This window comes from Phoenix dactylifera, chromosome 4, assembly GCF_051530095.1.
Source record: "Phoenix dactylifera cultivar Ajwa chromosome 4, Ajwa_hap1_PhDact_Kaust_v1.1, whole genome shotgun sequence".
Classification (NCBI taxonomy): Eukaryota; Viridiplantae; Streptophyta; class Magnoliopsida; order Arecales; family Arecaceae; genus Phoenix; species Phoenix dactylifera.
This window is the reverse complement of record NC_143193.1, coordinates 45,618,732-45,762,910: the sequence shown is the minus strand read 5'-3', so window position 1 is coordinate 45,762,910 and position 144,179 is coordinate 45,618,732. Positions and strand designations below refer to the sequence as shown.

The window sequence follows — 144,179 nt, the reverse complement described above, 5'->3', positions numbered from 1 at the left end:
TAATGATTTATTATCAAAATACTAAAATTAAATTATATATATATATGATTAATCTTTTACATATAACAATCTGAAAACTTGTTAATAATCAGAACCAAATTGAGTTTTTCAGAAATGCACTTAATGAAGAAAAATTGATAACTACTAAAAGACTAAATCAAGAAAAGATGAAATAAATCTTGATGAAATTCTTGCATGATTAGAAGTAAAGATCACCATTATCATTTGATTGCTTTACGAGCTTTATATTCTGTCAAATGAATGTGTAGAATGCACTTCTATGTGATTATTTCAGATCTATGTAAAATAACCACCTTATTTGAAAACATTCATTACAAATATGATAAAGCAATTTGTGATTTGGAACAAGCATCAAAAGCATGATAGAATAATTATTTTATCATATACCTAATAGACCAGATTGTGTGATCATTATGTGCCCTTGTGCAAGACTTCAATCTAACTTTAATGAATCATATTTTATTGATAACAAATAAATCACAATCTGAGTTTTGATAGAAACAACCATTTAAGATAAGTTGATTAAAACTTAGCTAACATGTCTTATTGATAATTATCTTAAGCAAATAGAATCTAAGCTAAATTAATTCTGAAAATAAAAAATTGATTTGACCTTGATAAATCTTTCTATTGCCTCACATGCTTGTCCTTGAACCATCTTGGTTAATGAAACTATCTCTTTAGTTCAAGTGATATGTGCTTGCTTATATTTAGGCAATCTCTTGAGTAAAGTGACTCAACATGCAACTATTGTCATATCTTATATTGAGTCATCTAGTCAAAAAAAAATATGTTGGATGAATGTTTTGTATCTTGAAGAAACTAATGACTTTCTTTCAAGAAAGAAAAGGAGTTTGTTAATAATGCAGGATCCTTGAGCAAGAAAATGAGAGATCTCAACTTGAAGGATATCTCCATGTAAGATACAATAAACATTCACATGCAAACAAGAGAGAGGACCTTCTTCAGCCAAAAGTTCATACATAAGAAATCTAGTAGGTATTTGACTGAAGAATGCAGAATGAATTGGTAATTCTAGATGCTTCTCTCATAAATTAATTGAGCAAAGTCAATAACTTAAATCTTATTATGGCATGATTAAAGTCTTTAATTAAAAATTTTTGATATCATGTCTATATATATATATATTGATTGACTTATACTTTTAGAAATTGTTTCATGGTTTGCCCAAACTAAAATATATCTTTGCCTATGTTATAACAATGAAATACACAAGCTTATGCTTAAAATTTTGATTTAAAATAACTTGTGAGAAATTATGAATCCTTGAGCACAATGAAAATGTTGTTTGCATGATAAACATCTATATGATACATAAGATTATTTCTTTATTCTACTCTTTCATGTAAATTACTTGAGAATAACAAAAAGAGAGAGAGATAAAGAAAAGAAAATGGATATTATTCAAGAGATGTAAAATCTAAGCAAAGGCAAATACTTCAATCTTAAGGAAAAGAAAAACAAGCATAATATATTCGGCACATTTGGAAGGGATAAAATTCATAATTAATTACACTTAAACAGGGAGAGTTTGAAGTGAACTTTATAAATTTTCTATATTGCTCATCATAGGGATGGTGCCAATGGGGAGGCTAGTGGTAGTACCCGGCACTATTTGACCCAACTATTCGGTGTAGGATATATTAGGGACGGCACAAGAGGGAGGCTAGTGGTAGTACCTCGTGCCCCTTCCAACTCCACCGGATAGGGAGCAAATAGAGTATAGAGCATAAGAAAGTAAAAAAAAAAAATGAAAGACAAAATAAATGATAGTATATAAGAAGAATCAAGTCATTTTTTTTTATCACTTGAAAACACACTTTAAGGATGAAATCAATGCAAGATTATATTTAAATAGGGGGAGTTTATTTAAAAAGAATTGATTTTGATCCTTAACATGCTTGTTCTTAGTATTTTTATGCATGACTTAACACATAATATATTTTGCATGTGGCATGATGTTTTCAATTATGAGTTCTCAATATTTTGTAATGCCCCATGCTTGGATAAGTTGATTGAAATAGGTCTTAACTTGGAATATGTCTTAACTTTGCTCACAAGTCTTTGCTTCACCCTTGCCTCAAACTAACTTGTGTTCCAATGCTTGAATGTTTAAAATACTACATAAAGTTTTTTTTTTAAGTAATATTAAAAAGAAATTTCAGTTTTATCATTCACGATTAACTTTGAAAGTTAAATAGATTTACAAAAAGAAGAAGAGAAGGATATTTCTATTTAGGCAAAATGAATTGATCTTGATCTATCTTTCTACTTGCCTAACTTGGATACATAATATCCTAATACTTGTTAAAATATCCTCCATTTTGTATCGAAACTCAACATTAAATACAAAGATTCTGAAAGTGTTCTAATGTTATTGAAATATGTGTCTTCAATCATAATGATTTAAGATGAGCTACAATGTGGAAGATACATATCTCAAATTATGACTTTGAAAGTCTCTATTGAAAATCTTTTGAATCTGATTTTATATAAAAGCTTAAACTCAATATGATTGCTAAATAAAATCTTAATGTAAGAAAAACAGAATTAATTTACTTAAAATCTTGATGCCTTGGTTGATTGCTCCGATACGCATCCGAAACATATCATTACTTATCTTTAGAGTGTACCAATATTGGTCTAAATGATGTGTCTTTCAATGATCTTAATTGCAAACAAATATTTTTAAATATATGATTTTATTTTGATATTAAAAAGATTTATTGTGCTTCATGTATACATTGCTGAAAAACTATAATTAAGAAATTGAGTTATATAAATATATATACTTCAATGATCATCTATATGTTTTTCTCTCCTACATTATTAAAGACTTCCATCAATATATATATATATATATATATATATTATTAAGAGAGTGAATGATCTTAAGTCTAGAAATATTTCAGCTCACTCAAATGATTCTTAAAAGAAAGAAAATGTAAATGCTTTTAAAAGAATTTGAGCTTCAAATGAATCATTTTCTGATTAATATTTCAGTACATTTTCTCAAAGATTAAGAGGAAGCATAACTTGTTCTTGAAAGATTAAAAAGAGTGATTGCTATAAATTTTGAATAATTCTAGATCACTCTACATTCTTGATATCATAAAGTTTCAGTTTTATTCACGTTTATCATTAAAATCTGAAATTCAACAAAAGAAAAGAATGATTAAAGAAGAATGCATCTTTTGAGGGGGAGCTTTAGATATTCAGTATCTTATCCTATAGTTACTTTAATGCATACCTTGAATTTTATGGATTGATTTTGATGAACCTCCTTATATTGCAAGACTTGCTTTAACTATATAATAAGTTTATACCTTGAGATGAGTTCTATAAAAGTTGTCTTATCTCAAACATTGAGTCTTATGAAAATAAGCTGAAACTTATAGAAAATATATTTTTGAGATTGACCATTTTATTGAACATTATCTTCAAATTTTAAACTCTTAAATGGAATGATCAATTAAAAGGAAAAAAGAAAATTTTTAGGAGGAGAGATCATATGGAGCTCAATCGTACAAATCCATAACTAAAGGAGAAAGAAAGAATATTAAATAGTTGATCTTAAGAGCCTCTAATTTAATGAAAAAGGGGGAGAATAATGTGTTAAATTTTTTTGAGTATCTCTCAGAAAATCTATTTTGGAATTCACTAATGAGATCTAATTGGCTTGCTCTTTAGAACTTCAATTTTGTGCCAATTCATATTTTTTATGTATCAAATTGTGCTTATTTTTTTTGAGAATAAAAGAAAATCTTTAAAAGAACTCTAAATGATCTTTCAAAGCTTTGCATTTTATGTATGCTCTAAGATATATCATAAATTTCATGAATTCATGTTTTGGTATTTATGCCATAATATTTTTACATCATAAAAGAACTTTGCAATCATACTTAATATATTGCTCTTATACTCTGAAAATTAGTTAAATTGCTCTCATGTTGCTAAAATACTTAATATATTGGGCAAAAGATCTTAAATGAACAAGCTTTCATACTTATTATTGAAGAGAGGTTAGATTTCCATTCGTGTTTTCCTTGAATATCATTTGTGGGACTTCTTGAATTAACTTAAGAAAGATTCCACCTACACTTGATTAGAAAACTATCTGTGGTATCAAATTAGAAAACTTCTTGAAATCACATTCGATGTGTTTTGCTCTGAAATTATCTTAATTGGCTCTGATCTATGCTTCTTAATCTGATTCTAACATTCAAATCAGAGTACAATAAGGGAAAGAAATATTTGAGTATTCTTATCTTTGTGCTTAATGTTTCACTATCTTTTTGATGTTGTCAAAAAGGGGGAGAAATATCTAAGTATATGCTCATAATGCTTTATGTTTTGCATTGAACACCAACTCAGCTTAAATTGAAATATGTTGAACACCAACTCAGCTTAAATTGAAATATGTTGATTGTGTTAAGCTGATTAAATCTAAAGCATTATCATGAAGTATGTTTTTAAATATATATGTTTTCTACTTCATGCAACTTAGCTATGTATTACTTCTAGAACACAATATATTTTATATTGCATATACTCCAAGTTTTGTCATCATCAAAAAGGGAGAGACTGATGACCCAAAGATTGATTTAAAGATTGATTTTGATGATCACAAAACCTTGAAGTATAAATACTAATGTTTGTGTTGCAAGGAGAAAGATATTTATTTTGCAAGGAACATAGCAAGTTGGAAAAATACAAGAAGGCCTCCAAAGCTCTCAAGAAAAGTTGGAAGAAAGCTACAATTTATTGGCCCAAGTCTCAAGTTCAAAGGATTCAAATTGGAGGAGCAAATTCAAAGAAAAATTCAAAAGAATAGTCTTCGAGTCGACTCCTGAGGAATTCGAGTCGACTCCGATGCTTGTCGAGTTCACTCCAGAGTAGAACGAGTCGACTCCAGGGAGTAACAGACAGAAAGACAGAAAAGATATTTTGGGCCCTGAGAGGCGAGTCGACTCCTAAAAAAACTCGAGTCGACTCCAATAGCTGGCAAGTCAACTCCTAAGGAAAACAAGGCAAAAGTCAGAGAGCGATTTTCGACCCTGAGATTCGAATCGACTCCTGTGGAACGCGAGTCGACTCCAATGGTTGGCAGGTCGACTCCAAAGAAAGCATGAGTCGACTCTCAGCGGAACACAAAGAAAAAGTCAGAGAGCATTTTTGGGACTCTGAGATTCGAGTCGACTCCCGCAGTACGCGAGTCGACTCCGAGACTCCGCGATCATCAACAGACAGAAGATCAAGTTACTGCCTCTGAGATTCGAGTCGACTCCCAGACATCTCGAGTCGACTCCAAGACAGCTTCACATCAAAAGGCAGAAGACCAAGTTTCGGAAACTGAGAGCCGAGTCGACTCCGAGGAAATTCGAGTCGACTCCAAGACTGGACGAGCCAAAAGACAGAGGATCGGGAGTTCGGGCTCTGAGATTCGAGTCGACTCCCAGGACAGTCGAGTCGACTCGAGTGGACAAAATTCAAAATTGGATCCACGGACTTCAGTGGATGAGCCGACTCCAAAATTGCCAAGTCAGCTCCAGAAGTTGGCGAGTCGACTCCAGGTCAAGACGAGTCGACTCCCAGTCATGAAGGCAACTTTAATTCAAATTTGGAACAGTTGCCGAGTCGACTCCGGAAAGCTTGAGTCGACTCCCGCTACAGCCGAGTCGACTCCTGATCGCGCGAGTCGACTCCAACCCACCAACGGTCATATTGTCAGGAAGTGCAGACTGTGTCCAACGGCTCTATTTTTGTCTCTAACGGCTAGATTCTTGTTTTCACGCCATCTAAAGCTATAAAAACAAGAGGAGAGCTAGGGGAGAAGGTATGGAAGTGGGAAAGAACATTTAGAGAAGAGATCTCAAAGAGATTACAAGGGAAATCTCCCATAAGCACAAAAGGGCCATCCAAAGTGAAATAGAGAGAAGAAGAGCATCCAAGTGAATCCCAAAGCTTCCTCTCCATCCGTGTGCTGCCTCAATCATCCTCTACCTCGTGCCAAATCAGAAGAGGGTCAAGTAAAGAAGAAGCCGAGTTCCTTCATCTTCAAAATTCGTTTGAGAGCTTCTCTTTACTCCATTTGTTTATATTGGATATATTTGCTTAGTTAAGAAGCTTGTACTTGCTTTAAATTCTTAGTCTAATATCTTGTAACTTGATTCAATCAAGGGATTGAATCAAGAGGTTAAGGTTTGTTGGTGAGCCAAAGGAAAACCAACGGTGTTGAGGTTGGTTGGTGAGCCGAGTGTAAAACCAACGTGTAAGGGTTCGATTGTGATCCCGGGAAAACAATCGGGTTGGTTCTAGTCGGTGAGCCTGGGAAAACCGACCGAGTTCGTTGTGAGCTCGTAAAACAACAAGTTTGGTTGTGAGCTTGGAAAACAACCGGCTGTAATCTGGAGGATTATAGTGAAATTCCCAAGAGGTCTTGGGGAGTGGATGTAGATGCTGGGGTGCACCGAACCACTATATGTTTGTTGTGTTTGTGATGCTTTTTGTCATTGTCTAACTTGCTCACTTACTTACTTAGATAAATTGCTTGCTTAACTCTTATCTGCGCATCCTTTAGTTGCAAGCATATTTAATTTACTTAATCAAGTCTCATTCAATAAATCAAACTGTTGCTAAGTTTAAATTCCACTGTGCATCTATACAACTTAGCATAATTAATTGAAAAGTTTTAGAAGTAGTATAAAAGTTTTAAAAGACCCAATTCACCCCCCCTCTTGGGTTGTATCTACTGGGCAACAACTTCGCTATTGAATTGGAGAGATCTAACCATTGAACATTAGTTTAAATAGTACGATCTTTGCCACTTTAGGTAGGGGGCACAGTTTGATTCCAAAAGGCTTTTGGCTTCGTTTCGAGTCCCAATGATACTAATCGATTAAATTAAAGAGTTCTAGCCATCAACTTTTGGTTTCAATAGTAGAATCCTTGACATTTTAGGGATGGGGGGTTTGATCAAAGAGCATCTGCTTTCTTTGAGTTTTAATCATACTAAGGCTCATTTGGAAGAGTTTTTAGAGGCCAAAAAATACTTTCTGACTCTCAAAAAGTACTTTTGGATGAAAAAAGTATTTGGTAAAAATTTTGAAAAATTATTTTAGCTTTTTCAAAAAACTAAAAACAATATTTTGGGAAAAGTTCCATTTTGGAGCTTTCCGATCCCAATCCGATGGTAGGACCGGCATTCCTAAGGACAGCGCTTCGAGCGGTGTGTAGATCCCCTCGCGTCCGGTCCCCTCCAAGGCGCGTGCCCTCAGATTCTCCACTAAAAATATTACACTTACCCGGATTCCATACCCCTAGAAATTAGTACCCGTATCCCTTCCCGTTCGTGTAGGGGTAAAATGGAAAATTTACGCAATAATGAGCTAATCGTGATAAAGCCAGATGTGGTTAAGGCTGCAAATGGGTCGGGTCGACCTGTGACCCGACCCGACCCGACCCGAATTTTAAGACCCGCGGGTCCGGATCAGGTCCTGAAATTGGATCCGAATTATTTTCTGAGTCGGGTCTGGGTTTACCAAATGGATCCGACCCGAATGGACCCGAAGAAGAGACAGAGATGAAAAGCAAAAGGGAGTCTTTTCTTTTCTTTTCTTTTCTTTTTTTTTTTCTTTTTTTTTTTGGGTGGGTTGTGGTACTGTTGGTCAGGATAGCAAGTTAGCAACAAGCATAGGTTCACAAAATCCAAAGGAACGTCGGCCCATCAGGATTCTCTCTCGATCTATTACACTGTTGATACCTCTGGTGTCTCGGTAGCTGCCTTTTTTTTTTTTCCTTCTGTTTTTTGGTTTTTGTTTCTTTTAACTTTTGAAGGGAGAAAGTGAGGGAACACTGCAACTGAATATGGGTCATGTGCCAGTTTTCCGTAATGGAATTGGATTTTGGAAGAAGGTCTGGGATTTTTTTTGTCCTCGTGAGAGGGGAGCTGGGAGACACCGAGTTCCGTCCAATCAGTCGTATAGATAAAAAATAGTGTGACATGAAATTTGGCTTGTAGACCGACTTAGTTAGTAAGCCATGGGTCATCTGTTCTGTGTGGAGCTCAATTGCAAGTCTTTCAAGTCATCGGTCACCCAGCACCTCATAATTATGATATGACCAAATTAGATTTGCCCAAATTTTTTTCCTAAAAACACAAAAATATTAGATCCGATCGGACCCGGATCCGACTCAGACCCGGATCCGACCCGATCTTCAATCGGATCGGATCCGGATCCAAAATTGGGACCCGAACAAAAATTGGATCGGATCAGTGTTACCTAGGATCCAATCCGACTCGATACCCTAGATGTGGTCGAGGGCATTTTGCGGATCGACGCGGGAAGCGTACGAGCGGCCTTTCGTGGAAGGTCACCATCACGTGCGGCGGCTCCTGAAGGGCGCCAAGGTTTGCCAAAAACCCCAACGAGAGGGGGCATAAAACCTAAGGCTTCTGACATCCGTCAGATTGGCCACGTGTCAAGAGCTGACCGAATAGGGATAGAGCGGCCAACACTTTTTTTCAAATCTTTGACCGTTGATTAGGCAGTGGACGGTGAAAAGGCGATGCAAGTGGAAGGAGAGTCGGCCGAACCGCGAACGCGCGTCGCCTTACCCCCTGGTTCTCGCCATTTTCAGCTGGGCGGGCGAGCGAGAGCGAGAGCGAGAGCGAGAGGCGGGGGAAGATCGAAGCTTTTTGGGTTCGTCGAAGCCCTAGATCTGGTTTGCTTTTGATCCGTCAGACGTGGTCGGAGGTGGTGGTGCATTGGAGGAGATCTTTGAATGGCTCAGCTGCAGGCGATTGGGGCCTATTCTTCTCCAAAGATTTCGGTCCATGGATCGAGGACTTGTGGTGACTCGCATTCTTTGCTCCTTTCTTCGATTTCTCTTTGTTTCCTTGGTTCTTTGTAGCTTTATCGGCTTTCAGGGGTAGACAAATGGTATCTTAATCGAGTTTTCGTGTTGATTTTGGCGACCGATTTCTTCTTTCCTTTTTTCTCAACCTGTCATTCGATATTGATTTCCTGATTCGCTGCCTTTGTTTTAGGTTTTTCTGTAAATAATATTTCTCCATTGGATCTGAGTCTTCTCATGTGTCTCCTAATCGCCCCACGAGAGCTTTAGTCGGCTACTGAAACTGAAGTTTAAAATTTTAATTTGAAGATTTTTTGGAGGAAATCTGTTTGTTTTCCATCAGTAGCTGGTTTTCCAAAATATTTGAACATATGAAAACAAATTATGTGGAGAAATGATGGGAATTTAAATTTATGGGGAAAGAATTTGCGGTTTAACCTCACATGATGGATTTTGTCATTGTTTTCGCGTTTCTCTCTTCATATTCATTTAGGAGGGGAATGATGAATTATGCTCATTTTATACAACAAATGCATGCCTGGCTTTGTTTTGCTTATGATCCCTTGTTAACCAAAGTTTTCTGTTCTCGAAGGAACACCCACTTACCGGGATAACTTATGCTGCTTTAAGAAGTCCAACTTCCACCGGGAGGTACCGAAGCCGTTGAATTTTTCTAATTTGACTTGCTTCCTTTTGACATTTTATATTCTCTGTGTCATAGGCTGACTGTGTTGATATTTTATTAGGTGGGTGCAAGGTCAAGTGGGTTCTGTGGTAATGTGATCATTCACCAGAATTCACAACAAACATGTGTTTATCGGAACCAAGGTATGCGAAGAGGAATTGCTTGTAATTTGTTTCAGTTTTAGTGAAAAATTATGTAATTTTGGAATTCATTTTCTGTCCATTGCATATGCACCTAAGTTTCAGATGCATGCACAAACAAGCACTTGATTGTCGGAACAAAATGAACGTTGGTTATTGATTGCTTCTGGTTGAAACTGAAAGTTTTCAAAACTTTGGAGTTTGAGCCATGTGCTTAGAAACTTTTTCAGCATAGTTTTCATGCAAAATACCTTTGAAATGGTAAGATGGGTCAGAGATTATTAAATCTGACATCTTGTTCATTATTAGGGGAACATACAGGGAATATGAAAACTGTGCTTTTGAAATGCTCTCTCTCTCTCTCATCTTATGTTGGATAAGTCTATTGACCAGTGGTTACTCAAAAGAAGAGGAAACAGATTTGGAAACTAATTTCTGCATCAGAAAAAAAGAAGCTTTTTACATGCCTGCTCTCAACTTAATCGAAATACATTTAAATTCATCTAAACTCTTTGCTTCAGGTTGTATTTGAGAAATGTTGTTAGGTTGGTTGCTTTAGTGATCTGTTCTGCTGTTGGTATTATATGTTCTAATTTCCTTTTCCATCTTTAATATTCAGCTATTCAGTGTGTACTGGCTGGCGAAAAAGGGACAGATGCCATATTTTCAGGAAAAACTGATATCTATGGCAGTCATAATGGTAGCGGGTTGCGTGGGAAGATGAATAAAGTGGTTTTGGCTTACAGCGGTGGCTTGGATACATCAGTAATTGTCCCATGGCTAAGGTATAGCTCATGCCTTGCATAGAATGTGATTTTCTTCTATTTGTCATTTTAATAATCTTAATTCCTTATGTGCTGTAAATATTCTTAGGTAGAAGTACTTGGAGTGTATGGTGTACCAATAATTTAGCATTTCATACAAATGCATTTGCCAGTGTTGTACTTTTGAGTTGGAGAACAATGAATGCTTGCCTTATCTGTTTACTTTGATTTGCATTTCCCATCATCTCATTCTTTGTCATCTATGAATTGTAGGGAGAACTACGGATGTGAAGTTGTGTGCTTCACTGCGGATGTTGGTCAAGTAAGTGACTGATTGAATTGTCAGTTTGCTGTAAATAAACTAGAGAGTATTGATTTCTTAACAAATCCTGTACTTTGATGCCATTTCATTATTTAGTTCTTTTTATTTGACATGTTTTACCCTCAAGCATGCTGATCCTATATAATTCTTGTAAAATAGTACCATAAATCAGGTGACTTTTTGCTCATGAACATTTATTTAACTATTTTGTATAGGGCACAAACACACCTAAATACTCGAATTTCATTTAGTATTGGTTATAAAGATTCCATTTACAGTCATTATTTAACAATCTTAGAGCTTCCATAGTTCTTCATCAAACCATCCTACTTGTTGGACCGAAACTTTTACTGTTTAGTTGATCACAAATTCCCTACAGGTATTCATTTCAGCTCATTTATCGAACATTCCCTTCTTTTTTTAATAGGGTGTCATGGAAATCGATGGCTTGGAAAGAAAAGCCAAAGCCAGTGGTGCAAGTCAACTTGTTGTAAAAGATCTAAAAGAGGAATTTGTTAGAGATTACATATTCCCCTGTTTGAGAGCTGGGGCTACCTACGAAAGGAAGTATTTGCTTGGGACCTCAATGGCTCGCCCTGTTATTGCTAAGGTGATGTTCATATGTATATATAGTATTTATGCTTCATTTTCAGTTGAATTAGTTATTGATTATAGAGAATTTGTATGTGACTATCTGGAGATTTTGGGTAATAATTAATAACTTATTGTTTTAATGTTTGTATATGATCTTAGGGACAAGATTCTCATTATATTTCATTATATTTGATGGATTTAATTCTGCAACAAATATGATTTTTAATTCAAGAACCTGTAAGGAATGCATCATTAAACCTGTTTCTGAAGCTGAGATAAATTGCATCTCTTTTTTTTTTCATTTTTTTTCCAAACAGGTCTTTCCCTAACTGATTACATGTCATTGCATTGATAGTCTTTGTTATTTGCACCATAGCTATCTTACGGGTGAACTTAGCTAAAAATTCTGAACAATATTATGTATTTTTACGTGCAAGTTCATTGTAAAATTTAGAGTTATATATATATATATATATATATATATATATATAGAATCTTAATAGAAGCAGTAGTTTGATAACTTTGTTATTTACATCATTTTTCTTTGGTAGAAGTAAGATGTTATTACTTTTCATTTCTTGTTATGTAAAAAAAAAGACAGCTCAGAATACTTTTCTTAAACATGTCCTGCCAGAGTCAAATTCTGTGTTTTGGGATGTCCATTTTAAAAGTCAGATAAGAGAGCCACGAGATCATATATTATAGCTTTCTTTAGAACTGACATGGTCTACTAAGTGGTTTTCTGCTGTTAGGCCTGTATGATACGAGGTCAGCCAACCTGCTATCTTGACCATGGTCAAATCCGTTCAACCTGGGTTGTAGGTTGATAGAATTTGATCGCCACGATAAGGGGCTACGACAGGATGATATCATGAATGTTTTTTCCTTTTTTTGGTTGGGGGGGAGAGAGAGCGGAGATGAACGCATACCTGGTAGCCGACGGCTGCCAGGAAAACTACAGTGAGCCATTTTTATATAACCAACCCATTTTTATAACTACAGTGAGCCATTTTTATAATCAAACATGCTGGTTTTATAAGGTTTTATAACCTCACTAAAGCGAACCTTGAACCATTTTGACTTGGCATCTGTTCGGTCTGATATGGGCTACAGCTTTGGGTCAATTCAGCAATCACTAGCTACAGCTTTGTCTAGGTATTTCATAAGGCAATCCCGACATCCTCATCCAAACAGCACAGGTTTTGATAGCATAAACAGATGGGACAAAGTTTGGCAGCAGGACCTCTAGTGTGAGACCCAGCCAATGTCCGTCAAGTAGCCCATTTCCCAAAATTTGAGCAAGTCTTGCTCTGGACATTTTGTAAGTGAAACTTTTGCACTTAGAAAATTTGGAAAACATCAATAACATCGTAGGTTATCACAATCCTACCTCGTACCTTTACTGCATAAAATGCCTCAACCCATCCACCCAATGCTAATCACTATAACCCACTGTCACCACCACTCACTACCTCCATGTTCACTACCCCTTGAGGCCATCACCAGCACCTCTCCACTATTATTTCCACCATTTGTAGCTATCACAAACATCACCACATTCCTCCAGTGCTGCCACTACCAACCTCACAGCACCCCCACTATCATCCACCACCACTTGCCCCTATCATTTTCACTAGTATCATTGTGATCAAACAATGCAGCCACCATTAATAATGCCTTATTGTTTTATCTGATTTTAAAAATGAAAAAAATTGTACTTACTTAATACTTTTTATTTTCCAAGGTCTCGACCGGCTGAATTGGTAAAGTCTCTTGTGTTGATTTGAGAGATTTGGGGTCCTTCCTGCCCTCACTTTGATATTTGCCCTGGCTTCCACCTATCCTAGTTCTCAAATACATTTATTTTGTTTTTAGAATATTGAAGACAAGATAGAAATAATTAGAAACAAAAATAAGAAATAAAAAAAAGTGGAAGTGGTGCCAAATGAAGCCTAAGCAAGCCTTCAGATCCTTAAAAAGGCAGAAAAGGGTGGATGAGAGTAGACAAGCTTCGAACGTTCCAAGGCACAAGTACAGAAATGGAAGGATATTGCTGCTGCTTATTAACTGCTTATCTGTGTTGTACACACTGAAGCAGGTCTATATATAGTGATACCAGTCAACATGGATTATACAAAGTAAAGGCAAGAGTGCTCCCTTGTACTCTTCTTAAAAGTTACCAGCATGGTATTCGTTGTAAGATAGGGTTTGATACGGGCTCATAGTTTAATCCTTAAGTAGGAGATACAATGTTATGGAAGGATGCATCTATAAATGCCAGTACAAGCAGGTGCAACATTACAAGAAGTATGCCTCTAGGTTCTGAAAGAGTAAAGACCACTCAAAAGTCAAATATAACTAAATGAGTAGTAGAAAGGTACTTATTAGTCAATGAAGGCTAAGTTAGTGATGCATATGAAAAATTAAAAGGAAAACACAAGCAGGTTAGGTTAAGTATGATAACTATGCAGAAGTTGGTAGATGAGCCATCCTACAGCTACAAATGAAAAAGCCAATAGAGTCTCAGGTGCGCCCGCACACATATACACACACAGAGAGAGAGAGAGAGAGAGAGAGAGAGCAAAATCATCCAAACCTGTATCTAGTCAACCTTTTTCACAGCTTGTAATCGCAGAAAAGATATGGAAACCATCACTGAGCACTGAAAATTTTCATAATTCAAGATTCCAAACAATATCGAGGCATCTTCTCAAGCTTTTGATGGGCCCAGGAATACAAGAAATGGAGATTGCCATAAAACTTGAGGAGCAACCATGGATGACTTTCGACAGTTCAGTAAATTCAGTAGTGGGGACAATAAAATTCATACAGTAGCCTTCGTGCCTCTGTCCCTCTCATAGTCTCATGTAATATATGAAGGTCATAGATGATAATAATGCAGCTGTATGCATACTACAGTAATTTGGGAAGCAAGTAATAAAGCGAAGCTGACAGTTGATTAAGAGATTTCATTGCAAAAGACATTAAATAGTAGGGATGTTAGAACCATGTATTATAATGATGAATATGTTGCATACCTAAGACGAGATGATAGCACAGAGCTTGCTGACTGCAATGATGTGGCCAAAACTTGAGTCAATACACTTGCCTAAAGGTAAACAAGAAAAGAAGTTAATCATTGTTCTTTTTGTTCCATTTCTGAACTAAAAGGTGAAACCATTGTAGAGCAGCTTCTCCAATGATAAAATGAGTGTGTGATGGAAAGATAATATGTTGTATGGCAGAAAGAAAGGGATTAGGTGATTTCATGTTTGCAGGTCTTGTTGCATAGTCTTCTATTCACATTCAATGGACATGTACATGTTTCAGCTCGCCCTTAGACATTCTTAATGAGTTCTGAAAGGTAGTCCTATAGTTCTGTATTCCAACACATATCGGCTAAAGTTGTTTTGTTCATGTTGATGTTCGAGTATTATGTAGTGTGTGTGTGTGTGTGTGTGTGTGTGTGTGTTTATGGTCTTGGTTATTTGTAAATACTGCAGACAAATTTAAAGTGTTGTCCTTTTTTAACTGCCTCTGGCTGATAATTCACTTAGCAAGACTTTTATGTCTCCATTTGTTGACAGTACCCACTTATGCAGGTTCATCATGGGATGGACTTCTCTGGCTAGAAAAAGGTTAGAGATCCCATTTTTTAAGGTGGTTTTGTGTAGGCACCAAAAAATTTTGTAGGAGAAAATTAAAGAACTTGAATATTCAGGCATCTACTGTAATTTTGGTGAAATTGGTTTTGATAGTAGTAGAAAAGGAACATGAGCCTATCTTGAGCATGAAGATTAGTAAAATTTTGGTTGTTAAGCATGCTGCATTTCTTGATGGGAACTAAATCGTGGTGACTTGAATGCATTAGGCTGACATGGTTCTAGCAATGTTGAAAATCTGTGCCAATTCATGGCTTAAACTTGTTATCTGCAGAAATAGGATGCTAGTTGATAGGAATAAGGGGCACTATTTGTTTAGGTCTCTGAAATGAAGTACATGAATAAATATGTAGTGCAGCATCTGTGCATCCTTACAGACATTGGCTAAAGCCTTTTAATATTTATTGATTATGGATTTCCTTTTGCCCAAATATTCAGGAACATGCTTGCTGAAAGGTTATGTAGTTTTTGCTCGCCACATTAACTTCTGCATGATTCTTTAATAATCTTAAAGCTAACTAAGAAAATATAATATTGAAAGGAAGAGAAGTCTGTTTCATGGATCTGATTTTGGATGGCAGGCAATGGTTGATGTTGCTAAAGAAGTTGGTGCAGATGCAGTCTCGCATGGATGCACAGGAAAAGGAAATGATCAGGTGTGTGCTTTTTTACTTTGAGGAATGCTTTCTACATCTTTGCTCTTTTAATCATCATTTGTGCCATATCTTTGGCTGCAGGTTCGGTTTGAACTTACCTTCTTTGCTCTGAATCCTGAACTCAAAGTTGTGGCACCATGGAGGGAATGGGAGATCACAGGTCGAGAAGATGCTATCGAGTATGCCAAGAAACACAATGTTCCTGTTCCTGTTTCAAGGAAATCAATTTACAGCAGAGATCGTAATCTATGGCACCTTAGCCATGAGGTATCTTGACTTTTTCACTGAGTCACTGGAGGACCAGTCTATGATTATCTTGATGCTGCTATTCCGTGTCTAAGCATTTCTGTTGCTTATGCACCTATTCAGAGAAAATTTTCTTTTTGTCAGGCATCTATTTTCATTTTTTATCTTTCAGTTTTTATAAGCTATAAAATACTTGGAAAATGGAAGTAACAAATAACTTAAATTTAGAACGAACACTACATTTTTCTGTAGAGAATTTTTTTTTCATGTATATGGTACCTTCCCCTCCAAAATGCTGTCATTCATGGGAACAACACAGACCATACACCAGAACCAGATGCTGTTTTGCAGATGTGCTGCGGTTTATCTTGTGAAAGCAATTTCCTCCCTAACCACTGTCTCCTCCCTGCAGATGTAAATAACTTGGTGTCAGCTGGGCAATTTGTTACACTTTTATCCTTCATGAGTTTCATTGAATAAATTGTTCTTATGCGAACTTGGAAGTTCTCTAGACAAAAGGAATGGTGAATAGGAGGCATAAAACTGTTTTTTTCTAGGACTACCTAATTGTATGCTGATAGTGTATATGATTTTTTTCCTCTACCCTAATTTTTTGATTATTGCAAAATGCAGCTATTGATGAAAACATGAAAGTCTGACAATCTGTTATTTAATTTTGAAGGGAGACATTCTGGAGGACCCTGCAAATGAGCCAAAGAAGGATATGTACATGATGACTGTTGACCCAGAAGATGCACCTAATCAACCTGAGTAAGTGACCTCATCTTGCTTAGATGAATCTCTCAGTTGACTGCTAATCTCGTACCTCAGTTATCGTAAAGGCCTGAAATTATTTTGTTATACATCTAGTAGCATTTAGTTTCTGGAATTTGGTAATCTCCAGGTCGACTTTTTAATGTAAAAACTGCAGGTGAAATTGGCGGTATGTGCAAATGATCCAATTTTTCTGAAAATATTTCTATTACCATTCAATTATGGCCTCTTGCATGGTCTTCCTAAGTTTCTAGGCAGACCTGTGTAGACCCACTATCCACTTAGATGAAGCACCTAGTCATCATAGGAGGTTGATTGTAGTTTGAGTCGTCGGTGATTAATCAACTCTATCTTAAATAAGAAAAGGAGCATTTCATGGTCATATTTCATATATCCATTCATCTTGCTTATGTTGTTTAATGGGGAGGAAGAAAAATGAAACAATTGCCCTCATATCCAGTTTGCTACTTGGCTACTGCTCAAGTTGGACTGCTTCGACTATTCACAAAATAGTAAAAGCTCTCTCTCTCTCTCTCTCTCTCTCTCTCTCTCTCTCTATATATATATATATATATATATATATGTATGTATGTACATGTACATGTGTGTGTGTATGTATGTACATGTACATGTACATGTGTATGTATGTATGTGTGTGTGTGTATATTTAAAATTGGGGTGTATAACTTCTTTTTTAAGGTTTTATTATAAGTATACACTAGCCGTGACATGTAGTGTTGTAAGCCAATTGAGCTTTTTAGTGTCTTGTCACCACTTAGTTAAATGCAGTTGCTTTCGTATCAAATCTCTTTCCAAAGTCGTCCTTTAGGTTTCATTAAATGTTCATCTCTTGCATCGAGTTGTCTTGGATAGGATTTGAGGCGAACCTGGAGTTGGTTGTAAAGCTTTCTAAAATTTGGTGGCACATACTCTCCCGTGGGAGAAGGCTGCTTTGCTACTCCTTCACATCTTGCTTACTTGGGCAGCTTGTAGAAGCGATACAGCTCATGAGCTCATAGAACCTACTGTTATAGTAAATGTTATTCATGTCAGGCATATTAAATATCGATATAGATGCCTATACTCTAGGCAGTGCTTCAGTTTGTGAGGTTACCACCTGGGCAGCCACGTAAAATCCACTTAAATCACCTAGAGATGTACATCTAGGTGTATGGACCCACCAGAGTGCCTAGACGGAGATGCGTATCTAGATGTGTGTTCGGATCACAGAAGTTTGGCACGTGTCTCAGAACATGTGGCACACGTGTCGAGGTGCATAAGACGGCATCCCAGCCCGTGGAGCCGGCTGGCATCCATTTGTCGCATCACAAGTCTTTGTGATTGTGTTATTGACCTTTGTGGCATCAGATGATGAGGGACTTCTCTGGATTAGTCTTGATTTCTTACCTTAAAACCTGCCATTCTTTGCTTCTTTTCCTCCTTTTTCTTCTTAAACCGATGATGGTTGATTTCTCATCCTTCTGTTACAAAAGAGTTATATGGTCCTGTGCTGATGTACAAATCAAATGGATATAGGGCTGAGCAGTGCAAGGACCTTCTGGTTTGATAATTACCCTGCTTTCTAAGCAGATGCACGGTCTACCTCCTTGTCATGCAGCAGAGATGGAGGAAAAGGAAGTACATCTATGAGTTTATTCATCATTGCTTTCCTTTGGGAAAAACCCACAAGTTTCATGGCTGCTGGGTCAATGAGTATGCTAATTATATCCTTCTATATTCTACATATGATGTGCTTGCGAAAACGTTTCATATAAGCATTTCTTTCAGTCCTGACAATAGAAAGCAGACTGCTGTGTGTATTTATATCAGAAAATGCTCAAAGATGCTATTACTCCTCTGTAGTCCATCAGTGTGTAAATATATAACTTGAATAGAATCAAACTGTATGATTTGCAGATACGTGGAGATTGGGATCAATTCAGGCATACCTGTCTCCCTCAATGGAGAAGAACTCACCCCTGCATCCCTCCTCGCGGAGCTCAACGAGGTTGGCGGTAAGCATGGGATTGGACGCGTGGACATGGTCGAGAACCGGCTGGTTGGCATGAAGTCTCGCGGCGTCTATGAGACGCCCGGCGGCACGATCCTTTGGACCGCAGCCCGCGAGCTCGAATCCTTGACGCTGGACCGGGAGACCATGCAGGTGAAGGACGTGCTCGCCCTCAAGTACGCCGAGCTGGTGTACGCCGGCCGCTGGTTTGATCCGCTCCGCCGGTCGATGGACGCCTTCATGGAAAAGATCTCGGAGACCACGACCGGGTCGGTGACTCTCAAGCTCTACAAGGGGTCGGTCAGCGTTGCGTCCAGGAGGAGCTCATGCAGCTTGTACAGAGAAGACATCTCATCCTTCGAGAACGGCCTGATCTACAACCAGGCTGATGCTGCTGGATTCATCCGGCTATATGGGCTTCCTACCAGAGTCCGGGCCATGCTTGAGAGGGGCATCTGAGAGTTTCCTCTTCTCTTGGCTGTTGTGAGAATTTGGTGGTGCAAGCATAGCATATTTTTTGTAGGCTTTTCTCATTAAGGTTCTCCTACATGTGCTATACTTTATATCTGGGTACAGGTATTCTAAATGCTGTACGATGCTGTGCACAGTCTGATGGCCTGATGGTATGGTTCTTGGGTCGGCTGGTTGGTATCATTGCGCATGGGATGTGGGAAATGGATGCCGCAACAACTGAGATGATGTGATGGAAAGGTGGCGACTGCCTCAATCATTCTTGTGGCTTGTTGGTGTGGGGCTCTTCTGGAGCAGGTAAGAGCCGTTTTTGTGGTCAGAATATTATCATTGCACTGTGTCAGAATGTTGATTGATGGCTATGTGTCCATTTCTGACACCGCTACTGCTGATTGGCATTATTTTTTTTTTTTTGTGGGTGGTGCTGAGGTTGGTAATATTCCCTTGGTAAACGGAAGATGCCTAAAGCTGCGTCTATCAGTGGTTATTTTATTTTTATCCATCACATTTTCTTTCATGGTCGATATGATATTTTAGTGGTATCCTGCCATTGGTGTGTCAGGGCAAGCGGTGATTGTGGAATGGACGGGAGTGTGAGCAGGGAGACTGCACTTGTGTATACTGAAACTTGATACTTCTAGTTTGGAAAATCTACAATTGTAGAATTCTGGTTTTATGTCGGTGCAAACTGGCTATGGGTGGGACCAAACTTACACGCCAGATTGTGATGAACCGAACCCAAGTCTGTCTGTGTTAAAATCCCTAGGAATCCATTATGAAATAGAATCTCAGCCGAGGATTCCAACTACTAACTTTAATCAACCCTTTTTTTTTTTTTTTTTTAAGGCCGGCACCTCACAGTACATGAGTACGTAGATACTTAATAAAGTCAGAAAATAATATATTACGGAAAGTTTTGGACAACTTTCTGCATCTACAAAATGCCGTCTGAGTGACTGACCACCCAATCCACGGTCCTACTTGCCTCCTTATAAACATGTCTGGCCAGGAAGGCCTCTTCATAGGCCTATTAACGAGTCGAGTCAAGTCCTTGAGAGGCTTGGGCTCAGCTTGTTCACAGAATTTTAGGCTCGGGCTTGGGCTCGTGATGCAGGACGGAAGTACGGATTGAAATACAGAGAGAAAGAGGAGAGGAAGAGGGGAAGAAGAAGAGAAGGAGGAGAAAAGGAGGAGGAAGAAGAAGACCAATTTTCATTCAATAATTCATTAAAAAAAAATAACAAATGCATGCCCTATATATATATATAGGGCCACCAAATAACAAATAAGTCCCAATAATAAAAACGATTCGAAAGAGGTCCTCACAAGACAATATGCAAACTAATCCTATCAAAATAAATAATAATAAAAAAAAACATCAATCAATCCAGCCACAATGAAAGTGGCTGGACCGTCTTCCTGCGACGACCAGAATCCCGCAAAATAATCAGTCCAGTATTCGTGTCCGCACCAACTCCCCCCTGGTAAGAAGAAGGCGACCCCGACGAATGACTCTGGTAGTACTCCAAAAGATCTGGGTCAATGCGCTGTAACTCCGCACGGGTAATCCATGTAGTATCAGACTCGGGGCGTCCTCGCCAACGAACCAGAAAACGCTGAACACCCCCATCACTGGTAGAAACAGTCTGCTCATCTAAAATGGCATCAATATGTTCTTTTTGTGCTGGTGGTAAAGCTAGATTGGTCGGGGATGGGGTGGAATCAAGAAGAGGAGTATCATCAAGCTCAAGTGATGGCGGAGCGAAAGGATCAGTAGGAATAGAAAGGGGGCCCTTGTAAGCAACCAAATCCTCAATATTAAAAGTGGAGCTAATACCAAAATCAGAGGGAAGATCAAGAACGTAAGCATTAGTACCCACGCGTTGCAATACTCGAAAGGGCCCAGCACTACGAGCCTGCAGTTTCTTGACGGTTCCAGATGGAAACCGCTCAGGCCGAATACGTATCATCACATAATCCCCAGTTTGAAATGATTTATCTCGCTTATGAGAATCAGCTTGTAGCTTATATTGAGCATTACTCATATGAATGCGTTTGCTAATTTCCTGATGCAGATTATGAATGTGCTGTGCAAATGCATGTGCAGACTCAGAAATGCGAATATGGGGGGACATAGGTAGGAGATCTACAGGTTTGCGAGCTTTATAACCATGGACTCATCCCGATAGATCTATTGACTGATGAATTATATGCAAATTGGGCGACAGGCAGAATAGAATCCCAGTTACGATTGTGATCCCCGACTAGACTACGCAGAAGGTTACCTAGACTTCGGTTGACGACTTCGGTTTGGCCATCGGTTTGAGGATGATAAGCCGTAGAAAATTTAAGTTTGGTGCCAACCAGATGCCACAAGGTTTTCCAAAAATAGCTCATGAAACGGACATCCCTATCGGAGACAATGGTTTTTGGTAAACCGTATAACTTAACAATCTCATCAAAAAATATCTTGGCTACTCGAGAGGCATCAGAAGTTTTGGAACAAGGAAGGAAGTGGGCCATTTTAGAAAAACGATCCACAACCACAAAAATGGAGTTATGTTTCCGAAATGTGCGAGGAAGGCCGAGTACGAAGTCGATACTAAGGTCAAGCCAAGGGCGATCTGGGACAGGTAACGGAGTGTATAGGCCAGTATTTTGTTTTTTGTGCTTAGCTAGTTGACACGTGCGACACTGTCCCACAATTTTAGCAACATCCCGTTTCAAACTTGGCCAAAAAAATTGACGTTCAACTTCTTCTATGGTCTTATCACGGCCAAAATGTCCAGAGAGACCACCGGCATGCACTTCCCATATCAAGAAATCGCGCACGGAAGTGCGCGGAATGCAGAGCTTGGAAGCTTTGAACAAGTACCCGTCTTGTAGATAAACACCATCAATCAAAGGTCCTTGTCCATCAGCAAGGGCATTATAGAGTTGGCCAAAATCTGGACAAGACAAGTAATCGAGCTTAAGTCTATCAAAACCGGTGATGGAAACAGACATGGCGGACAACAGAGTTACTCGACGACTTAACGCATCAGCAGCTTTGTTCGCAGCACCGGACATATGCTTGAGGACAAAAGTGTAATCCTGGAGGAACTGAACCCACTTGGCATGTCGATGATTAAGTTTTTTCTGGGAATTAAGAAAACGAAGTGCTTCATGGTCAGAATAGAGAACAAATTCATTAGGAAGGAGATAATGTCGCCAATACCGTAGGGCCTGGACTATGGCATAAAATTCCTTGTCATAGGTGGAATATCGTTGTCTAGCCTCATTCAGCTTTTCACTAAAATAGGCTATAGGATGACGTTCTTGACTAAGCACACCACCTATTCCCAAGCCAGATGCATCACATTCCACCTCAAAAACTTTGTTAAAATCAGGGAGTCGCATAACTGGCGCTTCCGTCATTTTTGTCTTAATGTCATTAAATGCTTTAGCGGCTGCGCGTGTCCACTGAAAATCACCTCGTTTAAGACAATCAGTGATAGGTGACATAAGTGTACTGAAGCCCTTAATGAAACGATGGTAAAATGTGGCCAGGCCGTGAAAACTACGGATGTCAGTAATATTCTTAGGTTCAGGCCATTCAACAATTGCGGTGATTTTCGCAGGATCAGCAGATAAACCTTCAGAGGAGACTATATACCCTAAGAAGTTTACGTGAGTAGTGAAAAATGAACACTTCTTAAGGTTAGCATAGAGGCGCTCGTTGCATAAAGTCGTACAAACTTGCCTTAAATGGCCTAAATGTTGCTCCTTAGTGTGACTATAAATAAGGATATCGTCAAAGTACACGACTAAAAATTTGCCCATAAAAGGTCGGAGTACTTGAGTCATCACTCGCATAAATGTACTTGGAGCGTTTGAGAGGCCGAAAGGCATTACCAGCCACTCATAGAGGCCATCTTTTGTCTTGAAGGCTGTCTTCCATTCATCTCCTGGACGAATTCGGATTTGATGGTAGCCACTTTTTAAGTCAATCTTGGAGAAAATCGAGGCACCTGCCATCATATCCAGCATATCGTCGAGCCGGGGAATAGGAAAACGGTATTTGACCGTGATTCTATTAATAGCCCGACTGTCTACACACATTCGCCAAGTCCCATCTTTTTTTGGAGTAAGAAGGGCAGGTACGGCACAAGGACTTAGACTCTCTCGAATAAATCCCTTTTGTAAAAGCTCGTTAATTTGCTTTAGGAGCTCTGCATGATCAGAAGGGTTCATCCGATAATGGGGCAGGTTAGGAAGGGTAGCTCCCGGGACTAGGTCAATGGCGTGCTGAATATCACGCAAAGGGGGTAAATGATCTGGAAGGTCTTCCGAAAAAACTTCTTTGAACTCCTCGAGAATAGCGAGGGATTCAGCCGATAATGTGCTGTTAAGATGGGGCTGAAGTTCTTTAACTAGTAGGGCAAACACCGGAGAGTCCTTAAAGACGTTCCTCTCAAATTCCGTGGGGTTAAGGATATGCAGTTCCTTCCCCTTTGATTTACTCTTGTCTGTACTCTTATTTAGCGTTTTGGGCCGTAAAGGATTAAGCTTAATCTTTTTACCCTGGAATACAAAGGAGCAAGAGTTAGTTCGACCGTAGATGGTGACATCGAGATCGAACAACCAAGGCCTACCTAATATCAGATGACCTACGTCCATTGGGAGTACGTCACACCAGACAGTGTCTTTATAAGAGAGGATTTGAATAGGTACAAGACACCGTTCCTTAATGTGAATGGACGACGTGTCGATCCAGGAGACCTTATAAGGGTGAGGTTGGGACACAGGGGTCAGACCCAAGCGGGCGACAATGCTGGAAGATATCGCATTAATGCAGCTCCCGCTATCAATGATAACTTTACAGTCTTTTTCGCCGCATTTAATGTAAGTGTGGAAAATTGAGGTTCGTCTCCAGTCATCAGTCTCTTTAGGCTGGGTAATTGCACACCTCACTACATTCACAGTGGATCGGTCAGCTTCGTGGGCAATTATCTGGGGAGTAGGTCGGATACAACCTAAAGTGTGTGGTTCTTCCTCAGTTTCGTCTTCGACATCGTGAATATCATCTAAATTAGGCTCATAAATTTGTTCCTCCAAATTATCTATGTCATCCGTCGGTTCATGTGTGTCAATAACTAGGGTCGGATTTGCACATTGGGAGGCAACGTGACCAAACCCTTGGCATTTAAAGCACTGAATTCGTGAGCTTGGTTTTGGAGGTTCACCTAAAATTCCTTTGCCTTTAATATCTCGGTTTTGGATAGGTGGAGAAGAAAAGGGTTTAGGAGGGACAGAACCGACTGGGGGTCTGGATCCAGATGGTTGGGCACTAGTGGGGACCCGCCTGGTGTCAGGGCGCCTAGCAAACATAGATTTGGAGAATTGTTCATAATTTTGCACAAACGTATAGGCTTGGTCTAAGGTGGACACTTCACGAAGGACAAGTTCTTTCCTAAGCTCATCATTTAGGCCTCGTCGAAATCGGCTCAAGATCATACGTTCATCTTCAGCTACATTACTACGCATCATAAATTCATCAAATTGGGCGATGTATTCAGTAGCTGGGCGACTACCTTGTCTTAAATTGTTCCATCGATCTAAGAGGTCAGATTGATAACTTAATGGAAGGTATTTTTCTTTTAATTTTTTTTTCATCTCTACCCAATCGGTAATAGCAGGTTGATGTCTCCTGGCTAACAGTTGTTCGGTGTTTTGCCAAAACAACTTGGCTCGACCAAGGAGTTTCATTCGAGCGAATCGGACCTTTTTCTCCTCCGACAGATTGTACCACTCAAAGAAGTGATCCATTTCGTGTAGCCAATCGGAGAAGACCTTCGGATCAAGACGACCATCGAAAGTGGGGGCTTCAACCCTAATGCCTCGCATTACATCTTCATCAGGGTCACGAGGCTCTCTAGATTCTACGGTATGTCGGTGAACTCTATCAACAGGAGGAATGGGACCAGGTCCTCTAGGGCGAGGGTAGGCATAATGGTGACCTGAAACAGACCTATGATCAAAGTTGCCCTGCCGAACCGAACCTTGTTGTTCTAGGATTTGTTCTAGGGTATCATCCTCATCAAGACCCGGTAAATGGGGAGTACTAACCTTTTGGGATTCAATAACCCTTTGAATTGAAGCCTCAATTGAATCGAGTCGAGCATTAACCTGGGTGGACATTGTGGTTAGGTCATGAATTTGGGCGTTGTTTGCTTGGACTTGGGCATTCGTATTTTGGACTTGAATATTAGTGTCATGGATAGCTTTTAATAGGGCTTCAATTTTGGAATCCATGTCTAGTGGAAACTCAAGATGAGATGCGACACGACCACTACGTAGATGCATAAAATGAATGACAAAATGTAGTAGCCGACCAACTATAAAGGTTCCTAAGTAGACCTAATGCATGAAATGAATTCACAATTGCAAAGTAGATGCTCAATATAAACTAAAACTACTCCCTAGCAAATAGTCATAGCAAACTGTAAATTACTATGAAGCGCAGGCCAACAAGTAATGCAGTCCAGTAGTACTAGGTTTTCGGACTATGCAAGATGGTACGGAGCCACGTATGTTTCCCCGAATTGATCTAGCTCCACAGTTAATATTAAAAGTGCTGCTACTAGGGTTTCTGTTTGTCTTGTGAACGTGTGTGAACGCGTGTATTTTGGATTTGTAGACGCAGTACCACGCACAAATTAAGAAAATTAATGCCAACTTAATTGAGCAAATTGAATCTGCAGGAAATGGGAGAACAGCGCTGACCTGGTCTGGAGAGAGACTCGTGCGCGCAGAAGAGACGTGGTCTACAGAGATGTAGAATAGAAGCTCGATGACGACCGGTGGCAGAGAAGGGGTCACTGAGACCTCCCGGAAAGGTGATCAGAGAAACTGATGGCGGCTTTGGTCGGGACAGTTCGTGATGGCTGATGGCGCGGTGACCGGCGATGGCAAGTTGTAGCAGCGGCGCGGCGGCGACTTAGCAGCGGCGAGCGGCAGTAAAGAAGGGCAGGGGCGGCGCGCAGCGCTGTGGTGCAGCAGCAGGCGTGGCAGCGGCGGTGGGGAGCGAGCGGGGAGCGCTGTCAGCAGTGGAAGGCAGACAGTTGCGGTGGTGGGAGGGCGGGATACGGTGGTGGAGGTGGGAGCCACTGTTGGCAGGGGAAGCGTCAGTGGCGGTCTGCGGTGATGGCTGTCAGAACCCGACGGCGGCGGTCTGCGGCGACGGCAACGCGGCGGCGCGGCGGTGGGAGCAGCCCGACGGCGCGGCGGTGCGGCAGTAAATAGCAGCGGCAAGCGGCGGTACGGAGGAGGCGTGAGCGGCGCGCGGCGCGGTGGTGCAAGCAGCGGAGATGGCGGCGGCGGTAGGACAAGGGCGGTGGCGCAGAGAGCAGTGGAAGGCCGCGGAAATGTTGGTGGTGGGACGAGAGGCGGAGGCGGCGAGAGGCGGTGATCGAAGATGAAGAAGAAGTTCGGGAGAATGAAGAAAGGGGAAAGGGAAGAGCACGTGCGTGACTTATGCGTCACGTGCAGCTTCTTTTTTTTTTCTTTTTTCTTTTTTTTTTTTTTGAATCAAGTCGGGTTGCCGGGTTGTCGGGTTAACGGACCCAACCCACTAGGACAGTCCGACCCGCAAAATTTTTTTTTTTTTATTTTTTTTTTTTGAAATAATTCGGGTTAATGGATATCGGGTTAACGAGTCGAAACCTTACCCGCACTGTGGATCTTCTTCCACCTTCGACGAATCCGACGGTCGCGTTCGACGATTCCGACGGTCGCGCCTGATTTCGTGGCGGTGGTTGCGGGGAGGCGTTGCGCCGGTGGAGCGGGGTGCTGGTGCGGCAGTGAACGGGCGGCGACGTCCTTCACTTGGTCCGGCCACGGTCGGTGGCAGCAAGCTGCTGCCGAAACCCCCGGGGAAGCACGGCGGCGACCGAGGGCGAATCGGCGGCGCGGCGAAACGGATGCGGTGGGTGATGCTTGCACAGTGACTATCGGAGGAGAAATTGACGAGGAGGCCGGCTTATTTGCCTCCCGGGCTGCCTTGGGGTTTTCCGGCGACAGTGGCTTTCTTCACTGCGTGAGATCCGAGAGAAGGAGGGAAAGAAAGGGCGAGAGCGTCGGAGGCAGCGGCGGTGGGAAGAGAGGGCGGCGACGGCGTCTTGCGAAGGCGATCTGTGGATTGACGCCGGAAGACAGTCGACCGACGGGGGGTTTTGTTTTTCTCTTTCTTCTCGGTGGGTGAGGTGATGAACAGGGAAGAAACTAATGAAGAAAGGGAGCGACCCTTCTTCTTCGGAGTACGTGCCGTGCGACGACCTTCCGTGCGTTCCGGCGTTCGCGGTGCAAATGAACTAGCAAAGTACAGGTGAGGAAAAGGCCGAAAAGGAATCGGCGGGGGTCCGTCCATAAACTGGATCCTTCGACTTCAGCAACAGAGGCAAAGTCAGCCCTGCTCTGATACCAAAGCTGATGCAGGACGGAAGTACGGATTGAAATACAGAGAGAAAGAGGAGAGGAAGAGGGGAAGAAGAAGAGAAGGAGGAGAAAAGGAGGAGGAAGAAGAAGACCAATTTTCATTCAATAATTCATTAAAAAAAATAACAAATGCATGCCCTATATATATATAGGGCCACCAAATAACAAATAAGTCCCAATAATAAAAACGATTCGAAAGAGGTCCTCACAAGACAATATGCAAACTAATCCTATCAAAATAAATAATAATAAAAGAAAAACATCAATCAATCCAGCCACAATGAAAGTGGCTGGACCGTCTTCCTGCGACGACCAGAATCCCGCAAAATAATCAGTCCAGTATTCGTGTCCGCACCAGCTCGATACCGAGCTCTGTATTGGGCTCGAACTCAGACTTGCTGGGCAAAGCAAAGGCTCGGGCTTGGCTCGGCTTGTTAATAAGCCTATTTCGAATAGGCCTTCGAGCCTCAGGTTTCCAATGCAATGATGTAGCAAACCACAGCGCCCGTGGCGCGCAGTGACATTTAATGCTTTAAGGGGTATTTAATTTTTTTCTGCTACAAAAAGTATTTTTGGTATTAAATGCATTGCCGTAGCAAACCACGGCGCGTGCGGCTTGGCATTTAATGCCATAAGGGGGTATTAAATTTTTTTTTTTTTTTGCCACTATGAAAGATATTTTTGAGGCCGTTGCGGTCGCCGTCGCAAGCTACGTTGCTCGTCGCTGTCCCATTAATGCACTTGAGGGAGAGGTCGAAGTCGGTAAGCATGAAATACAACAACCACTCCAATCTCTGCTCAGTACTATGTCCTAAGTATAAGTTTGATACATTAAGTAGGTGAGTTGTCATGGGGAAATGGACTACTTATAGAGGGCACCATATCATCATTCCTTGACAGCCCGGTCGAGCTACCACTTCCTCTCTCTCTATCAGATGCGTTGTGGCATTAATGCCACAGCGCACTGTATGGCATTTAATGCTGCAGTGCGTGCGATGCGAGGACTGTGGCATCGATTTCTGTTTTAGGGGAGATGTGGATGAAATATTTGTTGATTAAATTTCTTGCAAGGAAATACTCGGATCTCGAAGCCGAGCTCCATTTGGGCTTGTGAGCTGCTCGGGCTCGAATTTAAATGGGCCCCATTTAGGACTCGGGCTCGGGCTCATTTGACTAACAAGCCGATCTCGAGCCAAGCATAAGACCAAATGGAGCAGCTCGGCTCGTTAACAGGCCTACCTCTCCATATCTACCGATGGCCCAAATGTCTCAGAGTAGGGGATGGTCCCATCCCGACACCCTCGGACCCTCCTGGATCCACCTTATAATAGTGGCCGAGTCGCCCTCTATAATAATGGAGTGAGCCTGCAACACTCGCCGTGCATATCGAAGGCCCTCCCATGTAGCTCTCAACTTGGCACTAGAGACCGAGGTCTCTGCTAGCTGATAGCCACGAGAGCTCAGGTCCCTAATGATGAACCTAGCGTCCCCTCTATATACTCTGTTCTGCACCGACCTGTCAAAGTTAACCTTGAGGAAGCTCAGGGATGGGGGCTCTCAGGTGAAAAACACTAAACAAGGCGCCACATGAGCAAAATAGAAGTTCCAAATATTTCGAACTATCGGAGGTCCACCTGACGAGGTTCCGTAACTAAGCTCCTCTGCTTGTATACAAGCACACTCTACCACATATCTTGACGACATATGGTGTCTGCCAAAGATCCTAGCATTTCTGGCCAATCAGATTTGTTAAGCAATGCATGTAGCTCTAATAGCCATGGAGTGTAGTTGGGGCTGGCAGACCAGCATCGGATGACCCACAAGAACCGATCCCAGACATCCTGTGGAATTCCTGCTAGAGACCAGCCTCGCCCACACACACTATAGCAACACATATTCAATTGTCTCGTCAGCATCACACGTCGGACACCAGGGGGGAATCCTCACGCTACGGTCACTGAGTACCGATCTCGTCGGTAGGCAGTCCCAGATCATCTTCCAAAGAAATAGAGCCAGTCGCAGGTGAAGGCCGAGCCGCCAGACCCAAGCATAGTCCGGGCCTGCCTCGAGATCTTACTGCAGAACTCGGGCTACATCCCCCACCCTGACTCTGTTCCTACATGAAGACTGCCAAACCCTGACATCCGGACACCGCACCCAAGTATCGAAAGGGACCGTACCTGCACTACAAGGGATTCTCCGAAAATCAACCGCAGCCTATCACCATCCCACTATCCACCTCCAGGATCAAGCAGGTCAGACACTCGCAGTCCATCGCCCACCTCTGTACTAACCACAGTCGACCATAGGCTCAGGGGCAATGCATCTACCCACGTGTCCCCTACCACAACGATGCTCCTTTCATCCCCGATCAGCCATCTAGTGTTGGTCATGGCAATCGGTAAATACTTCGCGATCTCTCGCCACATAAAGAAGATCGTGCATCTACGCCGGAGCATCTCTGCAGATCCCACATGACCATACCTAGCTGCCATAACCTGGCTCCAGAGTCCCTGAGGCTCTAGTACAAATCATACCGCATGACGGGCAATAATGGCCTCTTATGTCGCCCGAAGAGACTACACACCGAGGCCACCCTTTTGGAGGGGCTGGCAAACGCTCTCCCAAGCGACCAAATGCATCCGACGCACCCCCCCCCCCCCCCCCCGAAGAGCCCCAAAGGAAACTCCGAAGGAGCCGTTCGATCCTAGCCAACACCGTCTGCGGTACAACTATGTTGGCCATAAGGTATATAGGCATCGAACTCAGCACTGACCTAACCAGGGTCAGTCTGCCCATCATGGAGAGAGATGTAGCTCGCCAACCCTCTAGCCTGCGCTGAACCTGCTGTACGAGGCCAGAGCACTCCGAGATCCGCAGTCTCCTACCAGTAATAGGTACCCCTAGATAGCTCCAAGCTCCCTCCTGCTCCGACATCTCAAGGATCCCCCTGATCTCCCTGTGGACACCACGCTCCGTACTTGGGCTAAACGTAATAGCTGACTTCAAAAGATTCACTCGCTATCCGTATATTAGACAATAGTCAGCTATCACTCTTCTAAGACCCCGTGCCTCCCTCGCCCTAGCCCTCACTACTAAAAGACAATCATCATCGAAGAGGAGGTAAGAAATACGTCTAGCTTCTGGGGCAGGAACATAGGCTACCAAGGCACGAGGGGCTACTGCCTCCCGTAAGGCTCGACACAATACATTCGAGCACATAATAAACAAAAATGGGGATAGTGGACACCCCTGCCTCAAGCCCATAGTGGAACGGAAGAAAGGTGATGGTGTGTCGTTGACCAAAATAGAGAAGCTAGGCTCCTGAACACATCCCATCACCCAATTTATCCAGGTCCTATGGAAGCCGTAGCTCTCCAGAATAAGTCTGAGGAAGCTCCATCGGATCCTGCCATATGCTCTCTCTATATTCAACTTAATCGCCATCAAACTTCGTCTCTTCGATGCCCCCGAAGGTCCCACATCATTTTATGGGCAATCATGATATTATCCAAAATATTTCTACCTCTCACAAATGCCCCCTGTTCTTGGCAAATGATAGTTGACAGCACTGGCTTCACCCTTGTCACAAGTATACTTGCCACAATTTTATATAGTGTTGTGCATAGGCTAATGGGCCTGAAATGACTCGGCTCAGTCGCGTCCTGACACTTCGGGATCAAGGTGACATATATGGCCTTCCATCCCTCCGCCATCTCTGCCTGTCCAAAAAAACACTGGACCACCCCAATCACTGATCTTCGAATGATGCACCAATATTTACGAAAAAAGAATGGAGGGAAGTCATTCGGACCTGGGGTCTTGTCCACCTCTGGGGACCAAACCGCCTCCTACACCTTCGTATCCAAAATCGGTCGAACCAGGGCTTCATTTTCCACATCACCTATAAGGACCTCCGGTGTTAGGAGGCGACCAGTGCCAGTGGAATCCTCCACCTCCGTCCTTCTGGATCTAAAGAAGTCGAGTAGCATCCCCCGGACCATCGACTCACCCTCCACCAACTGACCCCTCTCATCTCGCAAGGATCTAATCGTGCCTCTATGTCTTCTAAAGACAGTCGATCGGTGGAAAAAACTAGTATTTCAGTCTCCTTTACCGACCCACTGTATTCTAGACTTTTGTCTCTAAAAGATCTCTTGCTGTCGTAAGAGTGAGTGATGAGTAGCGAGAAGTCCCCACAAACCTACCATGTTAGATGCCGAGAGCTCGCCACTCTAATCCTCCTTACCCTGCAGATCGGCAATCGAGGCCTCCATCTCCTCTAACCTCCTGAATATATTGTCCACCACCTCACGGTTCCATCGGCGAAACCGCCTTTTGATGAGCTCCAGCTTACGAGAAACTCTTTGCATTGCATCACCCCAGACTGGCATGGACTAGGCTACCTACACAATATCCCATGACTGGGGGTAAGACAACCATTTCTTCTCAAAACGAAAGGAAGATCTATGGCTGGAGCCCAAACCCATGGAGATAAGCAAAGGACAGTGGTCCGATGCAATCCGAGGAAGATGCCTCACCTGATAGGTATGGAATCGGAGGACCCACTCTGAGGAACCCAGAGCCCTATCGATTCGCTCCCAAATCCTCGCTCCGCCAGACTGATTATTACACCATGTGAAGCGCGACCCGGTGTATCCATGGTCCACTAGGCCGTCCTAAAACTCCCTATTATCCTGAGAATCAATGAAGGCCCTGCCTCCCCTCTTTTCACTGAGGGACAGAATACAATTGAAATCACCCACTACGGCAGTTGGAAAGCCCTGGGAGATCAGACTGGCAATCTCCTCCCATAGTACTCTCCTGGTCCTATAATCCGTACTCGCATAGACCCCACAAAGAATCCATGGAGCTACATGAGATTCTGAAATGATCATAATCACCTGCTGGGTGCATTGTCGAAATACATCAATAGTTGCCACCCCCCGTTTCCACAAGACCAAGATGCCCCCGATTGGCCCTGGGCCTCTATCGCGAACAGCTCTCAGACAGCCTCGAAACATCGCTGTATTCGACTAAGACTTTCTCCAGAAAGACGCGTTTCACACAAAATGTAGATCTCTAGACTATTGACCTGCACCAGTCTCCTAAATGACGACATAAATGAGGGCTTGGCTGTTCCCCTGCAATTCCATGCTAGGATCCTCATGGGCAACCTCATGATAGTGTGGCCCTGGAGTCAATCTGCCCCAAGCCTCATGGACCACCTCCACGTCGTGGCCTGCTACCACCCTCCGGTCACCATTCTCACTCGTACCCGAGACAACCTGCATTACCGTCGCTTTGACCTGTTGGACTACCGAAGAGTGATCCCCCATCACCCTACCAATGGCCTCTTGTCCTACGCTCTGATCACTATCCTCACCAACCCCCTAGGAAGAACTACCTGGAGAAGCTAGGGCCTCACTCCCCGGAGCCTCGTCCACCATAACCTCCTTGGCCACTGCTGAGCGAGGGCCCAGTTGGTCCCCCGAACGTGCAGCCGAAGTGCCAACCGCATCACCCCCATCACTAGGCTGCGTAACCCCGAAGACTACGCCTGGAGACCCTCCCTGCTGAGGACTCACCCTAGGGTGGCTAGCTCCAAAGCGGAATAGAGGCCCACCCTCACCCTGGCCGCCCCCCCGGAGTCCACCCCTGAACCATGGAAACCCCAACATCTGTCGAGCCCATAGGCTCAGACTGAATCGGACCAGGCCTTGTTATTGGGCCCGACTCAGGTGGGCTTACCACATTTCCAAAGGGTGTGCCCTCATCAGGGGCCCCAGCAGCCTTGGTCACGGCTTGCTGGGCCAAGCCCCTCGCAGCCCGAGTCGCACCCGGGGTGCCTCGCTCGAGTGCCCCCCTCCCTCGGTGCCGCGTTTGGCGCCAGCTGGCGCACCAAGCGCGCCAGCGTGGCGAGTCGTGGCCAACGCACGACCCACCACCCGCGCCACGCTAGCCGCACGACCCTTGTTGGTAGGGACCCGATCCACTCCCAGTAGCAGCCCTAGATCCCTGGGCCGCTTGTTGGTCTGGCCCAGCACCATCTCAACATTTGGGCCAGCTTGCGGCTTAGACGACCCGGCATTGTCATCCTCCGTAGCTGAGTCAACCAGGCTGGCTGACGGATCAACAATCAAGTCGACCCGGTGTTCTCCCAGCAGTGCCCCAGGCCCAAACTCGCTATTCACCTGTGGCGAAGGAACCTTGGGCGGCAACCGCTGGCGAGCGAGCTTCGTCGGCTTCTACCAGCCGTCCGAGTCTGGTGGGGACTCGGGCGAGCTCGGTGGTGCCGCCGTAGGATGTGCCTAAGCCGAGTCAGGTGGTGCCACAACCTCCTTCCACGACCTCGGCAAACCTTTTTCCGGTCGCAAAGGCCAGCTCCGCCGGGCCACCAGCCAAGGACCGAAGGCCAGCCCCTGAGCTCCCCCCCGGAACACTGCTTTGGAGGGCCTCGGTCATCCCCCTCCCCACAGGGTACCTTCATCAACTCCGGCACCAGGTACCCACACGCCGTACCCAGGTGGTCAATTCTTCCGCAGTGGGCACAGAAATCCGGCACCCCTCATAGACGAAGTCCTGCCAAAGGACCATCGTCGCCCCTTGGATTTAGACGCCGGGGAGGAGCCACCTTCACCCGGGCATAGCCCATAGATTTTTTAAGCTCTGTGAATCCATCGACTGCCAACGGTTGGCCCACATGTGAAGCAATCTGGAGAATAGTCGGGACCAACCAATACCCCGAGGCAACCGGGGTAGCCAGAGCCACACGACCGCAGTCTTGATTGCGTCGATTCCGGGCATGAAGTCTGGCTTCCACGGTTCCATGGCCAAGAGCTGGCCCCCACCACCCACGGCCCTTCTAAGAAGGTCTGATCCCGATCCGCAGTCGATCGGAATCGCAAGGCAAGGTGGTCGTCGGCGAGCGGCACCGCTTTTACCCCGCTGCCAATTTTCCCCCGACGGCCACATCTTTGGCCACCCATTCAGCCAGCACCCAACGGCCGAGGTTCCATACCACCACTGCCAACCCATCCCATTCTCGGTGGCGCAGCCAGAATTGGTTCCTCTAACAGTTATATCACATTCGAGAAACGCCGCCGAAGCAGCTCAACCTCGGCCTCCAATGGCCGGGAAGTCACCCAGGGGCCCGGTCTCCACCGATCCCCAGATGCCTCCCCACGAACCGAGTGCCTTGGCGGTCCCCGCTGCCTGCTTCCCGGAGGAGGATGAAGAAGCATTAGTAGGGTACTTACCTGCTCGTTGAGCCATTGGCCGCATGAACAGAGCTGACTGCAAGCAGTTCCCTCCGCCTTCCGCCACCACCTCCCACAGTTGTCTCGAGCCCACCCTAGATGGCACTTCAGCAATCACCACCGGGGAACTTGTACACTTTCTTCCACTGCCCCAACTACCGCGAGGTCCTCGTCGGATGGTCACAGTCCACCTCGAGTAGCCGTTACCACTCAGAGCACCACCATAACAGTAGCCGTTGATTTTCTCACTCAATCACCAGAGTTTCTCACACTAGCCGTTAAAGAGCCGTTTTAAAAATTCAATCAACTTTTGGTCTGTCAGATGGTTCTGCTAAAGCAGCCGCATCATAGGCTGGATTTAACCCCTCCTTTCCCTGGCGTTATCTTATCCATTTCAATAACTAATGCTGCTGCTCATTAAAGTATATAAAGGCATCTCTATAACAGTCCTGATTTATATGGTGTTCTGTCGCAGAAGCTCTTATATAATGGGAGTGCTGGCCGTTAATTTATCTTTCGGATGTTTTTTTTTTAAAGCCATTAGTTTTATGTAATTTTTATTTTCTCGGAAATACCGAGCAATCATAGGCAAAATTACATGGATAGTAAAGACTCATTTGGTTTATAAAAAAAAAAAAATTTTCTTACCGATGTATCTTTTTCTAAAAAGCTGATGTCAGAAAAAGTAATTTTTTTATGTTTGATTGACCATAAAAAAAAAAGAAGCACATTATAGAGTGGTTTATATTTGGTTGAAAAGGAAGAAAAATGTGTAGTCAATGAAAAAACGAAGAGAGATTTCTTGTTTGGTAGGAATTTTAAATGAGAAAGATGGAAAAGTAGTATTTTTATAAAAATAGGATTCTTCCGTAGAGATATGAAAAAGCTACTTTTTCACCTGTTGGAAATTAAATTTTTTTTTTCGAAATTATTCTTAAGCCATCAAAATTCATAAACAAAGTTTTTTTATTAAGAGTATAATAGATATTTTATACAACTTTACTATAAAAAAAAAAAAGATGCTCAACCAAACATTAGTCACTCTAAATGTACCACTTTTTTTATGATCAACTAAATATGCTAAAACTATTTTTTCAAGCATCATATTTTTAGAAATCGGCTTTTCAAAAAAAATATTCTGGTGAAAAAAATTCTTCACACGATCCAAATGAGTCCTTGGGGTTATTTTTTTGCTTTCTTTTAATGGTTCCTTCTGGTACAACATTTTCTTTCAACCCACCTTTCTACTTTTTAGAAAATTTGAAAGAACTCAAAGGGATGTATGTCTTTTTTTTCTTTTTTTTTTGGGGCTATAACAGATGATTCATTCAGTTCTAGTATGAAATATTCAACAAAGTTAAAAAACAGCAAATCATAAAGCGCTCTAGACAACTCCCTCTCCCCAACCCACAGGACACTCACAGAGTGATTGGCCACATATGAGGCCAACCAATCCGCGGCCCCGTTAGCCTATCTGTAAATGTGTATGGCCTGAAACACCACACCACCACTAGCCATGGCCCGGATGTCATGAAGCAAAGAATGGCCCCCACCCATGCCATCGGTGCCTCTCTGAATCCAGCCGAATCACCCTCAAACATAACTACTCTAGGCCGCAACACATGCCGAGTATGGCTCAAACCGACCCATGCCGCCCTCAACTCAGTCTCTGAGACCGATGCGTCGAAGATCTACTACTCTGTAGTCAGGGCATCTGATGACGAAGCCAGCACATCCCATCCTGCCACCATCTTAGAAAGAGATGTTTTAAAACCATAAAAATTTACTGCATTATGCACACTACAGTTTGACACTTCGGAAGAACTTTCGCTAGATAAAAGCTTAATACATGAACAATACAGTTTGACACTTCGTGGGGCATTCGCTAGATAAAGGCTTAATACATGAACGCACCTGGCATGAAAAATAACATACCAGATATGTAGGCAAAACTCCAAAACAAAATATTTATTTCACTGCAACTCGCATGGATCAAGATATAGATTACACAAATGACGAAGTTTTTCCTGGAAATTATATATATCGAAAGAAAGGAACAAAATAGAAGGCATAATAGCACTTATAGTGGCTAATCATCTCTCCACACCTCACGGAGCAGCTGGTACCTGACAGCATTTGCATAACTGTGCTCCTTTGGTTTGGCAGCCGGAGCAGATGACTTATCAATGAGAATTGAAGCTAGAGGTGAATCTACTTCATCAAGCTCATCATCACTTGTGTGGCATTTACGAACCACAGATGATCCACTCCTCCTTAGCAGTGGTGCACTTTGAACATCTCCGATAATGCTCTCCACTGAAGCAACTGAAGGTGGAGAGTAAATGATTGGAGATGCATTGCATGGGGCATTTCTTATTCTCTCCTCGTCGCTCTCCAGAGGGTCCTAACAACAGTTGAAACTCAGGACAACTTTCTCAAAGGACAACCGCAGTATTTAAAATTTACATACATAAGCATGCAAATGAGTACATGCGCATATCAGCTGTTTATTATTATCATACTTTCTTTTGTTTGCTATCATGTCCATGGAATGAAAACTGAACATCAAAAATTCAGAACAGCAAAATTTGTACCAACTGTAGGGCAAGCACAAAATAGTGCCCTGGTTAGTAGCTAAATGCTTTGGTGGAAAATGATGTCTCATCTTCAGTAGTTATGCAGTTTCTTCATCTGACCATTTCCTTTATTTAAAGATTTTAGATATCTTTGCCCTTCATGAAGCCCCGTTCCGTGATCAAGGAGAAAACTACATCTCATGCATATTGAGCACATCTTTCATAAAATAGCGAAAATAATGCATGTCGACCAAATCAGTGGCAAAGATTTGTTGCAGCCAAGATTATATAGCTTACAAGGAAGTTCTGTACGCATATGATCTGTACTTTCTGTTTGCTAAAGCATGTCCCTGATTAGCGTGCAGATGGTTATATTAAAATTATGATTTCTGATTACTGATTCTGATATTAATAGTTCACCAGAAAATGAGTGAAAAAAGGAACAAGAGGAATTGCACTGAGCTCACCTCAGAATCCAGTGCTTTGAGCACGGCATCTGGTATTGGATCTGGGCAGAATTCATCAGGTAGAAAGCTGTCGAGGATCCTCTTGATCATTGATGCACTGAATGTTGGACAAACCTTTCAAAAGTAAAAAATAACAAATGAAATAGAAGCAATTAAATCAGCAAACAAGAATAACCTATGGCTGGGCAAAGTAAATGTGCATAACCAGGAAATGATAATGCATAAACAAACCTCTTCCCTGATAGATTTTTCCAAAAGCATGTCCTTTGGAAGCATTAGAAGATCACTCAATGCATTCAGGAGATGGAAAGACTTGAAGGATGCTGCAAAATCAAGTCTATCATCATCTTGCTTGTCCTCATTTTGAGGAGTGTCGTCCACATCCATACCAAACAGGTCAGTTAGCCATCTAGACCAGTTGCCAATCTAGCAGAACAAAAAATACCCTTAGCTCAAGGTCCATATCGTTTTTTTGGGATAAACAAATGGATGATATTTATGCATAGAAACATCCTGTTCCTCTATTAATATGCTCTCCTAAAGGGAAACTATATGAACAAACCTTTTAATTCTTTTTTCTTAGAAATGATTTGAACAAACTATGTGTCAATATGTAACTTATGGTGTTCATGGTGTTTTCACTGCTTTTAGCTAGTCAGGGACAGGATTTGAAGGTCACTGGTAATAACACCCACTTTGTCAACTGAGCCAATTGGCACTCTCAGACATATGATAGAAATTAATGTGATATATTGTTACTTACAGCATTTTTCAGTTGAGCACCAGAACCAAAGCTTGATTTGCCAGATGGGATAGGAAGAACCTTAGGATCACTAATTGGATCAGATACCGGGTCAGTGGGAATCTCATCATCTGACTCACGTAAGATAGCATTGAACATAGCCACATCAAGTCTTGCCACACATTGCTCCATGACCTGTCAAAGAAAATAAGAATTCTCAGCTAGGATCTGAGAAACAACAGGTGAGGTCCAGGAGGAGAACGTGTTTTCTCATCCAGTCAGTACTCCATACACAAACTATCATCTAATGCTTGTGCCAAAACCATGTATATGACAAAAATCCATGTAAAAGAAACTTTTTGTAGAAAAGGAAGTGCGTGATAGAAGAATGCTATAGATGCCACTGCAATAAAACACAGAGGGCAGAAGGCTGGTGCATTTACTCTTTCCAGTCCTCCATCTTCATCCCCCACATGATTCTCAAAGAATACACAAACATCCATAAGATGAGATGATGCTCAGGGAAGGATGGCATGCATGAGGCCAGCAAACATCTGAAGTACCTAAGCAATTGAGGGTAGATTTTGTTTGATGATTAGGCAGGGAAAATGTCAAGGGATAGGTTGGGGGAGAAGCAACATGAAGAGCAATACATGATTGCAAACTTGATCCACTATATCATTACACGTGTCGTCCAACCTATTAAAACAGCCTCGATTGAGGCTGCAACTGACCTAGTTTATCTTCTGAAACGTGATTTAGGCAAAGTGCACAATCACTAAAAAATCAGGCTAGCATCAAATCAAACTATCTGATTAATTGAAAGCAGAGACTAGTCAGCAACATTTACTTGCTGCCAGACTTGCTGAAATGCAAGTCATGTAGCACTAATGTGAATATGCAGATACATCATGCTAGGAGCATGCTGGGCGCCACTGTTGATAGGAGATGAGCCAGTAAATGGAGCCACATAAAGAAACATAAGTAACCTAATCTCATGAGAGAATCAACAGAAAGAAGCTGACAGTGACCATATCATCATTTGCATGGATCTCGACTCTCAAGTGAACCAAGAAAAGTTGATGACTTGATGCTTGAAACCGAACCTAACGTTCTGTAAGGAAAGGCCTACTGAGGCAAGGTTTACCTAATATGAGGATCAAAGTTATCAATAAATACCATGTAATGTTTGTTGCAGAAAAAAGAGAGCAATCTATCAAGGTTATACAGTGACAAGGAAGGCCAATCCTAGGCAAGGATCCATCAAAACAAATTAATCATGCACCTTACTTAAGATGGTGTAAGTGACTGTGGACTGAGCAAAAACAATAGTACTGATGATGGTAGGGCAAGTGGTTTACAAAGTGGATTAGCAAAAAGGAAATGAGGGAAATGCCATGAAGGATGTTGAGATATGAGACCACAATAATGCAGAAACTGTAGTGTCTTAATAAAAAAGGAAACATACCCTGGTAAAAACTAAAAAGCCTTATCTGGCAATGTAAGATCACCTTTTCAGATAATAATATGACCCACAAAATTTGATAGTGATTTAGGATGGCTTTTAACCAATTCATCCCTCTAGATAAGGTATTGAATTCTTGACCAAAGCAGCTATGGTAAGAGGAGCCTAGAGTGAAACCTAATCAGTTGGAAGATGGAAAACTTATCCTTCTGGTTAAGTTGTTTAATTCTATGCAGGCAAGAAGCCACTCACCAAGGTTTACCCTCAGGAGAGTAAACAAAAGAAGCATGCAGACAAAAACATAACATAAAGACTAGTATATAGGATATGCTGAAGTCAAACTTAAGCAGCATTGGGCTTTATGTTGAGCTAAATCAGGAGGCCCTGTAATGGATTTTGAGAATAATCTAAAGGTAGGAGCCTTAAACTGCAATTTTTCACACAAGAATTGTCAAGCATCAAGTACTTGGCAAGCCTAAGACATAAAAGAATTAACATAAATTCAATTAATGTTCACTGCAAATAATAAAGACCTTAAGTTAATCAATGCTCCTCATCAATACATGATTGAAGTAAGAGTTAGAGAATATCAAAAAGAAGGAAGACCAAAGTTCAAAACTTAGGAAGTGTTGAAAAGCTAAAGAAAACTGAAAAAGCAAACAAAAGCCCAATAATTAGTATTGATGTTAAATACTAAACATAGCCTTGTATATTTTGTGTCAAATAATAGTTTAACTAGATAAAACTCTGCAGACATAATTAGTTGGTAGAAAATACCGTGCTCACTTAACAATATAGACTTTAAAGGATCATTTGGAGATGAAATGGGTGTTTTATAAGTGAAAGAGACCTATGGTATCAACAGTTTTGATGATCTACCCATGGAAAACAGAGAAGAAAACACTGGCATTTCGTAATGGATGGTTGCTAAATCTTCTTTACAGCACATTGCCTAGAATAATATCTGTTGAATCTAAGTACATGAAGATCTGGATGCTAAAAATTTGCACAACTAGGTACGACCAAGGGTTGGCACAAAAAGGAACAGAATTAGATGCTTCCAGGCAAAGCTGCAAAAAAGGAATTAGCACCATATAATTGTACTTCATAGTTTTCAGAGAGTGTCCATTGAAGCAATCTCGTGTTTTAATACAATATATATGAGGAGAAAGTACGTATGCAATATCACAGCAGATCATCCAAACATATGTCACAAAATCTTTACACCCTGTAAGCTATTTCATTAAGAATTCATATATAAGTTAATGTAGAAACTATAAAGATATTTAAACCATTAATGCCTGTATAAAATCCTTTTCAAAAGAAGTCCATTCTCAAAGCTATTGAATTGTATTTTTCTGACTTGGTGATTGTAGAAGATCCAAAGCCATTGAGCCCGATCAACCACTTACCAATCTAGCCAGCATAGGCAAGCATCCACACTCGTGACCTCCTGCCCTAACAGGACAAAGTCTTTCACAGGCATCCTTAAAAGCTTTCTTCCAAATTCCAAATGATGAGTTTGCCTGTTGACGATCACTTCTGCTCGGTGTCCTTCCATGGAATTTCTTTGAACCCATCTTTAGTTCACCATCCTCACTGGCAGACTGCATACGTGGGGTCAAAGTCTGAAAGAAACAAAAAAATACACATGTTACATTCAAGTTCAAAATATAAACTAAAAGCAGAAAATCTGCAACTGAAAAACAAAATAAAATGGGAGGACATGGTCATAGCAAAAAGAACTGAACCTGCCACCACACAGACTCAACAATTCGAGAGAATATCCAGGTTTCAATCTTTTCTAGTGCAGATGTGAATGTGTCTGGATCTTCCCAGTCATCAAACTCTTCAGCGATAGAGAGCTTTTCCTTCTTGCGAGGTACGGACTCCCATTTCAATGAAGAAGATTTTCTCTTGGGCACCGTTATGGAACTATGTTCTGTAGAGTAGGGGCCAAAAGGCTTGGGGATGTCTGAACTCCTAACTGTTCGAGTGATAATAGCTCTCAGCACAACTGAATTTGACAACCAGAAAGTCAACCTGTTTTGAAAAGACATCACCAGAAGTCAAGCACCTGAAGAAAATAAGTGCTAATGAATCATAAGCATGACTTTGCATAATGAAAAACTGTCTGATAACAAGGTAAAATCAATCTGACGACCATAACAGAGTCAGAGTTTTTAGAATCTTATGTTAGTAATACAACAGATCTTTTGTTATATATATCTATGCACCAGAAAAACCTATGAGAGTTTACATAAAGAAGATATTTGACATACCTTGGGACATCATTTCCACATGCTTTTGCAGCAACAACTAGTCCGGATACAGCACTTCTAGCTGCACCTGCCTGCCTTGCTCGTGACCATTGTTTTGAAGCATGAATATATAACCTTGAAAGCCGTCGAGCTGGAGTATGCACCTTATGTGAAGAGCTTCCATGCTCTGCAACAATGGAGTAAAGACCTATCTCAATAGCAGCAGCTTCCCTTAACTCCCCTTCAAGCAACTCAACTCTAAGCTCCAATTCTCGAACTTTTTTATTAGAAAAGCCATTGCTAATAATTCTAGAAACGTGTCTTACTTTATCTGAACTTGAGCTAGTACTTTCCTGATCATCTGTTCCATCATCTGTAGCAGAGTTCATGCCATCACATACATCCTCTTGAACATCAACTTCTTTCACATCTTCATCATTCGATCCATATATGATGGTTACCTTTGATTCCGGAGGTGATCTCACAGATAATTTCATACTCTTGAGCCTATCATTTGTTAAGTTGCCATTACCCCTTTCACCAAAACCCCTCCAATTAGAAACAGTTAGATCAGAAGTAAATGACGTTTTACGAGAACTTTGCAGATAATTGCGCTGCTGAATGACTGGAGTTTGTTGCATTGTTGCAACTGATGCGATAGAGAAATTATCAGGGCTATCAGTCAAGCAGACAGTTTCAAATGTATCGTTCTGGACTTGCTCGGTTTTCTCCTCTGATCTGTTCTCTGTCTTTTTTTCAGTGTTTGCCTCCACAAACCTATAATCTGCTGCATGACTACTTGAAACCTCTACGGACCCATTTTGACTTCCTTGAGGTATCCCATCCTTGTTAACATTTTGTTCCGGTTCATTATTAGTTACAGGGTTCAGCTTCTCCTGGAAACCAATATCTGTAGATTCAATTTTGTCTGTGATTACAATAGTGCTTTCTTTCTTTACAAGGGTTTCTACAATGTTTTCTTTGCCGCTGCAGTCTACCATCTTTTCTTGAACTTCCTCAGCCTTATCATTGCTCGCGACACTTTCATTATCCTTTCTAGATATGATATCTTCCTCCATACTTTCAGGCATAAGAGATGATGAAGAAGGTGTGCTAGAGGTGTCTGACTTCTCCAGTATGAGCACTGGAGTGGTCTGAGGAGTAGATAAAGAAGCATTGCCATTAACCAAGCTCGGAGAGTCCCTTGGCAAATCTTCCAGCAATGATTCTGGGGACCTCTCATTCCTATTGATGACAGGACCATTTAGGTTAATTGCTGTAGTTACCGGTCTCAACTCATCTTTTGCAGGTACAGACTGCAAAGGTAAGTCAGCTTCTAAAGCACATACCTCATGCTCATCCCCTGCCTGTAATTTGTTCTGTGAAGCCAAACAAAGCTAATCAACATTTTTTTTCTGAATAACAGTAATTAAGATCAGTAAATTCATAAGCTAATCAATTTAAAACATCCATGCTGCACATCAACTTCTTTTATGGTATTCCCGATCCGATCCTATACTGGATTAAACAGATCTGATGGTAGTAGGCATTAAAAATTAAAATTTATCAGCTTTACTGATTTGAAATTAACTGTAAAAAAATTGGTATTTTAGGAATTATGCAGATGATAAACCAATATATAATTTAGTGATTTCCTAACAAAATTGTGAAGCAGCTTGATTTAGAATTTTGCAAGAATATTTGTAATATACATCCACCAGCTATGGTTCAAGAGAATTACCTCATGATGCTGCTGTTTTGCAGTGCTAGTTTGAACTGGCAAATCTGCAGTTGCCTCTATGGCCGAAGACGAGCAAGCAAGCGACGAATGGGATGAGATATCATCATCAGTGAAGGAGGCTATCTCGGCTTCCTCGGCATACTCCTCGTTCATCAAGGCTGAAACCGACTCCTTACCATCCTTATCTAATGAGGCCTCCTTTGACAGGCTTTCTCTAGATGAAGAGCTCCTGTTGTCCTTTCCAAATGGCTGAATCTTCACATAAAGCAATGGCTGTGCCGTGTTTCTAAAGCTTCTCTTGCAGTTCACTGGAATGCTAACACTCACTGTTTCTTTGATAATGCCATGCTCTGCCAAATCAATTACTACACTCCCTAAATGCTGCCCCTTTACCGTCTTATCCCTCCTGGGCTCATACAGGTTAAATTCAAGCACATTCTTCTGAAACGTGCCCTTGGCTGAACCCTCTCTCAACAAGGTGATTTGGAGCTTGAAGGACTCATTGAATTCAATCTTGCCTTCTGCAGCACTCACTCCAAGGGATGGGGTGACGGGGTTGGTGGACCCAGAACTGTGGTCCCCATTCTCCCATTGAATGACTACAGAGCGAACAGACTTCAAGGATTGGGATGGAGGCCATGGCTTTATTTCTTGGATATGGATGATATAATCTACGTGAACCGAAGCGCCTTTCTTGTTCTTGGATCTCAGACCCAACACCATGGCTGATAGAGGGGATGACTTTGCACAATTTACTTTGACAAAGGGTTCAGATCGAGATGTCTCCTCTAAGATTTCGAATTTTGACAACAAGAGGAGATTTATAATGGGATTAGAAATTGGTAAGTTGGTCAAGAGATTGAGCTAAAAATTTATGAAACAATTAAAAGAAAAATCTTCTTCAAGATAGAGAGCACAATGCAGCATATCTCATCTCATTCAAAAACTTACTAAAACGATATCCATATGAAGAAATAATAATTGAAGTAATTTAATTCATAGTAGTGAAACCTCTATCACGTTTCAGCTCACTGAAATCTCGACAACAAAATCGAGACAAAATATTAGATCAAAAGAATATGATTAAATCACAGTGACATAAAATTCAACAAAAAAATATTTAACTAATTAACAGCTAGAAAGAAGCAAAGATCTTTAAATACAAACAAAAACTTAATTATTGAATAAACTAGTAAAATAATTAATTGCATTCCAGCTCGCTCTTGCACTTGAATTACTGAATTACTTCCTATATCCTGTTATTTTTCAGATAAATTAGAAGAGAAAACAGATAAAATCTTCAACTAAACCAAATCCAATTATAACAATGAAGAAATCAATGATTCTTCAACAACAAGAAAATGCCGAATGCGAGCCGGAAAAAGATTCAAGTACGATCCCATTCTGATAATTCCATCACCAAAACCTCACCAAATCCCCAATCCCAAAAGAAAAACTCGAGAAAAAAAAAACCATTTTTACGAACAAAAACCAGGAAAAGATCAAAAAGCCATGAAAAAACGAAACAATGAGCTCTCATACCGCATTAAACCCTCGACTAGCGATCGATGGCGGGAGGCATTGGAGAGAATCTCAATCTCTATCGCTCCCAGCTCTCACCATCGCGTTGAAAAATTTCTCCGAGCCGGCGAGACGCAGAGCTGCTGCCGCTTCTTCCAAAGAGTAAAGAAAGAACGCGAAGAAAAAACTATTTATATATTAATTAGATCGAAGGGCTGTTAAAAGCAGAGCTTTACATAATTAATTAATTATTTATTTTTAGTATTATATTACTATATACATTTATATTACAGTATAAAAAAAAAAAAGAAGCTGCCCAAACAAACAAAAGGCCAACGAAACAACAGACTAATTATTCTGAAAAGACCCTCTGCTGAGAGAGAGAGAAAATTATCTAAAGCTTTTCGAAACTTGTTATTTTTTTATTTTTTAAAATATTTTTTTATCTGTCATATAAAAATAGAAAATAAGAAAAGAAAAAAAAAAAAAAAAAAGGAAAGAAAGAGAAAGAGAGGGAGGAGGGGAGAGAGTTTTAGTCGAGGAGTTAAAAACAAAGAATAGGAGACAAAAAAAGTTAACGCTGGTTCGTTGGAAGTATTCGCCGACATACCTGAGAGGACAAGTAGGGCCGTTGGATGGAGATCGGACGGAAATGACACGCGGTGAGACGCATGGGATTCATTTTATACGATTGCGTTATGGGAATACGAGTGGTACGTGGCGTAATCTCGACCGTCCACGCTTCGAAGGAAGGATTTGACGGGTGATAAAACAAACCGTACAAACGATGGGCCAATTTTTCTCGGGTTCTTGAACTTTGATCTGTTCTTGGTGGGAGCGTGGCGGGCCCCACGGGGATGGAACGGTCCAACTTAATGAGGAAAAAAGTCTGCAGGCTCCGCTGCAACGCTTAGGTGGGATGCGCGCCAACCAACGTCATGACGCCTGAAACTCACAGATATGGTCCAAGGTTTAAAATAAATGCAGCCCCCATTATACCATCTATAAAAGATTTACAAAGAGGAGTGTAAAAAAAATGGTCAATAAAAAAATAAAAAAATATTTTTATTTGGTTAAAATTTTAAAAAATAAAAAAATAATATATTAGGAAAATATAGTTTTTTATATTTTATGGAAAAATAAAAAAAATATAAAAAAGTCTAATTTTTACTAGCTAAAAAATGATTATTTTTTTTTCAAAAATACCCTAAAACTTAGAGATAGAATGAAATAAGATTTCTCTCTTTATTAAAAACATAACATATATTTTATATTATTTTTTTTAAAAAAATAGATGCTCAACCTAACATAAGCTATTTTGAAATGTGCTGCTTTTTTTTTATATATAGTCAGTCAAATATAAAAAAAACCACTTTTTCAAGCATCATATATCAAAACATTAACTTTACAAAAAAAAATATTTCAGTAAGAAAAAAATCTTTCTATTAACTAAAACAAATTTAGAATAATACCAAAAAAAGGATAAACATTTTTATAAAAAAATATTAGATAATCATTATTATCTATTATCAGATATTTATACCTTACATAAAATAGTATCCTTTTTCAAAATTTAAATTTTTTTGTCAATTATTCTTCAAAAATTTGTACCATCTAAAAAATAATACTTCATAAAGCAACAATAGTTGGATAAAACACTATTGCTTTTTTATATTATTATTGTAGTAATTATGATATTAAATAATTTCAAATCATATAAGATAAATAACAGTTGTTACAATTATTACTAGTTTTAGGCTCGTGCGTGCCATGCATGTGAGGAGATTTCAGTCAATTACTTATGCTGTCAATTGTATTCCTCCATGAATTGTTCAGACCTCTAGAGTATTAGTAAGAGCAGAAAAAAAAAATTATGATGTGGAGTAATGCTGTTATTAAACCTTGATGTAGTCATTTGGAACACTACTTCATTGGTTCGTCTTAAGCAAAGAGGTGAGACTATGTCTCAGGTTATTAGTGCTTTTCACGTTGCAAGCATTCTTGTACTACTTTTAGGGGACCCATGGGGGGCTGGGGGCATGGAGAGGTCCTTATGATGTCTTAGCTTCTCTATGATGATGGCTCACCTTCTCCTCTTCTTATTCTATTTTAGTAGTCTCATAATTATGACATGGCCTCCGTAAGCCACTCTTATAATAACCACAGAGTCATGATGTCACATATAGCTAGATTATACTAATGAAAGGAAACTGTGGGCAGTGATTAAATAAGTGTTATGGGCAGGTGAAGGAGGCCCTTAAGGAGCAGTTGAAATGTTAATGTCATGGAGGTTTTGATCTCACCTCATATCTTCCATCGGATGCAAGAAAATGCCAGATGGATCCTATTGAGGTGTCATGAATTGAACAACCCACAGGCCACAGCATCATATCTTTTGTTGGTTTTGATAATTCTAATCTAAGCTATGATGTAAGGATTTGTAGGCATCATGACTACCAAACCAAAGCATTTCCTTTAAATATAGTTGAGATTATGTCCTTGGAATAATGTGTTTGTGTTCCCCTTTTAATGAAAATAATAGGACTCCTCGACATTCTTTGCAATCTAATTCAAGCGGTAAATACCCAGTGAAATGTCAAAAGGGCTTCGCATTCACTTAGCTTTCGCGCGCACAAATAAATCATCTAATGCCATTATCTTAAGAGGCATTATTTGCACTTTCTTAAGCTCTAGACTGAGGTTCATTCCCAAGCATACTTGAAATATCATTTACAATCACGATCGTTACCAAACTATAGATGATGCATATTTCTTTCTTCATGAAGTTCTTAACATCAAATGAATTTTTTTTTAAAAAAAAAAACATAGTAAATGTACCAAGTTAGATGTTATACCCCTTGATGATAGCTACTAGTTAGCGGGAGTTGAGAGATAAAGATGTATGTTACTACGAAAACGGAATGCTTGTGCAACTTCTCAGCTACAAGGAAGTGAAATCTCATCATATTCTATTAACCTACCCTTTCAACACTCATGCATTTTATCTATTTCAGCAACCCTTGCATTCCTTACCTAAAAATATCAATGTTATTACTTGTTAGCATAAACGTCTTGATTGTTTGATTGATTACAGCAGCTCAATCCCTCCTCCTGAGTCATATAATGAGATGACAGCTATCCATCGAAAACTCCTTGTAGCTAGATATATTTGATAATATCACAACCACTAATTAGATACTCTTTCGTCTTAGATCAATCATGTCCTTGCACTTGTTGCATTCTAATACAATCAGCAGGTAGGCATAGGAGCATTATGGGACCAGTTCATGGACCATATTTATTAAGGTTTAGTTAATTGTCACCTAAACCTCACATTGGTATTCACAAATTAGAATTTTTCTCAAGAAAGGTATTCACCTACAACATGCATCCATTCATTGAATTGCACAGGGTGAGACGTAGCAGCAGAAAAGGAACCTGATCATTATTACAACCTGAGAGCAAACATGTAAGGATTACAATTACAGCAATAAGCATTAACAAGGCATGCCTTGTTTGGGACCTTCACTTTGGTTACATAACAAAGCATGACTTGTTTGTCATCTCCAAATGGTTACAACAGCTCAGAAGGAAGAAACACACTTCCAAGCCTTGTAATTCAGCGGACCACCCTCCACAAATTGTGGAATCCGAAGGACCATTCTGGTCCAAACTTGAAATGTTTCATCATGCCTGTGAAGCAACATCTGATCTCTGATCGCCATCAGCTGTTGCCTGGATCTGGGCAGCATACAGCAGGTTCCAAAGCACATCTTCCATAGACGGGCGTGTCGAAGACTCTGGAGACAAGCATTTGTTTGTTATAGAGAGCACAATTGAAAGAGACTCTTGTGAAGAGGTACCGAGAATGATAGGATCAAGAATGTGCTTTCGCTCTTCATTTTTGCTAAATGACATTGCCTGCAAATCAAAATGAGTTTTATAAGAAAAATTCTGCACTTGGAATAACTGAGTTCAGATATATTTACATATATAAACAAGAAAAGGCCTCTCTCATGTTTGTGACATGCACTGAATCATGATTTAGGATCCAGATTGGCCTAGAAGAGTCATTTTAACCTTATATGAAAATTCATTTTGACTGCTAGGCCTAGCGCAAATAAAGCAGCTGGTCTGCAAGCTGTTTGAACTATGCTAACAGACGAAAAGAGTTAAAATAAGAGCTCATCTGCCACGTAATGGATGCTGGTCAGAAGGAGGTTATGAGACTCATCAGACTTTAGCTGGCAGTGGTACAGGGGGGTACCATATGGTAGGTATGGACCGACTCAACTCATATATTGAACCAAACCTCGGCACCATAGTATAGGTATGGTATGGTAGGTATGGATCGGTGCGGCAGACCTTCTAAGTGCTACTAATCAGACTTTACCAGGTAGCAGTCATGCAGATTAGACAATTCAGACTAAGGGCTTAAGACTTTTGGAGATATGATGAAGTACAAGAAAATATGCAATCAGAAAAACATCTCATTCTTCATGTAACCCATTGGGAAGAGTAAAAAGAGGCTTGTGGGTGGTTTCAAATGGAGTTTGGCTGTATTCAATTTGAATCTAACTATATTATTACAATGGATATATAATAGATTTAGATCTTAAACAGAAACCTAGAAAGGCAGCTGTAAAACTTTAACTGATGCAAGTTCAATTCTGAGCAAGTTCAATTCTGAGCAGGTTTGAATCAGGAAAAGCAGCTGCAGCAGCACAAAGGCAAATTATACCTCAAAGAAAGGATCTGAAACGTTATGCAACTCCATTAACCGTCAGAAAACAAATTGAGGAGAAGGCTTTATGGAGAATCTGTTGGGCCTTCAATGTTGAATTAAAGAAACAAGAGTTCATAGATGCAAATCAATTATGTCAACCATGTGGACCCATTGGTTAATAATTTTGGCCTCAACTTTAACTGCATTGAGAATATAGGTATATAGACTTTGTTTATAGGAAGTAAATGGTCAGCATTTGCTTTTGTTTATGACTAAAAAGTTTAACCAAACTCTGGTTTTCCGCTGGTGGTTGAATCCACGAAGGGTGTTAACTGAGCCAATATCTTCATTGTGGTTTAATCCGCTAAGGGTGCTAAATTGGAGGTCTGGGGGCATATGAGACCAAGAGCATTTCTTGACCAGCTTGTTGTCTAACAATTTTTTTTATGACATCAAATGTCGAAGAGACTTATGGTACAATAAAGCTTCAATTAAGTTAACATGTCTACATAATATGCGGTTATTCTGACAAGATTCCAGGAGGACCAGCCAAGACTCATAAACACAACCACAATTATCAAGCCATCTACCATCTATTTAAGGTCCAATTATTGAAAACTTATTCATCAGTCATTGCTATCAATGTAAACCTCGGGTGTTACTACGAACCTTAGATTAGTACTTCCAATCAATTTATAAGATGTCCAAATAAGCAGGAAGTCAAGCCATGACATTCATTCAACATGCTCATGAAAGATCGTGGATCTCATTTATACTAATGACAGGGTGCTTAACCTTGATTAGTTTTTTTTTTTCACCACAACTTGCATTAACAAAAGAATGTTAGGCATACCAGTTCCTTCAGGAAATATGCTACTCCTTTTTTACATAGTGCCGGTCCGACAAGTGCTTCAAGTAAGATTAAGCCAAAGGAGTAAACATCATCATCCATATTTAGCATTTCCCTACAAAGACAAATGCCTGAAGTCAAATTTTGGAAAAAGAATAAGTACACTGAAATTTGATTAGCTGTAGTGAAAAATGGAAGTGCTCTGAGAATAAAGTCCCACTGTTTTATTGTCTTAAAAAAGATCTAATCCTTTTTCAAATCATAAAATCTACTTTATTTCACTGCTTTGAGAAGAGAAAAGATTGTCAAAGTGCTACAGATTTCATAGTGTTTGGTGTCTCCATAATGTACTAGAGATATGAATATCTATAGATATTGTTATCTCAAGTTTGCGAAAATTGAGGATGAAAAAATAAAAACCCTGGCAGAGTTATATTTATGTTAATATATATGGGGTAATCTTAACAAGTAGCACTGCTCAGACAGTGTTCAGTCAAAAATATGTAAGAGTAGGCACTCACAATACTGAAGATTCAATATGTAAGAGTAGGCACTCACAATACTGAAGATTCGCTGTGCATAGATTTCTGACCTTCCACACTTGCCTGCCAGCCAGAAGACAGGGCATCATAATACTATTCAACATAATATCAAAAATGCATGAAATGAGATGCTTAAAGTTTCAAAAAATGGACTGAAGAACAAAAGTACTACTTGCATTGAACTTTGACACACACCTCATGCTTGTAAATTTCTCCAGAAATAATGGACAACCCATAATCGCTCACTTTTGCTATCAAGTGCTCATCAAGCAAAATGTTATCAGTCTTCAGTCGATTATTGAAGCAACCAGGAATAATTCCTGTATGTAGAAAATGCACAGCCTTTGCTATGCCTATCAAAATTGCCATTCTGTCTGACCACTTAAGAGCCCTCTCCAGACTGCACTCTGCAGGACAAGGTATAAGAACCAAAGCCATTACACATAATATAAAGACAACATACACTATTTTTTTAAAGTCAAGAAGCAGGCTTACCAGAAAGATGAGTACGAAGATTTCCATTGGGTGCATATTCATAAATAAGGAAGACCCTGTTTACACTGGAATCATCCGTTACTCCATCAATGCAGTGTCCTAGGAAGCAAACCAAATGTGGGTGGCGAAGTTTTGAAAGCAAATCTAGTCGAAGCTTTAGGTTTCTAATTGAATATCGCTTAAAAAATGCCAGACATCTTATTGCAACAAAGGTTCCATTCTCTAATCTTCCCTTGTAAAGCTGAAAAATATGAGATGCTTGTCAGATATATGAATTTAATTTAGCAGAAACCAAGCACCATGAAGGGATGGAACAGAAACAGGAACTATAACACAGAATTAATATTTGTGATAACCCAAGCTTCACACAACAAATGAAGAAAACCTCACTAGACATTCTTACTTCTCTAAGACTTCGGCAGTAATGTAGCTCATATAATATTATTTCACACTTTAATGGAAAACAAATTAAATGAATATTGTGACTGGTTACAGAATATGACATTTTATCACTGCCATGCTTACACTTTGAGGTCTAACTGTTGCATAAAACCTTGAAAAGAAAAATTGTGAGGATTTATGCAGGGTACTTTCAGTCACTCATTAGGTGTATAATGGGCTGGTCTTGGGTAGTTAAGGAGGGCCAAGGACCCCAACTAATCTTTTTGGATAAGGTCTTTCATCATCACAAACGATGTCAGAGCCCTATGGACCACATGGACTAGGCAAAACTACAGTACAAGCCCTTTCGGGGCTGACCATGAGCCAGACGTAGCTTTTGCAATTAGACGTCCTAAGCGAGGAAACTAGAGCTTAAATAGGAGGAGTGTTTGAAGACCTATACAGGCTTGTTTAGTCCCACACTAGGTGTGCAGTAGGATGGCCTTCGGTCAAGGATTGCCATACCAGTGCATACCACTCCGTATTGGGTGTGCCAGACCATATTGGTACTACACCGATACTCAATACATGGAGCATTCCGATTATTGGTAGTTCCCTATTCGTCTGATATGATACATTTGGTATAGACTGGTACATAAAATTATGTCAATCATATATCTTGCATATATTTTAAAGCCTAAAGATCAATTAATACTTGATAACACCTTAGAACCAAAGTTTCAGACCTTAGACATTAGTTTTGCTGGCAAATAATCTAATAAGAATCTTAACAAGTACTAAGGAAGCATCACAAAAGTATAGCAGTGCATTCTTACTTAGATTCTGGAAAATCAAAAGTTCATACATAGGTGCAAGGCTAAGAGGTGTCCAAGCAATGAGAATAATGGGTCATGCTTGCTGTTGGTTGATTGATACAAGTAAACATATTTATACATCATTTATTAGTTTTCTAATAACTCTTATGAACTTTAGAATTTAGATTAAGTTAATATAAGTATGTTAATAATTCTATAACACAGGAGTAAGTTAACATAAATTAGAAATTAGAAATCACTTAATATGATGCATGACTAGTGTTCTAGCTCAAGAGGGGAAATGAAGAATAGACTCCGCTGCAGTTGTATGCTCAATCTATGCCCATGGTGTTCTATGGTCCTTGTCCCACCTACCTGCCATACATTTACCGCTAGTTGGTGCAGGTAAGGGACCCTATAGGATTCCATATCTCACATGAGATCAAAGTAACACAATAGAACACAATCTCAAAGCAAACATAGAAGCAAAAAATTTAACTAATAAAATCAAATTACGAGCTAGAAAAATAAAAGCAATAAACTAAAAGCTAAGGGATTAAGAACTGAGACCTAATCTATGGATACCTAGAAGGCGTCACACCTCCTTTCCTGACTAGATATTTGGCTTTGTACCTTTGGTCTTCAAGGGGCCTCGATAGAAGAACCCTAGCCCCTCACCATAACATTTTCCTGAATTGCAGCCTTACACGTTAACCCTCAAGCAGCCTTACAGGTTACACCACTCAAGAATTTGAGATGCATCTCGAGAGAAAAGAGTACATGGGGTTATTTATAGGTTCCAGGCCCCTTAAAGGAAACTCATGGAGGTCTCTTGGAACTCGACCAAAATTCCAAGCAAGGTTAGCTGAACTATCGTGAATCAAGTGATTCAGACCAAGCTATGTTGAACCGGTACCGATAGGCGTATCGGTTGCCTACCGAACCGGTACCAGACCGGCAACACAGTGTGTGCGGCGTGCTGTGGACTACCACAGCGTGCCGTGGCATTAAAAATGCCAAATGCCACTCTGTGGCAGAAAAAATGCCACTTTGTGGCATTTAAATACCACAGAGCGCCCGAATGCGTACTGGTGAGAATCGGTCTGGTTCGCATCGGTGCACCCTCCGTACCGCTCGGTTCCGGCCTCATAGGGGCCCGAAATTGTTTTCCACTGCTATACGGACCGGTCTGGTACGGGCCGGTTCAGCATACCATAGTTCAGACTGTACTAAATGGAACCAGTCCAATCAAGAACAAGGGCAGTGTACGCAACCGGAACAGTTCGACCCTTAATAAACCCACCCATCCCCTCCCCCCACTGTTCGGATTTCACTTGTTCCTCTCTCCTTCTCTCTCTTCCCCGCAGCTACCTTCTCCAGCAATGGCTCCTCCTAGTGAAGAAGGAAGAAAAGGGAGGAGAGAAAGGAAGAGGCACGGCTATGGTGAGCATCACCATCGCTCCTTCCTTCTCCTCCAACAAGTTCTCCATCATCCACAGTCTCATCTGCCGCTAGATTCATGCTATCCAGGCCACAATCTCGGCTATCGAGCATCGTCTGAGGCTGGTTCAAGCACTCTCACAATTGATCCCTCTCTCCGCCTCGTTGTCCTTCTTCCTTGCCCTCTTGTCTCTCTCCCTCCCTCTCTCTCTTATCTTATCTCTCCTCCTCCCTCTCCCCCTCCCCCTCTTTCTCCCTATTCCATTACGCCCCAGAACGACACAGAATGGACCTATATCATGCCAAACTGATCGCCAACTGGTATGAGCCCCAATATCAATTCGGTGAACTTTGATTCAAAGACTAAGTTCTAAGTCATCTCAACTAAGAAAACTCAATAAGAGAGCTTCTAGAACAATTAACTTTCTAAAAGTGAGAAAGCTACCATTAAAAGGCTTTGAATGGTGATTAGTCAACTTTTTGGTTGATGATATGCAAATTATCGTTAAATCCTATAGTCTTCGTCTTCGCTTTCGGTTCTGCTTTTAAGAATTCGAATGGTGACTAGTGCTCCATATAACAATTTTGAACAGTGGGGGTGTCTATGTCAGTATTGAAGTCCATCTTGTGGTTCTAGAAGAAAACTTATTGATGGTGATGGGTGCCGTCAGAATCTTCTGATGGTGGTTTGTGTACTGCTGGATACTTTCTAGCTCAGATACTGAGCTAGCTACTATTAGGTAGTTTTGATGTTTAATTATTTGTTGCTGGATCATCTGAGGTGCACCTAGGCCAAATATGACCATAATAAGCATTAGGAGTTATTGTCTTGGGTGTTTGGCACGCCTCCAATTTGCATCACTAGTTATTTTTGGCCTCATCCTTTGCATCCTCTTCCTTTTACTAGATTCACTCTTCCTTTTTTCTCCAATTTATTTTCTAATGGAACCTATTTTGATTTAGAATAATTATTTTATTTTCTTCTTTATCCTTTTTACCATATCATTCCTAGCCCTCTTTCTCTTCTCCTTTTTCTTCTCCTTCCATTCTCATTCGCCACCCATTCTCCCACTTCTTTGTTCATATCTGTGCATTTTTTCTTTCAAATATCCTGAGCTATGATGACTAAAATGGTACATGAAGAAAATGTTGGAGCACTTATTAGACCCATAAGGCAAATAGAGGCAACATATAGTCAAAAATTAAAGAAGAAAACACGCAACATTTCTTAGAATTCCTACACAAACTGTAAACACCAGGCCAGATGAGCCGACCTGGACCATAGTCGACGACCCATCTGGAAACTTCATGAGGAATGGCAGTGGAGATCGACAGCTGTTGAGCCGGTTATAACCGCCTAATAGCCACAATCAACATCCCTCTGAGCTTGATCGGGGGCTATAAAAGCCCATGGATTCCTCAGTGAAGGACTCCATCGACCACCCTCTCACTGCCTCTTACCCTCTTTTCCTTCTTTGCAAAGGAGACGGACAGGAGCGGCGGCGCCGAAGGAGACACCTCCAGTTCGTCACTGCACTGAGCCGCCGGAGCAGACACAATAGCTCGCCGGAAAAGCCTCGCAGCTCCTCGGAGCTAGGTAAATTTCTGATCACCCTTGTTCATGAATTTCATTCGATCGATCTAGTGTAATAACCAAAATGGAAATAAAAGAAGGGAAGAAATAAGATGTAGTGGAAGGAGGGGGAAGATCTCACTCGTGAGCGGCCGTGATCCAACATTGGCTCGGTCGATCGAAGGCCATGACCGGCCCATGCCAAAGAGCCTTCCCTTCCACTCGATTATGGCTTCCCCTCCCATCAAACCCTAGATCTAAAAATCCTAAAATGTATACCTACCTTCCGATTCATAGAAGGGTCCTCGGGGGCTTGAGCAAAATCCGGTTTCCATGGGTGGAACCGGCTTGATCTCAGCCGAAGGTAATCGGAGAAGGAGAGGAAGAGGATCTCTATCCTCCGACCGTGGACGCCGCCGGCTCGGGACATTGTGGACGCCACTGGGTCGACTGCAAGCGTCGGCCGCGCGCTATGCGGGCACCACTGGCTTCGGCCGGTTCCTTCTTCTCGGTGGGTGCCCCGAGCTCCCATCTCCTCCACCTCTGGTGGAGGAGAGTGACCAGCCAAGTCGCAGCTACTGCAGGCTGGACTGCGGCCGCCGCAGGCGCCGCCGGCTTCGGGCCAGCCCCTTCCGAGCTCACCTCCTTGCTTAATGGGAGAAGAGGAGGAGGAGATCAGGAAGGGAAGAAGAAAGGAGAAGAGAAAGAAAAGGAAGAGAGAAGAGGGTTCGGGAATGAAGAAGAAAGAAGAAAAGAAAAAGAAAAGAAGAAAGATAATAATAATAATAATAATAATAATAATGCTTTGGGCTGAAATGGGCCTGGTTTTGGCAGTGGGCTTCAAATGAATTTGGCTTTAGAAGCCTGAGGCCGGGCGGGGCCCTGCTCCGAGCCCAGTATTCTTAAACCCAAAATTAACTGGGCCTGAAGAATGCAAATTTTAATAAAAGGACTAAATCGAATATAGTTTGAGGCTAGGTTCCTTTTAAATTAACTAGAACTAATAGGGTTTAATCATAAATTAATTAATTATGTTACTAGGCCTGGATACAAATGGGCCCAGTAACTAAATTAGGGGAAGGGCCTGATCCAAAATTTAATTAAACTTCGAGCCTAAATGCAAATGGGCCCAGATCTGAACCAGAGGAAAATACGATCTAAACCAGAAGTGGAATTGGTTCAGACCTAAACCAGAAGCTGGATCAGACCTGAAACAGAGGTTGAATCAGGTCTGAATTAGAAGCTGAACCAGACCTGAATCAGTAATTGAATCAAATGTGAGCCAAAAAATTGATTAGACCTGAACCAGAAATTGGGTCAGACCCGAACCAAAAGCTAAACCAGACCTGAATCAAAAATTAAATCGAATTCGAACCAGAAGTTAGAATTAGACCTGAGCCAAAAATGGAATTAGTTCATAGGTCTGAACCAGAAATTGAATTAGACTATAGACCCGAAAATGAAATTGAGTCCTATGGATGGGCTGTAAATAATTTTAAGATTATCAATAAATAGAAATTAAATGTGCAAATGACATGTAAGTTAATGATATTGCTAGGTATTGGAGAATTGGTATCTAAACATAAAATTTGGTGAGCGAATTAAGGCAAGTGACCATGACACAATTTTATTGTTTTGTCAAATACATGAAATTATTTGGATATGAAATTGTATATGATTATTTATGTTTTCACAAAATTAGGATCAAGCATGTGTCAGCAAATGTTGCATGATTTTAAATAGATGACATTCATCATGATTATCATGCTATGTACATAAATTTGTACGAAAATTAAAGTTTTCAGCATGATCATGAATTTTATACATCATGATACCATTATTCACTTTCCAATGTATCTATGAGATAAGATTCATAAAAAGCATGATTTTATGAACTCTCATAGTGCTATGTGCGGCCCTCGCCAGCGGGTCATAGTAGCTCGACATACGGCCCTCGCCAACAGATTATAGTAGCTCGGCATACGGCCCTCGCCAGCGGGTTATAATAGCTTGGTTTAGACCTTGCCAACAGAAAATAATAGTTGGCAAAGATTATGGCCCTCGCCAGCGGGTTATAGTAGCTTGGCATATAGCCCTCGCCAGCAAGTTATAATAGCTTGGTTTAGACCCCGCCAACGGAGAATAATAGTTGGTAAAGATTACAACCCTGTAATGAGTAATAATAGTGACCATAGCTGCACTATCATCTGAGAGTACGGATTTCAAAGTATGAATAATGATAAGTACGGATTTCAAAGCATGAATAATAGCGAGTACAAATTTCAAAGCATGAATAATGACAAGTATGGATTTCAAAGCATAAATAATAGCAAGTATGGATTTTAAAGCATGAATAATGATAAGTACGGATTTCAAAGCATGAATAATAGCAAGTACGGCTTTCAAAGCATGAATAATGATTAAGTATGGATTTCAAAGCATCAATAAGAGCAAGTATGGATTTCAAAGCATGAATAATGACAAGTACGAACTTCAAAGCATGAATAATGGCAAGAATGTTTTATGATGCGCATTCATATTAACATGTATGATTGGGCATCCACTGTTTTATGTATTGTTTGAATGTATGTTATATGCATGATCATTTTGCTATAGCTGCTAATTCCTCAAATTAATGCACTGGCATGAAGTACATTATGCTTGATCTAGTAGATTGTACATAGTTACTTACTGAGTTTTTATAGCTTACACCAATTCATTTATGTTTTTACAGATAAATAGGACTAGGAGCAAGGAGCTTGACATGCTTCAGGATTATGGAAAAAATGGAATGTTAAATACTGATATTTTTAGAAGCTTTGTATCAATCCTTATTGATGAAATATTTGATGACATTCATGAATGAAATTGTTCATAATTGATTAAAAGTTTTGAAGTGGCTGCATGTTATTGTATGCTTAAGTTTGCAATAGCACAACCATGTCATGATCCGAATTCGGGGCGTGACACAAACTAAATAATTTTGAAAGGGGCAGGTGGAGGTCAAGTTGATTAAAAGTAGATAATTATGCAAAGGGAATGCAAATTTGAGAAAAGAAAGAGATCATAGAGATTCTTGAGTTCCCCTTTCAAATATGTATCAATTTGGCATAAAAAGGAAGAAAACATATTTGAACACTTTGAACTTCCTAACTAGCCTTGATGACATGGGCATGTATCATTGGTTAACTTTCAAGTACATAGTTGAGTGGAGTTCCTTCTGGCAGACATAGTTGTTTGATTTTGTGGAAAAAAATTGCAATTAATTAAAACAAAAGGACAAAAGGGGGGAAGCAGTAACTTGCTACCAACTGAACAATCATCAATTATATCTTACAAACCAGTTGTATCTTACAAACTATAGGAGTTTGACAAGGACTTTGAAAGCCATGAGGTAACATCACATTTCCATAAAGTTGATAAGCACAATAAGGTAATGTCATTGTTAAAATTCCTGAATTTAGCATCACCAAAATGAAGTATAGAAACTTGGCCGGCAATCTCTAGTAGGAAATTTACAAAAAAAAACATGGTTCAGGAGCAAACAGAACAAGGAAAATGCAGCAAAATAATTCTGGAAAGTATCAAAGTCAAGGTTGGAAATCTAGTTATTTTTCAATTAGATTTACACCAAAACTGTATATAATAGAGAGTATTGGTCACATGTTAGGGTACAATTACCATAAAACATAATATATAAAGATCATTGTGCTTAATATCTTATATATAGCAGATAACATTTAACTTTCCATACTTTCATTGCAGATCCTCTAGTTCACTAGATATCAGGCCAAAACAGATATGCAAAAGAAGCTTGTCTTTAACAAACACCGAAAGTGATTCTTTCTTTTCTCTTCAGATTTATTTAGCTCCTTTATTGATCTACCCAGTTTTCAGTCATGCCATGATAAATTGCTTTATGTGCATAGTTCTTTCTAAGAGATATCAACATATTCAGTGAGATATTCAAAGGTTCATAAATAAGCACCTTCCCTATTGAACCCTTGCCTATGTATGCTGAATGCTCAAAATTTTTTGTTGCTTCTTTTAACTCTTCTAGAGAAAACACTCGATATGTAGGCAACACTTGTGTTCCGAGCTTCATGGCTTGAGAAATATACCCTGAAAAAGCAAAAGAGAGAAGCAGTCAGTTTTAACCAAATAATGTAACCCATGTCCTTTGGTTCATATTAAATTCATTGTTAGAATGTCATAATTTGCAAGTGAGGGCAACCTTTTCTCTTACAAGCATACGGATATAACTCTATCCCTTGATATCTTAAATTATAATCCTCCTAAATGTTAAAGGAAATTCTTCATACTTTATTTAAGTTAAAACAATTTCAGATCTTCAATTTCTTGCTGGTGAGATGTAACAATATGAAAACCTTCATTGTACAAGATGTAGCCTCGGACTCCCCCCCCACATACTGAGTCAGAGAGGGAGCAGGATCAAGGACAATATATAAGCTATTATCATTTTACATAACTGTATACTGGAGCAGTTGTCTGATGCCTTACAATATGTAGTGACATACATAAAGAAAATTGGTGAATTTTTTTTCCACTTTTTCCTTGTTTGTAAGAATAGTGCAGGGGTCAGGTTGTTAATGTGGTAATATTATTTTCTTTCATTATGCTCATTAGAATCAACAGGTAGGTTTGCATCAAAAGAGCAGAATGTACGACTGGTTTAATTGATTCAGGTATAAATTTAATATGCTCCAAAGATCATCATAATCATTTTCCAACTATTTAAAGAAAATGGAGTTTATGGTACAGAATACTAACTCAAGAAAGCTCCATCAAAGAATCGAGCATAGTTTTAGGACAGCTGGTCAACCTGAGGCCAACCTTCTAGTGCTCAGTTTGTAGTAAAAGAGGGACCTTGCATGAGCAACCCAGAAGGGTGGTTATGCCTCATAGCCAGAGTAAAGCCTCATAGAGGTAAGCAAAGACCCGTCAAGACTCCTCTAGACTTGGAAAAAGTCTAGACCAAGAGGGAAGGTGAGAAGTTGTGATATAAGCAGCTAACTTCTGAGACATAACTTGTATGCAAAGGAATCAAAAATTGAAATGAAGTCCAAAAATGTTATAAAAGGAAGAATTTTCAAATCGTGAAACATAAAGCAGTCTAGTGTGAAAAAAATAAGGGGGCAGGGAGGGGGTGTTAATATAAGCTACATTATATTGTAATTGTGTTAATGTATCTTGTTTTCTCTATGTGCATTGTTCTTTCTCATGCCGAGGAATATGAAGTATCTTTCTATTTGGATTAAGTCAGCAGACAATTTGGGAAAAAATTGAGAACCAATAGTTACAGCTTAAGTCAAAGGATCAATCAGCTGATATATCTAACAAAAAAATCAGGACAATAATTGTTTTCTAAATGCGTATCGAGCTTGGTCACTTTGATACATATATATTCAAAGTATGAAGTCATTTAAGTTTTCATGAGAAAGTATGCAAGTTGGACAAAAACCATGATAGAGGGAAACAAGAATGGGTAGTAGTGGAAGTCAGAGTGGCTCTAGATTCTGATATGCTTTGAGTTCTCGGAGAATATTGGATGGTTACCAATCCATGCAGCAGTATAGCCATCACAATAAATAGGGTAGGTGTAACGAATGTGGAGTTCACATTTAAGATTAGGTGGCTAGACAGAAGAGCATTTTCCTAGAGATATGACCTTAATGTAGGAGCATGACAACATGTAGCATTGGCTTAGGAAACAGAGTCTCCAAAGGAACACAAACAGCCAAAAGTAAAATCTCAAACAGAAAGTTCACTAGGAGAAACAATGATAAGAAAAGCATGGATCTTGAGCAAGGAGAAGAAAAAGGAACAAGAAAATGATAATGCTATAAAGTTTTTTTAAAAATAAACAATAGAAAGACATATAAATCAGAAAGTGGAGCAATAATAAATTGATTCGCCAAACAAGCGTAATGCAGTGTCCGAGTGAAGAAATGGTAATGAAAATTAGACCACCCAACAAATGACAATGTCAGAATTATGGAGAGGCTTTCAATGGAAGGGAGCTTTAGATGTCCATCTTCCTTACGAGTTCAACTATTAAGAAGAGTCATATAGCTCACGTCAAATCGGAGGTGTGCTCTTGTTGCAGCAAATACATTCTAGAAATGTGGCAAACTCAAGACCTAGGAAACAGCAAACAAGGTCTGCATATTAAATTGATGTTAAGCCAAAGTCGGCATGCCATCATCACTAGAAATCATGGTATGCCGTACCGGCCCGAATTGGGCGGTACAGAGCATACTGTACCGGTTCGGCACAAGTACCCTATATGGATGGCGTACTGAGTGGCGTACCAACACTCGGTACACAAAAAAAAAAAACTCCGTACCATACCGCACCAACACTATGCTAGTGCGGCACCGGTATGAAGTCCGGTACCGAGACGGCGAATCTTACTAGAAATAATTAATGCATCGAACATCTATAACATTTTTTTCTCCTGCATTAACAGTCAAGATGCATACCAAAATTAATAGGACGAGTCTTCTAACTTCTAAGCAATAACAGACATATCAGTATAGAGTGTTGTTCTCAGTCAAGGAATATAGAGAAGTTTTCAGAAAATTAGAATACTTACTCGCATTTGCAAGAAGCTCAGAGGACAATCCTGTGGCCGAATTTTCTTGCACTGGCTTTGGCAATAAACGTTGCTCTGCTATTGCGCGCTGGCAGTTTCTTCTGCAGAAAACCAAAAACACAAGCAAAAGCACTAGCACAACTAGAGTAATTCCTCCAATGACCGCAACCATCAACACCATGTCTCTACTCTTCGTATCTTTCCCCTTGATTTGGTTTTCTTGGCAATGTTTATTTTTACGCTGATGCTGAGGGTCAACAGACAAACAATTCCAATTGAACTTAACAACTCTTCTGTTTGAATTCAAGCTCAAGCAAGAAGGTAACCCACCGGTTAGTCTATTTGCTGATATATCAACATACCCAAGTTGGCTGCCACAAGTTATACTGCTGGAAATGGATCCAGTGAGCATATTAGATGCCAGGTTCAAATAACTGATGTTTGGCAGTGAAAAAAGTTCTGCCGGCGGCGTCCCTTCAAGCAAGTTGTATGATAGGTCAAAATGCTGTAGCCTACTCAATTCCCCAAACTGCTCTGGGATCTTGCCGGTCAATGAGTTCTTGCTAAGTAAAGCAGTGACCAACCCTTTGGGCATTGCTGGTAGTTCAGAATCTAATTTATTATCCCTCAAATCCAACAGCTCGAGACTGGTTAAGCCACTTAGGTCAGGGATTTTCCCTGAAATAATATTGCCTGACAAAGCAAGTTCAGTGAGAGTGCTGACTCTGCCAATTGTTGCCGGCAATGGCCCCTGCAAGCGATTGTCCTGCAAGCTTAAAACTGTAAGGTTCGAAAACGAGTCGAACCAATCAGGAACTGTGTCATTGAAAAAATTTCCATCCAGAGTCAGTGTTTGAAGCCTTGTCATGGCTGATATCTTTGGAGGAATTGAACCATATAGAAAGTTGGAACTCAGATCGAGCACTTCAAGCGAATTCAGACGGTGGATTTTGTCAGGAAGAGGACCCCATATCCCCAAAGAAACCAGGATCAATACTTTCAGGCTAGTCAGCCTAGTCAGAGTTGTGACAAAGGAATCAACAGAGAAGCTTTCGGATAGTGTTTGATCTGGGATCGAGTAGCCTTCGAACTCACCTGGCTTGGCAAGCTTGTCACCCACAATTTTGAGCATAGTGACCGAGTGCCCTTCGCAAGCGACATGGACTACCGGCGAAGAAGGGGCATAGCATAGGTCATCCGTGTTGTTCCAAGCATCCAACTGTTTGGGGTACTGCAACTGTTTCCTTAGTTGCAGAAGCTGCTGAGTATATGATGACTGTATTTGCTCAGTTCTCCGGATCAAGAACAAACAAGACAATATGACAACAAGATAGACGAGAGCACGCGCCATTGAACTCTAAGAAGCTCCCCTGGGTTTGCTCGGAGGATTCATTGACAATAAAATAGTAGCATAGAAGGAAAAGGTTGGAAGGCAAGAAATGCTTTGAACAAAGCACGGTCGACCAAAAGAAAACCCAAAAAAATCGCTCAAATTTCAGCCTCAAATGCCACGACGAGCTTCTTTTTCACGGAAAGACTTCAACTTTTTAGCAAACTTGAGCTCTCCTCTGTTCCTAACCCCCGTGGAGGAAACCCACGAAGCCTAGTGAACACAAAACCCTAAAACTCCACCCCAAGCGATCAAAAAAAGAGATTTTATATCAAAATCTCGACTTTCCGACGAAGCTGGCGAGCACGCACCAAGAAAAAACAATGGAATCAATAAAAAACTGCAAATTTCCCCCGAAACCGAGGTTCTTCCACGAGATCACAGCAATGGCGGAGAGGAGAATGGTAGCAGACGACGGACCCTCTTAAAGGCCGAAGGACCGTTCCATGGTAGGAAACCTTGAATTCGGGGAAGAGGGCGTCGATAAAGATGCGGAAGAGGACGAAAGGGCAGGCGGTGACCGTGCAAGCGTATTTAAAGTGGCCACATGGCTTTTCCTATTACCCACCGGCAACCGTCTTCCATTAATGGCGACGCCCAGAGCGCTGAGCAGAGGGGAATTGGATTCATGTTGGTTTCGGAAGTGCCCTCTGCTTTCCTTGTATTTTCGGAAAAGCCACTGATGTTCTCTCTCTTGGCCCTGGCTCCTTCGGAGATGACCGTTGGGCCCCACTTGGAAAATGACTAGTTCAAGCTAGCCGTTATTTAACTAAACTTTGCGACAGCTAGGGATTTAGAAAACAAATGCACCTAATTTGATACGCTTGTCCTTTTGGAGGCAAAGGTAGCAAGGCACCCTGATTTAAAAACTTCAGAAGTCTGTGTTTCTCTGGAATGTGGTGGATGATTTGGATGTGGCTGAGAGAGTTTCTTGCATTTGTTTAACAATTTTTGAATAAGTTAATTATGACAGATAAGTTTTTAATTGCCGTTTGGTACCTAATCTAATTTTTTATTTGCCTTTGAAAGCAGTGTATATTTGTTTATAATAGATGATTAAGCATGGGTACTTCAATTCTTGTGCATGTTAGATCAGTAATTATTTTTCAAGTAGTGTGTGTAGAGCGAGCCATGTATAAAGTTGTACTTACTTTTTTTTGTAGTTGCATTGTTAATTTGGTTTATATATTGTGTAGTTTAATATTACCAGAAAATTCAATGAAATGAAGCTCAAAAGTGGCAAGCCTAGTATTTCTTTTTTGGAAAAGGGCAGAGTCCAATCTAATTGATTAAGATAATGAACAAAAGAGTAGCAGCCAAGTATCCTGACATGGTTATGAATTGCACATGGCAACATATATGTCGTTCTTAATTTGATTTTTCATTAATTCTTTTTTACCAACAAATGTATTTAGTAAATTTTAATTTTTCAGCTCTAAATTTAGAAAAAAAATATATAGCTTATAATATTTAGTCCTAACTCAAAACAAATTAAAGCATAAATTTATTGAATTGCTTTTAGAATTTTTGTAATAAAATGTAACAAAACAAAATAACTGGAGTCCTAAAATTAGCACCTATTCAGGCCAATACGTACATATATTATATATAAGCACAGATGTGTCATTTCCAACTTAGACTAACATGATAAATGCGCTAGAACTTGTTTACTATGAGGTTAAGTGATGCTTTGATGCTATCAATATCAATCCTTAAATGCCAACATCATTGGCATCGAAGTGTTTATAGTGAATACACAGGAAAAATAAGTTTTAGTTCATGCTGACAAATACATATATTCTCTATACCCATGATCATGGTGCAATCCTGCGTCTATACAGTGGTTGGCTTGCTTAGTGGAGAGTATAGTATCAAGACGACTGCACTCACCATCACTGCAAGGTCTTAGAACACATACAAAAATTAATAGCTTGGAAACAAATGGAGTCATGAGCATGTGGCCAACACAATTCTACAGACATTGCCAACATCAAAAACATGGTTAGAACAGTGATGTTTGTTCCTTTGAATACTTGGAGAAGTGAAAACCCAAGTGAATACTGGTGTGATGACAAGATTAAACTATGCTCTTTTGTATCCACTCCTTGGAGAGGCAGAGATCATTTCAGAAAGTGGGTGCTTTAAGTGTATAATATATTTTCTTCTGAAATCCACAAGAGGCCAAGGTGTGGAGGCTAATAGTGTCATCCAATGGGAACCATTCATCACATTGTAGATTAGCTATCAAGAGCTCAATTACTAACTAGTTCAAGGTGGGGTCCTTTCTGACTGTCCTTGTCTGCATGTGTTTGTGGGCATGCATATAAATAAGGATGCTGTCAACTGGAGAGAAAAGGATGGGAGAAGACCACGAGCCCTCCACCATTGAAAGCGGTGGACTTTACCTTTGGGAGCGTGGCACAATGAAGGGATTCAGCTTCGTTTTCGAGGCGCATTCATGGCTTTGCCTTTTGAGTCATGGCATTTGGAGCTTTGTTGCCGTGGAGTGGGGATGGAGTCTTCTTTATTCGTACCAACCCCGCCATGCAGATCGGAGTAGGTGGGGGGGCTCCTTTCGATGTCCCTGAGGTGGGGAAATCGATGGAGGGCTGTGATGTCTAAAGCTCATGGATGTTTATTTGCACGCTCTTATGTTTTCTTCTTCTTCTTCTTCTTCCCTTTTTTTTTTTTCTCTTTTTTCTGTATTCTTTTTAAAAAAAATATATTTTGAGGCTCTTCCATAAAAAAAAATGATAATTTCTTAATGGACCAATTCTATTTTTGATAATTGACAATAAATGCCACAAGTTTTACCGATCTCTTCTGACCAAATGATAAAAAAAATTGTTCATATATGCATGACAAGGATCCCGTGATATTATCATTTTTCAATATAAGAGGAAGAGAATAGTAGATATGTTTACTAAAGAAATTAGAAGATTACTTTGTTAATATAGAAAAGCAGTTCCAATTGTAATTTATCAATACCATATGGGCAGTTGGAGCAGTGCAGGGATGAGGATTCTATGGGCCTTAATATTAGCACTTGTCTTGGGTATATCAAAGATAAGATGGTAAAAAATAAAAGAATTAAATTCTATAATGCAACCATGGGGCATACATCAGCAACTTACTGCAATGGCAGCTTCCGCACTAAATGATAGACATAAATGTATTGTATAAAGGAGTAGAGATGTGAGGGAAGAGATATTTCAATTTTTCATACAAAAGTAGAAAATTTTTGAGTATGACCTTGTAATCAAAGAAAAGATAATATAAGAAACCATAGATCTTCCATATTTTATGTTATGTATCTACGCTATCGTGAATTTTTGTACATTATATGCTCATTCATACATGCATTTTTTGTCAACTTGTTTTTTTTGTTGAATCTAAGATAATCAAATTAATTATAATAATATGATAAACTCTTAGATATCCCTAATTTAATATCTTATAAATTTTGATGTAAGCAATAAGTACAAAAAAATAATCGCAAACTGCGCTATAATGCGTCATTTTCACAAGGCGTAGGTCCATACCCTTTTCTTTTTGGGGAAAAAACCCATATCTTTCAAAAGGCATGGATACTGCTGATATGCACATGACATGATAACAAGTGCATGGATATGCGTGCCACGATGGATGAAGGTGTATCTTTTTCAACTCTTGCAGTTTAGGGAGAGAATTATCCTCTCGCGAGGTAAGAGTATATGATCAAAGGAGAGCCCCCTCGCATGCCACATTTCTCATCTCACAATTTTTAAAGCACCTTCTCTTTTCTCTAAGAAACCTACTTAATATATAAATATAGAAAGCCAAGTTGATTAGCTCCTCCCCTTCTCTCTTTCCACTTCTCTCTCTTTTTCCGACGCACAGGCATACTTCCAACAATATTGAGAACTCCATCAACTAGCCATAACCCATTATTCTAACTCCTTGTCATCATCTCTCTTCTCCATCATTTTTCTTCTCTTCCTATCGAATCTCAAGACCTCAAATCTACTTCAACTCAAGATCTGTGTCGCCACTAATGGCTTTTGCCTCTCAGCATCATCATCCTCATCATCGCTAGAGACTTTGAGATGGTACACAAAGTTTGAGATAGAATGGCTAAGGTATTAAAGAGGTTCGAAGGTGTATATTATCGAGACATATAATATACATTAACAAAATAACAATATTAACTAAACACTATCTCGATTCAAGGTATGCGTTCGTATCAACAAAATAACAAATATATATTTATGAGATCTCGAGTTTATATCAATATACTAAGAAAGCTTATTTACGTATTAGTTGGACATATACTGTAAATTAGAAAAATAATAATTTAAATAGTGTATTATCTTTATTTGAGATGTGTATTAATAAAATATGTATCAACAATATGGTAAGTATGTATCAATAAATTATTAGGTCGCCATTAGATCGATCACCGATTAGGACATCAATGCTAGAGCATCCTTACTTTGGTAGAGCCTAAGCATCATGCTCTCCCTCCAATCCACTACCTTGCATGTTGATGCAAATGAAAGGGTAGAGATTCCTTCATATTTTTGTTGGGCAAGACCGGAGGTGGATTTGATTGGATTGGATTATCTGTGTTAAATCTTGCTATAATCACTACTTTTAAAGAAGAGTTGTTGGATTAGAAGGGAAGGGCATTAGATTTCGCAAGAACCTAGTCTGATGGTGGCGACAATGGTGCTAGAAGAGAAGGAGAAGGATACGAGTATTTGGATGGTGGGGGTAGTGAAGGCAAGAAAGATCGGAGGATGGAGCAGCGGATGCCCTTTTTCTTGCCCTGCTTCTTTCTTTATTTTTTTCCTCTTCGTTCAGTTTTATAATGATGACTGAATAGCAAAGGTTTTTATCCTGACATTTGAGAGGCTTGAACAGAAATATATGATGTATCATCCACTTTTTATTTTGTACTGTTATTGCTGCTCATTAATTAGCAAATTATAAATGCTAACTTGAAGAATACAGATGGGTGGATGGTGACCTCCACTTGGCCTCTTGCTAAAATAAAAATCTCGAGACAATGGAGGACAACAGGAGGTGGGGACCTTGCATCCATTGTATATTGCAAGTTTGAATTTGAAGTGCCATCATAAATATGGAGCATTTTTGCTTGGATAATTCAAAGAGAAATCCCACGCATGCATTCTCTGATTTCTTCTTTTGCTTTTGAATTGTAGGATCATTGACTTGATATTGGACAAAAAAAAAAAAAAAAAACGACTGAAATTTCACTATGCTTCCAAAATGCAAGAAAGCAGCTCCCAAAATAAAAACCATTTATGTTTTAAAAGAAAGGCATCCAGCTAGCCTATGCTAACTTATTTTTATAACCAAACTTGCATTTAAATAAAAGCCAAAATAATTAAATTAATCTATGGAAAAGTCATCCTAACACAAGGACACTTCGTGAGTAAACTAAACCTATGAATTTAATCATATAATTAAAATTCAGTGGGTAGGTAAGGAAAACAAGTCCTAAGTTGAGGCTTTACTTTACCAAAACCAGATGCCATGGGCTAAGACTCAAGACAAACTCTAAACAAGCAAAGCCAAGCAGTCCCTAATATTCAAATGGATGATTCCCTTTATGGAGTTCCCAAAGTCCTATCTTGGACTCCTTAACTTTGTGTCCTGCCAAAGAGAAAGAGAGATAACCAGATTCAGGTTCATGGATGCATATGCCATCTTTTATTTCCTCCAATATCTACATTGTTTCATGGTGAACCAGCCAAAATGGAAATATAAAAACATGATGGTGTAGTTAAATAACTACATATTGGACCATTTTATGAGAGTATCCAGGGAACATGGGGAAGGTGAAAGGTTTATCCAACTCTGCAGGATTGAACGTATCCTTATATCCAAGTTAAAAAAAAATAGCAACCGAGGCACATGATAAGCTGGATTTAAGTTATTTAATCTTAAACTTTTGGCTTCAAGTGGGGAAATGAGCTGGAATTGTACAGATTTCTAGAGCCAAGACAGGTCTGCAATCTGTGAGGTCTAATTGGTGGTGGGACTTGATGTTAGGCTGGAAATTTATATGAATTTTTGATGAAAAAGACTGTCAGGTGTGGGTCATGCCACATGATTGCTTCATCTCCTTGCCTTTTTAACTTGACACTGCTTTGCCAACTCATGATAGGCTCCACCAGGAGTTACAAAGTTTGGGACATGATCCAACTCTCAGGGCAATGCAGCTTGTTTTGGAGAAAATGTTCCATTTGATCTTTGGCAGTGCAAGATTTGACCCTTCTTTAACTTTTAGGGGAATCTATTGTGCCCTTTTCTTTATTCTTCCTAAATTATGAATAATAATTTTTTTTTTGGGTACAACGCCGCCTCATGTACAATGGGTGTGGGGTAGCCAACAAAATCAGAAAAAAAGAGTTGGCAAAAAGAAGAAGGAACAGACATTTGATTCTCCCAGATGGACTTCTGGAGTGATAAGAAGGCAACTCAGTCAGCTGCACTGTTCGCCTTCAAGTAGACATGAGTATTCCGGAAGGAATTAAACTCTTCCAATAGTCTGCACATGTCGTGGAACAGTGACATCTCGCCAGCAATGCAGCATTGATTTCGAATCCACTCAAGCACCGTAGCTGAGTCCCTTTCGAAGAGGATGCGGTTCGTACCCAGAACAAGTCTCACGTAAGTGATGCCCTCCATGGAGCTCTAAGTTCGGCACTGATAATAGAAGCATCGAAGATCCGCTAGCCTCTGGCCGCCACTAGTTTAGCGTCGTGGTCTCTGATGACAATGATCATTTTATTTGTCAACAAGTGCAGCTGATTTTTACATTTCCTGGGTGTCGCTTGTAATCCTTCCGATATGATTCATAATAAAATCAAATTAAATATGCCCCTGAATGATGGATCTGCTCTGCCTCAAAAAAAACTTCTAGGACTGCAGGTGGACTCAGCTTGCATCAGGCCCCACCAACCAGAACCAACAATGAGTGGCTGACCCACATTGTTGATGTTAAGGATAAGCACCGAGTCTGCCCCCAAGGCAACAAGAATCCAGGAACATAGCAACAATATGTTTTGATTTCTTTTTTTTTTCCAAAGACTTCATGATATTTAATCCAATGGATGAAGTATTCCATGAGTTGTTCTCATATTATCTCTCAATCTATACAATTGTTTATGAATTTTATGAATCATGGATTATCTATGATTTAGTTGGAACTTTCTGTAAGTCTGAACGTGTTTATATGTTACTTGTAGTTATAATTTGCTGCTAATGTGTACTATGTTGCACCTTCCTTGTTTTAGGGGAATCTATTTGGTCCCATTGAGGGGAATCTACTTGGTCCGATTGAGGATTACGAAGTAGGTGCTCACAAATGGAAGTTGAGCACAAATTGAGTGCGATGCTTGTTGCTTTCTCTGCCTCTCTTCTTTTTTTTTTTCTTTTTTTTTTTCGCTAAAAGAAAGGAGAAGAGGGGAGGAAGGGACGAGCCCACCTCGGTGTAGCAGCCCCCACCCCGCTAGGAGAATGTTCGATGTGAGCAGAAATGACTGTATGTTGGGCACCCCGGCCGGTTTTATTCATACCCTCTCCATCCATGGGTCCGGTTCGGATATCCTTCTGGGCTTCGGCACAAAACTCCGTGTGAGTACGTCATACCTGGCACCTCCGAGGTTATTAGCAGACCAGTAGCCCTTCCAAATTATGTGTCCGAGCAGAAAGCATCCGATCTCTACAATTTAATCAACGCCTATGCGTTTCGAACTTGGAAGCACTTGGTTGAAAGTAAGGCCCCATTCCACTGAGTTACTACCTCAGTGGCTCCTTTTCTCTATTCAAAGGATAAAAACAATCAACGTAGCCTTTGGAATTATAAACTTATATACGTTTGAACTCTAGAGATATTGCAAGATAACAAACTTCGTTTTAAATTTTAAATATTTTTATTTTTATTTTTATTCTTTGATAAAACAAAACCAGTTGCCTCTGATGCATTCTTTTCTTCACCCACTAAAACTTGGCACATTAGAATATTGATATATTATTGAGCTACTAAATGGTAGAGAATGTCCACCTTTTCCCTTTTATTTAACCTTTTTTCTTTCTTTTTGGTTACAAGCAAACCACTGATCTAGACTGAATTGCACTTAGATTGAAATAGTTTGATGGTATGCCAAATAATTATCTCCACCAAACCTCATGTATTGAATCAACTTAAAAATATATTTTGTATATTGTCACATAGTTGTAAATATCTCATTGTTCATGTTTTACATCTCTGTCTCTGATGAAGCATAGAAGTGATAATAACTTTATGTTTTGAACTATTCCTAACCATTAGATTTAATTGATAGCATCATAACCATTCAACTATATCTTGAGCTTATTCAGTGTAGAAAGGAGTTTCAGCTCCTTTAGGCTCACAGACCTAATCCTGATGAACAAAGTTTGGATTGCTGACTCTTTTAGTCTCTAAAATCTAAACCCCAAACAAAGATTGGAGGTCTACGAGATAGGCCACATTACGTCGAAAACATCAAATTGATCTTATTAGGTTTAATCTGCCTGTCCAAGTTCTTCGAGCTTTATTATACCAAAGTTGCGCAACATGTGAGAATTCATATTCAACAGTTAGATTTGGAACAGGACTTCTTCATTCAACACCAGATTTGGAATAGAAATTCTTAATTCGACATCGAACCACCATGTAATCCGTCCTGCACTTTGATGCCAAGCTTGTGATGGAACTCTCCCTGAGTCTCTTGTCTTCTAAATATTATATTTATTTCATTTCTTCTCAGCTTTTAGATTTGAGAGCAATCAAATTAAGCCACTCTTTGGCCGAAAACCTCTCTATCTCTTTGCCTTTTCTCATTTCCAGGCCTCTTCATTTCTTATGGATTCAAGTGGCATCTACCAAATGCGGTGGTTGACAGGGGCCAATGTCATTGGTAATAGTAACCTTTGAACTGGATGAAGAGTTTTCTGATGTGCTCTCAATGGGCTCAATTGGGCTTCAAGTTTTTAAATATAAAGTACTAAGATTATACATTTACGCTTCAACTAACTTTACTATTGACTAGACTTCTAGTCTGATCGAGTCAGTCCTGGGCAAGTTGCTCATACTCAGACCAAAATTACATCAAGGATTAAAAATTTCACTTGTTTTGACTACAATATCTACATCTCAAATTGGGTCCTAGTGAGGACCAAATCTAAATTGGTAGTAGAGCAAACTAAAATCTAGTTGTTTTTTTTTTTTTTCAATTTTTCTTATCATTGATGCCTATTTGTAATGTCTAATTTGTCATACTTCCTTCTTCTTATCTCACTTTTTTGTGGCAGTGGATCATTTCTAAGCAGTGCTAAACTATCAACTTATTGTTTATTGGAGTAGGAAATGATGTTGAGGAAACATGGAATATAGGTATTTAAGCCTCAAAGTAACACTGAACCACATAGATGAATGGTGTTGCATATAGAATGAAGGCAAATTAGGCATCTAGGGCTTTTTGGGTATCCATAATAGCAACCTTAGTTCTACCTTGGCATCATTCGTCTATCATAATTCCGAATGCCATGCGTCCTATCCTAGTTTATAGGCTCCGCCTACAAAGACACCTATCCTTGGAATGATAATATTCTCCAACTCATTTGACTAAACCTTCATGATCTTACAAAAAAAAAAATGTTGATTCAGGACAAGAACCCCATGTCTGAAATTTGTTTTCATAATTTTTTTATATATATCAGAACTTGAATACAAAAACATGTTCAGAAACTCAAAATAATAATTTTTAATTAATTTTTTATTAAATAAATATTACAGCTAAAAGTATAATTTAAGAAAATAACAGTACCAATGGTATATAAGTTTGTCAAGTCTATACTTTATTTTCTGTCGAAGAAAAGATAAAAGAACACCTTCCATTTTATACATGATAATTATCTTTTCATTTTATTAAAAAATAAAAAACTTCATAATAAGATTTGCCATCTTGATATCGGGTTCCATGCCGGCGCCATTATATTATATCGGCACGCTTAGAGCCGATCGGTATACTGAATATTGATACATCTTTTATATCATATATCGATACGGTACATTTATATTTATATTATCTGATGCGGTTTGGTACATTACACTGCTCTTGAGATTATTGATCTACATTTTTAAATCTCAAGCTACTAGCTAATCTGGGCGAACCCCCACCCCGTTCTTCTCCTTCCACCCGCCCAAACCCGATCTTCGTTTTGCCCAACCCGGTTTGTGGGGTCCATTGTACATCCCAACTCATTGCACATGCCCCTCAAGCTGCTTGCTGTTTGAGACCAGACAGCCACACCAGGCGGGCACCTGGATTCTTCCTCGATATATCCGAATTCCAAACTCCAGAGGCAGAGCTGTCGAAATCTTCTTCATCTGCTGCGGACGAACGCAGCTCTTGCTCTGCCCCGGCCTCACCAAACAAGCGGCCTCGTCAAGTCCGCCGCCGCCGCCGCCATGGCCTCGCCGGCTAAAGAAGGCAAGATAACAACAAGTGATCTTCTCCCTACTTCTCTCGCTCGTTTCCAAAATTCTATTCTTTTATTTCTTTAGCATAATCTCTCTCAGTCTTGAAACAAAAGAGAGACCTTTCAATTTTGCCCTAATTTGATGCCCTATTCTTCCCAAGAAAAAAAGAAGATTGAATTCTAACGCTCACTTTTCCCCTAAATCACTGCAAACTATTCTACGTTTGACTCTTATACTTCAATTAGACTAGTAGTCAAGGCTTGGGCCGTGGAAGGGATTTGTTGCATCAGAATCCTTTAAAGAGTCGAAAGTTAGCCATGTAGAATAAATAGGAATTAATCAGTCATCGATTGCGAAGAAGCAAAATATCCTCTTGTTAGGATATGGAGAGTTGATGTTTGATAACGGCATTGACAATTTTCGATGATTATTGTGATGAATCCATGAAAATCTGTGACCAATGACTGGATGTGCATTTTGAATTTCAAATTTTTGTTTCTCTCGAAAAAAGAATCTGCATAAACCGATTTGTAGAACAGTGGTTGTTGCAGCCTCTCTTATTCTTGCTGAATGGGTTCTTGTGAAGGATATTTTGGACTTATGGTATTGTTCGGGTTAAAACAAAGACATCAAACTTTTTAACCAATGAGGTTTTCAGAACCACTTATTTTAGGGGAGAAAATGAGGGATTTGAAGGCCAGAGAGGGAAATCTACAAAGGAAGATCTATGTTACTTTTTTTTTTTTTTGCTGAAAAAAAAAGGGGAAGGGGGGGGAGGAAGGGACAAGCCCCCCCCCCCCCCCTCCCCCCCCCCCCCCTCCGCGTAGCAGCCCCGACTACTGGGCCCCCACCCCGCCAGGAGAATGTTCGATGCGGGTAGACCAAGTCGTGTGTTGGGCACCCCGACCTATTTTACTCATACCCTCCCCACCCGTGGGCCGGCTTGGTTACCCGATCCGACCCTCCGTGTGAGTACGTCACACCTGGCACCACCCAGGTTACCAGCCGACCAGTAGCGCTTCCAGACCCCGTGTCCAGGCGTGGGGCATCCGGTCCCCGAATTTAATCGACGCCCGCGCATTTCGAACCTGGAACCACTTGGTTGGAAGCAAACGCCCCGTTCCAACTGGGCTACCACCTTGGTGGCTCTATGTTACTTATTTGCACCGGGTAGATGATACCTTTATGTTTTATAAAATTGACTTTTCTGAGCTTGGTAAATTTTATTTTATCATCACTGGCTTTGAGGTGGTGACAAGATTGAGAATGAGTTTTAATCAAATCGATAGCATTGATATTTACTTGGATGATTGAGACTCGGGAAAGGTGCTAATCTATCAAGGTTTTACGTTGAAAAGTTACATCACAGGTACTGAGGCGTCCTTTTAACTATATAAAACTCCAAATATGTGGGCTTAAGTTTTAATGTGTTAGTGAGCTGCTAGGCGAGTTTGTATCTTTTGATAGGAATTGTTTTTGTCAACTATATGCTTTTGAATTTGCAACTTTTTGATCTTTCAAGTCCTATTTGTGGATCTTAAATCGTGTTAAGAGAGACTCTTGTTGGAGAGAAAGAGAGTCTACATGGTTTTGGAGATTTATCAAACGAATTTGATTCAACTTTTCTATCCAGGGAGTGGGGTGGAATTGTGCTTATAAGATTGAAGAACATAAATTTGGTTCAGTTTATTAGCGCTGTGATAGAGGATTAATCCTTGAAGTATCTGGAAATTTACGATTGTTAGGTCTTATCAAGAAAGGGTAAATTAAATGAAAGAGGTGAGTGGATTGTGCTATGCATTCAAAAGAATGTCTTTTTTTCCTCTTTCTTTTTCCAGAGGGGGGTTGAGGTTCATTTCATGATTTCTAAAGCAATCTTTTCTTTTAAGGAAGGTTAATAAAGAGGTAATTTGTGATATGTACTTCTGGCGGTAAGGTCTTGATTTTGAAGAATGGAGACAAGGGACCTTTCATCTTTTAGGGGGTTGGCACTGTAAATGGAATAATATCGTTTGAATCTATAAGCTTTTTATGAAGCCTTTGTATGGATAATTGTGGGGGAAGAAAATGAATGCTCCAATGCTGTGCTGAATGTCAAACTATTGGCTGTTTACTTCCTTACAGCGGCATATTGAAGATAGTGCAACAAAGGACATTAGCATTTTCCTTGGTCTTTCACCATGCATAAAGCAACCAAGATAGTTTTGCCTTTGTGTTCAAGAAGCTTGTTTTTATTTTAATTCATTTTTATTTTTAAATGACAAGCAAATATATATGGCTCATATATTTTGTCCTGCTGAACCTTACCTTTTAGTTGAGGTGTTGGCAGTGCCTCCATCTGTTAGTATTATTTTCTTGATCATTATTATTTTGGTCACCTTAGAAAAGATACATTCATGCTAGCTTAAATCTTCTTTTGTTCTTGACTTCGATGCAAACGGCGAGATGGTGGATACTTTTCTGCCCCCTTCTCTCTCTCTATCTCTCTCTGTGCTTGGATAACTATGTTGTGTTAAGTTCAAAGAGTTACACCTACACAGAGGAGATTACGCTATTATTGAGAGGTATGTGTAGGATTTCATTAGAGGATATATAGTTCAGTTTGGAGAAATTTTGAAAAACACCACATTGGGAAAAGTTGGGATGAAAAAACATAGAAGAGAATTCGGTTTTTAGTCAGCATACACTTGGGAAAGTCAACTGACAGTTATGTAGAGATGTGTAGTGAGATGTAGATGCATTTAAAGATTGTAGGCATACATATATTATAAAAAGGTCTAGCTTTCTTGGTATTGAGAGAAGATACTTCATGCAGTCAAAAGGAGACACAACAGAGAGATTTTTTGCAAGGAAAAGGGAATAAAGGATCAAGTAGGGAATGTATGAGGTTTCAATAAACAAGGGTGCTGTCCAATTGAAGTATATGTGTTTTAATGAACTTTAAGAGATATTGCAACACACCCTGGTTTTACATGTATTCCACTAGAACTTTAAGAGAGATTGCAACACACCCTGGTTTTTTGGAATAAGGTTTACGGAAAAAAAGCTGATATGGGAAGAAGAGCATTTTTCTGACAATGTAGACTATAAAGGTAGAGTAATTTTCTGACCATGTAGACTACATTTTCTTTTCTAAGAGAACAGTCAATGACATTTTGAGAAGGGATCAGGAAATGATGAATGTTAGATACAGGATGCGCGAGAACCCTCAACAACTGAATAACTATTTTAGTTTCTAATGACTATAAACTTTTAACACCAAGAAAGTTATTTAAATTGGCCAGTGGATTTGATATGTACATGAAGCAATGACATATTATGCAAGTGGATGGGAAGAATTTTGGTCATCACTTTTCTTGATTGTATCTTGTTAGTCACAACACACACACACACACACACATATATATATATATGATAAGAATAAAATAAAACTTAGTAAAATGGCATTGGTTAGTTTATATTATTCCGATGATCAGAGATTCAGAACTCAGAAGGCTTTTGTTTCTTAAAGTAACTAATAGCATAGAGTTTTGTGAGAGAAGGGTTTATTTCATGCCTCACTGATTTAGTACTTTAGTAGGAGAATTTGAATCCAGTTTGATATTACTGTACCTAGTAGATATTTCTTGGCCTTTCTAAAATCCAAAGAATTTCTGTTCTTATTGATGATTATTGAAGTCAGTTCAAATATCAATATGGATTTCAGTCAAGAGTTTTGGAAACTCAACTACAGAAGTTTTCAACCAAATTCCTGATGCACTGTGTTGATCCATAAATTTTGAAAATTCAGGGAGTTATAATTATTGGCAACTAACCACAATCAAGAAAAGGTCTTTCTCTTTGTTTCCTCTTTTTGTTAATGCTCTTCTGTTTTGATAATGCTCTAATAGAATAGCGCATAATGCTGTACTTTTTTTATTAATTCATAGTTGCATGAATTATGCTATCTTCTGTTTCCTACTTTATGTCTCTATTATTAAGGCCAGTTATATTTTTTCGACTTTTGTAAATGACTTATCTCAAGACAATTGATTTCTCAGGTTCCACGAAGTCAGTAGCGGTTGTTGGTGGTGGAGTTAGGTATGTTGTTTTAACTTGAATCTCATTAATCATTGGTTTTGATGGTAGTTTGTCATGCTTCTTTTTGAATCCTGTCATAGATTTATTAGAGTGCACAATGTAACAACATGAATATATCGATTTGCTGACAGTTTGATGCCAGTCCATCTGTCTATTTGTATATTTGATTCTCAAGAGTTTTGTTTGATGATTCAAATTTACTCTTGAAATTTTCTTCAAATTATTTTCCCAAATTTTAACATTCCTTATTGAGAGATATCCTTTTATTACTCTTGGCAAGTATCTTGTAGAATGCATATGTCTGTAATGTGCTACATTAGAGCATTTTATTTGTTTGCTTCTTGTATAATTTTGAACTCTCCTCACACACAAATGAGCAATGACCCCTTTTTGCCCGATTAGACAGATTTTGTCAATGACTGTCACTTATGTTTAATCAGACAAGTTGGAGGGGATGATACTAATTTCATGTGGCAATCTTAATTTGATTCTTTTTTTAGTTTATCTATTTGATTTGTAATCTATGAGACCATTTTTGAAAAAAAAAGAAAAATCAGTGATATTTTAATCAATCTACTTTTGTATTAATGTTGTTTCATGGATTTATCGCTGTTTCTTGCTCATAAATTACTGTGAGCTTTCATATCTAATTGTGGGATTCTTATCTTCAACACATGGATTGGTGTACTTAGTAAGTTTTTTAATCTGATGGTTGTTTATTTAATTGTTTGACTTATATACTTGTGGTCTATGGAAGCTTGTTGTAAGGCATTATCATAAATATTTTTTATACTTTATCATTTACTTGTTGAATACTCTCTTGGTAAGAGTATTAATGTCGAGGATTTTGAGATGGTTTTCAGTGGGCTAGCTGCTGCCTATAAACTTAAATCAAATGGTTTGAGTGTCACCCTCTTTGAAGCTGAAGAAAGAGCTGGAGGCAAAATCAAAAGCAATTCAGAGGATGGTTTTATATGGGATGAAGGGGCAAATACAATGGTGAGTTAAGAACAACTCATGACTTACTCTTGAGCATGAAATCATAATATCTTTTTGCAGATTTATTTGGAGATCATACACAAACTAGATTAAATGTTTATTTGCTGAGGTAAAGAATGTCTGATAAGTGCTTGATGAGCATTTATTATCTGGGCATCATAACATTGGGGTCTTCTTGACTGAAGATGTCTTACTATGTGCAGACAGAGAGTGAGAAGGATGTCGGAAGATTGATTGATGACCTAGGTCTGCAAGAGAAGAAACAATATGTACGTGATTATTTCTACTTGTACAACATGAGAATCATTCTTGCACATTCACATAATATCATGCAAACTGTTTTTATTTATTTTTCAAGCATACTAATCATTGTGCATGATGTAACTTTTACTGAGCTTCAACATCTAGAATTAATTGATTTATCTGCAACATCACTCTTTTCCTTTTGTCAAATTATTTTTTCTTTCTTATGTTTAGTTCTTGATCAGTAAAAGGTGATTCTGAAAGGTGTTGATGTCAAGACATAATACAGATAAGATTGTTTTAGATGACTTAATGAAGGTTTAAGGTGATTTAGCTAGTATTTTTTGAACTTTTTCTTGGTGTTATTGCAAGATTTACCTAGTATTTTTTGAACAATCAGTTATGCAATTGATTTACCATATTTCTTGTTTTTATGTGAATCTCTGAAGTTTAACCTTTCGGAAGATATAAAATTCCAGTAATTTGTTTTGTTTATTTATCCAAGATTGATGCATCTTGACATATGTAGGAAAATTCCATTAGGGTAGCAAGAAACTACCACTTAGGGTAGTGAACTTACTTTCTGAGTTTTTCCTTATTCAATCATTTTTATCAAAGGCCCACTTCCCTATATTGCACTCAAATTCACACGTCCGTCAGCACCCGCTTCTGGTAACTAGGATGCAACTTCTGTGGTAATCTTAAAGGAGCCTTTACAAATATTGTACTTGCAAGGCAGAGCCGATGTGAATCCAGAGTTTATGTCACGTGGAATCAATGTTTTCCATTTCCAACAAGGTGGATCTGGACTCTCCCTCAGCATCATGAACCTTTATTGATAGAAATTGAATCTGTTCATTATAAATAGGTGTAATTTTTGGTATTTTAAGGCAAAAATGTGACAGTTTGAATTTAAACCATTGCACTTTTCATCCCAAACCATGTCTATTTTGTCTTGAAAAATGAAACAAACATATTTCTCAGACAAAAGGAAACCGAACATGAAGTTTTGTGTTTTATTTCAATTTATGGAATATTTTGACTGAAATTCTAACCCTTGATCTTTATTGAATTTATCCTCAAACTGGCATCTTTGTATCTTTCAGTGTATTATGTGTTCTTCCTCCACGTTAAAGCATATGCATTTTCCCTTCAGGCAGCTGAATATGCTATCATGTTATTGACTTCAAAAGCAAGGTTTATTTTATTGTTAATCCCTCTGTCAGGCACTTAGGTATCTTCAGGCATTTTCCTTTTGTAATGGCCATACCTTATAAACTACATCTTGATACTTTTGCTTTATCAGTGTTCCTTATTTCTGTCATAATATGTTCTTTAGTACGAACGGATGACAAAGCAAATTGTTTAGTCAGTTCTGAAGAGATGGTATAAAGCCTTTTTGTTATGGTAATTATATGATTTTTGGGGGGCACCACCATTGATTTTTCTTTAAAAAGAGAAGAGAAACATTGTTGATGTTTTTAATCCCTAAAATTGACATGTCACTAAGAGAACTATGCATTCCTTGACATGAAGCATGCCTGTGAGTCATCTTCCTTTTTGCCCCCTTGTAAATTGGAATTGACCTACCATTCAGGATCTTTTGCTTGCTTATTATTTTCTAGACCAAGCTCTGTATATTGATACTGCTTATATTTAATATCTTTAAACTGATTGCATTATTTGGCTGATGTAATTGAATGTTGCCTTATGAGACAGCCTATTTCTCAAAACAAGCGGTATATTGTGAGGAATGGAATGCCGCAAATGGTAATATAGTTTTGTCAGAACAACTGGGAGTTTCCTTGTCTATACATTCTGTTTTGCTTTTATATTGATTAACCTATGCTGCTATTATCTGATGCTTCTGCTTGCTTTGTATCTCAGATTCCATCAAATCCCATAGCTCTGATTACGAGTAGCATTCTGTCTCCACAATCAAAGGTTTCTTCTGCCATTTAATTTCTGATGAAAGCATTTTGCTACCCCTTTATTTTTGTTGGGTGAATTCTTTTGTGGAATGATACTGTAATGACCAAATATGTCTTATGTTAACTGTTAGTTTTTTTTTTTTTTTTTTTTTTTTGAAAGTTGGCTCAAATTAAATGCTGTTGGCAGTTTTCAAGCAACTGTCTTTTTCTCCTAATTGATTATTACTTTAGACTGGTGAACAATTTTAGATATCTACAGAAAGTACTAGATAATGCTTGGTTCTTATTCAGATAATGTCTGGGTCGGTCTATTTAACTAACAACATAATTTGTTCCAGTTACAACAATAATTAATGACCCGAAATCAATGATTCATGTGCAGTTGGTATTGCTCTTATCAGGCAGTACATATTGGCTATACCAACCCGACTTGATACAGGGTATAGGCCATGCCAGCCAAACTGTGTCAGTGCAGCCATGTGCCATTTTATACTGGACCATGTTTACAGGCACATATAGTGTTTTTTTAGAACTTTTCTCAAATAATTAAAACTGCGAACAGAAAATGGATAAGTCCTTAGCCTAGCCTCCTGTTTTATGTGCATGATATACCAACCCGACTTGATACAGGGTATAAGTTCTCTACTATTTATCCCGCTTACCAACTGGAAAAGAAATTTATACAAGCCTCCAACTACAACATGTAGCTTCACTTTCTTCGGAGACTCTGTTTCCCATAATCTGTTTCCAGAGAAATGACACGATAGTAATCATGTTGCATTAAGAATGACAATAGAAATAATGTTTAGGTTCTAGTCATGGTAGTTTCATGGTTATGTAATATTGCAATAATTGTTAAAATGAAAAGAGGACCTAACTTGTTTCTGTAATGTTTATATTAGTTTTGTCGATGCAGATCTTGTCCAAAATAGAGCCTTTTGGATTAAAAATCATTAGATTTTGGGGGTTAATTAGGCTTGCAATCCATCAATTGGGGCAAACTATGGAGTACCACCTAAGCTGAAACATCGAGTCATTAAACAGGCTTTTGAGACAAAAATCTGTTCCGCCTCTATCCTGATAAAATTTTCAACAGAGCAGTATACTCTTTTCCTTCCTAACTAAATTGACTGCTGCTTCAATGCCGCCTAGACATTGACTAGTTCTGGATCTTAGTTCTGATCCCCTACTCTCTTGGTAGTAGCTGATTCTTGCTTATCTGAGAGCTGGATTTCCTGCTTATTCATCTGAAATATCTCCTTCACCTTCCATTGCCTTTTGCTGGGCCTAGTTGGCCAAGCTTGGCCCTGTTTGTCATCAATAACCTCTAGAGCATACCTGTATCACCTCCTTCAAGGTGCACTGCTTATCTCTTCCCATCCCCTAAATATTTCTGCTGCTGCTTTCTCAATCCCGCGAAAAGGTCCCAGGCTTATTGTTCTCTCTCTAATTCCTGTCCATCATCTTCTTTCTCTGTCAGTTATAGCCAGATTGGTATCCAACTTCAATTTAGAAGCAGGTATGGGGCCTTTTTTTTAAAGAGCATAATGCATAAGCCTCAGGTTATTGCCAAGTAAATGCAATCCCCTTCTTCCCCTTACATGAGCAAATCCAAGCTCCCTCATAAGAACCTAGTGCTATGATTTGGCAACAAGCCCAGGAAATGAGGCTGCCAGGGCTCACCTAATAAGAATCATCATTGATCTGTAACTTAAGAGTAGGCTCGGTCCTCTCTCAAGGGAGTAAGGAATGAGGTTGGAGATGTAGGTGCAGGGAAGAGAAAGCTGCTCTATTGAAGAGGTGAGGTCCCTTTTCTTATCCTTCTATTCTTGTCCGGACAGACATGGAAAATATTTCGATTTCAAAGGCCTGTTTGGCTTAGGAGGCACCCTGCAGTTAGCAGAATTCAGTGGACTGCAAGCCATGTGATCTGCTGAAACCACATTCAGATTTTTGATTTCTGAATGAAATGGGGGTTAGTACATATATAAATCAGTTTATTCTCTTGTTTGGCCTACTTTGAAGCATGTAAGTTTAATAGTGGTCAAACCAGATAAAAATGTATGATACAAGCTTTTATTTTATTGCGTTTCATGTTTCATGTTTGTTATGTGTATTCAAAAAAGAGAAATCACATGTGAGCCCTGATTCCTATTATTAGAGTTAAAAGTCATGGATTATAGAGAAAGTAAGAGCTTGATCTTTTAGTCGACACTCCATAAACATCCGGGTTTAATTGGCATAAGTCTAAATGCCTAGATTTTCTTAAATCTTCTAGATTTAGTTTTGTATAAATGTGAGGCCTGGACTTAATAAAAAAATATTAACCTGTCTTTCTGTATCCTCTATTTTTTTACATTTTGTTACTATAAATTTAGGGAGTGTGATACTTTAGTCCAACAAGTTGATGTGAGGCCACTTAGGGTGACCTAAAGGGGACAAAAATTAGGGAATAAACCAACCCACTATCTTGCTATCCTCTCTCGAGAAGTAGGGTAGATATGGTGCTTTTCAATAATTGGAATAAAACTAGTGGCTTAAAAATATCTGATTTTGGGTTTAAAGAATGGGTAAGGGTCCTAGGTAAGGATTTCTTAGGGTTTTAGGTCAAAAAAGAGAAGCAATATGTTTGACTTGTAACCAAATTCAGGCCAAAGGAACTTATTTTGGTAGATAATAAAGATAAATTGATGTTCAAACAGTTCTAGCAGGCTACAGTATAATACTAGGGATGAATCTCAAGTTAGATGGCTCCTATGGCCTTAGTAGGCTACAAGGAAGGCTTCAGATCGAGATTTTAAGTATGATATAGAAGATCTATGTTCAGGTTAGTCCCAGAGAATAAATAACTATCGGCAAATATAGAAGAAAAGTAGAAGGCACACAATGATCAATTAACAGCAGAAGATGTAAGAAAATAGAATGAGAAAGAGAGATCAATAGAAAGAAAGGGAGAGAAAAAGCAGCCAACCTGGTTGAATCTTAATTTTTTTTTCTCTTCAAAATAACTTACAATGGACTCCTATAACTGGTGGATACTTACCTTCTTTTGTGACCCTGCCACCCCCCACCGTTCCTGGTTTGAGTCCATTGGGACTCTAGAGTAGAAGAAATAAAAACAAAACCCCTTTTGCATTGCTGCTATGCTCCAGTGCTTTCTACAGTAAATAAAAGGAATTCCTTTGTTTAGGTGCCTATTACTTTTCTAATTGAAGGTTAATAGAAGATAATAAATAAAATTATGATTTGGCTGATAAAAAATCCTCATCATACCACTATCTTCTAAGTGATCGAAATCAGCAAATGTTCTTGGCCTGCAAGTGATATTTGAAATGTGACTTGCTTTGACCTGGCTTCAAAACTTGGATATGATCCTAAATTCCCTGATTAGTCAATTGGCCTCCCTATTAAGCCCATCCATTGTTGAAAACTGTGAGCTAGAAGCATCATCGGTTGTTCCTTGAGTATTTTCACCACTTTTTATGTCCGTTGCTCCAGTCGTTATCGCAGGTAACACCCTCTTAATGTTTAGTAGCTTTAGTTTATTAGGAAAAATGAACTTTCCCTATATTAATGCATAATTTATTTTCTTTGGGAGATTTTTCAGCTGACCCCATAGCCTATAGCATTGTCATCCTTTCTGCTGATCTATGTTGGCCAGGATAAGCTTTCCAACCAACCTTAACAAGTAGTCTTATAGGTGACTACCGCACTCTTCAATTTGTTTGGTCCTCTTCATCATCTCCAGGATCATGGTGTCAATAGAATACTTCTTGGTTACTTTTTTCATCATTAGCAAATGGACGATACATACTTTCGCTTACCCATCTTTATTCATCTGCATTCAAAGTCTTAGCGGTTCTTTTGTCATAAGTAGATGTTATATTATTTCCTTGATTTTGCTTTAATGTTTGACTATTTGAAGCAAGGTTTGATACATTTGGTATGGTATAGTCAAGGATTGCTGAGGCCGGTTCAGCTCGAACCGAGCTGAACCGGCCGGTTCAGCCCGAACCGAGCTGACCCGGTCTCCGACCGGATTGATTCTCCAATAGAAAACGGTTCCGCCCCCTTAGGGGCTGGAACCTGATTGAATGTGGTCAGAACTGACTGGAACCGGCTAGAACTGGACGGCGGTGGGGTTGTGGCAATTGCCTGCAAGAACCGGTATCAATGGGGCTCAGATTCGGTTTGGTTCAAACCGGTACGGGTCTCGGTACTAGTTCGAAGAATCTTGGGTATAGTACGATCCCCATAAGAACACAAGGTGAGAGACTTTTTTCTCAAGCCTAGCCATGGTATTGCAACCAACGATAAGGGTTGGGTGCAACACATAACTGGGCAGAACTGGTCAATTCTACCTAGAACAGGCTGGTTCAGTCTCTACACTTCGTCGAATGCTGGTACCGCACTAGTACGGCATGGTATGCCCGGTATGGGGCCGTACAGAGATGAACCATGATTTGAAGTAATATCCATAGTGTTTTTTTGAGACAACGGACCTAAAGCCTCTCCATTACTTAGGGGGTGTTTTCTCTTTCCAAAGGGCGCCTTTTCTTGCAACAATAGCACTCCTTAGACATGTTAGTCATGCATCAACTAATAGGTGCATGTTGATGTGGTGCTTTATTTTGAAGCTTTGCCATTTTGGTTTTGACCCTATAAAGCCATACACAGAATTGTTAGCTGCAACTGGTTCGGGCCAAAAGCCAAAAAAAATTTGGAGCCGGTACGGGCCGGTCGGTTCGGGCCAGTATTGGTTCGGTACGATCCGTACCGACCTGTACCGACCGGTACGACATACCATGCTTGCAACATATCTTGTATCACTCATATTTTGTGTCTTTAGGTTACCCTGCTCTACTTACCACAGGTCTTTCATGCACATTCTCTAGTCTTCAAGGGATCATCAGCTACTTACTCCTCTTCTTTATCTTTTTGTTGGAACTTCTATTTTGTACTAATGTAGTTGGACTTCAATCCCATTAATTAACTTTCTATTAGAAGAATCTTTCTAGATTATGCTTTTTCCTAAGTGCATGCGTTATGGCTCCTGTTGCAGTTTGAAGGTTGAGCATCAAGCGATGACTCACCACCATAGAGGTCAGCTAGCTTGATCTCTGAAAAGACCTGAGTACCCTATCTTCTATTGTCACGACTATTATGATAAAAAATTGTTATTCATATAGCCAAATAAACATTATTTTATGATTGCTGGAACTTTTTAAGATCTACCACTTTGTTTGACATCAGTATGCCTGCAGTGTGCCACCCCTATGTCCATGCTACTGAGGTAGCTTCTAGATTTCTTTATAACAAATCACACCACCCTGCTTTTAGTGTCTTTTAGGCAAACTCTCAATCTTAGAATCATGGAATGGAATGGGAATGGGAGTAGAAATGAGGATGAAATTAGACAGGGGAACAATTGATAACTTGTTGCTTAAACGTGACACCAAGAATTAGAACAAGGCAGGGTGCAGGAGCATGGGTTGGGTCAGTTGCAAGTCTGGCTTCTTAGCAGGAAGAGATTTGACCCAGCATGAGTTGAGCGTGGTGGTAGAGATCTGGATGATATTAGTTGTAATTTGTATGTTCACACAACTAGTAATCAATATGCAAACAACATAAGGGCTATTGTAAGGGGCTATTGTAAATCTTAACAGGCCATCTCCCCAATTAGTGGATAGTTGCACATCACATTATTCCAGAATTTTCTTCTCAACAACATAAGGGCTTCATTGGGTTTTTGCAGCACTTTTTTCTGCATCGTGCCCTCATTTTTAAGAGATGAAATACTTGTACATTGTTTTGTCTATTTACTGCTCTCGTGTGTTGCTTTACTATTGTAGAATTCTCTATATTGCACTTTCCATATAACATGCGTTTCATGCTTGCAGTTAAAGATATTTCTGGAACCATTTTTGTGGAAGCACAATGGCACAAAGAGCTCCTTAAAGGTGTCTGATGAATGTTCACAGGATAGGTGATTATACATTTGTCAATTTTGTGGAACATTTCCTGTTCTTGTAACCACTAAAAACACTATCTTTTTTCATGTTTCTATTAGCATTCTTTACTGTTGTCAGATACACATTGACACCTGGGTTCTTCATGACTGCTCATGATGTAGGAGAAATAGATGGCCTGATAGAGTTGTTTGGGTTTCCCTGGAGCCTGATTGTATAAAGAAGTTTTTCTTTTAGCTTGAGTGGCTTTTATGGTTATTTGGCTTGGGCTCTTCTCCTAATTGCAGCAGCCAATCTTGTTTTTCTAAGTTGTTTTAAACTCCAAGCTAAGTGGTGTTACATTCTGATAAAAGTCAATAATATAGTCTAAGACTGATTGGACGTCTAGAACATGTCAAGAATTTTATAATGTCATTTCTAGTCTATTAATAACTCAATAATGTTTAGGGAAATATTCTTAGATTTATAAAAGCATTCCACTTTTTGATTATGAAAATTAAAAATCAGACAGCTTCCTTCCTATGTTTACTATGTCATTCTAAGTTTATGCTGTGTCTTTACATAACATGGAGTATTATGTGGACCTTTTTCTCTCTAATTCATCTTTTAACTTTGGAAGAAAATGCACATCTAAATGAAAAGGACTGTGTCCCTGAATCTTTTTCTTCCTTTTTTTTAAAAAAAGAAAAATATGAAGAATCTGACACCTTGAATCACTATAGGATGCAACGTCTAGATAAGTCATGTGTGTTACATTGTGTTTATATGTCCAGAAATTATGCTAGTGTAGCTTAAAAGTATTGTGCACATCTCACTCAACATGATTGTAAACTTTTAATAATACTCTGCTTTTTTAGCTTTGCATAATTGCCATTGGTAAAATAGAAGCCTAAACTGTTGTCTTATAGTACTAAAGCCATATTATTCTGTAGTTAAATTCTACTGGATCTTGATTTGGTGCCTTGGGTGGCCTTTCCTGTTTCCTGGAATAAATTTTTAAGAGCTGATGGGATTGGTCTGTTCAATCAATGGTTATCCAGCAATGGATCTTCAAGAATAGGATAGGGGCCAATATAATTAGTTTGTGGATTTGTAATGATAGGAGGTTTGTCAAGTTTTTGTGTTATGGGAAATGACTATGGCAATAGGGGTTTAAGTCTCTCTACACGCCGCATCAGTAAGAAATAATTTAATAGACAAATTACAAGGATGACTTGCAACAAGTGTCACCTGGTAACAGGGATATAGGTTTTGGGTTGTAATGTCTATGAAGGGAAAAATGTCTAAGAAGTCCTTGATGGGATGTCTAAGATTGACTTGTAACCAACCTTCAGAATAAGCTTTTGATGATGGGCTATGGCCTTGGATAGGAATAAGTGCTAAGATTGAATTTGCTGAATCAACCCTAGATAAAGCGAGATGAAATTTGATGATTTTTGATTTTTGTAAGGTTGGTTATTGTTACAACGGGTGAGATTGTGAGAGATGTATAATATTGATTATGAAGCAATTAGTTCTCTTAATCTGCTCTTAATCTGTCTATTTTATTGCTTAAGTTATTTGTGGGGTTAGTATATGTAAATCTTCTCATGTATAAGTCTCATTACGACCTAACTAATGAAAATAAATCCAACGTAATAGCTTCCTAGTTATGTACAGTCGCTGAAGGACTTATAATGCATCAAACATTGTGGAACATATGCTTTAGGGAAAATTATGTAAAACCACCTTTTCCGTTTGTTATCATATGATGCCCTCATTTTTCTAAATATTGCATCACCCTTTTTTTAAGAGCAATTTCATTCCACCTATTAGTGAACTTTTGAGGAATTCCAGAATATACCTCTAATACCTGTTTTGCAAAATTCCTCAGGACTATAATACTAAGATACTTATATGATGAATTGCCGATTGTTTGCTTATGACACACTTGCATGGTTTATATATCTAAAATGACATACCAATGACCAAGAATCGCCGAACCGGTACCGGTCGGCCACCGGACTGGTTTGGACCGGTACCGAACCGGCCAAATGGGCCACATCCACAGTGTTGTGGCATTAAATGCCACAGCGTGTGCTGCGGCAAATCGAACCGGACTCGGTGCCGATTCGCACCTAGTCGAACCGGACTAAACCGGACTGGTTCGTTACGGGTTGAACCGGCCGGTACGGGCCGTTCAACATTTCTTGCTAATAACCATGGTTTCAAAAAGTGCTAGAATGGGACAGTACCGTTGACACCATCCCATTCCGATGCGAAACAGTATGTGCTAGGACATAGGAACCATCTATACACAAGGAAACAGTGGAAGTCTATGCCGGAAAAGGAAAATTCTCAATAAAAGATTTTAAGATTGCTTGAAAGCCTTTGTTTGGAATGAACATTGTGATTGTTTTTGAAGACCCAAAGGAACAGTGCCTTTTTAAAGTAAACTGAGACTTTTCCTTGGTCTATTAACCAAATTTATCAACCGGTGTTGCCTAGCTGTGGTAAACATTTAATGTCTCCTGAGTTCTCATTAAGTAGACTGTGGTAAGCATTAGATCAAATTTTTGGACAAAGATGAATCGTTACATATGGTTTTGTGTATTCAATCTCTATCAACTTAGTTGTAATAACTATTCCTTGTAGGCTATTTTATTATGTTGGACACTCTTTTCTTTCCCATGACTAAGCTGGTTTTGTATCCATATCCATAATTAAATGGAAAAAATATACAGCTCTTTTTGTAATAGGGAAGTGTTTCTTCTGAATTATGAAAGACGTAGGTTTGAAAATCCAGAATTTGATTTGTGTCCTTTTCTCCCAATAATGATATCTGAAGTTCTATGTTTATAACATGAGTCTATAATCTTGCAATTCATAGTTAGTTAACAAAAGACACTACAAATTACAACTATCCTGTTGCACTCAAAGTTATATTTTGCAATATGGGGAAGATTTTAAGCTTTCACCATTTCAATTTCTGCAGCGTGGGGCAGTTCTTTCAACGTCATTTTGGAACAGAGGTGGAGCACAATGCTTTCTTCTATTTTGCCATTCACCAGCTTAAAATTGGTTCTTTCTTTTTTTTCTTTATTCTTTTGCTTGATCGCTACATTAACATTATTTTTATGAATACTTTAAAGCATTAAATCTTTAGTGCTTACCGTATAAGCTAAAGCAATTATATTCTTTTTGATCTTATCACAGGTTGTTGATTATCTTGTTGATCCTTTTGTGGCTGGCACCAGTGGTGGGGATCCGGAATCACTATCTGTAAGCACTATCTTCCTTATTTTGGAAAGAATGTCTTTGTTCTTTTTTTTTTTGTTGAGTATTTTGTTTGTTCTCACTTCTCACATTAAAAATTATATAATCTCTTGGTGCTAATACTGCCTTTTATCGGACCATTAAAACAATCTACAGGAATTCTGTTTGATTGTTCTAGCTGGTCCTTGATTGATTAAAATGCTGTTAAACTCTTGAGTTATATATTCAGTTGCTGCTATAGTGTTTTCTTACCTAGGTGTATTGTAAAGCTCTATACATATAGCTTTCCTTTTTATAATTATTTATTGTTGCATCATACAGATGCGCCATGCATTTCCAGAGTTATGGAATCTAGAAAAGAAGTAAGTCCCATCTTATCAGTTCAATTACTTCCAGTGTTTGCTTTATTATTCTAATGAAGTGCTTCTAACTTCAGCTTGACTTCACCATCAAGTTCTTTTTTTTTAGGCTTTTTAAAATCTCTTGTGCACTGGAAAGTGCTATTTTGTGGTCTTTGATACCAAATTCAGATTTGCGTATGTCATTTCTGATTAAGAAAAAGAGATTCTTGATTTCTTTTAGGTCAGAATTTTTTTTTTCAAACCAACCATATAAATTTAGGACTTGGGCCCATGTTAGATCATATCTTTCTAAGTTAACAGAAGCATGCTATACTCAACGGATGGATATTTTATTTTATGCTGTGTTGTCCGTGCTGGAAATTTTTGATATCTTCAACCACTACCCCAATTGCAGTCTGATGAATATAATTAAATAAAAAAAAGTCTGGTTGTGAGATCTCATCATCTATCCAAGATTTTTTTTTTTTTTTTTGGTGTGTCATTTACAATCAGCAATAGAAATTTCAACCTCTGCATCTCAATTTCAGCTTTCTGAAACTGTTCTACCAAATAAGAATAGATATCTTGGATAGCATGAAATTGTTTAGGTAAATATTTTTGTGCTGCTTTTGATGATGTGGATCCTAATTGATGGGTTCATGAATTGATGCTATCAGGTTTGGTTCAGTCTTTATTGGGGCCATCCGGTCCAAACTAACAGGTAAAGCCAAAGTTAAGGGGGAAGGAAGAACATCAGTGGAAAAGACAAAACATCAGCGTGGTTCATTTTCTTTTCATGGTGGAATGAAGGTAAACTATCACAAATTCCATATATTTGTCGGTTCCTTTAAATCGTGTATCCTTTTTCGGTATGATTAAGAACCATCGCATCTATAGACACTCGGTGACAGTTATTTCTAATTGCCAAGTTAATTTTATAATGATTTGGTGACATGTAGCCATGAAACATGTTTTTTTCCTTGTTGCATCAGTTTATTTGATCTTGAGATAGTAGCAGCAAAATACAACACTGTTCCAAATTCTTGTTTTATGTTATGTAAGTATTGAACATTTTCATGTGGTGCAAGGGAATACATGAATAACTGATAGGTGTTGTAGTATATCAGTGACAAAATGAGCATGACTGCTAATAACATGTCTCACTACACATGACAAGCACAAAATCTAGATATGGATGCCGCAAAATGGGAAGCTGATGGGAAAATTCCTTAAAATACATTCTCCTGAGTACCTGACAAAAGAGAAGTTGGGAAACCGATAATGGTCAGGGATAGAAGCTGGAATAGAATCTCGTTTGGCATACTTAAAATATCTGCCATTGCTCATTGTTGAATCATTATGATCATACCTGATTTCTTCATGAGGCTGTGACTTGTGACTGAAAAAGAAGCAATAGTTAACAGTTTCTCATGTTAGTGGCGCTATATATGCTTATCTTTATATCTAGAATCAATGAGTTTGTCTGCTATGTTGTATATGGTAGTCTATGCCAACTCTCAAGGATCTGAAGCTTACCTCACTGAAATTGAATGATCATGATATCTCTGAACTGATAATGAGGGTATCTAATTTTGAAACATGTTCTTACATTTGAATTATTTCTGCTATCTGCAGGCACTCACGGACACGCTATGTAAGGAGCTTGGTGGTGATAACTTGAAACTAAATTCAAAGGTGTTGTCATTATCTTGTAATGTCGATGGAAGCTCTCCATTTAGTAGCTGGTCACTTTTTTATGCTGCAAATGATGCCAAAACTAAGGCGCTCAGAAAGGATCAATCTTTTGATGCAGTCATAATGACAGTAAGAAAGCTTGTTGCATGATTCAAAACATTCAATACCTCTAATAATGGTTTTCTTTTGAGATACAGAGATTGTTTGCAACCTTGAGTTTCGGAATACCCAGCTTTCCTGAGTTATAATAGAAAGCATTGGTAGAGTAGTGTATATTGTGCTGTTTGCTAATTTTTCGTGTCTTATTTCTTTGCTTTACTGATAAAACTATATATTAGTTTAGCCGTACACTTTGCAAAATTTACTGGAATGACCTCAATCATGTATTTGTATTCATTGTATCAGGCTCCCCTTTGTAATGTTGAGGAGATGAAATTCACAAAAAAGGGAAAACCTTTTGTTCTTGACTTTCTTCCAAAGGTTGGTTTTGAAGCATGTTGTTCTTAATTAATTGAATTCCGCATTGCATTTGCTACTGTCTGTAAGGATATTATGCATGGTCTGCCGTACTGGTCTGTACCAGCCGGTACGGGCCGGTACATACCGGTTTGACTTGGGACCGGTACCGGATCAGCGTGGAATCCGGTACTGGTAGTTTATTGTTGGAGAACTGGTACGGGACCGGTTTTCACCGGTACGGACTGGTACGTGCCGCCACCAATACCGGTATGGTGGACCTTGGTATTATGCATGCAAATTGGCTATTCATGTACTATTCAAAATGATCTATAGTTGAGATTCTTTATATTAGACTACCATGAGTGCGCCTCTTTTTTCCCTTATGGATTTATGTATAATCAATTTCTCATGCCTCCCAACACTTCCCAAGTTAAATGAAATTGCACTCACCTTTCCAGGATAAAATGATAGCCTCAGAGGTTTTGATGAGAAATTATCACATCCATCGGTAATCTACATTGTCAGATATGACAGATCGATAGGCTTTAAATTTCTCAGCAATCCCTGAAGGCCAAACAGAAATACTGTCGGAGATGACAAGGGAAAGGGGCTTTTAGTCAACTGCTTATGGAATCAGGATTTGCGCTTGGATCCTCTGTTGTGATTTTATTCCAACTTCACTGAACCAATATGTAGCTTTAAAATCAATTGTTTTCACTTACTTTGTCTTTTGCTATCATGGTTGCCAAGTGCTTTTTAGTGATAATCAAGCTTCTCCGTTTGGGTTCTTCATTTTAGGTAATTGTCTATTTTGGAACCAGCTAATCCTTTCACCCACCACCTGACATCAAAGTCAGCCTAACCTGCCTCTTAGTCTGTTAAAATCCATGTTTCACTCCATTATCTCAGACATGAACATAGGACTATTTATTTTATCATACAACTATCTTAGCCTCATGTTGAGCTTTTTGGGATTCTGGAGCACCTTGTTGCTCTCCTGAGCTTACCAATTATCTTATCTTATCCTTTCACCTTCTTACCTGGAACCTTCAGTGTAGCCCATTGTATCTACACCCGACACTTAGACATGGAGGTTGTATGACACTTGGACACGCTCCATGAGAAGAAATTATTAGATTTTGAAAGGATCCAACACTTAGACACACACCCACACTCGTCAACATGAACCCAAGTCCATGTGACGTAGCACCAGATATTTGAAGAACGCTAGAATTTTCTCGACAATAAAACTGCAAGTTGTAAATGTTGACTAACCGTTTAATGCTAAAATCTTAAGTTAATAGGGAATGCGTCGGCAATTGATTAGACTAACACCTCATATGCATCCCAGATCATGCATGCGGAGGGATAAACATGTCAAGACAACAACTGAAACAGGTCAAGATGATAACCATGTGAGTTAAATAAATAACTAATATTGAGGAGATTTGAACTCATGACTTTTAGCAAGCTGAGCTTTTGTACGATGTTAGATAACCTGCTGACTGCAATAGCTTAAGCTAACAAGCAAGGTTCGTTGTAACAAGGAATAAGTCAACAATGATATCGGTCTTGACAATTGAAAAAACCAGAAAATTTGCACAAAGACTGTCCGCCGTATCGGTACCGGTCGGCGTACCGGTACCGGTTGGCATACCGGTGGCGGCCTGTACCGATACGTACCAATTCTGTACCGGCCCCGTACCGGTACGGTAATCATACCGACTAGTTTTTCAATAAAAACTTCCAGTACTGGATTCGGCGTTGATCCGGTACCGGCCGTACTGGCCGGTACGGCCCAGTACGGCATACCCTGACTGTGCATATGAGTATGCTACTATCAGGTGCTTTTGCTTCGACCTAGGTTTGGCTCCTGCATGTCTGAAAAGGAGGAAAAAAATCAGAAGCTGCCTCAATTGAGATATAGGAATGGAAGGTGACTGAGATGGCGGTCACTTGTGACAGACCAGATGAGGCCATTGCAAGTGATGGGTTTCTAAATTTGAAAAGGGTGTGAAAGAAGAGGTGGATTCAAGAAGATTGATATGGAAGTTTAAAAAGTGGATTAAGCTGGCTTTCTTGGCAGCAGATGTAGCTCTAGATTGGAATTTTAGAGCGAGAACTTGTAACACTAACTCCAAATAAATAGGCCAGGGCTTGTTTATGACTTGGGAAATTGAAGGGTGCAAAGTTTACCACTGAGCTTTCAGTGAGTGCTGTGGAGTTGGCTGGTAGCAATAAATATTTTTAGCTTACATGTACAATGTCTTGTTTAGGAATTTCCATTTTGCATTTGATGTCATGATTACTTGGGAGAGATTTTTAAATGTACTGTGTTATTACTTCCTTTACATGAAATATCAAACTACAATTGTAATCCTTTCTCTGTGTTAACAATTCATTGGTCATAGACAGCAACCTAGTTTTGAAAACTTCAGTAAGGATATCTGGAGATGCATCAGCCTCACCTAGCTATTTTACATCGTCAATTGCCTCTTGTGGTGCAGGTAAACTATCTACCAATATCTGTCATAGTCACCGCCTTTAAGAAGGAAAATGTCAGAAGACCCCTGGAGGGATTTGGAGTTTTAGTGCCTTCCAAAGAACAACAGAATGGCTTGAAAACTCTTGGTAAGCCCTTTTATAATTTAGCAGGTGAAACTATGTCAAGGTACCAATAATCTCTAGTTTACAGTTAAGTTGTATCTTACATAAATTTGCTGTTAATAAATAATGAATGCTACTGTTTTTCTTAGATGTGAGTATTGTTTTGTGCCATATAGGTACTCTTTTTTCTTCCATGATGTTTCCCAATCGAGCTCCCAATGATCAGTATCTCTACACTACATTTGTTGGGGGCAGTCGGAATAGGGATTTAGCTGGAGCACCACTGTATGGAAACTCTGCTGGCTACCGCATCAAATTTTCCTTTCTGAACTTATATCACTTATACTGATTTGTCATTATAAATTTATCTTCTACTTAGTCCAAGTCATTTTTCTCATATAAATACGCTTGTACCTTATGTAGGGATGAGCTGAAACAAACAGTGACTTCTGACCTTAGAAAGTTGTTGGGTGTAGAGGGACAGCCAACATTTGTCAAGTAAGAAATTGATCCTTATCACTGCAAGATGTGTTAAAAGCAATTATGTGTATTCTTTATTGGACTCATCTTTGCATGATTTTGGTTATTAGTGTTATGTTATCCTCATATTAAAACTTATCCAGTAATCTGGATTTTTATGTCATAATATTCTAGCCTTCAGCCATATCCAAAGTTGATGGTAATCTTTTCTACAAAAAATTGCAGGCACATTTACTGGAGAAATGCTTTTCCCTTGTATGGTCATGATTATAATTTAGTCTTAGAAGCTATAGAAAAGATGGAGCAAAACCTTCCAGGGTTCTTCTATGCAGGCAAGCCCAACAAAACTAAGCCTTCTTTTTCTATCTAGTATGAGGAATGTTAAAAATATAAAATCTTTTCTACTCAACATAAGTTACACAAGCACATGTTAAATATACAACACACCGATGCATCTTATGATCTTTGTGTGAATCTATATGCACATAGTGTATATTTACTCTGTATTTAGATTAAGGTTCACCGTCTCGGTACTGGACCTCGTAGCGGTGTCGCACTAGCATAGTATCGGTACGGTATGGTACGAGATTTTTTTGGCGTACCGAATGTCAGTACGTCATCCGTACTGGATACCGGTACCAAACCGGTACGATACACCCCGTACCGCCTGGTTCGGGTTTGTATGGCATACTATGTCACCCTGAGGCAATAATGTGCTCATTTGATCATATGCATGTTGACTACATGTCAAAATGATCACGATTTCTAGGCTATGATTTTGGTCAGCTAAATAAGTTGGTTTTTTTTCTCAGAACTCCCTTCTATGTTATTTTTAGGTATCCCCTCCTTTGGGCCCTTCTATATGTATTCAAGCACATTTCTTAACCAGGGCTTTCTGAAATCTTTCCTTCACATGTAGTGTTGCAAATGAGTCAAGCTGTTCATGGATGACTTTCTCAAAACTCCAGTCTATGTTTGTTTTAAGTCTCCTCTCTTTTGAGCCCTTCTATATGTAATCAGGCACATTTAACCAGGCTTCCTTGAACATTCCTTTCATATGTAGGGCCGCAAATGAACCGATCTTTTCATGAATGGCTCTGGCTCAGCTTGATAATAGGCTTAGCTCATTCCATCAGGAAACAAGCCAAGCTCAAGCTTCATTTAAAGCCCCAGCTCATAAATGACCCGAGGCTGGAAAACTTGGGAGACACAAAAATGAGCAGAATCTGGAGTTCAACAATAAGCTCTTTTAGTTAGGGACTGAACCAAACCTGTATATTTGTAGTTAACAAGAGAAGCCTAAGCACCCTAAGGCTTGACTCTTAGTGGTTTGTCACTTTGTCCTTGATTGCTGTGACACTTATTTCGGACTCTATCCTACATAGTCTAAACTCTAAAGCATAATTTAGATTTCTAGATTCACTCCAACTGATGATCAAATTCGATGGTGTTAGAATTTTATAGATATGTTCAAAACATTTATGTTCTGATTCCGAAGGCCTGTTAAAGATTAAGGCCTCTTTGATGTAGGATACTGGGGTTAGGGCTGTATACAAGCAGTGACAGGCAACAAAGGATAAAATGTCCTATGATTTGAAAGTTCTGGATGCTTGATGTCCAGGAGTGGGAAATAGGGCAGATCTGCATTGGATTCCACTTATAGAGGGCAAAGGGAGTTTATGTATTATCCCTAGGGTTTTTGGAGGTCTCAAAACATAAGCAAGAGTTTCTAGGGTTAAAAGAATGTCAAACTAGGTGAACTCTAGATCAAGATTTGTTCAAGGAGATTAGAATAAGTGAAAAGGAAGTTTTCTGCTGGAGATCAAGGTTGAGCATGGTAGAAACATGATCTAGCTAAGCAATAATTCAGTAGTTAAGAAAACAACAGCAGTAACTTGACAAGGACACTGAGCATGATAAAATTTTAATAGATCATATTTTAATCACACGCAGATACCAATCTAAAATGCAATAATCCAGTAAAGAAGAAGAATAACTGAATAAATATATGAGAAAAAGAGATAATAGCAGAAAGTATAAGAAAGAAGAAGAAGAAATAAGGGGAAAAATAAGATAAGAAATACTTGTACCAGGCCTCTTCTTTAATCTCATTCAAAATTCCACGTACGATCTATTGGATGCCTAATGCAGTCCATATATAAAAGCTAACTACTTTTCCTTCTTATCTGGAGTCTTAGACTCCTACACTACCAGGATTCTAATGAACCAAGCTGATAAAGAAAGAAAAAGGACTTTAGTTGGGTATCATTGTTCATGCTATTGTAGCATGCACAGTACTGTAGTATGATCAGTGCTGAAAAGTAACCCTTTTATTTACTATAAACAAACTACTTAGCCATCAAATTGATGCCATCGGATGAAGTTGCGGTGAGTTCTCGCCTCACATTTGTTCATGATAGCAGGGTGGGGCCTTAAAATGCCTTGAGAAGCCTTCCGATTTTGCAATCTCAACCCTTCCTTGCTCATAACAGTGAAAAAGTTGCTTATAGCGCTGAGATTTTTAACTATTGCATCCACCTGAAGCTATAAAAGCCTCTCTTCAATTGCAATGGCATCACTCTTCATGGCAATCCAATAGTTGGATTAAATCCCTGATCCTAGACACATGTTCTCTTAGATTCGGCAACTTAGTTTGTCCATTTTCATAATTTGGTTGTTTTATTGCTAGTAGCTAACTTTCAAGAAAACCATAAGTTGAAAAATACAAAGATTTTTAAGGAGATCTTATGAATTACCGAAGTTTTTAACTCATTGAAATTACATCTAACAACCAAAATTCAAGAAAAAACTACATGTAAAATAACTATTATTGCTATACTTAGGAAAGGAATACCATTTACAATGATTACTCTATGGCTTTAATTGGAATATACAGTATCAAAGAGTATGAAGTACCATCATTAAATAATCAGATGTGAAAGAAAAATATTAAAAATATGGGCTTATAATTTGTAATGATTTTAATAACAAATGGATTTCAGCTAGATTTGCATGCCATAAAAGCCATATAAGGTATGATTAATTGACAAGGAATATGGCATTTATTAAGTAAGATCAATCCATTAATAAAAAGGAGAACAGCCAATGCTTTTGTAGGATTTTAAATGTAAAAGAAAACCAATTATTTAGAGCAAAGGGGGAGCAATTTATTATTCTCAATATTCACAATGAAAGGGCAAAAATTTGTTTTGATTTTCATTCTGCTTCGTAATAAGGAGAGCATATTAGCAATATATTAACGCACCAACATATTAGCAATATATTCTGCTTCGTATAGGGAAATAAAAATGCTGGATTATACCTGGATTGTGGGCTTCAAGTCTCTTCCTTGATTAATTAGAGTTGACAAAACTGGGTCTACAAATGGTGAACACAATGAACTTTAATAGGGCCAATGATATTATTTTTGCTCTATTTTTCTTTATTTAATGGAGAGAGTAGTTTAGTGTTTGGGAATTGGGAGACACCAATCAGCACTGCCTTCTTTTTGCCCCTCATTCTGCTGAAATAAGATGCATGAGCAACATGGAATATGGAAAACAAGGGCTAGAGTTGGATGAGGAGTTCATGTAACCCTGAGGAAATTGGAAAAATATCTGAACAGTATCATGCATGCTAGATCTTTTTCCTCCATCTGATTAAGGGTAATGGAAGTCCAATGCTTGATATTTAGCAGGGCCAGAATCTAGCAGCCTTTTGTGATCTAACAAGCTTTTAAAGTTTTCCAAATTTTCTCTTAGCAGGACCTCACCTCAAACATTTGAACTAATATCTAAGGGGGAGAGGGACCTCTCTAGGCTTAGAAAGGGAGAAAGAGGTACCTGACATAAATCTAGAAGGTCAGTAAGTAGAAAGAGAATATTTTAGAACACATATAAAATGGAACAACCCTTCAACAGGGTTGCTTTGACAAGAATCTATGAGAGGAAAGGAGAACGCAAGCTCTAACAGGGAATTACATCCATCTGCGAGGTACATATTATTGTCAAAATCCAAAATCTAACATGGTCCATCTGGACTTCTAACTCATTCTCACTTGATTCTCTAGAATCTTAAGTTCAAGGTTCGAAATATCAAGGTACAAGGGCGTATAGATTTGGACAGAACAGTACATGCCATATTGAAGATTGCGCCAACAAAGGGTATTGATGGGTATGTGTGGATGTGATTGATACAGACTTGCTTTGGCTTTTTTTTCTTTTAATGTTTTTGAAGTTATACAATTTGTAGTGTAGATTTTGGGAATCAATCTAAAACCCTAAAAATTATTGATTTTGATCCTAAATTACTCTTTTAATACATGTATATGATGATTAAACAACATTTGGTCCTTATCTGACAAAATTCTCATGGTATATTCGCTTAGAGGTAAAATCTACACAAATTTCTGAAGAAATAAGTCAAAACAAGAGGGGAGATTGACCTAGATAGGATGATTATCTAGCCTGGAAACAGAAAATCAATCTTCGGTCTCACAAGCCAATCTCCTTAGTCTTCCCTTCTCCTTCACTTCATTCGCACCTTCAAATGGTGGAGAACAATTGTAAACGAGATTGTTTTAGGGTTGCTTTAGCCATTCCAAGCAATTCCGCTCTGTTTGGGGTTGGTTCAATCTTGGTACTAGGCATGCCATCCATCCACTCCAACTTGCTCAATCCGAGTTCAGTTCAAATAGTTCCATTGTGATTCAGGCAGTATTTGCCTGAGCTAGTGCCCTCTTGTACTGCCAAGAAGTTGATATGGTATATATTGATGGATACATAGCATACTGATTAAAATTTCAAACTTCATTTAAATATTGATTATGTGCACTAATACCCAATATTCCTTCCTTTTCTTTCTTTTTTTCTTTTTCCCCTTTTTGGTGGAGCACTCCTACCATGTGCAACTTTTATGTATCTTATTATGTGTGTATTGGTGCTGCAATTTTGCAGGTAACCATAGGGATGGATTGTCTGTTGGGAAAGCGATAACATCAGGATTCAAAGCAGCTGACCTTGTAATTTCTTATCTAAATTCCTGTAGCAAACAAGATGCTTGATGTAACATAATGTAAAAACTCTTAACTGCCAATTCATTTAATAAATCAAATAACCACTTGTTCTTTGTTGTTTCGATGTTTTTTGTCTACCATTCATAATTAATTTCATTGTGCATTGGATGACTGGATGAATTATGGTTATGCATTAGGGTCTTCATGACCTTTTTGGTTTGATTTTGGTGTCATTACGCTTGGTTCCGATATTGATTCTTCTTGTTCTTCTCCTATTCACCTACAAAACATGTCAGCTGCATTACTACTACAAAATTTCACCCTTAACCCAGTCCATGTGGTGCCAGCATTTCCATTTTCTGGAACTCAGAACACAAGATCAATGATAAGCATATTTGTTCCAATTTAGTTACGGTCCACAAGTGCCTTAGTAGCCCAATTATTAGAACTTCTTAAGCCAGTGGCAATAACTTTGGAACAATAGCAGTCTCCATGCCAATCATGTTCAGCTCCTTTGCATGATGAAGGTCAATGTATTGGAAGTTGGCAACTGACAGGAATTTCTCATAAAGAGATTTATACACTTAGCCTCACGACCCAAGGTTGAGTTGAAATGGTTTTATTTTTTGGGATTTCTGCAAGCATGCCCCTGCCCATATGTGATTTTGCATATATACCCCTGTACTATTTTATTTTGGACAGGTGTTTTTTTGTGAGGATGCCCCTGCCATTTGCTTTTATCACCAGCCATGTCAGAAGCCATTGTCCATGAAAAGGACTATTTTGCCCTTCCATTGGTAGGTCACCATTTCAGGGTTTTGCATATATAGTAGAGATCACAATAAAAGGACAAAGTAGTCCATTGCATAGATAATGGATAGTTCTGACATGCCTGGTGAGAGCAAGGAAAAAAACAATTTTCAGTGACATCTATGTAAAATCAAAAATGACAAGGATATGCATGCAAAAAGCTATACATGCTAAAAGCTCTTATTTTTTCTTATTTCTTAAAAGATTTGAAATGGTAATAGTTGGAGTCTCTATGCTACATGGATATGCTTTTCGTTCTAATCTTGTGGATCCTACAACATTTCTGTACTACTAAAGTTATAGTTGTTCATAGTATGATTGTAATACATGAAAATGACCTTCTTAAATCTGATTTCACAAAGCTAAATTTTGCAATTGAGAAACAACAAGAGAACATACATAACAAGAAGAAATAGAGAACAGCACTACTCATCCAAGTTCCACATAATATATTCAATTTTTTCATGTGATTCACCCAAAATTATTATATCTATGTGCCCCAGATTCCTCCATGGATGCTATAACTTTAAGCTATCTTGTAAATTCTTACCTCTTGATAGATTCTAGAATGGTAACACATTTCAAGGAGAAAATACGCTAATAAACCATCTCTTAGTTTTTCCTCTTATATTTGTTGGTTTAAGTCCTGATTTTTCCCCCCATATCTTTGATGGATTTTTCATGTTGTAAGGACTTGCAATTTTTATTGTCTGAATAATTCCTGAATGTTCAACTTGTCACTATGTACAGATCCCTTAAATCGGAGCCTCTGTAATCACTTTCTACTGACATTCAACCTACAAAAGAAATTCCTAAGATTATCAGCTTAGTCTCAACCAACATTTTCCCAGAAATGTCACATTAGAACTACAGCAATCAACCTGCAGGTAAGACAAAATGTGCCTCTGTTCATATCACCTTAAGCAAAGCAATTTGTAGCGAGAAGCTAAGCAGCATTAACTTGGGACAGTATGAGACAACCTTAGCCTAGCCTATCCACATCTGACTCTCCCTTTGCGGTGGTTTACACTCCAGTTGAGTGGAAAGAAATTAATTGATGTAGTGTTGACTCTCTATGCCCAAATTTTTAACCATGTCAAACTCCGAACTTTGGGAGAAAAGAAAGCGTAAACAAAAAGTCTTCCAACATGTCACTTTTGTACGAGCACAACGTTTAGATTCTCATCGAAAAGATCTTCATTAAGATCCATGCTGACAGGCTGACAGCTGAGAATGGTGGACCTAAATGAGGTAGGTTTGCTCTTCCACTTATTCTACTTTAAATATAATAATTCCAATACATACCAACACTACTTCAATGGCCTCTTAGCCTTTTTCTTTCCTTCACTTAAACAGCATTGTCCAAGCCATGTAAATCCCACTAAAACCACTTGAGTATGACAATGTCCTATCCTGTAAGCCTAGGTTTGGGTGCTTCTAGTGCTTTATTGAATTGTATCTTTGTATTTGGAAAAGGCGTTCAGCTCAAAATGATTACTCCACTCAATTATCTCATCTTTATTGGCGTCTGTCTTACTTCTCTCCCATTCTTTTGCTTAGGGAAATTATGTCTGCCATTTAGCCCAGCCACTCCATGACATTATTGCCTAATCTGAAAGGAGAGGATGGAGGAGGACCACCATCTTAAAAGAGATCAGAGAATAGAGAGTCTAGTGCGCCACTCTCCACTTGAGATAAAAGAGTTTCTCTTATGTGATAATCTAGTTCCAGTATAAGGTTCTACCAGAACCATGTTCTCACTACCTGGTCATTAACCACCGAGATACCTCTTCTGAGCAGTCAGAGCATACTTAGCTCATAGATCTTTATAGAATGGCTGAAAAAGAAATACCAGTTACTTAGAATTAGACTACAAAGATGTAGTGAAATGATCAATACATGCATGAAAGATGATAACCACCATGCAATAATGCATACAGAGAGATAGTCGGAGAGGAATGGGGTATAAGACACTTTCTCCTCTCCCTAATTTGAAACCCCTTTAAAGAACATAACGTGTAGGCTAAATGTCGTATTATAGTGCATGCGTAGGAGATATCAATAAAAGATGCAAATGAAAAGAGATTGAAAAGAAAACAAATAAGAATAAAAGAATATATATATATATATATATATATATATATATATATATATATATATATAGAGAGAGAGAGAGAGAGAGAGAGAGAGAGAGAGAGAGAGAGAGAGTAGTCCAGATATAGGATTCTGTTGCTGGAAATTGGACCTGGGGGTAACCACTGGCTGAGAAGGAGGAGCTCCGGTGTAGAAAGTACATCGGCGGGGTGCATCCTCCGAGGGACCTGCAAAAAGTCGGTGGCCGGAGCTTCCGGCACCGGCCCTCCGATGCTTAAGTCAGAGGGGGCTCTATTTGGAGAAGGAGATGGACTGCATATGAGAATCTAAAAGTCAGAATCCGACCCCCCTGAAGGGGAAGAAGTTCCTCTTTTATAGGAGGGATACAGGGTTACCTGTGATGTGACTGGGCAAAGCAAATGAGTTACCGTCATGATTGGGCGTGATCGTGTGAATTAATGAATTGCCATGGGTGACTAGACGGAGTTGAGTGAGTCAACTGGTTGCTGTAAATGGCCTGAGGTTTTGAGTAAGCCGAAGATCCCTGGAGAGCATGCGCATTTATTGTTGAGTAAGTCGGAGATCTGTGAAGGCCATGCGCATTTATTGTTGAGTAAGCCGGAGGTCTGCGGAGGCCATGCGCATTAATTGTTGACAGTTGTTCAAGCGGAGATCACGGGACATGGCCCTGAAAGGCTTAGTTTCCGGCGGAGTGGAGGAGTTTGCCTCGTTCTCTGACTGGGTTCTCTTCAGGGTCGAAGTCGATCGGCTGTCGACTTGGCTAAGATCAGGGCTGCAGGGCCACAGGGCTCTGAGGTCAGGGATGCCGAGGTTGGGTGTCTTGAGTTCGGGCGCGTCTTGAGGTTGGGCGCCGTGAGATCGGGCGCTTTGAGGTCGGCGCGCTTCGGGGCAATCCATTTTTTTTCCAAGAGATCCCATAGGACCCTCGAGCACCTTTGTAAAATATAGCTCCTCCAGTTCCACTACTTCCTCACAGTGGAACATGACCCTCTCAAAACTTTCTGCCATTTAAGAATCAAATGGTAGGGTAGCCGGGCGATCTATTCTCTTTTCCTTTTCTTTGAAGTCAGGAACGGACCTTATTTTTTAATGAGGAAGGATTGCCTGGCTTATTTATCGTCGGGCAGGCTTTGAATGAGACCTTCTTTGAATGAGACCTTTGAATAGGATTGATTGGGGATATGAGCTAGCCACAACTTTGTCTCAAGGCTAGATAAAATGGAAGGTAATCATTGGGCTCTCGACTCCCCTTCAAAGAGGACAAACAGTGCCCACACCACTTGAACTCATTCTACCTTGTTCTTCATTCCAACTGATACGGCAATGCCACTTGCTTAAATTTGTGTCTAACTTGGGGCCCATGTACTTTGGTCCATAGGTCTAGAAGATGACAATGGTTGTGCTGATCATGGAGAGCAATTGTGAGACTAGTGGCCAGGGCCCAGTATTGGACTTCAAGTGCATATTAATGGGTGCTTTACTTGACAAAGAAGTCCTCTTGGCCTTAAAGTATAGTGTTGTGAGGTCTAGATTGTGGCTTGCACCGACTTCTCTTAGCTCCTTGGTATATGCTCCCAATGGCTAAGGGCTAGGGCTTAGGGTGGAGGATCTTACAGTGAAATTTAGCTAAGCTCTTGGAAAGATGACATATTGACAAGAGGGAGAGGACAGAATCTCATTATTCTAATTAGTAAGTAATCCATGCCTTTCTTGGGGAATATCTGTTTCCAAAGTTCAAATGAGCCAGGCACATGGTTTGCACCATAGAGTTCTAGCTTGATAGTATCCCCAGAGTCCCAAAAATGCATGTAAAACAAAAGGAAAGCTATGCGTGGTCCATGGGCAGACCATTGCCGCTGCAAGCCCCACCCAAAAGAATTATTTTTTAAGAACATTATTTGGATAAGACCATCTAACTAATCTATACATTAACCAGTGTAGAATCGCATCAAAACATTTGACCCATGTCACTGGGTACCTAATGCTTCCATCAACCATTTTGGATATATGTAGCATGTTTTCTCAAATCAAATATGAAGGGAAAATAATGCGGCATATGCGTAGATGATACCTAATTAGCTTGCATGTTATTGTCTCGTAACTACATGCAAAGCTACATCTTAGAGAAGACAATAGGCACATTGAGAGTCAAAACTAAGGATCTTAAAGAGATTAAGGCCTTGTTTAGATAATCCTGGTAGATTATCAGGATTGGAAACAGGGTCTCTAGCATTATAGAATATAAGGCCTAGCCCAGCCTATAGGATCTTTTTTTTTTCTTCTTGCGAGATTCGAGCTGGCCTATCTGGATGTATTCCTATATAGGTCTGAACCGGCCTATAGTCCTATAAATCCTGATGGATTGCACAAGATCATCCAAACAGGTCCTAACCTTTTCGTAGATATTGAATACTATCGGACATGTTAAAGCACTTTTCCTCGCACCAATTACGTCTGCAATATGATAAAAATGGTACCTAATTGAGATTCCAGTTGTGCTAGAAATTTCCTTATAAGGTTTTCTTTTTTTGGTGATGTATGTAACTATTGATTCAATAGTACAAGAATTGGCGGAATGCTTTGCATGAGAGTGCTGCACGTGCACTCATGGGCATGCGTTTGCATGGACGTGAGGGAGGGGAGGAGTATGATCCGTATCACCTTAGGCCTTACTATTATGCATTTTCTCTCGTAAGGGAAAAAAGATAAAAGAAAGAAAAGGATGATAGGATTTGTCCACGTACGCAAGAAACGTTAAGTGCAGAGCGAGCTGAGGATTTGTTGATTCATTTTAAAAGACTAGGATGTCCAATGATATGCACTCATAAATCCACCACATAGTTATTAATTTAGGTGGCAATTTATGATCCGACTCATCAACTCGACTTACGAACAATCCACTTTAAGCAGATTTGGATTTGTCATAAATGGTTTTGGGTCGTAAATGGGTCAACCCATCTAAACCTATTTATTAGACGGGTTAGGCTCGGATTTAAATCTTTGACTTGTTTAATCTGTTTTGACCTGTTTAATAATTGAATTGGGTTATGACCCGACCCGTTTAATCTGTTTGAAACTTGTTTAATCTGTTTAAAATCTGTTTCTGGCCTGTTTAACCCGACCCGCTTAACCTGTTAAATATGTTTAAATTCAATTTAACCTGTTAAAAACTTGTTTAACCTATTTAACCTATTTGACTCGACCTATTTAATAAATAAATTATATGGGTCGAGTCGGATTATTTGCTTAATAAATAGGACATATTCAGATTTAAAATTTTTACCTATCTAATAAACAGATCGGATTTGAGTTGATGAATTTTTGATCCGACTCATATTCAACTCGGCCTCACCTAGAACAAGTGATTGCGCCTAAATTAAAGTATGCCAAAGATAGTGGTCAAGCTTTTAACTTGTACCACTATTCTTCTATGCATTTCAGCCCTTGACACTGATAAAGATTGGGTGATGTCTAGAATTAGCAATAATAATGGTCAACCGAATTCTACTTGAATTGACTAAACCAACCAGAAGTTCTCAAAGTCTTCACCAAATTTGTCTGACTTATAACCAAAATATGCAGCAATTACTTGAGTACGGGCAGGGTCTGACTGTTGCTTAAATCGAGGATGGGGCTTCACTTGGATGCAGGTCTTCACTCACTCACTCTTAACTAATTTGTGCCCCTTGGTGGGAGCACATTGGTTAGGGTTATCTATTGGCCAAACAGTTGGGAAACACTTTCCAAGATTTTATTTTATTTTTCTGATAGACGACGCCTTCCAGGATTCAAACTTGGAACCTCCCCAAGGATGCGAGGATTGCAAAGTAATCTATGGTTATAGCCCAGCCTTCATTGCATATTTTACTAATGTGGGTGGCTTTACTAAATTAATTTGATGGACAGCATATTGATTTGCGGGGAGAAAAAAACATATAGAATCTTCAATTTCACATTTTTCTACTATGGATGACTTTACTAAATTAATATTTTGATGGACAGGGTTGATTTGATTTTTAAAAAAATAAGATACATGATTCTGTCATTAGTTAAAAAGTTAGCTAATCTCAAAAATGGACTGCAGCTTGGCTAGAGTCATGAGCACTCTCTACCAATTAGGAGGGACACAAATTTGGCTTGGAGGGAACTTGGCAACAGTTGTTTCTTGGATCAATAACTTATCAGATTGCTCACATCCTTATCTCCCTCTAATCATTTCATGCATTCCATAGAGAGGCAATGCATGAGGCAGCAAAGTATTTAAATAATCTATCTTCTTCTGGACGGCTTACAGATTTTACTCTTCTGTGACTCAACTCGCAAGAAGTAGGAATCCTCTGTAAACATTCAGTAGCCAAAATTTGGCATTGGTCCTACCATTAGTCCCCTATTCATGATACTACCTTGCCTTTGGATAAGGTGGGCAACCTATATGGCAGGTACGGGAGGGGAGGAAGATATAGAAGCTCTTTGGTGGTCTACATGCAATGCCTCGAAATCTGCGTAGAGTTGTTAATGTGCCCACCACTGCATGCTCCTTTCTCTTTCTCTGTCTCATTGATCAGTCACGAACAAATAGAGAAGCCAGTTCATCACATATACCAAAGAAAAGCTAGGGATATGCTCTCTCTCTCTCTCTCTCTCTCTCTCTCTGTCTCTCTCTTGTTTACAAGACTTTGCAATCTGTGTTATCCAATGATAGTCTTCAGTGCAATTAAAGTCTGTTAGTTACATCTGAATCAAACAAAAAACTTCAAAGTCCATCATGTACTGCACTCAATTAGTTTGCACCCAAAATAACGTTTTTGGTGGCAGAGGATCCCTAAGCTATGCCTCCATGTTATGCTGCCATGCCAATTAATTGTATGTTTGGAACATGTTAAGTCTATCATCCTTTTCTATATCAGCAAACCTAACCAAGTTCTATCTTTCAATGGTGTTCCTCTCATATAAAATAAATAAATAAATAAATAAATAAAAATATATATATATATATATATACACACACACACACACACTTCTATGTACATAATCTTAGGAAAAGGCTCGAGTGTGTAATTTTCAAATGCATATTCCAGAAGAAAGTAGACCCATGCGTGCATGCATGTCCAAACTATCTCATGATTTGCACCAGAGGTTTCAAAATGTGCATGAACTGAACTAAGGTAATGTCACATATTAAACAAGGCTCAAAGCATGCACCCAAGAAAAGTTGAATAAAATTATCAGTCAGTAGAGACCTGTATCCTGTCTACCAATGGAACCAATTTAATTTCTTCTGACAAAGGTCAATTGGTAATTAAATAGGTGGCAAGCATGCACAGTCCCATGAGACATCTTCCAAAGCAGTCTATGGTTTCTCTAGTAATTTAAAGCAGTCTATATATGCTTGGAGCAAGATGTTGCATGAGATATTCGCAAGCATATTTTCGCACGTAAGTCCATCAATCCCAATAACAATTTTCCCACGGTTACAGTACTAGGACCAAGATATTGAGTGTGATCTTGGCAAGCATATCTGCACACCTAAAAACAATTAAACCCTCATTAAAATTGATGAAATTTTGTTGTTAATTGTCATTGAGATCAACCAAGGTTTGGACTTTGACCTAGAAAATTCTAATGTGGCAAATCAAATGCATTTAACATATATTACAATATATAGACTCATGTACAAGTAACACGTGTGCTTGTATGCCTAACTTGTTATTCGAGCATCTCGGCTTATGGGGTGAGGTACGTACAGAAGTGCCTCGAGAGAGGGTGACGGCATGCAGATCCATGCAAAGATGGCCAAAAATATTGCATGAGATCTGCTCACACGCTGCACGTGAACCTCAGGGAGTGAGTCCGCGCGTTTGTTAGCTTCCCGGAGTTCTAGATGCCATGAGATATTCTCGGCAGCTTTAACGCCGAATAGGACACAAACTCACAGGCCAGATCTCTGACGTACGTGGAGGAGAAGTGGTAGCTTTACATGCTACAAAGTGCTCCTAGTGAACTGCTAGGAAGTGGCTTTGGTTTCACTTGTTTGGTGAAATGGATCTAATTAGGTCATGTCGATCAAGTGTTTTGGTCTTTCGATCACAGTCGGCTCGAGGTATTATACATGGAGAACTTGTAGGCCTCATAAAAAATCAGGGTTTCGAGCTTTTCTACTTGTTTGTGCTATTGCAAGTATGTTCAAGAATTCAAACTTGGCTTGTTTATAGCTAAAACTCCATGGATGAAGCTTGAGCTTGGCTCATTTACCAAATAAATGACTCGAGCAAACCCATTAGTTATGGTCTAAGTCCAAGTTGTTTATGATTGGCTCATTTATATATAGAGCCTCAATTAATTGGTAGGTTATTTGAGAGTTCTGCATTTCGTCAAAAAATTAGAAGATTTAGATGGCTCGAGGTCGACATATGCAGAGAAAAGGAAGAAAGGAACAATGAATGGGCATGTTTGGGACTCTTAGCACCTGGAGTTTAGTAGGATCCATGAAACTAAAGGAACTCAAGGGGAAGTGCATGAAAACAAGAAAGGTGAGAGAAGGCAAGTGGATAGGTGGTAATCAAACTTATTTAAGAGTGGCAATTTAATTTATTATATTGAAGTAAGGTAGAGTTTAATTAGGCCCTAGTTCTCTCAAAAACTATATACTTTAACTTCTTCAAAATGAAACAATGTGAACACTTCGATAACTGATATGATGTTAACTTGAATCCACATGTCCGCCATTACCTTAAAAGTGGTTTCTAAGAGGTGAGATAAGGTGAGATCCTCATCCTCAATTTCCACCAAGGTGATGAGATGTGGTCGTCAGCAACACCAATTAAATCCACTCTAAATTTCACGAATTCATTTCCAGCTGGAGCATCTCAAAAGAAGATCGAGCATGCATGTATCTACTTCTAATAAGTTGAAACAAGGATAGCCACTTCCAAGTGCTTTTCAAATCTGGAACTGAATATTTTGTAGTACTCCATAAGCCCCTTAATGGCTGCTGAGTTTTTCCTCTAAAGATATATGGTAGGAATGCCATGCATCTTCAGATCTCATACCTGGAATCTCTAGTGCCAATGAAAGACCAGACCCAGACCCCATGGGCTTTTTGGCTCACCATCAGTTAGAGTAATACAACTGACTGCATTTTTTAACCTACATCACTCTATGTAGAACCCTACCACCTGCTCCAACCATTGCATCTAATTCAGAAAAAGCTGTTCTTGCCAACTGTGAATATCTCCAAACCTCGCACTTGTCACCTTCAGCCAGAACTGTGTCATATGCTGGGCCTGCATGGTGCTGAACGAAGAATCTTTACTTGATCCTTGATCCCACGACCCCTAGTTCATCGACCAAGCAGTGGGATCACCTTTGTCTCCCCAGGGACCCACAGGCCAGGAACCATCCACCTCAACAGGTCCGGGAAAAAAACAAGAAAAAGAAAAAAAAAAGCCCATCCTCTGTTGCTCATGACTCTAATCATCATTAATAAATTAATCACGGCATGAAAAGTCTAAGATCGAAATAGGGAGCCCCATTTGTCTTGGGCTTTCAAGTTATGCATGGGTGAAGACAAGGGAGAACAGGAAGAAAATATAACAGTTAATATAATTGTTGGACGATCTCTCCTATGTCACGCCTATGTTCTTCTGTTTAATGACTTTTTATTTATTTATTTATTCACGTATTTTTGGGGAATGGAACAGTTCATGATGACTGCCTCGAAGAATATTTATTATCATTTAATGCTAGATAAAAAGGTATTTAGACTATTATTTTTATTCTGTTTTGATTTTTTATTTAATGTTGTTATTTTATTATTTATTTATTTATTGCTAGATAAAAAGGTCAGAGACGGCAGCTGGAACAGGGGGGGCTTTATTGGGGCCAGCGGACGAATCCACGTGGCCATATTCCTTTTTCCATGCCACGTGGCACGTCACGTGGGCTGGAGTTCGGCTCGGGCATGGTGTTTTTCTCGGCTTGGATCAGCAGCGTCGGCTCAAACTCTAGTTTTTTGTTGGAAACAGAGAGAGAGAGAGAGAGAGAGAGAGAGAGAGAGAGAAGAAAGGAGGAATTAAGACGAGTAAATCTGAACAAAGTCATGTGGATAATTTAATTAAGATTTAAGGAAAATAAAAGAAAAATGATCAAAATCCCTATGTTCTGCACCAATCCTTAATTACTACATAAAATTGCATAATTGAATAAGAATTAATAATAATGCTTTTCTATTATTATAACAGGGAGTAAGCAGGCGATTACAACTTATCATCGATGCATGGATCATCTCTAAAAATTTGTAATGATATCTTGTGATCGGTTGTAGAATTTTCATAAATCATATACAAATTACAATAGTTATGGATGTATCATCGCCACATAAATCTAGTCATTTAATTCCATATGAATTTTATCTACCTTTAATCTTCAATCATGCTTCCAACAAAATGCACTTGTAAATATAGTTGAAAACCCAACTTACATGGCCAAGATCCAAGATTGTACAAAATTTAGAGCATGTTTGGTTTGGAGGGATTTGGTTCGAAAATAGAAATGGGAATAAGTGATTTCCATTTTAACCATTTAGTTGAAAGAAGTCCCATTTCGATTTCAATTCTAGAGAAGATGCAAGTGCCCCAATCCGCGAAAACCTAATCTCAACTCTTCCCTGTTATTCAAATTTCAGTCCAAGTTTGATTTCAATTCCGGTCACGAACCAAATGCATTAGAGAATATGGCCATTCTAATTTTTACTTTAATTCATTTCAATTTTGATACTGGCAACGAACCAAATATACCCTTAAAGATACAGACTCATAAGTGAAGTTTGGATATCAAATCAAAAAATAATTTGCCAATGGTTCCCATTTTATTTGAAGTAAAGAAATCAAAATCAACCCGAACTAACCCTTGCATGCGTGATTCAGAAGCCAAATGGCAGGTAAGTTGCAAATAAAGCAACAACCTAGTATTTGTTTGCCTCTTTGCTCCGGAGGATTCATCTAGTTTGAACCTTAGAATGCATTATTTTACATGTTTGACGCAAGGAATTCTTTCATGATAGTTTCAAAAATAGTAGGCACCGTCTTCAGCCTACAAAATTCCACTTTTATCTCATATGGAACTTGATGTAACATGAATCCCTTTGAATACATGGTAGTCCAATTTTTCTCAAGAAAAAAAAAGGAAAACATTTTACTCCAAATGTAACTATCAGGATGGCCATTCTTAGTTACTCAATGTCATAGCTTACTGGAGTTGTGCTTCTTGGTGAAGTAGTCTGGCTCTTTTGCTTGATGCAATTCCATCAAGATGTTGATGTGCTCCATGGGAGCTTGATGTGGAATACATTTACCTAGTAAAATGCAGCCATCTTTTTCAAGGCATTAGACTGTGATTCGCCACCGAGAGATTGGATAATTGGATTCATCACCTTAACCCCATCTCATTGCAATATCATCACTCATTAAATATTTGTACTTTAAATTCAAACACTGGACTCAAAAACCAATTCAAGATCTGGCCTAAGTTGCGCCATCTCTTCAATATTCTAATGGCTCATCATTCTTATGACTTCTCATCGCTTAGACTTGGCTACAAATGGTCCACTTCCACATCCATCACTAACTCTACAGTAGCCTAAATTGTGTCACTTTCGAGTAGGTCAGGGCTGTAAGAGCACAAATCCTCCATGGTGTGCGGTTTGCATCATAAAATATTGTGCAGCACTCAATAGCCGCTATTAGAAGATAGACAACCATCAAACAAAGATGACCTTATGTGTCATACACGATGTGCCTTATTTGATGGCATTCATCTCTTGATGGTGGTGTCGTAGCCTAAATTGTGTCAATCTCAAGTAGCTCAAAACTGTAAGAGAACAAATTCTCTATGGTGTGTAGTTTGCATCATAAATAACTATGCAGCACTCAATAGCTGCCATCAGAAGATAGACAACCATCAAACAAGATGACCTTACGTGTCATACACGGTGTGCCTTGTTTGATGGTCGTTCATCTCTTGATGGCGGTACAGTAGTCTAAATTGTGTCACTCTCGAGTAGCTCAAGGCTGTAAGAGCACGAATCCTCTATAGTGTGTGGTTTGCATCATAAAATACTGTGTAGCACTTAATAACCGCCATCAGAAGATAGACAACTATCAAACAAGATGACCTTACGTGTCATACGCCGTGTGCCTTGCTCGATAGTCGTTTATCTTTTGACGGTGGTTATCAAATATTGTATAGCATTTTGTGGTGCAAAAAATTTCGGGTGGCCATTCTGAGCCATGACCACTTTTGATGGGGACAAAAACTCCAAGGTCGCTGGATTTTTGTGGGTAGTGAGCTAAGCGAACTGATGCCGGAAGCTATATCATCCACCAAACTTTGGGAAGTGCATGCCCTCTCTCTCTCTCCCGACATTTCTTCAATAACTCTTTAAAGCATGCATAATTTTTTTATGATAAGAGTGAGAAGGCTAACAATCATTTCAAAGAAATGTTGATGAATCAAAGTTGTTTAAGGTTTTGAAATTCTTGATCAAAACTTTGTAATATTTGAACTCTTAAAATTATAAGGTAATTAATTGTGGAAGAAATATTCAAATTTGACCCAACTTATAATGTTGAAATTGCGCTACAGCTATGGTACTTATAAAGTTAAGATTCGCACATGCAAAGAGAAGGATTTTCAACTATGATTCGAAAACTATAAAACTCTTCCTTTATCGGGCTTTATAAAGCTGGAGTTTCATAATTAAGAGCTAGAGAACATGGCCGCAAAGATTTCTATAAATTTTGGTATAATAGTTTTAATGACCCAAATCTCACTTTTCTTCTAAGTTAGATTTCTCCTTTACCTTTATCGAGTAGTCCAACAATTTTAATCAAACTATTATAAAATGATACAATGAGGTGCACCTCATCGAAAAGTGATGCCAACGGATGGGAGGCAAAATGGATTGTCCTCCTCTAAAGTGGAACCACCCAATTTCTGTCAAGCAGACCTCAGAGCCGAACCCCCGAACAAGTAATGACGTTCCGGGCCCGAGCTTGAGGCGCCCTGCAGGATCGACCAAGAGTATCCACAATGACACCCCTCGAGCCGGGCTTGGGGCGCTCTGCAGGATCAACCAAGAGCCGAAGATGCTCCGTCGACCGTAGGTATCCACAATGACGCCCTGGCCCGAGCTCGGGCCGCCTTATCGAGCTGACCTCAGAGCTGAGCAGGCTGGGTCGACCTCAGAGTCCGCCGAGCCGACCTCACCGAACATATGTTGCTACCTCCAAGTCCACTCGACCTCAGTGTTCACCAAGCTGAATTCGTCAAGTAAATGTTGCGGCCTCCAAACGAGCCCGACCTCGCCCACGGCCGAATCCACGCGCATGCCTACGCCCGCATACGTGGCCGTACATTATAACCTCATTGTGCCATGCTTTACTTGCTGGTCACTCCACGACATATTGACCAGGGTCATACCTTGCTGCCAAGGGCCATACCCTGCCACCTCTGTCAACATCATGCTTTCACAAGAATGGCCTACGTCGTGTGCCTCAAGCAACCTCTAGCTACATGCACCTGACCAAATGTCATCTCCTCTTATGATGAGAACGGGTCATACCTCTGCCACCTGGGCACCTCTGCAGAAACTATAAATAGCCCACATCAAGTAACATCTGGAAATTTTTGGGGACCAACTAAGATCCACTCTAACTTAAATATTGGAGGGCCCTCACCGGAATCCACCGGTGAGGCTTCGTGCAGGTACATTGGTGCGTAGGAGTTGACGCCTTTTCTCCATCCCCACTGGCAGCTCCTCCGACTCCGCCGGCGTAGTCACCCTCAGGCCAGATTTCAACCACAACACCAACATTTTACAAATTTCAGTTAAAGATCCAATAACATTGACAAATAGTCAAATAAAAAAAAAACAAAGGAAGAAAGAGCGTAACTTACGATCTCATGATTTTTAAATTTTAATCTTGAAAAATAGTGACTTGATATGAGCAATTCAATTCATTAAGATATGGCTATATTATGAGGAACACTAGTTTGCCATATGTACCTAAGTATGCACTCTTTTCTTTTAAGATAGGTTTCTTAAATGATTGTTCGAGGCCAATTGATTTGTTTGGGCAAAAATATGGTTAGTTTGAGCAATTCCAATTCATCAGTCTTACACTGGCAATCAAGGAGTCACGAATAGATGTAATAGATAGGTGGGTGCCATGATAAATCCATATCCATATTTGATCATAAGCAGTGAATGACACAATTACCTTTAGCTTATTATTATTATTATTATTACTTTCCTTTCACATGGTCCATTGGATATCTTCTCGTTCCATACACTATAATCTGATGTACCAAAACAAAGAAAATACAACACACCACCCAAACCCGGTCCAATCCGGTCTACCATGCACCAGAATCAAGAAAAGCCATTGAGCCGACCCCGGACCCCAACCTAAGCCGAGCGAGACCAGCTTGTCCCGTGGGTCCCACTCCCCAGTCCTCTCTCCAAGTGCACGTCCTCGGTGAAAGTAAAAGCTCTCCATTTTCCCCACTATAAATACCTTCTCCCTCCTCCCTTCTCTCTGGCGCTCTCTCCTTTCAAGTTTCCCGAGAGAGAGAGAGAGAGAGAGAGAGAGAGAGAGATGCCGGATGCTGCCGCATAGGGCGGCGATCGGCGGTCGAGTGAGGGGGAGCGGTGGAGGTCGGCAATCGTCGAATTGGGTGGAGGGGGGGGGGTCTCGATGACGGTGTTCGGGTACGGGATGGTGGTCGCCGGCGGTAGTGGAGGGGGAGGGGGAGAAGGGGGGACAGTGGGGAGACAGCAGGTGTGGCCAGTGGACTACGAGACGGAGGCGGCGTCGCGGAGGCTGGTGGAGGCGGTGGAGCGGGGTGATCTGAGGGAGGTGGCGGAGTGCCTGGCGGATCCGATGGTGGACGTGAACTACTCCGGAGCTGTGTGCCTCAAGTGGCGGCGGGCGGAGGTGGCGCTCCGGGAGGAGGTCCCCAACGAAGTTCGCGTCGAGTACGAGGAGCTCCGCACCGACGTCTCCGCCCTCTTCCTCGCCGCCCACTCCGGCCACCTCCCCCTCGTCCGCAAGCTCCTGGTACCATTCCCATCTCTCTCCCCCCTTTTTTTCTTAAAAAACTTCGATTAAATCCGATTTTCCTCTTTGTTTTCTAATCTCCAATCGCTTTTTTTGGGGGAAAAAAAAAACCCTAATCGGAGACTTGAGTTTGGATTTTGGGCATTTGATTTTTTATAGAAGAATTATCGGTTCTCTTTGATATATTTTTCCCTTTTTTAAGGAAAAAAATTTCCTGACTTGACTATTTTTCTTTTTGTTTTTTTCGTTTTACTAATTTTCCAGGATTTTTGATATTCCTACCCTCCTTTATTTTACTACCTCTTTCTCTGACTCCTGTGAGGCCGCCCCGCCTATTTAGGCACATAGTTACATTTAATCAAATAATAACTCCCTATGAATTTATCCCAAAATGTTTGGCGTTTTTCGGAGCCTCTCTACCGTTACGGAAGCCCCTAATTCCGTGCACTTACTGCCTCCCTATGCCGTTAATATACGATTACGCCGTTTTGAACTCCAACGGCTCCGTACGTTGCCACGTGGATTCCCTCTGAAGTAGCATCCCGTTCGAAGGTTCCAAGCGGTCAGGCGGCTCCCTCCTTGACAAGGATCGGGATAGTCTCCAGTCCCCTCCGCATCTCATCTTGGATATATCTTTTCCTTGATCTAATTAGGTTGTTGCAGGGATTATTAGGGGGGCAAGAACACACCCATCTCTACTTATTAGCACGTATTTATGGGACCCATGCGTTTGATACATCCGCGTAAATATGCAAAGAAATATTAATGAAGGATTTATAATCAAATCCCTCTGTGTATCTCTAACATTAAATAAAAGAACTTTGCAGCCCTGTATGCATCGAATCATGCTTAATATAAATTATAATCATAGTGTTAATAAAATAAAAGGGATGGTTGATAATGGCAAGGGTCCCTTGCTCTTTAATGAGCATATTGTTAGCAGCTGGAGCGAAATGGGATGGTTTCCTCTTGGTCTTCGCTATTGCTGATGAATGATACGGTGGTACCACACCTCATACGGCGCAGTATCAGGGCACCATTAGATCCAGACCGTCCATTTTCTATTCCACCTTTTTTTCTTCTTCGGTGCACTGGCAACTCACACATGTCGGGCATAAGAGCAGCAAGTGAAATCAGAAAAAAGAAGATAACACAAAGCATGAGGTATCGTTACGTGATCAGCCCAGATGAAACCTCTCAGTTAGTCGCGTTGTTCGCTTTCCTATAGGCATATATGGCTGGCCTCCGAGAGTCTACACTCAGCTAAGAGCCTGCAGATTGGCCTATTTTAGCTATGCTGCATTAGCGGGCCTCCATGGCATTGATAACTCGTGGCGTCCGTGTACTGCCATCACTGGCCATTAAAATGATGACCTCCTGCATGATCTTCAATAATTGTACCAGTGCACCGTCACGCATTTGCTGCGTTAATTATCGCATTTGCTAACTTTCTTTTGAGGTTAATTACATTTCAGCCGGTTTGTTTTGTTCTCGGCCTGCCTGATTTGGCAGGCGTCTCTGTTCGCTGAGAGCGACCGGTGAGTACAGAGCGAGTGGAAAAGGAGCACGGGAGGTGGGTCGATACACGCACATTCTCACTGTTGCGAGGTCTTCTTAGCCGTACGATTCGCCCGTACGCCTTCTCCTCCTTTACTCCTGTATGATTGCCAGCTGTCTCCTTTGGAAACACTCCCCTCTGCCAGGTTCAGTGGGATCCATCTTGGTCGGTGCCGTCGTCCCCATATGGATCAGACGTCTCTTTTTGAGTTGCATACACCTTTTATCTCAGCCCACGTTGGTTGTAGTTTGCGATAATTGAGGGACCCCTCCCAGGTGCCTGGAATTTGGACCTTTACAGAGAGATCTTGCTGGACTCGTATCTTTCTTTGGGGCCATACCTCAATACTGCCGAGTTCTTATCGCTTAGCTATGGTTGTATTGTTTTCGTGCGACGGCTTGACTGGATTGTTTGGTTGGGAGCAGGGGGCGGGAGCGGACGTGAACCAAAGGCTGTTCAGGGGGTACGCGATGACCGCGGCGGCGAGGGAGGGGCGGGTGGAGGTGGTAGAGCTGCTGCTGAAGGCCGGGGCCTCGCAGCCGGCGTGCGAGGAGGCGGTTGTGGAGGCGTGCTCCCACGGGCGTGCAAGGCTGGCGGAGCTACTCATGGCCGCCGACCTCATCCGCCCACATGTCGCCGTGCATGCGCTCGTCTCTGCTGCTGCCCGGGGGTTCGTCGACGTCGTTGACACCCTCATCAAGGTATGGATATCATCACCTGCTCATTGTATGTGGTTCATGCCATTTTACCAAACCCGGTAAGGGTATTTACGTAATTTGAGGTTTGCTAGAGACCTGTTTTTAGTCCCACATCGGATGTTTATAAGTACGCGCATGGCTTTACAAAGCAAGAGTAGGATCGCTTGGGGCGTGTTCGTTAAAAGGAGAGACGGTTGGCATCTCCCCTGACAGGGACGGGAACAGCCTTCGGGCTTTCCTGTTACACACGCGGTTAAGGCTTCCCGCTTCGGCGGATCTTACCCAATTTTTTTTTCATATAAAAAAGCATTGTATGGGATGTAAATTAAAAAATAAACTTATGAAGCCCACAACCGAAAAGTTCGTGAATCTACTTTTAAATTATTGAAATAAACTTTTGGAACGAGCAGAAAATTATTGCAAAAGATTTGTGCGGTATGGTAATAAAAGGGGTCAATGTTCCCAGAAATCCTGCTCAAAAATTTAATATTTTTTTAATTGGGTCATCACTTAATTAGTTTAAAATGTAATTAATTCAGTTGCATACTCGGCCCCTTGCGAACATATGGAATAGAACTTACACTTTGATTCATATATACAGCAAAGTCATAATTAAAATACAAAACATGATAATCCATTTTAGTATGATTTACGGTGCATTTAACTACTTATTTTTTTAATTAATAGATTATAACAAGTGTGGATGCTCCAGTAAATGGTAGCCTAATACAGTTTTTAGCTCAATTTACGAATGCTGCTAATATCTACTGCAGTGTGGGGTTGATCCAAATGCAACCGACCGCATGCTACTCCGCTCATTGAAGCCATCACTGCATATCAACGTCAACTGTACGGCTCTCGTCGCCGCCATCGTCAGTCGGCAAGTCGCTGCCGTCCGACGATTACTTCAGGTATGATCATATTTTGTTCGCTCACTTACTAGTAGCCAATGCAAAGATAATAATAATAGCTTGTTTATACGATCCATGCACGAGTCTTCGACATAAATGGTCGATACTGTTTCGATCCAGGCCGGAGTGAGGAAGGACGCTACGGTGAGGTTGGGTGCATGGTCATGGGACACTGCCACTGGAGAGGAGTTCCGGGTGGGAGCCGGGCTTGCCGAGCCCTACAGCGTTGCCTGGTGCGCCGTCGAGTACTTCGAGTCTACCGGAACTATACTGCGGATGCTCCTCCGGCACTACTCCCCCAGCACCGTGCACTTGGGCCGGGCCCTTCTCCATCATGCCATCCTTTGTGCCAATCCGCGTGCCGTCCACATCCTCTTAGCATATCGTGGAGTCGACCGTGAGCTCCCCGTGAGAACCAGCAGGAACAATGAGTTCCGGCCGATCCACATGGCCGCCCGGCTTGGCCAGCCTTCAGTCCTGCAAGTCTTGATCCAGAAGAGGTGCGACCTCGATTCCAGAACAGAGTCCGGGGAGACTGCGTTGATGCTATGCGCGCGGTACAAGCGTGATGAATGCCTTAAAGTTCTTGTATCGGCTGGTGCCGATCTCGGCCTGGTTAGCTCCTCTGGCGCTTCGGCTGCATCGGTTGCCGCTGCAAACCGGTGGGGCATCGGCTTCCAACATGCCGTCCTCGATGTTATGAGGTCAGGGAAGGTTCCTCGATCGAGTGATTCATCCGTCTTCTCTCCGTTAATCTTTGCGGCACGCTTCGGCGATGCCGAAGCTTTGGAGGCACTGCTGATGCAACCAGAGGTTGAGATTGACGAGCAAGATGAGAATGGCTTCTCGGCTGTTATGGTTGCGGCTAAGGAAGGCTACGTCGACGCCTTCCGCTTCCTGGTCTTCGCCGGTGCCAATGTGGAGCTAAGAAATAGAGCAGGGGAGACGGCGATCAAGCTTTCTCAGTCGAACAGCAATTCGGATCTTTTGGAGCAGGTGATGCTGGAGTTCGCTCTCGAGAAGGGCGGTGCGGGGGGGTTCTGCGCTCTGCACTACGCGGCTCGACGTGGAGACTTGGCTGCGGTGCGGCTTTTGACGGCGAGGGGCTGCGACGTCGGCGTGCCTGACGGCGATGGGTACACGCCGCTGATGCTGGCGGCGAGGGAAGGCCATGGAGCAGTGTGTGAGTTCTTGATTGCTTCCGGTGCCAGGTGCAATAAAAAGACTCACCGGGGCGAGACCGCGCTTTCACTGGCGAGGATGAATGCTAAATTATTTGGCAAGGAGGCGGAAGATGTGATATTGGATGAGATGGCGAGGGTGTTGGTCTTGGAAGGGAGGTGTGTGAAGAAGCACACGAAGGGCGGCCGGGGATCGCCGCATGGGAAGGTGCTGAGGATGGTGGGGGCCGCAGGGGTGCTGCGGTGGGGCAAGTCGAGGTGCAGGAATGTGGTGTGCAGGGAGGCTGAGGTGGGGGGGAGCTCGGCGTTTCAGAGGAAGCGGGGAGCAAAGAAGGATGCTTTTGAGCCTGGGCTGTTCAGGGTGGTGACCACCAAGGAGAGGGAGGTGCATTTCGTGTGCGAGGGTGGGAAGGAGATGGCTGAGCTCTGGGTGAGGGGGATTAGGCTGATCACAAGGGCAGCATTTGGAAAGGGAGAGAAGTAGGTGGTGGAGGGTTCTTTTGGATGATATGCTGTAAAGAATGGAGAGAGAGAAGATGGACTTCAAGTCCAAGTTTTTAATTTTTTTATGTGGGTTTGAGTGGTGTATAGTTTGATCTTAGATAAACTATAGATTTTAGTGGCGTGTGAAATGGATACCGGATTTGAATCATCATTAGATCGAACTTTAGGACGCGTTTGGTTCGCAAGACAAGGAGCAGATAAAATAGAATTAGAGGAAAAATAGAAAAATGCTGCAATTTTAACTGAAAATTTTAAGAAGATGAAAAATAGCTTTTTTTATGAAAATAAAATTTTTATATTTTATAAAAAATAAAAGCTCCTAGGACATGAAAAAGTTTAAATTGCACTTGCTAAAAATGAGGATAATTTTTTTCGAAAATACTTTTAAATGTTGAGATAGAATGAGATAGATTCTTTTTCTTTATTTAAAATATAATATATATGTTATATAATTTTTGAAAGTATGAAAGTAGATATTCAAACAAACATAAATTATTCTAAAATATACCACTTTTTTTTATCAATCAAATATGCAATAACTATCTGCTCAAATATTATATATTTTAATATTAGTTTTTTTTGAAAAATATTTTGCTGAGAATTTTTTTTTTTTCATCAACCAAACATCGAAGGATACTTGACCGGTAAAATAAGAGCATTGTCGTTGGAAGTACATGCCAAGGCGAAGATGCAAACGTAGCGTACAGCTTCTTGCGATGCACAAAGGCCTGATGCATCACGAGCATGATCTAATTGGACCAAACAATCCAGTTCGGTCCCCAAACTTGAGACCATCCGGACCCAAAAATCTGACACGATGTAGATCGCGCAGAATAGTGACATACAACTGATCATGATACATTTCAAGTAAGCAATGTCTTCAGTGATGTTAGCATATCTCGTGCATTCGTGGTGCGAGATTCGTGTACGACCGCGAAGGAGACTTTGACATGTCGCGGGGCATTGTCGTCTATAGTGGGATGGCATGATGCTAAGCCACCAATAAGTTCCCTTGGCCGTTGATATCTATCAGGCCCGGTAAAATTGCCACCGGCCACTGAATCAGTTTGGCGCAGTATTACATGCGACGGGTGCTTCAGGCGAGATCAATTATACTAGAGAGTGATTCGGCTACGGTTATCAATTGGGTCCAAAATGGTCTGAACAGTGTCAGCAGAGTTCATCCCTTGCTCCGCGATATTTGGATGATGGTAAGTGGGAGTGTTATATTTCAGGCTAAAGGACGGCCGACTGGGTGGCGGCATATGTAAAGAGCCAAAATGGCCCAAGCAGTGTCAGCGGAGTTCATCCCTTGATCCGCGATATTTGGATGATGGTGAGTGAGAGTGTTATATTTCAGGCTAAAGGACGGCCGACTGGATGGCGGCATATGTAACGAGCCACTTAGGAAGCACTCTATGGACTAAGGAGGGAGGGATGCCCGGAGTGCCTTTGGAATCTTTTGTTTTCTGATTCGATTAGGTGTATTCGTACCCGTGTTGTATGAAATGCCCGCTTTAGTCAAAAAAAAAATCAGTCCGGCGCAGCGTAGGATGACTCTTTTTTTGTGTATTTTTTTTATTTTTTTATTTTTTGCTATGCAACAATAACTCACATACGACGAATATGAGTGCAGCCAACAAAATTCGAGGATATGAGCGCAGCCAACAAAATCAAAAAAAAAATAATATAGAAAATAAGACACCGACACGTGGTCTATTCAAATGAAGCCTCCAGAATTGTGAGCTGTGAAGGAAGCCACCCAGTTAGTAGCACTATTCATCTCTCTGTAGATATGTATGGTCCGAAAAAGACCATGCATATAGTGAAAAAGTAGTTTTTCTGGTCAGAATGTGAAAGCTTCCAGAAGATGAGAACACACTTGGATGCTACGCGAGCGGAATAAGAGTTTCAAATTTTTCTAGCCATTCTAAGGGATGATGACGTAGTGATATCAAGGACCTCTGCCGCCATAACTCTTGAGTGCGCACCGATAGCCTCCTCTAGCTGTTGATATCTCTCAGACTCGGTAAAATTGCCAATGGCCACTTTGGGTAAATCAGTCCGGCGCAGCGTACAGTGACTTTTGTTAAACTCACTGTTAAGCAGTGGATCTGCCGTAACTTTGGAACACCTTTACGCGGCACGTGGGACGACGGGTACAACTTGGAACTCAGACCATGGCACGGTTATAGGTCATGCTGGACTCCTTGTGAGGCAGTAGGCGCACGTTTTGGGTCATCAAAAGCTTGAGGACTCACCTACACCTGTATTAGCTTGATAGGGCTAAGTTACTTTGATGAAAAAGATATTAAAAAAAATGAAAAAGTTATTAAAAAAAATGAAAAAGCAAAGCCAAAGATTTATTTGGATCGCAGGGAGAGAAATAGAAAAAAAATGTGATCAATAAAAAAAAATACAGAGTTCTCTTATTTGATTGAAATTTTCAAAATAGAAATAAAATTTCTATATATTATATAAAAAAATATATAGGACATAAAAAGATTCAATTGTTATCGATTGAAAATTGAAGTATTATTTTTTTTTAAATATGTCCTTAAGCTTTTAGATAAAATATTTCTCTTTATTAAAAGCATAACATATATTTTATATAATTTGTTTAGAAAAGTGGATGTTTGACTAAATATAAGCAACTTTAAAATGTATTATTTTTTATGGTCAACTAAATATGTAAACCAGATGCACAAATAACTAGATTATTTAAATTGTGACGGGGGCCAAAAAGTTGTTTGAAATAGCTTCAACATAAGCAAAACTGCTAATGACTATTCCATTCTGGAACAGAATTGAATATTTCTGCACGATGAAAATGGGCATCTTGAAAACCAAGCTAAGGACCAATCCAGCCACTTAAGTTTTTTTTTGGCTTGAAATATCATTTGCAGTAAATAATGGACCTTCTCATTTAGAAACGAGCAAGATCCCTCGTATGCCAAAGAATTTAGAGCTCCATGGCCATGGCCAGCCGATAGTGCAGTTAAGATAGCAATATTTGAGACTAAGGTTCCTGAGTGCATATATAGAGACAAGAAGCAATTCAAAACTGACAAAAAGGAATGTCAATGGCTGGGGCCAGATTCACTGGCCGAACAATTGACCTGCACGAGACTAGCCCAGGCTAACATTCAAGGCCCAAAGACTGACTTGGCCTGAAAACTAGGAAGCCCAAACATTTTGGCTTGATCCAGCTCAACTTTTAGTGAAAATTTAATACGCCTTGATTTAAGCCCAGCCCAGCTGAGAAAGAATCCAGACTTGGTGGGCTAGGATCTGAACTTTCACCCAGAGGCCAAACTTCAGCGCTCAGCACAACAAAGCCTGGCCCATTAACACACTTAACAAGCAAGAGATTCTCAAGAGTCTAAGTTGAGGTGGAAGGGGCGACGCAGAAACAAAGAACACCAGAGGCCACAAAGGTAAGGGCTCATTGATGAGTGTACAGACCCATGCAGGCATATGTTTAGTCACACATCGGTTATTCATTGAATAGATTTTGGATACTTCCGACTAGTCATTTTGAGTGAAGTCTTAGGTTGTTACAAATGGTATCAGAGCCGACTTGGCCCATAATCTATGTAAACTAGGAAATATTGCAGCACAGATCCATTGGAGCTGACCAGGGACCAATTATGGTGTTTGTGATTAGATTTGAATGGATTTGAATTTTTAGTCTGACAAGACTTGAACGGAAGAATACATTTTGGGTGAAGTTCTGAGTTGTTACAATGAGATCCTACGAGGAAGATGCTATCATTACATTAAAGATCGTAATGTGATGGAGCTAGAAATAGAAAAGCAACCTCAACCAGCTATTCAAAGTGATGGGGAGGAAGCCGCCCTGAGAACCATGGACCAAGGTAGAGTCATGTAAGAGAATTCTCGATTGCCTACATGGGCTACCTAAGGAAGAAGACATAGTAAGCATGGATACAATTTTGGTAGAGGATACCTTGACGATCAAGTTTCTTTTGGTAAACCAAACTATCTAGATAAGTATGGAGAGAAATATCACACATTCTATCCTATTTAAAAAAAATGACCTTTTCATAACATATGCAAAATATGTTTCCTAAGATATGCAATATATGTTTGGTTATAAGTGTCTAAAGGAGATTCTGGATGTTTACAATTGTAGCTGTTGAATATTCCTAGAAATCAAGGTTGCTGGCAATTTCATCAATTGTTGTTATTTGTGCCTTATGCAAGACAACGAGGTTTGTATATCTATAAGTCGAGCTAGAGGAGAACTTCTTCAAAACCTTTTCTTTGACATAGCAAAATTGATTGTATATCTAAGTTGGTGATACGTATTAGGCCACATTTGGGATAGCTTTTGGAGGGGCAAAATACCTTTCAGAGTCCAAAAAATATATCTGACGATATATAGGTGTTTAGTAAAAAATCTGAAATAGCTTTTCAATCCTCTTAAAAAAGTTGAAAAATCTCTACTTTCCAAAAACTCCAATCTTAAGCTTTTTCTCAAAAATGCTTTTTAAATCCCATACGAAAGCAGTTGTTTGACCAAAATACCCTTAAACTATATCATAATATAAAATAAGATAATATATATATATTAACAATACTTTACACTATATTATATTAATATAAATAATATATAATGTAATACTATTTTAATATTATAGTAAAATAATCGTATCACATTCATATATTATAATAATATTATACTATGTTATAATATATTAATATGTAGTAATAAAAACAATGATAATGCTTTATATCAAAATATTGTTTGCTAACTATCAACTAATATTACATTATATATTATATTAGTATAGTATAATAATATATATATTTTTAATTTATTATACTATACTATACATTGATAATATTATTTACTATTATTATTATATTATTTGTACTTTATTGTTATTTTTTATGCTAAAAGTACTTTTTCGGTTTGGTTACCAAATAAATGTTAAAGTTTTACAATATTGTAAGACCTCCCTCCTTCAAAATTTGCAGATGTATGTCATTTACTTGTTACAATATAATATGCAGAAATGATGGCTCGCTTAGGGTTAGATGAGTTGGGTCTGATCAGGGCATGCTTGGCCCTGACTAGACCCGGTCTCATGTACAAGTCTTGATATTAGACCCAGACCCAATCCATTAGATGATCGAGTCGAGTTGGATCAATTCTGCTGTGGTTCAAATTTGGCCCGAGGGTGACCACGCCAGAGGAGTCAAGGAAGCTGCCAGAATGTGGAGGAAGAGGATGAGAACCATCTCCTGCGATTGACAATGTACCTGCACAAAAGCTTCACCGGTGCTTCCGATGAGGGCCCTCCGACGATCAAGTTAGAGTGGTACTCAGTTGGTCCAGTCAAAAGTCCCTTAGGCGTTACTTAATGAGATTATTTATGGTTCCAGTAGGGGCGCCCAGGTGGCGGAGGTATGGCCCGTTCCCATCATGAGTGGGGATGGTGTGCAGCTAGAGCTTGCTTGTGGCGCATAGTGCGGTTCGTTCTTGTGAGAGGTAAGGCGTCGACAGTCGTAGCAGGGTATGGCCGGAGTAGCATGGCGCTGTCCTTGGCCAGCAAGCGAAGCATGACGTGGTAGTGTCGCAATGTACAGCCACGTAGAAGGGTGTGGGCACGCACATGGGTGCGGCCGTTGGCAAGGTCGAACTCGTCGAGAGATCGCCCCAAGCTCGGTCGGGGCGCGTCGGTGAATACCAGAGGTGTTCCGAGCTTGGTCGGAGCGGGTCGGCGAATACAGGAGGCACCTTAAGCTTAGTCGGGGCGGGTCGGCGATTATTCCTGAGGTCGAAGGAGCTTTCGGCGAATCCGAGGTCGAGCTGGTTCTAGGCCGGACCGAGGTTCCGTCTGGCAGGCGTTGGTATCTATTGGGCCGAAATTGAATGGCCCTTTTGTTATGGGCAGGACGATCTATTTTGCCCCCCATCAATTTTGATGAAAAATATTTTAAATTTAGCAGGTTATTCGGATTGGATCGGGGTCGTGCATGACCTAGATCTAACCCAAAATATTCAGGTCTAGAATAGGTTTGGTTCGGATCCAAGTCTATGTTTATTAATTAACCCAAAAATAGTTTCATTCTAACTTCTAAATCAAACTAAATTTTGACTACCACAATATTATTTGCTAACATGGTCAAAACTCTATAAACTAATGTTTATCTAAAACTGCAATATGCTTCAAAAGGTTAATAACCTCAGCAATGGGCTTTCTTAATACAGTAAGATTAATTTGAGCGTTTTTCTCTTAAGAAGGAAAAAAAAAATGATCTGGCATAATTCCTTCAGATCAATTTAAAACGTGTCAGGTTGGTTAACTAAGAGGAAGCTCTAAAATAGACTCATATAGTGTACAGATCAGGTCCAGTCGAATTCGACCAAGCTTGTGAAATTCAGATACAACCTGAAACGGATCTAATATTTAAACCCAACCAGGCTCCCAGTTCTTTGAGAACAAGCCGGATGAGGTCTGAACAGGTTAGTTTGGGTTGGTAACCGGTCCACCCGGTCCAATTGCAGCCTAAGGCCTGCTGGTTTCGGCAATGACCGGTAAAGCGGCCATGCTCACCAACCAACGGAAGCTTCTCTGCTGTCCGCGAACGTGCCCAAGACTCATGGCTTTGAAGTTTGCGTAAAATTCAATTCGATTAACTTAACCCTCCAGAACTTTCCACTTGGGCGACAATCTTCGAGCAAGACAAACCAGATACTTCTAAAGTCCAATCTCCAATTTGTCTCATCATTTGACACCGTTTAATCTGAATGGTTCCAACGAAACAACCGAACTCGCACATGGTGGCCGGGCCTTGGAGAGGGGGTTGGTGGAACCCAACGCGCAAATTAGGTAGCCAGTTCTCCCTTAAATTGCACCCTCGGACCGAAAACACCATCAAAAATACAAGGTCTGGATCCTACCATCTCAAGTAAACAAGCATATAACTGACGGTAATGATGAAAATTGTACTAAGGATAAGCTACTCTGACGGATCAACTTATTGCCAATCTGAAACCCCGGGACATGGAAAGACCCGCCGCCATCTGAGCGGCCCATAAACCCCTCAAAAAAAATCCCTCTTTTCGTCGTCCTCGATCTTGATCTCTCCTGAGGGGAGCGAGGCAGATTTAGTTCTATATATCGATCCATCGAAGGGGGTTGGGAGCTGGGGAGAAGAGATTCGTAGAGGAGGAGGAGGAGGAGGAGGAGAAGAGAGAGAAGAGATGGGGAGCAGCGGCGGAGTGGAACTGGCGGACATACCGTCGGTAGATCTGATGACGGAGCTTCTCCGCCGCATGAAGTGCGCCTCCAAGCCCGACAAGCGCCTCATCCTCATTGGTATATATATCCCTTCGATCGGCACAGATTTTCTCTGGATCTGATCTAGATAATTTTCTAGGGCTAGATTTGCTTTTTTTTTTCCCTCTCTATTTTTCTTCTTTTTATTTTCATCCAATTGAGATTTACTTGGGATTTCATTTGTAACGTAGAGCCTGCTTTTCTTTTTCGCCGAGATCTCTTTTGGCTTGGTTGAGCTCAGGGTTCTGGGATGTGCTGTTCTTAAAAAAAGAGGGGATTTTTCTTGCTTCTTTGTTTAGTCTTTAAGGATTTTTCCGGACTAGGATGATAGTTCTTTTTTATTTTTTTCCTTGTGATCGATGTGTATCATTATGTCGTTCCAAAAAGATTGATTTTTTAGAAGCTTTAGATGAACTTGCTGCAAACTGTAAAGGGAGGAAATTTCATTAATCGATTAATTTTTTAGCACATACGAGACTTATATCGTATAGTTTTATTGGACTAGCAGAAAAGGAACTTGGTTTGGACATCCCCAGAGTCTGATAATACTCCTCTAAGCGAATTTCTACCAAAATAAGAGAATAAGTTCCCCTTTTAAAATAAGGTATACTCCTAATTAGATGTAGACAGTGGTAATCAGCTATCACCATGAGGAATCAGAAATAAGAAGCTATTCCTATAGTTCTTCTGGATGGATGAGAATGTTGGGTAGCAATGTGAGCACATTGGTATGATATGCCTTAACAGGTGTGAGGTTGCTGGAGCAGGTGTGCGGTAGCTCTTGTTTTAACCAGCAAAACTATTTAGTGTTGTTTTAGGTCCTTGTTCTTTTCCAAGGATTGCTTTGAAAGAGGGGGCGGAACATTCTTCATGGTTCATTTCTATTGTGCTCTGCAACTTCTGTTGTTATAACATGCTACGTTATTCTTCCATTTGAGCTTTTCCATCTTGCATCACAAATCTGAGGTGAATGTTGCAAATGAATTATCCTTTTTTGTTGTTGTATATGCCATACCAGTCTAAATCATATCACGATCTTACTCAATTGTGGCATCCCTTGTCTACTTAGTTGTTATTTTATTCGTGCTACCACTCATCTATCTCAATATCGTCATCTAGGGTCAACTCTAGCTGGATCAGCAAGAAGAATTGCATAAGTGAGTATAGTGTGATCTTGTATGCCTTCTTCAAATCACTAGTTGATTGAAAAAAATATCTGCATATAGATTTTTTGCTAAGATACATAAAATCTAAAAAAATAACTAACCTTTCTTATTTATTTTTTTTGTTTTCTTTTTGGGGAGTTTTCAAATCACTTCCATGAGCAATATAGATCTCTAGCCTAGGCAATGAGAAGATCAAACAGATAACATCTCAGAGAAATGTTTTTCTCAAGTGTGAAATGCATGAACCAGAAGCATCATTTTGGTACACTTACAATGCTCCATTTATGCTAGATATGTCTTTACATATAATCTTCTTTATAATTTGTCACAGTGAATGGTTGCACTCGGACATCTTTTAACTATTATTTCTTGAAGGGATTTAAGGGAACAAAAACATTCCTTTTTTTCATATATTGGAACTTACGTATGTTAGCATGAGATGTTTCTGTTTATTGATGTATGTGTTGTTTAATTAAAATATACTGTAATTATTTTGTTTCTGTTAGCTAACTAACTGACTCCAAGAGCTTAAACTGATAGTGAGAGGTCAACAATGTGTATCAGGCTTAACACCCCCTCCCCCCATGTACGGCCTGGATCATGCATATGGAAGGATCACAATGACTGAAATGAGTCAAGATAACAAACACATTGAGTGAATTAAGTCCACACAACAACCAGGATAATCAAATAAATAATTAGCATGGAGGAGATTATAAGTTGCGACCTCCCACAAATATGAGCTCTATTATCATGTTGACTAACCAATTGATGCCAGAAGCTTAGGTTGATAGAGAAAGGGCCAACAACATATATCAGACTTAATAGTTTTCCACATCATTTATCTTTGAGACCTGTACAATAGTTCTCTTTTTTCTCTAAAAATTGCTAGAGATAGAGAATAATAGATTGATAAAGAGATAATTCTTAAGTTTTCTTTAATGCTTAAATGCAGGCCCACCGGGATCTGGAAAGGGGACCCAGTCACCAATAATTAAGGATGAATATTGCTTATGCCATTTGGCCACAGGTGATATGTTGAGGGCTGCTGTTGCTGCCAAGACCCCTCTTGGGCTCAAAGCTAAAGAGGGCATGGATAAGGTACCATTGAGCAATCAAAATAAGGGTAATAATAGAAGATGGAATAGTACCTTTTTACAATTTTCAGTTTGTTTTGCTCCTCGCTTTTCAGGGTGAGCTTGTCTCTGATGACTTGGTTGTTGGAATAATCGATGAAGCCATTAAGAAACCATCATGTCAAAAGGGTTTCATTCTTGATGGGTTCCCAAGGACGGTTGTTCAAGCACAGAAGGTTAAAATCGTTTCCCTTATATTATAATGCTAGCTGGGTGATGAGTGTATAGAACCTCTACTGCTTTTTATGGAACTACGTTTTGCTAAGTTTTTTTGTCAATTTTCTGACAAATTCTGCATGCAGCTAGATGAGATGTTGGCGAAGCAGGGCACCAAAATTGACAAGGTGCTCAATTTTGCAATTGATGATGCCATACTAGAAGAAAGAATTACTGGTCGCTGGATCCATCCAGCTAGTGGAAGGACTTACCATTCAAAATTCGCTCCTCCAAAGGTTCCGGGCGTTGATGATGTAAGTGGATAATAATCAATAATTCACTTATTTATTTTTTTGAACTGAAGCATGCTTTATACCTGAGATATTTTATGTATAATATGTTGATATAGGCATAATAAAAGGTAGCCATGTTGGTATTCATGTTCTATCTGCTGATGTTTAAGTTGGCAGGATCATTACAATGCCACATGTTGATCCATTACTTCTTTCTACTCTATGGATCTGGGGGAGGCTTAGTATGATGAAAAGATGGTCCAGGACAATTTGTTTGTTTGCTCAATGTGAAGGAATATCAAAACGTTAATGTATGGACTAGCATTGTTCTAATACACGTGAATGGTTGATGACATGCCTATAATGACATACTATAAGCTTATGAACAGTGGGTAATTTCTATTTCAAGTTTTCTTGAATCATGGTATCAATACTGATATGCTTGAGCGCACTGCAATCAAGAGATGGCTTTCCAGTTTAACTCTTTAAATGCCTTTGCGGTAGACAGTTATTCTGCTGTTATGGTGCCATTGGCATGTAGATAAGTGAATTTATTAATAACTATTGTAGGTCTACCTTTAAGGTAGGAATTTTGAAACGTCTTGCTTTACAAAGTTTGGAACCATCATTGCTTATTGTATCTATAGTAACTTAAGGCTTTGCACCTTTTCTTGTTTGAGAAACATGCTAGACTATGTATAGGTCTCTGTGTGCTGCGTTTACTTGAATCATGATATCAATATTGATATGCTTGAGCGCATTCCAATCAAAAGATGGGGTTTCCAGTTTAACTCTTTAAATGCCTTTCTGATAGAGAGTTATACTGCTGTTATTGGTGCCATTGGCATGTAGATAAGTGAATTAATTAATAACTATTGTAGGTCTACCTTTAAGCCAGGAATTTTGAAACGTCTTGCTTTACAAATTGTGGAACCATCATTGCTTATTGTATCTATAGTAACCTAGGCTTTGCACCTTTTCTTGTCTGAGAAACATGCTAGACTATGTTAGATCTCTGGGTGCTGCGTCTAGGTGCAAGTAGCCCCAAATCTGGTTTGTGGTTTGCTCCTAATAGCAGTGCTTATTACCTAGAATGAACAATTCCTCTTTTATCTGTAAACTTGTTTTATCACATTACTTGTGTTGCAGAGTTCCCAATGCAATTTTTTTTTCATGCATGCCATGTTAGCTAGATTTATTGTCTCTGAGCTTTTGGCAATGTCTCAGAACGCCTGATATTCTGTTCAGTCCTGTCTTGCTGAGTCGTGCATTTTGGTGCTTATAATGCTTCCTTCCCTTTTGAAGGTCACTGGAGAGTCACTGATTCAAAGGAAGGATGACACAGCTGAGGTCCTGAAGTCAAGGCTTGAATCATTCCACAGACAAACTGAACCTGTATGGCATTCCTTTACATTCTGCCTATGCCTGCTTAGATTTTTAATGATTTTCTAATATTGAGATTTCGAGAGCTTCCCCTATTTATTTGATTTTTCCATGAAAGTTAATGTTGAAATAAATGTATGTTTTTGTTCGACAACCTGTTACTTCTGGTTCACATCCTATATAATTTCGGCAGTTAGATAATGCCCATCTTTCCTTCGATTTGTAGGTATTTTGTTTTTCCTATTCTTCATGCAGAATCATTATGGCTGAAACCCTGAGCAAATCTATCACCTTTTTAAACCTTCTCACAACTTCCATCAAGGTCTTGGTAAGTTAGTAGGCCTTGTCAGTCTTCTCTTGATCCTTCATGACAAATCTGAGAGCCTGTTTCTTTCTGGAGCCTTCTCAAGTTCTTTTACACGGCCTACAATCCTAGTCTTTTCTCAACCTCTACTTCATGCCTGTTGTCAAATATTATACATGTCTCAGCTTGTCTTGGTCCAGGATAGTGAGTTCATCAAATTCTCATTTTTGATAGTGATGCTGATTCTGTCTACCTTGATTCTCTTATTGTCCAAACATGATATTGCTATCTTGCAATATGCTTTTTTCCCCCCTCCAATGACACTGTGACCTCATCCTCCCACTTTAATTCAAAAAGAGGTTGTTTTCTCTTTCACCATTTAATCATGAAATATATTCAAGATAGCCAAAAATGTATTTTGTTTTGATAATACAGTCCTACATATAATGCTCATGGAAAGATGTGTGTATTTTATACATGTAAATCCAATTTTGTACATGTACATATCTGGTTGGTCTACAAAAATATGTTATATACTCTTCTACATGCACGTATGCCCATCTAGAAAACCACTAGATAGATGTCCTGTTTTTATATATATATATATATATCTGTACATATTTGTCAACATTTGCCATAATGAGGTTTTCCTGTTGTTGCTTGTCTTTTAGTGAGTTGACCTTTACTATGACGGAAAAAAATGACATAGTGGCTTCATATGATTCTGTGATTTATGCATAGACGCATTGCTTTGTTCATTTTCATCATGTCAACCTGGATCCATTATATATATATATATATATATATATATATATATATATATATATATATATATATATATATATATATATATTACAAGATTGTTTGGAAAAACATGACCTAGTTTCATAGACACTGTCATGTTTAAGGACATAACCTTATTTTCAGATGTTATTGAAAGATTTTGGTCTCTGTTTCAATATCTTGAAACTCCACATTAACAAATCATGCAACGTGGACAAGCTATTGTGTGATATTGAGCTATACATGACAAATGTATGGTCAAGTCCTTTCCCAGAAATCCTGATATGCTGGGTTTCTTTTATGTTTATCCTGAGACTCAAACCTGTTGTTCATTATTGATAGGTAAACGTTTTATGCAAACATTAGCTTTTAGATAAAGTTTTTTAATTTTATAAGAAGTAAGATTCTTGCAGGAGAGTTAATTTTGCTACTGGTTAAGAACAAGAAGTTAAAATGTATTGGGTTCTATATCAGGCAAAAGTGTCATATCGAATATTTAGATTATGAGTGTATTTATTCAGTGATGTGCAACCTCATCACATGCTTAAACCAATTGTTTCTACTCGTTCAATGTGCCTCGTTATTTTCCTCCATCTTCAAAGTTTTCATCAGATTAGTCCAAGCCAATGGTTCACTTCTTTTTACATTGTAGGTCATTGATTACTACTCCAAGAAGAGTATTGTGGTGCAGCTTCATGCCGACAAACCCCCAAAAGAAGTCACTTCTGAGGTTCAGAAGGTTCTTTCATGAGTGGAACCTCCCCCCTATTATTTGACTTAAATGTAACTTTATCAGAAACTCACCTGGGCATTGGTTGATTAACCTGCGCAATCTGATACATTGTCAGCTGGAGCTTCAATCTCCTGAATTTTTTTTCCCTTTCACCAAACCTTTTGCACCTTGGCTTTTTGGCTTGAGAGTTCTTAACAAATGCAGACCAGAATAAAGTTTTTTGCATGCAACCAAGAGTTCTTGCTGTAAAAGCTGTGATGTGACATTGAATTGATGAGATCTTTGGTGTGAAAATGTTTCAAAATCTGAAGCTGTGTGTGGTTTTGTTGACTGACGTTTATCTTAGCTTGCAAAGGTCACCCCCTTGTGATAGGACTTTGAGATCCCTATTATAGTTGGTCAAGGATCTTAGATATCTGATGTGTCAACATGCTTGTATTAACAGAGGTTCATGGCACAAAGGTAGGGAAATCATGCTGTTATGATCCGAATTTTGTAGCAGTATATATATATATATATATATTTTGGTTAGAAATTGCGGTTTTCATCAATGCTGATGCCACTCTTAAAAAACTTTATGTTTCCATTACTAATCAATTACTTCCGAACAACAGAAAATTATGGGTCTCCATCTTTTTGCTGGTTTAAGTATGTATTTTTTACTGAGAAAATAAATGTGGAGAAATGAGGCAAATACATATGAATAAAGAACTCATTTATTATAGTCTTTAAACAATTTTATTAACAAACCTTTTTTGCTTTCTTCTCTTTAGTAAACCATGCTATCACAATTGCTCACCATTTCTTAATTGTGGAAGGTTGGAGAATTTGATGACCGCGACAATTAATTGTGGAATGTAGGGATCTATATAAAACCCTAAGGTTTGGCTCAGCGTTGATGAGGATTATAGCTTGGATTTGAAAAATTTGTATCCATATAAGAGTGGCACTTTTTTCTTTGGAAAGTGGCATGGGATTGTCTTTCTTACCACAAAGTGCTACATGATTACCTTACCATGATTACTGCCCGAGGCTTATTAAGTGTCCGTTTGCCATGTTCTCCTTGAATGTTAGAGAGCACATTAGGTGTGGTGTCTGGCTGTCAACCTTTGTATGACCCAGAACTCTCCTTATCACTGGATATGTTAATGAGTCGTTCGAAGGATGAAGTGCATAGAGTTTAGGAGATCATTAAGGTCGTTACTATCTGATTATGTCATTTATCATATTTGGTTGGCAAGAAATAATTAAAAAATGTAGATTAGAGCAGCTAGGTTACTTTCATGAAAGCTTCATTGCAATCTTCAGAGTTTATCCACACAATTGTCCATCGTTGGTACTTGATAACCAAGGAAAATTAGAAGTCTCCCTCTATAGTTTCTCTGCATTCTAAGGGGATTTATATCGCATGTCAGCCTTGATTCTTTAGCTTTTTCAAGATCAATTTCGGTGGTGGTAAGCTCGGGTGCTGGATGCTTAGAGCTAATGGTGGGGCTGGGTTTGTTATATCTCTCCTGGTAGCTGCACCCACTTCTACTGGACCTCTGGAGTATTGTCTCATCATTAATGTCATGGAACATACTCGGACCAGGAATATCTAGCACTGCTGCCTTACTACAAAGGAACAAATAGAAGGCAAGATAAACTCTTTCTAGTACCAGATCTTGGTGCACCTGCTTGCCCATTGCTCACCACCTTACTTCATTAGCATGGACTTAGGTAGTATGCTATCTGGTATCATTTTGAAGAAATTGAAAACAACTATTGGTGAAGTAATTTTACGCATCGACAAGTGTTCAAAATTTATTTTTTTATATAGAACTAAAAAAAGTCAGGAATGATACTCTAAGGCCAGCAAAATGTGACCTAACCTGTCAACTTATTCTATGTTCGACCTACCATAATCAAATTTAGCTTTGGGCTAAACAGGATTGGATCATAAATAGATCGATTCATTTAACCTATTTAACATTCAGATCGGATTTGGATTTTAGATATCTAATCTATTTAACCCATTTAATATTTATCTATGGGGTGGATCAAATAATCCATGTAACTCATTTGACCCATTTAATCCATTTAAGATCTATTCAACTCATTTGACCCATTTAATTTGTTTAATTCATTTAATCAAACTTGATTTATTTAATAGATGAATTATGTGGTTGCATCAAATTACTTGTTGAACAAAACAAAAATTAATTTTTAATTTAAATTTTTGATCATTTGTAATAAAATAGTTCGGATTTGGATTGAAGAAACTTTTGATTCGATTGCATCCAATCCAAAGAACAGATCCATGATTGCCAACCCTATCCTAAACCCATGGGCAACAGTCAAGTCTGAATTGGGTTTTTACAAACGAAGGCCTCAAGCCAACTAAGAAAGAAAAAAAAAAAAAGGGTTATAACAAAGATTACTCCATTTATAAAAAAAAAATATGGATGATTATCCTGAACAAAGCTTCCGGAAGGGAGCCTCAAAACTCGTGACACGGCGAGCCCTTTTTCAATGCGTCGGGCACGTGTCCAACAAGTGACTCACGTCAAGCTGAGGTAAAATCATACTGAAATAAACAAATAAATAGGTTGCCAAACAAAGCCTCAAATAGGATATAGTTAACACCTTTCTCCGATACGTGACTCGTGTCAACCTGAGCTAACAGCACGGTGGAGTAAACGAATAAATAAATTGCCAAAGTCCGGAGGATAGAGTTTAAGACCTTTCTCCGTCAGTCATCCTCGCTGGAATAGATTTAATATTTCTTGCTCAATATTATTTTCCATTTTCTTCTTTTTTTTCTTTCCAATCCTTTTAATAACATTTAACTAAATGGTGCTCTGCAATCATTTATTACACGCGTCCCCCCTGGTCACCCCTTCTATATACACCCCCCCTATTGCTCAGGACACCCCCCAAAAATTAAAAAAAAATTAAATACTCTCTACACCCCCCCATTTGCTAAGGACACCCCTAAAAAATTTAAAATTCCTAAATTACCCCCACCCTCCCCACCCCCTCACCTAAATTGCTCTCTACACCCCTCAACCCCCCCCCCCCCCCCCACCCCGCTCTTCCCCTCCAAAACACCCGCCGGCGGCCAAACCCCCTCCGTCTCCCCCTTCTCCCTCTCGTCGCCGGTCGGTGCATTGCACCTCGCCAACGCCCAAAACCCCCCCGTTCCCCCTTCTCTCTCTCGTCGCCGGCATTCTCCCGATCTCCGACCACCTCGCCGGCTTCTCCCGGAACCACCTCCCCGGCCATCTCCCGAGCAACGAGCACCTCGCCGGCGCCTCCACGACCACCTCGAGGTAGCTCCCCCCCCCCCCCGCCTCAAGTGCTCCGTTCGGCACTGGATCGCCGAACAGAACCCTTCTGTTCGGCTGAACAGTGCCGAACAGAAGCCTTCTGTTCGGCAACCCTCAACCTAACAGAAGCCTTCTGTTCGGCTGCACAGTGCCGAACAGAATCCTTCTGTTCGGCACTGTGCAGCCGAACAGAAGGCTTCTGGTGCCAAATCGCGTGCCGTGCTGAATTTTGTGCCGAACATTTATGTATGCAATTGAATTATTTTCTTTGATATAGCCTAACATTGAATTTCTATATTTTCAGACATGGATCCCCGTTCCGCCAGAGTTAGACCTACGGCGTCAGCTAGGAGACGTCGTGCTAGGATTGCTTCTCCCGAGCCTGCTCATATGCCATCGGACTCTCCTGAGTCAGAGCATGATGATATGCCCGCTAGGGGCGAAGACGATGAGTCCGTTGGACCATGTCCAGGAGGTCCAGAGGATGAGTCCGTCCTGATCAGTTTCAGGACGCATATAGCAGCTTCCATCTGGAGGCAACAGGTATTGTTTATTTGTTATAGCATTATATTTTGTTTATTGATGTTTTATAAAGTAGTAGTAATTATACATTTATATTACAGGAACGAGCTCCACTAAAGTGCATGAACCATACTGCCAAGGTTGGTGAATGGAAGTGGTGGTCTTTAAACCAACCAAATACCAGGTTCAGAGCACTATTGAGGCAGTCGGGCCTCGTAGAGTTAGTACAGTGCTCTTATCGATTCATCGATAAGATTCTGATTTCGGGCTTCGTAGAGAGATGGCAGCCCGAGACGAACACCTTCCATATACCATTTGGCGAGATCACTATCACGTTGGATGATGTATCCGCCATTTTAGGGATTCCTGTCGCAGGTGCCTCAGTAGCAGTTTCTCCTGAGAGGATGAGTGATCGGGATGCTGAGGAGCTACTTGTGGAGTTGTTGGGGGTGTCAGCTGGAGACGCGCGTCCAGCACTCAGTCCTCACCCATCGCTCGAGTATACTGATGCCAGTCCCCGCGTGCACCGCTGGATGCCCGGTACTCCATCCCGTACCACGATGGACCATTTAGTGGTTCTACGTGAGTCATTGGACCTTTTGAGCATCGATGAGGTACGTATCATATTACCATTTGCTTGTGTTTGTCAGTACTTTTAATATGCGATATAGTATAAAACTGAAATGGACCTTTTGTTTTGCAGGTTATTTGGGATCCCCATCATCGGCTTCGGGGAGATCGCCCATATATTGATATCGCATTTTTTAGTGGCTCCATCAAGTGCCTTGATATCGTAGAACCCTATCATCCAGAAAGGGTTCTTAGACAGTTTGGTCGTATTCAGACCATCCCTCGAGCGCCACTAGCCCCTACGCGAGCCAACAGAGGTTCCACAGCAGGCTCGTACCGGATACATTACTCCTATATGGATCAGCTTTGGGAGCGGTGGGAGGACCACGTGCTGAGCCAGGCGAGCAGGAGCCACCCAGTTACCCGGCCATCAGACAGCGTACCGGGATACATGGAGTGGTATCTCCGTATCACGCACGTTGCAGTTCAGCCTCCTCATCTGCGCTCGAGTACTCATTCTGGAGCTAGGGGAGGTCATGATGATGCTGACATGCACCGGCGGCGTAATGCAGCTGCACTCGGTATCAGTACCGACATTGTACGGATGGGTCCCTCAGAGGCTACGTCACTAGGTGCCGGGCACCTATTTGATGCTATTTCTCAGATGCATCAGGTACTTCTGGGTGATGAGCCTGGCCCGAGTACAGCACCCTCTCATTCGGATCCAGCACCCTCTCATTCGGACGTACAGCAGTACACGCGTCGACGATGGCGTTATAGGGATTGATGATGGAGCCTTTGTAATCTTTGTAAAGCCTTTGATATTAATGAAAAATATATATTTTTGGTACATTTACGTGTAATCTTTGTAAAGCCTGGCCCGTTCTATTTTACACAAATATAACAGTGCACATAACAATCAATCTAACAATGCGAAGACAGATATTTTTTGATTTATATTGATGATGGAGTTTCACAGAGAACATCCTCATGATCTTTCAACATTTTAAATACATAGCTAACATAACTGTTGCTTATCAGAAAATCCGCCTCAATCATCAAAGGCAAACATTTAAAAGATGCTCTACCACCCCCTTAATTTCTCACTCCCCCAAATAAAGCGCGCAGCCTATTTGCGCTTCGCTCACCTGACCAAGAACATCACAGAGCCCTCTTTTCCAACAAAAGAAATGATAATGCCTGCTCAACTTTTCCTTCAGAAATGATGATGCCTGCTGTAACGTACCCTGATGTAACATACAACTAGATTCACTGACCCAAAAACAAGAAAGTGAGATGGTGCAATCAGAAGTTCTTCCCCATGATACACTTCACAAGGTCTAAGATGCGAAAATAATCATAAACAAGAGATGAATGTTTACCCTCCAGCCCATCACGACTATAGCGGTTGCTACCTGAAAGATTATTACATGGACTTCCACCAATAACCAGATCAAACCCACCAAATGTGTTAATCATCTGCTCAAGCTTGTCACCGTTAAGTTCTTGTACATCAGAAAGGTCTATTAGTTCCCCTGTGTGCTAGGATTGCTCCCACCAGCTCTTAAGTATGTTTCTGTTTACATCTGAAATCTCAACGGAAACAACAGTCTTCATATGTATTCCCAGCTGATGGAGAGCCACCTCAGCACCCCCAATACCCGAAAAATGCGAAGACAGATATTTTTTGATTTATATTGATGATGGAGTTTCACAGTACATGACTCTAAGAGCCCAAAAAAATTTACAACTTTCAAAAATTGTACATATATAAAGAATCAATCTAACTCTACTGTCTCGCTAGTTATAACATTAGGTGAGATGCTCTCTTTGAACTGTTGAATCCGTGCTTCATATGAATTTTCCCATCCGGTAGCACAAGGAAGATGATATTTTCGCCAGTTGGTCGCTACTGGCGGAACGGGATGTCCCGGCAACAAGAACACCTTCAAAATTAGAAATAAGAAAATATTAATAGCTACAAAATTATAAATAAGCAAAATTAAATATTCGCAAGTGTTGTGAACGTAGTACCTTAACAAAATGATTTCCATTTACGAATCCGATAGCGATATCTTTGCGGGATAGAAGAGGTACTGGCACAGAACGGAGAGGTAGGAAGGTCAGACATTGTTGCAACGAGAGATGGTATAGGACAACATTATAGCAGGATGCTATAAGATGACCCATGTCCGGCATAGTCATCCATCTGTCATATGGTGGACAATCATCATAATATGATAATGCATGAGTGATAATCCAATCATCCGCAGTATCCAATTTCTTTCCTCTTAATGCAAAAGGGCATCCACACTTTTTTGTCCCATAGGCAGTCTTTATTCGCTTTTCTTTTTTGGTTCGGTACGTCCCACCCCTCTCACAACCTAACGTAATTCTGGGTTTCTTAGAAATGGTACCTGCATCGGATGATTTGATTACAACAACAAAACCATTTCGCCTCCCAGCTTCACGACACCAATTACACAAGTCCTCTCTACTCTTGAAGATCTATACATTAAACAATTTATGTAAGTACACAGTTGTAAAAATAGCTCGCTAAACTATTACAAAATTGCACAATACATTATAATACCTCGTAAGTTGTAAATTCGCTTGTGTAATCCAGTACAAATTCTGATCCAATTATACTCGATTCGGTTGTAGCATAGCCCTACATATAAAATAATTTATCACCAAGAATTAATGAATCAGAGGATCTGTTCGGCACAAAATTCAGCACGGCACGCGATTTGGCACCAAAAGGCTTCTGTTCGGCTGCACAGTGCCGAACAGAAGCCTTCTGTTCGGCAACCCTCAACCGAGCAGAAGCCTTCTGTTCGGCTGCACAGTGCCGAACAGAAGGCTTCTGTTCGGTTGAGGATTGCCGAACAGAAGGCTTCTGTTCGGCACTGTGCAGCCGAACAGAAGTCTTTTGTTCGGCGATCCAGTGCCGAACGGAGCACGAACCGTGAAAAAAAAAAATTTCGAAACAAGGTGGAACACGTACCTTTGCGGCCGATTCTTCGTCCCAAATCACTAGTTGCTTGTCCATGCTTCGAATGGGGCTTAAATCTCCTTCAAAGATCGCCTAAACGATGTAAATGGAGCGAGGGGTTTAAGGGGGGTTTGAGGGGGTTTTTTTTTTTTCTTTTCAAAACGAAACGGAGGAGGAGGAAGGGGGGTGTATGAGAAAATTTCAAGGGCAATATGGTAATTACACTAAAGGTTAGTTTGGGTATTTTTTTTTGGTTTTTGGGGGGTGTCCTGGGGGGTGTATATAGAACTACCCCCTCGCAGGCCGACCGTTGCGATCTACAATTACCAAAATGTCCGCTGCCAACTCAGCAAATAACAAAAACATCCCAACCTCAGCCCCCGATGGCGACGAGACTAGCGTAAATTATCGCTGTCCCAAAAATAAAAAAGCAACAGCAATAGCGTATTCCTTAAGCAGGCATCTAATACATGGG

General features: G+C 39.9%; 7 protein-coding genes, 1 long non-coding RNA gene and 1 other non-coding gene across 17 annotated transcripts; 5 read left to right on the top strand and 4 right to left on the bottom strand.

Annotated features, from left to right (window-relative positions):
• The first annotated feature begins 8,370 nt into the window (after positions 1–8,370).
• Positions 8,371–19,740, top strand: LOC103702929 (argininosuccinate synthase, chloroplastic-like). The gene is made up of 10 exons (XM_008785570.6): positions 8,371–8,896; positions 9,491–9,549; positions 9,645–9,726; positions 10,343–10,508; positions 10,761–10,809; positions 11,237–11,419; positions 15,647–15,721; positions 15,803–15,988; positions 16,650–16,738; positions 18,659–19,740. The coding sequence occupies exons 1-10, from the start codon at positions 8,827–8,829 to the stop codon at positions 19,209–19,211; spliced, it is 1,512 nt and encodes a 503-aa protein (XP_008783792.2). The 5' UTR covers positions 8,371–8,826; the 3' UTR covers positions 19,212–19,740.
• Positions 14,060–18,830, bottom strand: LOC103702928 (uncharacterized). 2 transcript variants are annotated; one of them, XR_001879198.4, is made up of 4 exons: positions 18,691–18,830; positions 16,247–16,373; positions 15,820–16,082; positions 14,060–14,512 (listed from the first exon to the last, which is right to left on the bottom strand). It is a non-coding gene; the product is annotated as an uncharacterized LOC103702928 (long non-coding RNA). The 2 variants fall into 2 exon arrangements; XR_015977250.1 differs by lacking the exon at positions 18,691–18,830 and having other exon boundaries at positions 16,247–16,650.
• Positions 19,741–20,605: 865 nt separating the features above from the next.
• Positions 20,606–25,403, bottom strand: LOC149767810 (uncharacterized). The gene is made up of 2 exons (XM_089930395.1): positions 22,056–25,403; positions 20,606–21,310 (listed from the first exon to the last, which is right to left on the bottom strand). Exons 1-2 carry the CDS (start codon positions 25,401–25,403, stop codon positions 20,606–20,608), a joined length of 4,053 nt encoding a protein of 1,350 aa, XP_089786521.1.
• An 11,497-nt stretch (positions 25,404–36,900) lies between these two features.
• On the bottom strand, positions 36,901–45,927 carry LOC103702930 (EEIG1/EHBP1 protein amino-terminal domain protein). The gene is made up of 9 exons (XM_008785571.6): positions 45,752–45,927; positions 44,210–44,997; positions 42,490–43,847; positions 41,959–42,250; positions 41,620–41,835; positions 38,764–38,937; positions 38,232–38,426; positions 38,001–38,114; positions 36,901–37,361 (listed from the first exon to the last, which is right to left on the bottom strand). Exons 2-9 carry the CDS (start codon positions 44,930–44,932, stop codon positions 37,047–37,049), a joined length of 3,387 nt encoding a protein of 1,128 aa, XP_008783793.4. The 5' UTR covers positions 44,933–44,997; positions 45,752–45,927; the 3' UTR covers positions 36,901–37,046.
• Positions 45,928–49,150: 3,223 nt separating this feature from the next.
• LOC103702931 (Leucine-rich repeat protein kinase family protein) lies at positions 49,151–65,294 on the bottom strand. The gene is made up of 7 exons (XM_008785572.6): positions 63,169–65,294; positions 60,541–60,674; positions 52,344–52,584; positions 52,044–52,255; positions 51,865–51,911; positions 51,310–51,421; positions 49,151–49,651 (listed from the first exon to the last, which is right to left on the bottom strand). The coding sequence occupies exons 1-7, from the start codon at positions 64,517–64,519 to the stop codon at positions 49,418–49,420; spliced, it is 2,331 nt and encodes a 776-aa protein (XP_008783794.2). The 5' UTR covers positions 64,520–65,294; the 3' UTR covers positions 49,151–49,417.
• Positions 65,295–74,902: 9,608 nt separating this feature from the next.
• On the top strand, positions 74,903–102,271 carry HEMG2 (Flavin containing amine oxidoreductase family). 8 transcript variants are annotated; one of them, XR_015977249.2, is made up of 19 exons: positions 74,937–75,084; positions 79,115–79,154; positions 80,018–80,153; positions 80,357–80,422; positions 82,116–82,166; positions 82,284–82,340; positions 88,228–88,313; positions 91,271–91,307; positions 91,492–91,557; positions 91,873–91,913; positions 92,570–92,702; positions 93,528–93,716; positions 93,993–94,067; positions 96,554–96,677; positions 96,830–96,938; positions 97,077–97,151; positions 97,359–101,126; positions 101,203–101,306; positions 102,089–102,271. XR_015977249.2 is itself a non-coding variant. In XM_008785574.5 (18 exons), the coding sequence occupies exons 1-18, from the start codon at positions 75,063–75,065 to the stop codon at positions 102,193–102,195; spliced, it is 1,521 nt and encodes a 506-aa protein (XP_008783796.3). In that variant the 5' UTR covers positions 74,903–75,062; the 3' UTR covers positions 102,196–102,271. The 8 variants fall into 8 exon arrangements, 4 of the variants coding, with proteins under 4 accessions (XP_008783796.3, XP_088576219.1, XP_008783795.3 ...); XR_015977247.2 differs by having other exon boundaries at positions 74,954–75,099; XM_008785574.5 differs by lacking the exon at positions 101,203–101,306 and having other exon boundaries at positions 74,903–75,084; positions 97,359–97,465.
• A 15,611-nt stretch (positions 102,272–117,882) lies between these two features.
• LOC103702934 (uncharacterized) lies at positions 117,883–123,157 on the top strand. Its single transcript, XM_008785576.6, has 4 exons — positions 117,883–118,190; positions 120,174–120,449; positions 121,220–121,357; positions 121,478–123,157. The coding sequence occupies exons 1-4, from the start codon at positions 118,014–118,016 to the stop codon at positions 123,020–123,022; spliced, it is 2,136 nt and encodes a 711-aa protein (XP_008783798.6). The 5' UTR covers positions 117,883–118,013; the 3' UTR covers positions 123,023–123,157.
• LOC113462463 (U6atac minor spliceosomal RNA) lies at positions 120,618–120,739 on the top strand. Its single transcript, XR_003384866.1, has one exon. It is a non-coding gene; the product is annotated as a U6atac minor spliceosomal RNA (small nuclear RNA).
• A 6,958-nt stretch (positions 123,158–130,115) lies between the features above and the next one.
• On the top strand, positions 130,116–136,615 carry LOC148714108 (adenylate kinase 4). The gene is made up of 6 exons (XM_008785577.6): positions 130,116–130,394; positions 132,477–132,622; positions 132,714–132,833; positions 132,960–133,127; positions 134,412–134,501; positions 136,229–136,615. Exons 1-6 carry the CDS (start codon positions 130,280–130,282, stop codon positions 136,325–136,327), a joined length of 738 nt encoding a protein of 245 aa, XP_008783799.1. The 5' UTR covers positions 130,116–130,279; the 3' UTR covers positions 136,328–136,615.
• The last annotated feature ends 7,564 nt before the right edge of the window (positions 136,616–144,179 follow it).

Coding starts and splice junctions, on each gene's coding strand:
- LOC103702930 (XM_008785571.6), bottom strand. CDS start 44,932: ATGGTGTTGGGTCTGAGATCCAAGAACAAGAAAGGCGCTTCGGTTCAC. Junction 43,848..44,209: donor CAAAACAGCAGCATCATGAG/GTAATTCTCTTG, acceptor TTGGCTTCACAG/AACAAATTACAGGCAGGGGA. Junction 38,427..38,763: donor GTGCTCAACTGAAAAATGCT/GTAAGTAACAAT, acceptor TTGTTCTGCTAG/ATTGGCAACTGGTCTAGATG.
- LOC103702929 (XM_008785570.6), top strand. CDS start 8,827: ATGGCTCAGCTGCAGGCGATTGGGGCCTATTCTTCTCCAAAGATTTCG. Junction 15,722..15,802: donor CAGGAAAAGGAAATGATCAG/GTGTGTGCTTTT, acceptor CTTTGGCTGCAG/GTTCGGTTTGAACTTACCTT. Junction 15,989..16,649: donor TATGGCACCTTAGCCATGAG/GTATCTTGACTT, acceptor TTAATTTTGAAG/GGAGACATTCTGGAGGACCC.
- LOC149767810 (XM_089930395.1), bottom strand. CDS start 25,403: ATGTCCACCCAGGTTAATGCTCGACTCGATTCAATTGAGGCTTCAATT. Junction 21,311..22,055: donor TCTGCATTCCGCGCACTTCC/GTGCGCGATTTC, acceptor GCATTTGCACAG/CACATTCATAATCTGCATCA.
- LOC103702934 (XM_008785576.6), top strand. CDS start 118,014: ATGGTGGACGTGAACTACTCCGGAGCTGTGTGCCTCAAGTGGCGGCGG. Junction 118,191..120,173: donor CCCTCGTCCGCAAGCTCCTG/GTACCATTCCCA, acceptor GGTTGGGAGCAG/GGGGCGGGAGCGGACGTGAA. Junction 120,450..121,219: donor TCGTTGACACCCTCATCAAG/GTATGGATATCA, acceptor TATCTACTGCAG/TGTGGGGTTGATCCAAATGC.
- LOC103702931 (XM_008785572.6), bottom strand. CDS start 64,519: ATGGCGCGTGCTCTCGTCTATCTTGTTGTCATATTGTCTTGTTTGTTC. Junction 52,256..52,343: donor TCTTCGTACTCATCTTTCTG/GTAAGCCTGCTT, acceptor CTTGTCCTGCAG/AGTGCAGTCTGGAGAGGGCT. Junction 51,422..51,864: donor CACAGCGAATCTTCAGTATT/GTGAGTGCCTAC, acceptor TTGTCTTTGTAG/GGAAATGCTAAATATGGATG.
- LOC148714108 (XM_008785577.6), top strand. CDS start 130,280: ATGGGGAGCAGCGGCGGAGTGGAACTGGCGGACATACCGTCGGTAGAT. Junction 130,395..132,476: donor CAAGCGCCTCATCCTCATTG/GTATATATATCC, acceptor GCTTAAATGCAG/GCCCACCGGGATCTGGAAAG. Junction 133,128..134,411: donor AGGTTCCGGGCGTTGATGAT/GTAAGTGGATAA, acceptor TCCCTTTTGAAG/GTCACTGGAGAGTCACTGAT.
- HEMG2 (XM_008785573.5), top strand. CDS start 75,063: ATGGCCTCGCCGGCTAAAGAAGGCAAGATAACAACAA. Junction 91,558..91,872: donor GGGATCCGGAATCACTATCT/GTAAGCACTATC, acceptor TGCATCATACAG/ATGCGCCATGCATTTCCAGA. Junction 97,152..97,358: donor GGACAGCCAACATTTGTCAA/GTAAGAAATTGA, acceptor AAAAAATTGCAG/GCACATTTACTGGAGAAATG.